The 115,797-nt window shown below is 38.0% G+C and overlaps 12 protein-coding genes across 27 annotated transcripts; 8 read left to right on the top strand and 4 right to left on the bottom strand.

Annotated features, from left to right (window-relative positions):
- Positions 1 to 1,018: 1,018 nt before the first annotated feature.
- casp17 (caspase 17, apoptosis-related cysteine peptidase) lies at positions 1,019 to 7,021 on the bottom strand. 3 transcript variants are annotated; one of them, XM_073874508.1, is made up of 4 exons: positions 6,690 to 7,020; positions 1,962 to 2,125; positions 1,732 to 1,864; positions 1,019 to 1,689 (listed from the first exon to the last, which is right to left on the bottom strand). In XM_073874508.1, exons 1-4 carry the CDS (start codon positions 6,898 to 6,900, stop codon positions 1,370 to 1,372), a joined length of 828 nt encoding a protein of 275 aa, XP_073730609.1. In that variant the 5' UTR covers positions 6,901 to 7,020; the 3' UTR covers positions 1,019 to 1,369. The 3 variants fall into 3 exon arrangements, with proteins under 3 accessions (XP_073730609.1, XP_055063714.2, XP_055063715.2); XM_055207739.2 differs by lacking the exon at positions 6,690 to 7,020 and adding an exon at positions 2,781 to 3,102; XM_055207740.2 differs by lacking the exons at positions 1,019 to 1,689; positions 1,732 to 1,864; positions 1,962 to 2,125 and adding exons at positions 4,626 to 5,583; positions 5,660 to 5,792; positions 5,887 to 6,050 and having other exon boundaries at positions 6,690 to 7,021.
- A 639-nt stretch (positions 7,022 to 7,660) lies between these two features.
- Positions 7,661 to 10,451, top strand: dusp11 (dual specificity phosphatase 11 (RNA/RNP complex 1-interacting)). Of its 3 annotated transcripts, none has more exons than XM_073874505.1 (10): positions 7,661 to 7,773; positions 7,999 to 8,067; positions 8,147 to 8,222; positions 8,335 to 8,466; positions 8,583 to 8,711; positions 8,931 to 8,986; positions 9,096 to 9,142; positions 9,259 to 9,334; positions 9,426 to 9,590; positions 9,764 to 10,451. In XM_073874505.1, exons 2-10 carry the CDS (start codon positions 8,033 to 8,035, stop codon positions 10,089 to 10,091), a joined length of 1,044 nt encoding a protein of 347 aa, XP_073730606.1. In that variant the 5' UTR covers positions 7,661 to 7,773; positions 7,999 to 8,032; the 3' UTR covers positions 10,092 to 10,451. The 3 variants fall into 3 exon arrangements, with proteins under 3 accessions (XP_073730606.1, XP_073730608.1, XP_073730605.1); XM_073874507.1 differs by having other exon boundaries at positions 7,662 to 7,773; positions 8,002 to 8,067; XM_073874504.1 differs by lacking the exon at positions 7,661 to 7,773 and having other exon boundaries at positions 7,981 to 8,067.
- A 1,405-nt stretch (positions 10,452 to 11,856) lies between these two features.
- stambpa (STAM binding protein a) lies at positions 11,857 to 15,619 on the top strand. 2 transcript variants are annotated; one of them, XM_055207746.2, is made up of 10 exons: positions 11,857 to 11,991; positions 12,293 to 12,507; positions 12,943 to 13,018; positions 13,115 to 13,210; positions 13,903 to 14,275; positions 14,373 to 14,497; positions 14,691 to 14,828; positions 14,941 to 15,053; positions 15,132 to 15,231; positions 15,335 to 15,619. In XM_055207746.2, exons 2-10 carry the CDS (start codon positions 12,305 to 12,307, stop codon positions 15,389 to 15,391), a joined length of 1,281 nt encoding a protein of 426 aa, XP_055063721.2. In that variant the 5' UTR covers positions 11,857 to 11,991; positions 12,293 to 12,304; the 3' UTR covers positions 15,392 to 15,619. The 2 variants fall into 2 exon arrangements, with proteins under 2 accessions (XP_055063721.2, XP_055063720.2); XM_055207745.2 differs by having other exon boundaries at positions 11,887 to 12,072.
- Positions 15,620 to 16,569: 950 nt separating this feature from the next.
- ess2 (ess-2 splicing factor homolog) lies at positions 16,570 to 22,022 on the top strand. The gene is made up of 10 exons (XM_055207744.2): positions 16,570 to 17,001; positions 17,526 to 17,694; positions 17,853 to 17,939; positions 18,107 to 18,276; positions 18,384 to 18,501; positions 18,981 to 19,111; positions 19,197 to 19,299; positions 19,477 to 19,586; positions 19,736 to 19,851; positions 20,904 to 22,022. The coding sequence occupies exons 1-10, from the start codon at positions 16,873 to 16,875 to the stop codon at positions 21,178 to 21,180; spliced, it is 1,410 nt and encodes a 469-aa protein (XP_055063719.2). The 5' UTR covers positions 16,570 to 16,872; the 3' UTR covers positions 21,181 to 22,022.
- Positions 22,023 to 23,657: 1,635 nt separating this feature from the next.
- Positions 23,658 to 39,356, top strand: dgcr2 (DiGeorge syndrome critical region gene 2). 2 transcript variants are annotated; one of them, XM_073874502.1, is made up of 11 exons: positions 23,658 to 23,960; positions 27,100 to 27,132; positions 27,390 to 27,512; positions 28,544 to 28,630; positions 30,103 to 30,313; positions 30,500 to 30,581; positions 30,711 to 30,888; positions 33,804 to 34,007; positions 34,611 to 34,763; positions 34,858 to 35,094; positions 35,191 to 39,356. In XM_073874502.1, exons 1-11 carry the CDS (start codon positions 23,885 to 23,887, stop codon positions 35,424 to 35,426), a joined length of 1,620 nt encoding a protein of 539 aa, XP_073730603.1. In that variant the 5' UTR covers positions 23,658 to 23,884; the 3' UTR covers positions 35,427 to 39,356. The 2 variants fall into 2 exon arrangements, with proteins under 2 accessions (XP_073730603.1, XP_073730604.1); XM_073874503.1 differs by lacking the exon at positions 28,544 to 28,630.
- Positions 39,357 to 41,075: 1,719 nt separating this feature from the next.
- Positions 41,076 to 43,604, top strand: car15 (carbonic anhydrase 15). Of its 2 annotated transcripts, XM_055207278.2 has the most exons (8): positions 41,077 to 41,326; positions 41,446 to 41,472; positions 41,551 to 41,727; positions 41,963 to 42,108; positions 42,189 to 42,281; positions 42,360 to 42,426; positions 42,514 to 42,674; positions 42,761 to 43,599. In XM_055207278.2, exons 1-8 carry the CDS (start codon positions 41,272 to 41,274, stop codon positions 42,968 to 42,970), a joined length of 936 nt encoding a protein of 311 aa, XP_055063253.2. In that variant the 5' UTR covers positions 41,077 to 41,271; the 3' UTR covers positions 42,971 to 43,599. The 2 variants fall into 2 exon arrangements, with proteins under 2 accessions (XP_073730873.1, XP_055063253.2); XM_073874772.1 differs by having other exon boundaries at positions 41,076 to 41,326; positions 41,446 to 41,727; positions 42,761 to 43,604.
- A 1,624-nt stretch (positions 43,605 to 45,228) lies between these two features.
- Positions 45,229 to 59,501, bottom strand: setd1ba (SET domain containing 1B, histone lysine methyltransferase a). The gene is made up of 18 exons (XM_073874501.1): positions 58,794 to 59,501; positions 58,489 to 58,637; positions 58,095 to 58,193; positions 57,572 to 57,842; positions 56,671 to 56,792; positions 54,724 to 55,757; positions 52,034 to 52,793; positions 51,636 to 51,815; positions 51,408 to 51,501; positions 51,088 to 51,290; positions 50,834 to 50,915; positions 50,350 to 50,736; positions 48,921 to 50,270; positions 48,594 to 48,769; positions 48,357 to 48,482; positions 48,094 to 48,213; positions 47,882 to 48,019; positions 45,229 to 47,800 (listed from the first exon to the last, which is right to left on the bottom strand). Exons 1-18 carry the CDS (start codon positions 58,852 to 58,854, stop codon positions 47,627 to 47,629), a joined length of 5,526 nt encoding a protein of 1,841 aa, XP_073730602.1. The 5' UTR covers positions 58,855 to 59,501; the 3' UTR covers positions 45,229 to 47,626.
- A 4,037-nt stretch (positions 59,502 to 63,538) lies between these two features.
- On the top strand, positions 63,539 to 70,366 carry rhof (ras homolog family member F). Its single transcript, XM_055207752.2, has 5 exons — positions 63,539 to 64,097; positions 64,613 to 64,700; positions 65,878 to 65,987; positions 68,018 to 68,152; positions 68,241 to 70,366. Exons 1-5 carry the CDS (start codon positions 63,969 to 63,971, stop codon positions 68,406 to 68,408), a joined length of 630 nt encoding a protein of 209 aa, XP_055063727.2. The 5' UTR covers positions 63,539 to 63,968; the 3' UTR covers positions 68,409 to 70,366.
- Positions 70,367 to 72,029: 1,663 nt separating this feature from the next.
- Positions 72,030 to 79,851, bottom strand: tmem120b (transmembrane protein 120B). Of its 2 annotated transcripts, XR_008645213.2 has the most exons (13): positions 79,687 to 79,851; positions 77,542 to 77,660; positions 77,315 to 77,431; positions 77,183 to 77,242; positions 77,011 to 77,106; positions 76,838 to 76,927; positions 75,964 to 76,029; positions 75,816 to 75,877; positions 74,556 to 74,648; positions 74,395 to 74,459; positions 73,818 to 73,958; positions 73,527 to 73,621; positions 72,030 to 73,445 (listed from the first exon to the last, which is right to left on the bottom strand). XR_008645213.2 is itself a non-coding variant. In XM_055207760.2 (12 exons), the coding sequence occupies exons 1-12, from the start codon at positions 79,834 to 79,836 to the stop codon at positions 73,332 to 73,334; spliced, it is 1,101 nt and encodes a 366-aa protein (XP_055063735.2). In that variant the 5' UTR covers positions 79,837 to 79,851; the 3' UTR covers positions 72,030 to 73,331. The 2 variants fall into 2 exon arrangements, 1 of the variants encoding a protein (XP_055063735.2); XM_055207760.2 differs by lacking the exon at positions 73,527 to 73,621 and having other exon boundaries at positions 73,890 to 73,958.
- A 52-nt stretch (positions 79,852 to 79,903) lies between these two features.
- Positions 79,904 to 82,280, top strand: morn3 (MORN repeat containing 3). Its single transcript, XM_055207762.2, has 6 exons — positions 79,904 to 80,113; positions 80,654 to 80,799; positions 81,154 to 81,311; positions 81,385 to 81,544; positions 81,626 to 81,810; positions 82,075 to 82,280. Exons 2-6 carry the CDS (start codon positions 80,655 to 80,657, stop codon positions 82,135 to 82,137), a joined length of 711 nt encoding a protein of 236 aa, XP_055063737.2. The 5' UTR covers positions 79,904 to 80,113; position 80,654; the 3' UTR covers positions 82,138 to 82,280.
- Positions 82,281 to 82,858: 578 nt separating this feature from the next.
- On the bottom strand, positions 82,859 to 113,067 carry orai1b (ORAI calcium release-activated calcium modulator 1b). 3 transcript variants are annotated; one of them, XM_073874500.1, is made up of 2 exons: positions 112,934 to 113,067; positions 82,859 to 85,331 (listed from the first exon to the last, which is right to left on the bottom strand). In XM_073874500.1, the coding sequence occupies exon 2, from the start codon at positions 85,323 to 85,325 to the stop codon at positions 84,783 to 84,785; it is 543 nt and encodes a 180-aa protein (XP_073730601.1). In that variant the 5' UTR covers positions 85,326 to 85,331; positions 112,934 to 113,067; the 3' UTR covers positions 82,859 to 84,782. The 3 variants fall into 3 exon arrangements, with proteins under 3 accessions (XP_073730601.1, XP_073730600.1, XP_055063739.1); XM_073874499.1 differs by lacking the exon at positions 112,934 to 113,067 and adding an exon at positions 88,289 to 88,427; XM_055207764.2 differs by lacking the exon at positions 112,934 to 113,067 and adding an exon at positions 87,452 to 87,585.
- kdm2bb (lysine (K)-specific demethylase 2Bb) lies at positions 87,612 to 114,852 on the top strand. 6 transcript variants are annotated; one of them, XM_055207754.2, is made up of 21 exons: positions 87,612 to 87,754; positions 89,204 to 89,348; positions 90,009 to 90,087; positions 90,175 to 90,221; positions 91,227 to 91,405; positions 91,730 to 91,836; positions 94,059 to 94,152; positions 96,148 to 96,301; positions 96,518 to 96,633; positions 98,829 to 98,955; positions 99,054 to 99,421; positions 101,440 to 101,526; positions 108,478 to 108,720; positions 108,799 to 108,942; positions 109,855 to 109,941; positions 110,085 to 110,402; positions 110,492 to 111,309; positions 112,616 to 112,779; positions 112,962 to 113,123; positions 113,266 to 113,484; positions 113,852 to 114,852. In XM_055207754.2, exons 1-21 carry the CDS (start codon positions 87,701 to 87,703, stop codon positions 114,031 to 114,033), a joined length of 3,894 nt encoding a protein of 1,297 aa, XP_055063729.2. In that variant the 5' UTR covers positions 87,612 to 87,700; the 3' UTR covers positions 114,034 to 114,852. The 6 variants fall into 6 exon arrangements, with proteins under 6 accessions (XP_055063729.2, XP_073730595.1, XP_073730596.1 ...); XM_073874494.1 differs by having other exon boundaries at positions 109,855 to 109,943; positions 110,078 to 110,402; XM_073874495.1 differs by lacking the exon at positions 87,612 to 87,754 and adding an exon at positions 87,910 to 88,092 and having other exon boundaries at positions 109,855 to 109,943; positions 110,078 to 110,402.
- The last annotated feature ends 945 nt before the right edge of the window (positions 114,853 to 115,797 follow it).

Genomic DNA, 115,797 nt, shown 5'->3' with positions numbered 1-115,797 from the left:
GCCCCCATTGTCCACAACATTTACATAAACATATAGTTTCAAATGTAAATACAATTATTCAAACGCTAGGAAATATCTTGATTTTTGGTTTTTATTTAATGCTTGTTTTTTCTTATTTAAAATATTTTATATTGAGGACCTTAACCCACTGGTTAAGTGTTCGAATTGAGGGGGGCTGGGGAGGTCCAGGACCTCCTATAAGCATTGAGGGACCCCCTATAAATCACAAAAATATAAATTATGGGGGTTCCCTGGTTTTTATTCAAATTAAAATACTACATGAATAAAAAAATTGCAAAAATGTCCCATATTCGCAATAAAGTTATCCCAAAGTTTTCTGTCTGAAATAAATGCAAACTCTCAAGTCCGCCTTGGAAGAATTTACAGTGATAGAATTAGATTTAGTATTTTGTTAGGGGCTTTAAAAAAATTCTTAAGCTATATACACTAATTTGACGGGTGAGTTAAGGGTACTTTGGGGTTTAAAACGTTGATCCAGGACCACAAAAAAAATGTACTTTGTGAAATCACAACGACCCTATAATCACAGTTGTGGTCTTACTTGGGGCCCCCCATAATTTTGACATAATTAAGGAACATTTTACTCTGTATTGGTTTATTTCATATAGGCTTTATAGTGCTTGTGCTTGGAGTGACTGGGGTTTCTTTACAACTATTTGATTCTACAGTACATAAAACAACTTAAAGCATAGATCCTCATTTCTGTCAATCAAAATGAAGGAAAATGGCGTGTGTGGTCTTGAGAAACACATGGGTCATCATGACGACATTTATGATCAACAGGCTGTTTTAGCTGCACCTTAATGTATACACCGCGCCTACACCTACTTCCAAAAGTGCATATATGTGTCATAAACTAATTACAGCGGGGCTATAAATGATCATAACTTCTGAGTCTCAGACAGCTGGGCATAATCTTTGTTTCCGTTTCATTTTTAATAAATTTGAAACCTTTAAGCTAATTGTCAGCAAAGATTAAATGTTTTTCAAACAAAAATATGGCTCAAAATGTTTGCTTTATTATTATGTCTTATTGTTCTGTTCTTTGATCATGCAAATGATCATGGTGATTATTTTTTTTTACATTAAAAAAACTCTGTTTATTTTCGTTCATTCGTAATAATATACAAATAAATATATATAAGGTAAATTCTCTGTGAAGTTCAATAAAAGTGCAGGTTACATCCAACAGCTTCCCCAAAAGGTCACTTCCCTGTTCGATACACTTTATCTGGTTTTCTTTATCAATATCTCAGGTAGATTTGTCCAACCAAGCCTTTTAACAATTTTCACCAAGATAAAACAGTTCCTCCTTCAAACTCTTTACGGTTACAATCACATCATCACATCAAGTGATGGAGTTCGTCCGTGACCTTTCCGGTTCATTCACAAGCTCTCTGGCTGTAAAGTTCAAGCTCAGGTCCTTTGTTTCTTCAGTCCTGCTTTCCAAAAATGGGAAAACGTCTCTGGTAAAGCGTGTCACAAAGCATGACATCTGCTTTTTACCCCCAAAATCCTTCCCTCTTGCTTGGAAGTTGTAAGCAATGTGGTGGTTAAGTCGAGTCATTAGTCGTGTGATCTCCAGGTCTGGACCTCCATCCTTCTCCAGCAAATTACAGAAGGTCTGAATGAAGACCGAGCCCAGAGGATGCATAAATGCAGAGTAATCTACAAACAAATACATGAACGTTAGTCAGGAATATCATAGACCTGAAGGTGTTGCATACATAACCGCAGTGTCGATGGGAATAGAAAAGAGCTCAGATATGCTCTCATCTTCCTCTGAGGATGAAGAATCTGTCTCTACTTCTACACCTCCATCCAGCGCATGACCTCGACAAGCCTGTACAAAAAGTCACATAAATAGAAAACATTTAATGATATAATGTTTACTATTACAATCGTTCAACATGATTATAGATCAGAAGAGTTTATTGTACCTGAATAAGGAAGAGTTTGTTCTTGCCCACCATTGATGGACCTCCAAAGTAGCTGTAGATGGTGGCCAGTTTGGCAGGATTCCCATCAGCACCAAACACAACACCATCCTCACCATGACTAGATATGATACCCACAAAACACTCTTTCACCACCTTCTCACTTTCTGAGGATGAAAGATACAATTTGTTAAAACCCAAAATATACAATATTAAATGTACAGAAAATATGTCTAATTTATTTTCTCTTGACCTGTCTGCATTTTAAAAGAAGTTGTACAGGCTGTACAAACGTAAAATTATGTGGATAAATACAATGGCTGTCATGATCAAGTTTACTCGGATGAGAACAGATTTACAATGGTGCAATGCTTTCTATTCAAACCCACTGACAAAAACATTTACAGGTATGTCTTCAATTTTCAGCAAAAATACTTTTAGCTATAGGAATAGGGAGTTACTTAAGTACCTAAAATTTTTATTCACCCAAAAATAACAATGACAGGGCAGTATCAAAAAGCAAAGATAAGCAAAAAAGCAAAGCAAAGATAAATTGCATTTTATGCTTGCTGTTAACCGAAAGCAGTATTAAAACAGTATTAGCCTATATCAGCAAAAAAATGGACTTTGCACATAATAATAAAATAATAAATTATTTTATATGGCATGTTGTGTAGAATGGCTCTTATGGAAAAAACAAAAAAAGAACATATGAATTTATGAAACACAAGTTTTTAGGAATTTCATCTTAAAATAAAATTACAAATGTGTTAGATTATTAGAATAAACATAAATAAAAAAATAATTGTGGGCACACATTACCTGTTTTAAAGGCTTCATAGATTTCATCACTTTCAATGTCCATTTTGATGGTTACGGAGAATCCGAGTTTGGTGAGAAGTTTGTGGAGTCTCTGGGTGTCTTTCTTTGCACCGCTCCGTGTATTCAGATCCACACCTGGATAAAAGTTTCCCACAGATACAATTAATGCCCTGTTTCTTACACATTCTTTTGCTGTGAAAGGATAAGAAGACATTGTTTCTATTTTGTCAAACACTGGGTATTGTGTGAACAGAAGTTCAAGATCAGTTTACTAGAGAGTCTGTCTCAGCAATAGTCAAGTTATGTAAGAGCCTAATTTGTATGTCGAGCATATATGGAGAGTATGGAGAGTGGGCGTGTCATGTGATTCAGGGCTATGTAATACTGGCAGTTCCCAGACCATGCAGAGACAGGCGGTGAATATCTAATCTTTATCTACTCACTACTTTTAAAGCTTATATATGTTTCCTCTTGCAATGACTTGCTGATTCATGAAATCTCACAGATGTAGGCTATTTGCGAAAAAGAATAATTGGGTCCGAACCTATCTTTTGTGCTGCTAATGCAATGCTTTGTATGTTGCGTGTAGGTATGATGCTAAATAAAATACATAAAAACATATTTTATCCACTGCAGTAATAGTTTAAGAGTTAAAGTTTACGCAGTATTTCTATTTCTCAGTATTTGTCTTTTGTTTCTATATTTATGTCTTTTTTTGTGTGACGCATAACTGACATTTATTCATAGGCGGAGTCTCGAGGTTGTTACTAGGTGTACTCATTAAAATATTAAGATTAGACAAATAAAATGCAAATTCTCATCATTCTCTTTCAGTTATAGCTCATACAAACTCATAACTGTCTCTGATCTGGGGGGGGGGGCAGTGCCCCCTGACCCACCCCCCAAACTCTGCATTTATTATTCATTATTAAAAAGCAATTCAACGCAAGGTTTATCACAAAAACTCTTTTAATCTATGTTTTGAACATGCAAAAAAACTTCAGGAGCACGCACACTGTAGTCACTCTTTATATTATTTGATTGAATTTATATTATTTGATTGAATTGTGCACTCTTAAAATCCTACTTTTTGGATCTGGTGTCAATCCAGATGATTCCACCTTGATTTACAATGCAGCACATGAGTAGTTGAAAAAGTACAGATTGTGTAATCTTGTACACACCTTATACAGCAAATAGCCTATAGCAAGAGCAAAGTGCAACTGTGATGAAATCCAAGTCTCAGACAGGTGTGCATAACCTGTGTTTCAATTTTGTTTTAAATATGTTCAGCCCATGATCAACATTATTAGAACATTTGTATTTCCTGGAATCAGATGTTTAATAATTTGAATAAATGTTGCAAAAAAATTCATTTTAACCTGTAACAAAGCATGCATGCTTATTGCTGCCGATTTCGTTTCTTAATTCAGCAAATAATAGTCTCCATTTTTGGAAGCATTTATTAGAAAATCATAAGTTACATTTTTCCAAATATATACAAGCAAAACCATATTATTTAACATTTTTAAAACTACAATTCAAATATGTTTAGAATAATATGTTTAGAATAAAGACAAAAACAAAAGGGTAACACTTTACAATAAGGTTGTAAACTAAAAATGAGCAATATAGTTTTATAGCATTTATTATTCTTTGCTAGTGTTAGTTAATGCCAGTGCAACTGTTCCTGTTACAGTAGTTAATTGTACAGTAACTCCACTGTAAAATATTTCTGTAGAAATTACAGTATTACTGCAACTAGCTGCCAGTAACTTAGATTCCACATTTATGTTATTCACTGGCAACACTCCGTTCAAAGTCAAATGAACATGAAACATTTCCAGACCCTATCTTCCACAGTAAGCCACTGGCAACCAGCTGCAAAATTACAGCAAATTTTTCACAGTGTTATATTAACAGTTACAACTTTTGATTTTAAAATCTATTCATAAATGCAGAAATTAATATGAACAGAGATGAATAAATGCAAGAAAAAGTATCCGTCATTGTAATTTTATGTTAATTTGCCGTAATTATGCAGCTGGTTCCCAGTAACTTACTGTAGAAGACAAAGACCGAAAATGTGTAATGTTCATTCAACTTTAAACAAACTGTTGCCAGCAAACAACACAAATGCAAAATCTACAGTAAGTTACTGGCAGCTAGTTGCCAGTAATACCCATTTATACTGTAATTTCTAAAGATTTTTTTACAGTGTAATGTATTAACAAATACAACCATAAAGTGTTACCAACAAAAACACAAACATAATATGAATGTTCTCAGTTACAGTACAGATCAGTACAGTACAGATTTCCTCACTGATCATTTCCAGTCACTACACATGTGTCGGACGTGATGTTGCATCACATGATTCGTTATCAATCTCAAAAGATGAGATGATGAGGCTAGATGACTTAAGGAACGTCTTTTCAAGATAAAACCCAATAAAATCTTTACAATCAGTATCAGTTACATCATTTTCAGCTGAATATCCTCCTTGACCTTTCTGGTTCATTTACAATCTGTCTAGGTGGAAAGTTCAAGCTCTGGTCCTCTGTTTCTTCCGTCCTGCTCTCCAAAAAGGGGAAAACCTCTCTTGTAAATCGTGTCACAAAGCATGACATCTGCTTTTTACCGGCCAACATTTTCCCTCTTGCTTGGAAGTTGTAAGCCACCTGGTGGTTCAGCCGAGTCAAAAGTCTTGTGATCTCCAGATCTGGACCTCCGTCCATTTCTAGCAAATCACAGAAGGTCTGAATGAACACCGAGCCCAGGGGATGCATGAATGCAGCGTAACCTATGAACAAATGCATGTACGTTAGGAATATTTGTGTTTCATGAGAAAAACCACAGCAACCGATTATAAAGCTGACCTGGTGGAGTTGCATACATAACCGCAGTGTCGATGGGAATAGAAAAGAGCTCAGATATGCTCTCATCTTCTTCTGAGGATGAAGAATCTGTCTCTACTTCTACACCTCCATCCAGCGCATAACCTCGACAAGCCTGTACAAAAAGTCACAGAAATCGCAAACATTTGACATAATGTTTACATTAACAATTGTTCAACATGCTCATAGATCAGAAGAGTTTATTGTACCTGAATAAGGAAGAGTTTGTTCTTGCCCACCATTGATGGACATCCAAAGTAGCTGTAGATGGTAGCCAGTTTGACAGGATTCCCATCAGCACCAAACACAACACCATCCTCACCATGACTAGATATGACACCCACAAAACACTCTTTCACCACCTTCTCACTTTCTGAGGATGAAATATATCACATTCAATTCGTTAAATGACATAAATCGGATATGTTTAGAGATTAAAAATAATAATTAGCTTTAATATTTTATTATAGGCTAATGAATGCATCCAAATGGAATGGGTGTATGCATGTTTGTCTTTAAAAGAGATTATACATTGTCTACAGCCAAAACTAAACACAGGCTGTCATTTCAATGTTTACACGGTTGAAGACGGATTCACAATTACACAATGTTTTCTGTTCAAACCCACTGACAACTTTAATTTCCAACCAACATGAGATTGAGTCATGGGTAACTAAGTGCACACGTGATGCAGAAGAATGGAATTGTGCTGGTTAACATGAAAAATAAAATCACATAAAATAAGAAACATCTGTTTTAATTAATTGCAACATAATCAGCAAAAACAAAACAGGGCAGAAGAGGTCAGATCAGAGATCAGTTTTGTTTTAGTAAGTGTTTGCTGATAGCTGACTTTATAATTAGCAACAAAGACTTTGACCGTATCATAAAGTATTTTATTACTAAACTTCATGCATAGGAGAACATAAGAGATATGAAACATTTATTTTGCTTGTTAAAAATAACACATTAAGTTATTATAGATAAATATAGTATCATAAGCAAACATTACCTGCTTTAAATGCTTCATAGATCTCTTCTGCTTCAATGTCCTTTTTGATGACAACATAGAAACCGAGTTTGGTGAGAATTTTGTGAAGTCTCTTAATGTCTTTCTTTACACCTCTTCTCTGGATCAGATCCACATCTGAATAAAAATGTTCCACACCGACTATTAATGCCCTGTTTCTTACACTGTCTTTTGGATATCTACAAGCAAACATCTTTTCTATTTTGTCAAACAAAGAAATCTAGTGTTATTACAAACTACGTAAGAATAATGTAAGTCCGTTCACTAGGTGAGTCTTAACAGTCTGTCTCATGCAGTCAGCATCATGTATGAACCTGCCTCCATGAGCCTTAATCAGATGTTGCTTGCCATATTTGGATAATTTCCAGGGCAATGCTTAGGTCGTGTCATTACTAGAAGTTGTATAACTCAAATGGGAACTTGAAACTTGTAAAGGCAGGTAGTAAAACCCTTTGCCGCCTAGTTCCCTCTATTTGCTGGTAATTTGAAGGTTTAATTCTGATTTTTGTTTTTGTTGTTATGTATATTTTATTTGAATGTGTGATTTTTATTTTAATTGTTTTGCAAAATAAACACATTAATATTCTAAAAAATTCTGTTTTTTTCATAGTTGGATTATATGGACAGACAAAAGTGTTGATTTGAATAAGCCTAAAACATATTCATATTGACCAAACAAGCATTTTGGTTTCAAAACAAACCAATACATAAGGGTATTTCAAACCCAGCGTTTAGGTTCATATTTTACCCAACCATTGAAACCACCATCTTGTTTAGGTGTAAATTGAAGTTATTTTAGTCTCATGTTATTTTTATTCACATTATTTGATTGTAATCTTTTAATGCAATGGAAAGTCTTGAAAAGTGTCGTGATATGTTCCACTATTCGTTAATCTATTCATTCATTTAAAAAGTTGACTGAACTAGGTTATTGCGAATGGGATGCATTTTCACCTCCCGGCCTGAGGTGGCAGCAGAGCCCGCGGAGCAAGCGCAGAAGAATGACGTCACAGGTGCCGGACACGCGATTGTGTGTGTAACGTGGAAGTGGCAGAATCCTACAGAGGTGAATAGATATTTAACACTTACAGTTATTTATTATTAAACTTATGAATTATTTCTGTCAATGCCGGAATTTTGCAACACTTTAGATATTTAAAATGATTAAAACCTGAGGTTTGTTGTTGTCTGAGTGAAAGTGAAACCGAGCTGTGACTGTGCTGTAAGATTTGTATGTGTTACTCTTATGTTTAAACAATTGATTGGAGGCATTGCTTGATATTATGTTCAGCAGAGCAGATATTAAGTCCAATACAGCTATAAAGATGCCTCCAAAGAAGAAAAATGGAATTCCTGACAGGTTAGTTTATATTAGTCAAGGTAGTTAATTAACTAAACTGAAGCTAAAGGGTCTTGACAAAATTGTGTGTCATTTGTAGGTGGACAGACTATACAGCAGTGGGTAAACGGATCCCAGGAACACGTTTTATTGCCTTCAAAGTTCCCTTAAAAAAGGTTGTTTGATTTTTCCTTTATAGAAATCCATGTATACATGTTTGTTTATATTTATTATTTTTATATTTGAATGTTTATATTTATTCTAATGCTCTTATTTTTTCCGTTGTAGTCTCTGTTGTATCGTTTAACAGAATTGGAAGCCTTTGGACCTTTTGATCTTGTGCACATGTTGGAAAAGGATGGGCAGGAATTGGGGCTCATCATTGATCTTACCTTCACAACTCGCTACTACAAAGTTGAGGTAGAACTTCACACATTATAATCAAATTCCCTAAAACTATATATCTTCACTGCTGGACAATTTAGCTTGACAAAACAAAGACACACAAACTCTCTGTGTGGTTTTATTAATGTTAGGATTTGCCAGACACGCTACACTACATGAAGATTTTCACAGCAGGACATGAAGTGCCAGACGATGCCACAATTCTCAGCTTCAAGAAAGCTGTCAGACATTTTCTACGTGAAAATGAAAGTAATGATAAGTTAGAGTTTTGTTACAGAAGAACTGCCGTATATTTATTAAATTTAAAAATATATATATTTTCATTTTGTGTCTAAGGTTTAGAAATGCTGGGTTTGCATATGAAACAAATAAATGAATATTTGATCTTCACTTAAGGCTTAGTCCACACGTACACAGGTATTTTCATATCCTTTTTCCTCCTTTGTTCCTAAATGTAAAATTCTTTTTTATCAGATAAGCTCATTGGTGTTCATTGCACGCATGGTTTAAATCGCACTGGCTATCTTGTATGTCGGTAAGTAAACTCATTTGCTTCTTGATAGTTTACAAATATGCACACTGCATTCATGAGAAGTAGGTCTGTAGATCTGTGCATCCAGTTAATGTTAAATAATGTGTCATAGATACCTTATAGATGTTGATGGGATGGAGCCCAGAAAAGCGATAAATTGTAAGTGTACACGTTTTAAAAACAATGTATGATCATCTTTGACCACACCCTGTAAGCTTATCATATTATCATTCGAATAAAGTGAATATTTTGAATAACTGGATAATGTCTTCCAGTGTTTAATGCGTCAAGGGGTCACGCAATAGAAAGGCAAAACTATCTTGATGACTTGACTGCTGGGCCCAAAAGAAGGTAAGATCTTGTGTTGTTATATACACATGACTAGTGCTCTCATTGGATGAGATTACCATTGCATTAAATTAAATATTTATCTTTGATGCAGTAATGTGGGAATAGAGGTACCAGAACAAGAACCTGATGTGGGACGCCTCAGCTTGAGAGATGATTTCAGTCATCCTCATCGAAGTGATCAACATTACCATCAAGCTCCTTTTAGTGATCAGCGATCTCATCCACAGAGCTACAGAGGACGCCAGCACCAATTTGTGTAAGGCGCCCTTCAAATGATTGTACAAAAGTCATGCAGTATTCCTGACAAATTAAGTGCTATTGTGCCCGACCTGCTATTTTATTGAATATCCACTTTGACCTGCAATGCAATGCCACGTTGAATTGTGTTCATTTAACATTCTCACACTCTCATCTCATTTCCCCCCTCAGCCCGTTTCCCCAAAGGAATGACATGATGCGGTTCACACCCCCACAGCGACAGCCCCTCCGTCCCCCCTTGTTTCCTACTCCACCTCCAGAAACGAGACTTATGAGACCTCCTTTTCCCAACCAGACGTATAGAGGTGGCAACTCCGGTCCTATGCTCCCATATCCACCCCCACTGCCTGCCTACAGGTTTGGTGAGCCATGGCAGGACCCAAATAGACATCCCCTGCCTTTCCCCCCAGGGGGACCTGTGAGAAACCAGTCAGGGCCCCACAGAAAACATCGACATAGAGGTAAAAAAGGACCAAAAAACACAGGAAACTTTCAATAATCACCAAACCCACTGAACTGAGTTGCTTTTTAAACACAAACTGGAATGGCTCTTGCGTTTCCATTGTTTCTGTGAAGGAATTGTGTTTTTTACTTGGTTGAGTAAATGGATGCTGTCTTTAAAATTGGTTGAGATTTGCTCTTTTATTGGGTTTTGCCAGATGACAAGTGTGATATGTTGGTTAGGGAGTTTTTATATATTTTTACTTGTTACTCTGTTACAACATGCAATTTGGAAGAGCTTATATCCTAGTATCATATACACACCTGTTTGTTTAAGAAGGCCTAATCTATGCTGTTTATGCCCTTAAGTGCAAACCTTGTTTTAAACATTAAAGCTAAGCCTGATTTAATAAGGCAATTATTATGGTCATTATTTTTTTATAAAAATGGTATTTAGATTGGGACTAAAGAGATTGAGACTAAAGGGTGTTTGGACTTTGACTCATTTGGATAAAACTGGACAGCCATATCATGTATTTTAAATATTAGACACTAAAGTGCTATTTAAAGTTGTTTTATTATCACAGTTTTTTTTGCATGTTTTATTTATTTTAGCAGTTGAAATACTTTGAAGTGTATTTGTTTGGCAGTTGTGTTTTGGTAACACCGAGAGAGGGTTGAAAGATTGTGATCTTGGTTATACATATTTAGAAAATCTAACTCAAATAAAGGTCATTTAACCATGAGGTATAAAGAAATGTTACAATATGTTTTTTCGGGGATTCAAAACAAAATGTGACCCTGTCTGTGAATTCAGATTGAAGGAGAATCAAAGTTTGGTTTTAATCCTAAATTTCATAATGATTTCAATCTTTGAAATTGTCTTCGTCAATATTAAAGATATCAAGATTATATTTTTTACAAAATTTTCTTTACGATAGAGTGCAGAGGGATGACGTATTTTTGTAGGCCAACTTTGGAGGTTAGCAGGACACTGGTTCCTTCGCTGTAAAGCCCTTTTTTTTCATAGATTTTTGGATTATAGCAAAATATAAGCTTTGTGTTTAACAAACGTTTTTGGGGCAGAGCTGTCCAAACTGAAAACAACTTGCACTGAAACATATCTTAAAATAAGGGCTGTCAAAAGATTAGTCATGATTAATCGCATACAAAATAAAAGTTTGTTTTGGTATAATATATGTGTGTGCACTGTGTGTAATTATTTTGTATAAATACACACACATATGCATGTATGCTTTTAAGAAACATGTATGTGTATATATTTTTTATTTTGATACATTTTCTATTATATATAAATAAATAAAAATATACGTAAATATTTTTTTCTTAAATGTATGTGTGTATTTATATATATATATCTATACATCTTAACTACACACAATACACACACAAATATATTATGCAAACATAAACTTTTATTTTGTATGCAATTAATCGCGATTAATCTTTTGACAGCCCTACTTAAAATACATCAGTGCCCTTTGTTTTGCCTCGATATGCATACACGTAATGTTTTTGTAAGGCAGGTTTTTTTTAAACTAGTTATATTTCCTAATTAAACTAAGGTGTAGTACTGGCTTAAACTAATCCCTGTCCGGGAAACCACCCCTATGACACTTTACACGTTAATCATCACAGATGAATTTTGAAGTAGTCAAAATGCATGTTTGCATGAAATATTGTAATATAAATAAAACTATTTATTATGAATAAAAATATATGTATTTATAATTTTCTTTTATTAGTACTTTGGTGCAACATACACAGTAACCATGGGTACAGGTTAAATCAGCCATCAGTGATTAAGGTGCTCACGATTGGCCAGGTCTGATCATTGCGTCATCGTCAGCTGAGTGAAGTGGGCGGAGCATTAAACGATGCAGGAAGAGCGCTGATATCACAACCAATGTGGAAATAAACAAGCCTTTCTTTCAAACGTACGTAAATATGATACGTTTGTTGTTTTAGATAAACACACCAGATCGTCATTAAAAACATAAAGGAGTGCCTGTAAGAAGGTAAGAAAGTTTTTTCCGTTGATCTGAGACTCATTATGCTGTCTTTGTTTTCGCTGCTGGCCTGTCACATATGGGTGGTGCCAATTTCATTTAAGTGAACGTGAAAGTTAAATCTACCTTTTCCAGGCATATAACAGTCTACATTGCACAGTATATGTACAGTAGCCCAAAATAGACATTTGATTTTTCACATAGTATATACTGGCTTTTTGATGTGCAGGCAGGAGACATCATGACCGAGCACAATGATTGCAGTCTTTCCTCTGATGAGAGGGTGCGTGCCCTTACCAAGCTCGGGAGCTCTGTGGACGTCAGCGAAGATGTGCCGCCCCGACGATACTTCCGTTCGGGAATGGAGATCATCCGAATGGCCAACATCTATGCCGAGGAGGGGAACGTAGAGCATGCGTTTGTTCTTTACAATAAGTACATAACGTAAGTCAAGCCAGGTGCTTTACGCATATTGGTGAATTCCCATCAGATTCAATGACTTTGCAACATCAGATATGTCAGATTCACTTTTCTTTTCTGATGTTGGAAACAACCCTACTTAAAAATCCAGCTAAGACCAGCATAAACTGGTGAAATGGTTTTAGCTGGTATAGCAAGCTGGTCTAGTTGTGTTTTGGTCACTTTTTAAGCTGGTCTGGCTGGAAGACCAGCTGACTCACCAGCTTGACCAGCTTTGCCAGGATGAGAGGACCAACTTAAACCAGCTGCCACCTTAAACCAGCAAAAACCGGCTACCAGCTTATCCTGGTCTTAGCTGGATTTTTCAGTAGGGAAGTTTTTCAAGAAAATAAGAAATATTTAGATGTTATTTCTGTATAAAAGCTGCTGTATAAAAAATTAGTTTTTTCCCCCCGTTAGGTTATTTATTGAAAAACTGCCTAAACATCGAGAATATAAAACAGCCAACATTCCTGAGAAGAAAGAAACAATGAGGGTACGGTGAAATATTTGGGAAAGTTGACCACTTTAAACGTTATGAGACATAAGAATGTGCTTCTTGTAGTAACTACAATGTTTATTTTTTATGCAGAAATTAAAGGAAATCGCCTTTCCAAAAGCAGAGGAGCTGAAAATGTTGCTTCTTAAGCAGTATGAGAAGGAATATGCTGAACAACTTGTCCAAAAGGTGAGTCCAAAGAATTGCAAACTTAAGGGGGTCGCACACCGGACGCGCAGCGCCGTTTTAAAAAAATTGAACACATTGTTTTCTATGAGTATACGCACACCCGCGTTGACAGGTGGCGCCTGTCCGCGGCGCCCAGCTTTGACTCAGGAAGTTGCTAAAATCCTTGTCGCGCCACTCACATAGTTTAACATTAAATAACATCATATTTGTCCCAAATCATTAACGATTAACATTGGCTGCTAATGTATACTTTGCATTTTGAAGTAGACGCTATCTGACGAAGCTAGCGCTATTTAACATGCACTTCCGAGTTGTCCAAGACGCGGCGCGGCGCTGAGCTGCCCGTCCGGTGTGCGACTCCCTTTAGGCGAAAAGAGACCATCAGACTGACATGTTAAGGTGCCAAACATGGTTTATTTTTGTGTTATGGTCGCTTTAGGGATAGCTCATCTAAATTAATCTAAATTTGCTGCATTTAAATAATGGTGGAGGAATATTGGCCCATGTGCTGCCATTTTTGTATATAAATCATACAGATGGTCTTTGAATGAATTGTGGGTAGTCTATGTGTGGTACTGTTGTGTTTACAGCCTAAATTTGTACTCCATGGGTGTTGTGATTGATCTAAATCACTCAAGCGATCAGGATTAGCTGTACAATTTTTATTTACCAATGCACGTGAATCCTGGCAGAGAATCGAGCAGGAGGCCCAGGCCCGAGACGTGATCAAGCAACAGGAGCTGGAGGCCCAGCGGCAGAAACAGGCCGAGCTGCAGCAGCGTCAGCGCGAGCAGGAACAGCTCATCGCCTTCGAGGAGATGATCCGCAAGCAGGAACTTGAGAAGGAGCGGCGGCGGATCGTTCAGGAGTTCGGCCCGCCAAAATCACCAACTTTTCCCGTTGATCTCCTGGTGACTGATGTACGTGGACCTCCACAAGCTTCGTTCTCAACACCAGCGGCGCCTGCTGGAACTCAAAACCTTGTTTCTCCAACTTCTAGCCTACCGACGTTTCCAGCGTTCGATCGCTCTTTGAAGCCTGCCGTGTCAGTCAGTGCAGGACATAGTAAGAGCCCTGCATCTAAATATTCGCATATTCAACCAATAAAGGACTTGCAGTGGTGTTGCGTTATTGTTACTTATATTGTGTGTTTTGCACTTAGGTGTGTTGATAAATGGCTTGCGGCAGCTCTCCGTTCCTGCCGAGCTGTGCCAGAAATTTTTAAAGCTGGCAGATGCCAACACAGCACGAGGGGTGGAGACCTGTGGGATTCTCTGTGGCAAGCTGGTACGTTCACAGTGATATGGGTTTGATATGGGTCTCACTTAGTAGAGTTGAGTTAGTAGCGTAAAGGTCATGGGTTTGATCCCAGAGAACATGCATACTGATAAAATTGTATAGCTTGAATGCACTATATGCATAAATACGATCACACTGTTTCCTCTTAACAAAGCCAATATTGTTTGCTTGCCTCTTGCAGATGAAAAACGCTTTTACAGTGACACACGTGATCGTGCCCAAGCAGTGTGGCGGTCCAGACTACTGTGACACAGAGAACGAAGAGGAACTTTTCCTGATCCAGGATCAGTATGACCTCATTACACTGGGCTGGATCCATGTAGGATCATTTCTGTATCCGTTTGCTTGCAGTACATTTCTGTACAGTCCACTTGGTTTAAACATGATGTCATTTTGTGCCCTGACAATAATCAATATTATTTTTATGATAGACTCACCCCACCCAGACAGCCTTTTTGTCCAGTGTGGACATGCACACACACTGCTCTTACCAAATGATGCTTCCCGAGTCCATAGCCATCGTGTGCTCACCTAAATTTAATGAGTAAGTCTCAACTACCTTCCTGTAGCTCAACTATGTCAAAGTAATGATTTGATTCAAAGGGATGTGATGTTGTTTCAGGACGGGCTATTTTAGTCTAACAGACTTTGGGATGGATGAGATCTCTTCCTGCAAACAAAGAGGGTTCCACCCACATCCAAAGGAGCCTCCGCTCTTCTCCGTGAGTGCTTTATAATTTATTCCTATTGTTTATAGTACATTATAGTTTGTTTTTACTGTGCATGTAGCCGACACATCAAATCTATATATTATATTTGTCTCAGGCTAGCCGACACACCATTATTACCGATGGAAGTGTGACCGTGATGGACTTGCGGTAAAGTCAACACTGCTGCTTCAGAATACGTGCCTTCGCTCCAGACATCACAGCAACACACAAACTTGCCAAGAAAATCTCTCTATGGGTGAAATGAAGTGTTACGCTGAACATCGCCGCAGGCTTCTTTTGTCACATTTTATCACCCTGTGCACGGATTTCATTTATCTGGTTTAATCTGAAACTGATATTGCAGAAATGCACACTTCACCTTTAAACAGTTTTAAGTAACCTTTGCAGTGTTTTGTCGTTCCTTATTTAATCCTTTTAAAACGGTGAAGGTGAAATGCAATGGCTCATGTGCAGGATCACATAAGCCATTGACTTGTATTGGCCGGTGGTTAAATATGCAGATGTTTTTAGTTTTAGAAATGCTTTAGCTGTTTGTGTTGTTAAGATGCCATTGCAGTTTTAGACAGACTGGCTTCTGTACCTAGCTTTGGTAATGTCAATGAAACTGCTGTTTCTCTTTAAAACGCTCTCATCCGTACATTCCTGTCTGTCATTATATCAAAAACGGCATTATTATACGATGCTTTAGTTGCTAAGCACTTTTATCTTTTAATATCACACTGTAAGTGTACCAGTATGGGACTGTTCACATGCACCAATGTTTGTTGCTCTTTTGTTTGCCAAAGCTGCTGTTTATGTGACTTTCAAGGTTTTACATTAATGAACAGCCAAGAAAGCATTGCTATCATTATTATATATATATCAGAGTCAGACTGTTAACAGGATAGCAGATGATTATAAGCAACAGTTATAAAATTTACTGTTGCTCTGTTTATGATGCATCCATAACATTGAGACAAACACCTCTGCATCTGTGTTGTTTATAACTGTGTATATAAATAATCACATTATAAATTTACTTTTGCTTCTTTCTTAACATGTGGTTCGATGCAAATAGCTTCACTTGAGATTTTATCCAATGCTTTGAAAAACAGCATTCTTGCTATTGCACGTATGAGAAATGGTCAAATGATTTCAGTTTCAAAATAAAAACAAAATACCAAATAAAGTTCACTGTGATGTGAAGACAAATAAAACACTGTTTCACCAGCTATGGGTTTTTGTATATTACAAAGTTTACATACCGGTAAGTATTAAAATCGGGGTAAAAATAACATGCCGCTGTAGTCGCTGGTCAAAAGGGGGCAGTACTGAGTCACGCTGCTGCAGTGTTGTTAAGCGAGAATGAACCGAAGAAGAAGAACGCAACTGCTGCGTGCGACGCGACGACGTTCATTAAAATTTGCCATTGTTGTTGTGGGTTAAAATGTGTTTTATGTTCGCTTTTCGTAAAAATGTATCAGTGTCAACATTAAACGTATAGCGTAACAAAGTTTCGTAAACAAAGGAGACGGTAAAATACATTGCACTGTGACTAATTTAACGTTAGCTGTACGTCAGGCTAACGTCAACAGAATCTTACGTAATTTTAAAAATCATTTAAAAGAAGGATTGTAAATATTCATATAAAATATGACGGAGTGTAAGGAGAAAGCTTTGAGTTTAAAGTCTGATGTGGGTACAGTAGCTGTCAGGAACCCAGTGGAAGAGGAGAAGAAGAAGATAAAGAGGAAAATTTTGGATGAAGATCAATATATAGAGGTAAGACAGTTTACAATAGTGATTTACCCTCATATAATATGTAGTAAACTTTAGTATTTACCATAGTTAACGGTAGCAAATTTTAGTGTACTGTAGTATAGTATATTACATACTACAAAATGTATACTATAGTATAGTATTAATTTACAATGTACGTCATAGTACTAGTGAATTGATAAACTATAGTAAATACTGTAGTATAGTTGTGCATTTACTATAGTAATGTTCAAGAACACCTAGGATCTAGAACTTTTACTATAGTAAATACAAAAAATTGTACAATATTTTTTTCTTGCGGGCACTGGATTGTAAATATGTTCTTAAAAAATATTTAACTTTAATTGAACTGTCTTAATTATTATTTTTTAAATATGCCCTTCACAAACCCTGATCATCAAAACTCTTTAAAGTTTACACAACAGTTTTGTTTATCATTGACAGATTTGGTCATATGTGTCTGCTGAAAACATGTGATAAATGTTTCTTTCTTTTCCCTTTATTTGCAAAACCACACTTTTTGTAAGAATTTGGAGCAGATCATTCAGAGGGACTTTTTCCCAGATGTCTCTAAACTTCAAGCGCAGAAGGATTATCTGGAAGCAGAGGAGAATGGAGATCTGGAGCGAATGAGAGAGATAGCCATCAAATATGGGTCTGCGATGGCTAAATACACCCCACGCACCTATGTGCCATGTAAGCAATTTTTATGTTCTTCCTTTAATATGTTCCAGTAAAATCAATATTTCATTTATAATTAATGGTGGTCACTGTTAGTGGCTTATGCACAGCAGCGATTCTCTGCTCAAACATTTGAGAGCATAATCATTTAAATTGATTTTTTTACCATACAGATGTTACGCCTTCAACATTTGAGACCCCTGATGCCCACAGTGCATCTCCCTCATGCAAACACAGAGGAGCGAGAACCGATGAGGACGGTAAGCGGGCTATAGAGATCACTTTTTACAAATAAGTCCAGTCCTGATGAATAAATAAGAAGTTACACCTTTGAATATCGAATTATACCCCATCATAATAGTAAAATTGCTGTATTATGATGATTACCCTAAAGCTTTGAGACGAACAAGTTGGAATTATGTTTTAGGAAAAGATGGTGGAAAGGCACAGGAGAAGGAACTTCCATCCCTGGATTGTTTTCTTGCCAAAAACACAAGTGAGGATAACGCCTCCTTTGAGCAGATAATGGAGCTGGCAGAAGACAAGAACAAACTGAGACACGCATGGCTGTATGAGGCAGAGGATGAATTTAAAGAGGTACAACACAAACACAATAATACATCGCCTTTAGCCACTGCTTACAATGTATTAGTGAGTTTTATGTACCAGGCAATAAAACCATTTTTGTTTTGTTCTGTTTAAAGAGACATGAGAAGAACCTCGCTCTTCCATCCACAGAGCAGCAGGCGCTTGAATGCACTAAAGCCGGCTTGGAAACATGGCAGTATAAGGCCAAAAACGCACTCATGTACTACCCAGAAGGTAAAGTTTCCCAGGGATAATTTCTGTTTGTGTGTTAATACCTTGAGGTGGTGATATGTCAAATATTCTGCATATTTTACATTGTGATTATCATCCCTAAAGGTGCAGTTACAATTTAAGGAGGGTCTATTGACAGAAATGCAATATAATATACATAACAGGGCTCCAGACAAAGAAATCAACTAAGTTGCTGTTTACACCTGGTATTAAAATGCGTTTCATCTGACCTCACCACAAAAGCAAAACTCTGGACGTGGTCGAAAGAGGATGGGCTCAAAACATTTCACACCCCGTTTGCACCTGTATGATCATTCACTTGTGGTCCGATTGACCAAGACACATTTTAATACCAGTGGTGGACTGAGCCGTTTGTTGCAATTCGCAATCTCACCACTAGATGCTGCTAAATCTACACACAGCACCTTTAATAGGCAGAGAGTGATACTGTACACTTATGTGTTTCTGTTCTCCTCCAAAAGGCGAAAGGGACGACACGCTTTTCAAAAAGCCACGTGAAGTTCTGTACAAAAACACAAGGTTTGATGGTGACCCCTTTTGTAAAGCCCTGAACAAATCTCAGCTCCAGCAAGCTGCCGCTCTTAATGCACAGGTACATCTAAATCTATTCTGGACATAATTATAAATCAGTTAAACTTATATTGCATATGTATTCATCTCCTCTGCTATCTTTCTAGTTTAAACAAGGCAAAGTTGGTCCAGACGGCAAAGAGCTCCTTCCTCACGAACCGGCCAAAGTAAACGGATATGGATATGAGCGAGAACCCTCCCCTGCTCCTGGTGAGTTTTGTATTACATAGATTTTTGCATATAGTTTAAGTGTAGTTAACAAAACATGTATGCTTTGTAAATGTATCTACAAAGCCGCATTAAAACAAGTTTTATGTAAGTAACATATTTCGAGAAATGGTTGCTGGTGTGTCCTACTTTCTCAAATGGCTCTTTTTTGTCCTCAAGGTGTTGCGGAGTCACCTTTGATGACGTGGGGTGAAATTGAAAGCACACCCTTCCGTCTAGATGGTTCAGATACACCTCTTGTAGAGAGAGGTCACGGTCCTTCATTCAAGGTATGTTTTATTTCTAACATAACATATATTTATATACTTGTGTATAATCCGAATATTTAAATTGATTCGAATATTTGCACTAAACTTTTAAATTTTTCTGTTCGAGGCCATTTAAACAAACAATAAAAAATTATTTTTATGGCTCCTAGATTCCAGAGCCTGGGAGGAGAGAGCGTTTGGGATTGAAAATGGCCAATGAGGCTGCTGCAAAAAACAGGGCAAAGAAGCAAGAAGCCTTGCGCAAAGCCACAGAGAATCTTGCAAGGTATGGAAGCAAGAAAAATAAACTATAGCACGAAAACCGTCATGTATGTTTGGGTGATTCTCACGAAAACTCGGTTTTAAAAATGTCAAGCATGAAAATGTAAAAATTGCTTAAATTTAAATGTAAATGGGAGTAAATGGGAACATTAATTTAAAAACTTTTACTTATCATTTAACAATTTTTGTAACATAATTTAAAAAATTCGTCCAAAAAAATCTCATTACCGCAACAGTCAGAAAACATCAACACTGACATATTTTCAAAATGACATGACAAACCCGAAAGAACATAATTTGGAGATTCTGCACATGCATTTAAAATCAAAGTATTATGCTTCTATTAATTAAATTAACATTTAATAAGCATCTGTTGCGGTAATGGTAATCAAAATGTCGTGTAAGCATTCTGACAAGACAATATTTCAAATTAACTGTAAAAAAATTATCTTACCTGGTAGCCATCTTGAAGTAACTGGTCCATGTGCTTGGTCACTCAAAATCAAACTTTATTAAAATTCTGTATGTGTGCTTAAACTGTTCTCAAAAAGTGTTGCGGAGGATGAGAACATCAGGCATGGACACATCATTTCCTAATTTTTCTTCATTATTATTATACATGAATATTCAGTAAATATTTTTTCTGTCATCTAAAGTAGTCTAGCAAAACATCCATTTATTTTTTTTCTTAATATTTTTTTGTTAATTTGATTAAATTACAACATAACGCATGTTCAAACACAGCCGGACACATTGCGGTAATGAGAATTTCAGCAGAAAATGAGATAAAATTTACAATTATAAATTCTTATGTTGAAATCACACATTGTGCAAGGTAGAACACAGTATTGTGTTAATTCTGATGCTTTTTAATGTTACTATATTACACATTTTAAAGCTAAAATCATTCGTGCCGTGGTGTTTCAATGGTTTCGTGAGAATCACCGTTTATATTAAATAGGAATTTAGGTGTGCATGAAGATGAAAAGATTAAATGATACATATATGATTCATGTGATGTGGTTGTAACTGTTGTTTTCATCGTGATATTTACAGCCTCACTCCAAAGGGACTCAGCCCAGCAGCGTTGTCTCCTGCCCTGCAGCGGCTTGTAAACAGGTCATCCAGCAAATACACAGATAAAGCCCTCAGGGCGAGCTACACCCCATCTCCATCACACCTCGGCTCCAAGACTCCGCTCGGAGGGCCGGCCACACCCTCCGGCACACCGACGCCCAGTAAATCCAGAACACCGGCGACCCAGGACCCAGCTTCCATTACAGATAATCTGTTACTACTGCCCAAAAGGAAGAAAGCTGTGGATTATTTCTGAAGCAACACAAGCGTAGACTTTACAAGACTGAAATGGAAAGCGTGAAATATTTGTTGCCTTTGTTGTGGACCTTGATTTGTTTAATTTTGAATGGGAAATGTGTACAGTTAAACGTGTACAGTTTTTACAAATATTTTAGTTTTTTTTGTAAATACAAAACAGGCTTTTAAGACTTAACTTTCCATCGAGAATGCTCCAGAGTTTTGATTTAGTTGAATACAGCTGAATATCATATCTTTATTCTTTATGAACTGTTGTAAAAGATGGAAAATTTGAATCCATGCTTTTTCTTGAATTTCACACATCTTGAAATTGAAATCTCACATTAAAGAGCATTTAGAACATTGTGCTTGATATTTCAGAACATTATGTCTCCTATATTCCTTATTGTAACTAATATATTTCAGATTTCATAACTGTGTGGGTGAAGTGGTCATGAGCAAATTTAATGGTGCGAGACCACTAACAAATAAATATTTCAGAGATAAGTGCACCATGTACTGTACATTAACAAGCTTGTTTTCTGTTTGATGATCTTCGTTTGACCTCAGCATGTGAGTCTTAAGGGTGCAGCGTGTTCCCTTCTGCCCAAATCAGATGATCAAGCTTTCTGCAGTCAAGATTGTTCTAGAATTTCACAGATCTTTATCTCGGCATATTTATGTGTCATATGTGGGCACCATTATAAATCATGAGCATTGATGCTGAAACTTTTAAGTTATTGAAATATAAAACCTTTAGCTTGAGGTTGAAATCTTTGTATAAAGTTTTTTACTTGTTAGGTGTCTATGGGCAATGTTTTGTTCATGCATACAGCCATTTTAATAAAATGTTACAATGTTCAGGTGATCTCCGTGTCTCTTGATTAAAGGTGCAGTGTGTAATTTTTAGAAGGATCTCTTGACAGAAATGCAAAATTATACACAAAACTATATTATCAGGGGTGTATAAAGACCTTTCATAAAAAAACGTGTTTATTACCTTAGAATGAGACGTTTTTATTTACATACACAGAGGGTCCCCTTACATGGAAGTCGCCATTTTGGGCTGCCATGTTTCTACAAAAGCCCTTAACAGACAAACTTTTTACTAAGTTATCTCCAATGGTGACATGTTTGTCTGGTGGTGGCTACTGTAGCTTCTCTATGTGTTTCAAAAGCGAGGGGTGTGCAGTGGACTGAGCCTTTGGTTGCAATTCGCAACCTCACCACTAGATGCCGCTAAAATTTACACACTGCACCTTTAAAAGGACAGTTCACCCAAAAATGAAAAATCTGTCATCATTTACTAACCCTTATGTTGTTAGAAACCTGTATAAATGTTTTTATTCTGATGAATACAAAGGAAGATATTTTAAGCAATGATCGGATCAGAAGCCCTATTGACATCCATAGTAGAAAAAAAGAATACAATGGAAGTCAATGGGGCTTCTGATCGGTTGGATTACAAACCTTCCTAAAAATATAAGAAATTTAAACAGGTTAGTAACAACAACATGAGAGTGAGTAAATGACAATTTTCATTTTTTGGTGAACTATCCCTTTAATGCTTATTTTTCAGTAAATTAATTTTTAAAGTAGCTCTGGGACTAAACTTGAAGGGGACATTTCACATAAATCAAATAAATCTTTGGTGCCCCCAGAGTATGTATGTGAAGTTTTAGCTCAAAATACCATATAATTTATTATAGCATGTTCAAATTGCCACTTTGTAGGTGTGAGCAAAAATGTGCCGTTTTATGTGTGTCCTTTAAAATGCAAATGAGCTGATCTCTGTACTAAATGGCAGTGCCATGTTTGGATAGTGCAGATTAAGGGGTGGTATTATCCCCTTCTGACATCACAAGGGGAGCCAAATTTCAATGAGCTATTTTTTCACATGCTTGCAGAGAATGGTTTACCAAAACCAAGTTACTTGGTTGATCTTTCACATTTTCTAGGGGACCCAATATCATTAAAACATGGGAAAAGTCTGATTTTCACTATATTTCCCCATTAAGTAGACTAGAAATCTAGGCGCATCCTAGCGGCCGCAAAATATATTTGCAGTCAGGGTTTACATGTAGGTCTGGGTAACCAGGCTACCCTGTCTGGGTAAACCCACCCCTAAATGTATTACATATTTACTTTTACAATCTAAACATTCATGACGGAGATATTTGTCTTATTCCATCAGCAGATAAGAAGGCTAGGATAAAGTTAGTAAAATTGAATCTCGTCAACTTTGTTTAGGCCTCTAACCTAAAAATAAATATGGTGCGGATGCATTTTTACGCTTCTGATCCTAGTCAGCTTCTCCAATTCAGATCCTAAGTGGCCCTAAATAAATTCCCGATTAGAAAAAATAAAGTAAATCCTCCTGAACAGTAAGGAGGATGAAATGTAAGCAGCTCCTCCCATCGGCTGTGGGCAGGAGAACATGGTTAGGATTGTTTTGATGGGATAGCGGAGCCATCTTGTTTTATATCCGTGGTAAGCGCGTTTCCCAGAGGAAAGAGCTATGGAGTCTCATACGATATCTCGATCATAATAACCATTTAAAATACACACAACAGAGCATCGAAACTCATTTTCGGAGGAATACACAAACCATCCATAAACAGTGTGCGTTTTGCATTTGTTTGCACGGGAGCTGCTGGTATATGTGCATTTCTCTCTCTCTCTCCACATTTTCTTCGGTGTGAGCTGCTATGAATGGAGGCTAAATGTTGCCGAAGACTGACAGCGGTGGTTTTGTGCTTCTCCTCTTTATTCTAACATTAACAGATCCGCCACGGACAGGTAAAAATGTTGCTTTTATAAACGCATTTACTGTGTTTTGGTACAGTTTGTATTGGTGCTGAGTCTGGAATGACTGATTCAATGCTCGCGGATTAAAGCTAAATTCGGTTACAAAGAGGAAATGATGGCGCGGTGTATGTGTTTGATGTGCGCGTGTTAGTGATAACATTTGTATGATTTTATTGCCCGAAGCGCGTTCACAACGTTGCACAGACGCTTTATTGGGTCGCATGGGCCTATAAAAAAATCACTGCGAGCTTATGCTTTAATCTCTGGTTGAATTGTGCATTGGGTTTCCTAACTTGGATCGGGCGTATAAATGGCGTTTGCATGAAGCGATTGAACCTTGAGTGTTTCTTGGTCAGCCGCAGCTCGATACGGTTGCAGACACAGATCGAAGTAAATCTCTCTGGATGGGATGCATTTCTGTTGTCTAATCTGTCTGAGGAAAGGTTTATCAAGACTATGATACAAGGTGATGCATGCAAACTAATTGGATCAGATGAATAAGTTGGCCTGTGATGTGCTTCCTGCTTTTCAGTGTCGTTTGGATGGTAGATGTGGTCGTATTGCACATTTGACCCACAAAATACACACTAGTTTAGTTAGTTTGTAGTTACTTTATGTGGAAATTTCTTTCTTTATCACACACCACAAACAAAACCAATATACATAATTAAAGCAAGATGTTGAAAAAGATCAACCCAGTAACTTCGTTTTGGTAAACATTCTCTGCAAGCACGTAAAAATTAGGTTATTGACTTGTCTCCCCTTGTGATGTCAGAAGGGGATCTTAAGTTATTATAATAATACAAACCCTTAATCTGCACTATCCAACCACGGCACTGCAATTTAATGCAGAGAGAAAAATAAATTGACGGCACAATTGAGTTTCAAATTCAACGAACCACCATCATTGTGATCAGTGTTTGCATTTCATCAGCGAAATGTCCCCTTTGAAGGATTAGTCCATTTTCTTAAAAAAATCCAGATGGTTTGCTCACCACCGTGTGATTCGGGATGTTGGTGTCTTTCTTTGTTCAGTCGAGAAGAAATTGTTTTTTGAGGAAAACATTCCAGGATTTTTCTCACTTTAATGGACCCCAATGGACTCCAACACTTTTTAATGTTTTAATGCAGTTTAAAATTGCAGCTCCAAAGGACTCCGAACGATCCCAAACGACGCACAAGGGTCTTATCTAGAGAAACGATTGTCATTTTTGATAAGAAAAATAAAAAATATGCACTTATAAACCACAACTTCTCGTCTATCTCTCGGTCCTGTGATGCGCCAGCACAACCTCACGTAATTGCGTAGTGACGTAGAAAGGTTGATTAATTGAAATAGAAAACTGACTAATCCTTTAAGGCTGGTTTTGTGGTCCAGAGTCACATATCAAAGAAAAAACCCTACCCAATTTATTATGCATGCATACTGATATGAACTGCTTTGGTTACTTGTAAGTTTAAAATAGTGGTCAGTGTAACGCTGGGAAGGTTTTTATCAGTTGAACAGGTGGTCACCAGTTTAAAGGGTTAGTGTCTACAATAGTTAATGTCCTGATAATCCACAGAAGAGAGCAAAGTGCTTTTCTAAGTCTTCTCAGTGTTGGGGTGTTTGTGTAAGGATAAGTTTAGGCTCCGTGGCGGACAGGTGATGGTTGATATTTGTAGGTGATGGATTGGTCTCAATGTCTGGACCTCCCAAGAAGTTCACCTCTAAAAAAAGTGTTTGAGATCCTCACCCTAGAGAACTTGCAGCGGATTGGAGGATCAGGATGAGCTGTAATTGTGTTTTCTAACATCATTGATTGATTTTATATAAGAGAGCAAATTGCACGGCCGGCTGGTTGGACTTTTAGGTCAATAAAGTGCATTTGTTTGTTTATATCCTGATAATAATTTTAAAAGTCCATTTGAGGTCACAAATTAAATTGGAGTTAATGCAAAAACAATACATGTATCTAGATGAGTTTTATTAATACATTATGTTTTTGCATTAAAGAAATGAGAAAAGAGGGTGGAGGAATGCTTGTTGTGAAAATCAAGTTAAAGTCAAGCTTATCAGTAAAAATATGTTTTCTCTTTTTTTTGATAAAATGTAATACATTTGAATGAAATATGCCCTTGACATTTCCTTATGAAATGCATACAAAAACTGTTTATGTGGCAAAATACGAGCTCACTTTCTTATTTCTTATGTTGGCCAACTTTCTGTTCCTCTATAATACTTCACTGCCTGTTAACCAGTTGACCGACTGTAGCCTTTAAAGGGACACTCCACTTTTTTTTTGAAAACATGCTAGTTTTCCGGCTCCCCTAGAGTTAAACATTTGATTCTTGCCGTTTTGGAGTCCATTCAGCTGATCTCCGGGTCGGGCGGTATCACTTTTGGCGTGGCTTGGCACAATCCATTGAATCTGATTAGACCAGTAGCATCACGCTAAAAATAAACAAAGAGTTTCAATATTTTTCCTATTTAAAACTTGACTCTTCTGTAGTTACATCGTGTACTAAGACTGACTGAAAATTAAAAGTTGTGATTTTCTAGGCAGATATGGCTAGGACTACACTCACATTCTGGCGTAATAATCAAGGACTTTGCTGCCGTAACATGGCTGCAGGAGGTGTAGTGATATTACGCACCGCCTGAAAATAATCCCCTTGTTTACTTTCAATAGCAGGGGACTATTTTCAGGCACTGCGTAGTGTCGCTGCACCTGCTGCAGCCATGTTACGGCAGCAAAGTCCTTGATTATTACGCCAGAATAAGAGTATATTCCTAACCATATCTGCCTAGAAAATCGCAACACTTAATTTTCTGTCGATCTTCGTACACGATGTAACTACAAAGGAGTTACGTTTTAAATAGGAAAAATATAGAAAACGTTTTGGTTATTTTTTTTGCGCGATGCTGATGGTCTAATCAGATTCAATGGATTGTGCTAAGCTATGCTAAAAGTGCTGGCGCCGGACCCGGAGATCGGCTGAATGGATTCCAAAACTTTAGGAATCAAATGTGAGAGCTGAAAAATGAGCAAATTTTCAAAAAAAGTGGAATGTCCCTTTAAGAGATTAGGTTATGTTATATATTGCAGAATCAGCCTCTTCACATCACTAAATCTGTCTCTCCCTGCAGGTTCACAGCTCGCTCTGGCCAGACTTCTGTCAGGTATGCTGCAACTCATGTAATTTAAGACTATGTAGAGGGATTTTTGTACTGTTTTGGTTTTGCACTTTGACCATTTCCAAACACGGCATTTACAATTATCTTTTAATGCTTTGGGTGTCAAAGCAGCATCTAAATTTGGTAACGACACCGTAATAAATAACGTTGGTCTGTAATCACGCATAATGCAGTGGATTATTTTTTTTTTATTAAATTTGCTCCGTGTGTCGTCTGATCCGCTGTTTAACTCTGGGTTTCAGAGCTGCGCTGCAGTCCGAACCAGTTTGCCTGCCGGAGTGGAAAATTGCAGTGCATTCCTCTGTCCTGGCAGTGTGATGGTTGGACGGCATGTGAGGACAAAAGTGATGAGATAGATTGCCCCAGTAAGTATACACGCACACAACACACCCATAACTGTGTCTCAACTTCAAACAGAAGCATATTTGAAGATGTCAACATTTGGTATTGATATAAAACTGGACTGTCAGTAAATTATAAAGTTAATTTATCGCATTGGTGACCCTGTCGGTCAAATCCAGGCTAAAGTCTTCAATTTGACATGATCTTACTCCAATATTAAAATATTAAAGACACCAAGAATGCTCTTTACATTATGTAAGATGATCACAAAAATTTCACAGACTGGGTCTCCATAGATGTCGAAAGTTGTTAACATAAAATGAGTCTCTGTAATAATTATAATGCCTAGTGATATCCAGCATATAAAGAAAGACATCTCTGTCTACTTTTAGTCTCAGTTAACGGCTTCTTGAGTCCTGTCGAAATTGTTATGGAGGGATAAACGCCCCTATGCTTCTGTCAGCCAGAGATCTCCTCACTTGTGATTTATTCGGTTTAGGTTTGCCTGTGTGTTGCATGCTGTATTTTTGTATGTTTGTCTGTGTGCTGTCGTTTCCATGAGACATGGTGCTCAGTGTCCCATTCCTGGATGGGATGAAAGGAATTATAGAGGAGATTAATGGAGCATGTGATCTCTGTCTCTTAGCTACCTCCTAACACCGCTGTGATCGGCCTCACACAGAAAGCAATAACCTGTTTGAAACCTTTGATGCATTGTTGCCAGGAAACAACGAAATGGGATTTCTTACATTATCAACTGTTTACTTACTTAAGAGTTTGTAAGCGTGGTTTACTTTATGAAATTAGGAAGTGTTTCAGTTTCTGACATATATTTATGCAGTACTTCCCTTTAAAATTTGCATGCGCATTAAAGACTTCACTATGATTCACCTGCAAGCATGTTGGCTATCTTACAAATCCTACGCAGTAGCATCTTGCTAAACAGGATGGAGGCAAATGTGCAAACTTGAAACGGATCCATTTCGCAGATGGTTGATGATTTTGCCTAATGATGTGTTATGCTGACATTTTGCTCGCTTTTGCACTCTCACAGCAATAAAAGAAGAGCGACATCGATATAGCAACGGGTTCGAGCCGGTGGAAGATGTTATGGGTGTCGCTCAGCCAATCCGCTTCAATAGTAAGATCCTCTATGACATCATCAGAAGTTAATTTGTATCTTGTAAAATCTACTTTTGTATCATTTTGAAATGATCACATGCTTGAAGATGCGCTTGCAATACTACGCAAATATTGCAAGCACATTAAAAATAGACGGGATTATAAAACCTAATTGAATAAATGTCCCAGGATCTACGAATCACTTGTATTAACATGCCTTTCAGCTTGAATCCATAACCTATTTGCATGTGAACATTTAAAAGTCATTGTAAATGCTTCGAGGACAGCTTTTTCACTTTATTTTCGCTTAAGCCTATCGTAGACTAAAACACATGTTTGAGCTGTCTTGACTCAAAATAACTTTCTTAAATCAACAATTCTTAAAATATGCTTTGATTTGTCTCAAGGTACCCACCAGTAACTTCTTTTTCAAAGGCATGTTTATAAAGGATGCTTAAGGGATTAGTCCATTTTCTTAAAAGATAAAATCCGGATAATTTACTCACCACCATGTCATCCAAAATGTTGATGTCTTTCTTTGTTCAGTCGAGAAGAAATTGTGTTTTTTGGGGAAAACATTCCAGGATTTTTCTAATTTTAATGGACCCCAACACGTAACAGTTTTAACGCAGTTTAGGATTGCAGTTTCAAAGGACTTTGGACGATCCCAGGCGACACGTGGGGGTCTTGTCTAGCGAAACGATTGTCATTTTTGACAAGAAAAATATGCACTTTTAAACTACAACATCTCTCGTCTGTCTCCGGTCCTGTGATGCGCCAGCGGGACCTCACGTAATACGTCATCACATCAAGAGGTCACGGATGACGTATGCGAAACTACGCCCCAGTGTTTACAAGTGTGGAGAAAGAGGACTGTTCCTACGTTGTTGTATGAGGAATGATACTAATTAACGTCTTTGTGTCAGTTTATTGTTTAAAATGGTCCACAAATGTGCGTTTTATATATGTAACACGTGACCTTTCCACGGCATTACGCAATTGCGTGGGGTCGCGTTGGACGCGTCACGTGACCGAAGATAGATGAGAGATCGTGGTTTAAAAGTGCATATTTTTTATTTTTCTTTAATCGTTTCGCTGGATAGGACCCTTGTGTCTTGTTTGGGATCATTGAGAGTCCTTTGAAACTCTGTTGAAACTGCAATTTTGAACTGCATTGGAACTGTTGGGTGTTGGGGTCCATTGAAGTCCATTAAAATGAGAAAAATCCTGGAATGTTTTCCTCAAAAAAACATAATTACTTCTCGACTGACAAAAGAAAGACATCAATATTTTGGATGACGTGGTGAGTAAATTACCTGGATTTTTTTTTTTTTTTTTTAGAAAATGGACTAATCCTTTAAACAATCTTTAATTTAACTAAGGCCTAGTCCTGGCTTTAGCTAAGCCTTGTCTGTGAAATCACGCCATAAAGTAATGTTCCTAAATGGTTTTAAATATAATGTCTTTACTATTTAACCCATCCACACACAGAGAAGTGTCCAAGCGGATGGCACCATTATGAAAAAACAGCCAGCTGTTATAAAGTCTACCTGAAAAACGAGAACTACTGGCAGGCGGTAGAAACCTGCCAGAAAGTCAACGGCTCCCTCGCTACGTTCAGCACCAACGAGGAGCTGCAGTTCATCCTGAAGATAGAAGTGGATTTCAATGAAAACGTGTGCGAACGAAAGGATCAGTGCAAGTGAGTACGAATCGGTTTTTGGATGTGCTGAAGTGCCTCTAGTAGAGGATTGCATTAGCAGCATAAAAGTCATGGGTTCGATTCCTAGGGAACATCATCTATACTTATAAATGTAAATGTACAGTAATGATGATCAATTGCAGATGTTTCGAGTTGCCACGGTGTTGATGTGCTTTGTCATCACAGGTTCTGGGTTGGATATCAATATGTGATTACTAACCAGAATCATTCTCTGGAGGGCCGATGGGAGGTGGCATATAAAGGATCCGTTTTAAAGCGAATGGAGCTTTACTAAATCGTTCAATTTCAGCATTTAATGAAAATCTGTAATCCTCGGATGTCACCCAAGCACTTTGGGATCTGTTGAATAACACAGCGTCTGTTCTTTTCAGGATCCATGCAGGTGTTTCTTCCTCCCGAGGGTTTGGCTAAACTCGGCGAGGCGAACCCCACCCAGGACAGCGTGTTCTGTGCCCAGCTGCAGCGCTTTCAGATCAAGAGCATGAATGAGCGAGGATTGCATAGCTGGCACGCAGAGAACTGCTACAAAAAATTCCCCTTCCTCTGCAAGAGAAGTACGATCAGCAGACGCAAAATAATTGTTTTATTAAAGGATTACTCCACTTTCATTTAAAAAAGAAAATCATGATAATTTCCTCACCCCTGTGTCATCCAAGATGTTTGTCTTTCTTTGTTCAGTTGAGAATAAATCGACAGTTTTTTTTTTTTTGTAGAAAACATTTCAGGATTTTTCTCAATTTAATTGACCTCAACAGCTCACAGTTTCAATGCAGTTTAAATGTGCAGTGTCAGCGCAGCTTCAAAGTATGGAGGACCACAAGAGTCATTCAAAATGTAAAAAAGAACTTCAATAATTTATAACTACCTGGAAAATAAAAATAGCAATTAATAGATTTGTTTAAAAATTCATTAATTAATCTATAAATAAATAGGCAAAGTAACAAAAAAAATCATTATGTAACATTTTATTAGGCAAGAAAAAGTGAGATTATAAAAATAACGTAGAAATGAAATATTAATCCATTAATAAATAGTTCAAAGTAATATAACAATTTACAAAAACAACATAAAACACTCAGTAGGTTCGTAATTTTGAATTGCATTTACAAATTCTTAATTAAATAATGGAATTTTTAAAATGTATTTTAAAAAGCAATTTAAAAAGAGAAATAAATAACTGGATTTATAAATTGAACTACAAATACAGGTTTAAATTAGGCATTTAAAAAGGCATTTCCGTTTAACATGTCTGTTTTCATTTTCCCGATGGTTCTCCTTTTTCTTTTCGCTGTTCGATTTGCTTTTCGTTTTGGCCTCTCTATTTGGCTTTTCCGTGACTCTTTGGGTCTTTGCAAATGGTCAAATAAAAAATGCAAATTAGCTATGGCCAGGTGGATGTAACAAGCTCGCCGATTGACTTTGATTGTACGTCATGCGCAGATTTATAGATCTCGGATGAGGACCAAAAGAGTCACGGAAAAGCTAAATAGAGAGGCTAAAACGAAAAGCAAATCGAATAGCGAAAAGAATAAGAAGAACCATCGTGAAAATAAAAACAGAAATGTTAAAAGGAAATGCCCTTTTAAATGCCTAATTTAAAACTGTATTTGTAGTTCGATTTATAAATCCAGTTATTTATTTCTCTTTTTAAATCGCTTTTTGAAATACATTTTGAAATTCCATTATTAAGAATTTGTAAATGCAATTTAAAACGACGAACTTATGGAGTGTTTAATGTTGTTTTTGTAAATTGTTATATTAATCTGAACTATTTATTAATGGATTAGTATTTCATTTCTGCATTATTTTTATAATCTCACTTTTTATTGATGTTACATAATGATTTTTTTTGTGACTTTGTCTATTTGTTTATGGATTGGTTGATGATTTTTTGAACGGGTCTATAGATTGCTATTTTTGTTGTCCAGGTAGTTATTAAATATTGAAGTTCATTGTTACATTTTGCATGACTCTTGTGGTCCTCCATATCAAAGGGCTCTAAACGATCCCAACCGAGATATAAGGGTCTTATCTAGCGAAACAATCGTCATTATTGGCAATAAAAAATAAGTACTTTTAAACCACAACATCTTGCACTAGCCGTGTGACGCACGTGTGGAGCCCTTTGAAGTTGCGTTGAAACTGCAATTTTAAACTGCATTGATACATAAGTCTGCAATAAAGTCTATTCAATTAAAAAAATCATGGAATGCTTTCCTAAAAAAAATTATTTTTTTCTTGACTGAAAAAAAGAAAGACCTAAACATCTTGGAGTAAATTATCAAGATTTTTATGAAAGTGGAATATTCATTTAACCCTTTAACTGCCTGGGTTTCATATTCATCACTGTGAATGACCAGAAATGTTTATTTCTCAGCAAATAACACATTCTGACTACAGAAATGGATGATCTGAAAACAGTAGCTTTTCTACTTTTACCATAAAGTGACAAATCAACTGTTTGGTAAAGCACGTTTTTAAAAAATTATTAATAACATACTTAAGTGTTTTTTTTTGTAAAGTTAGGGCTCCTACAGTGTAATATATGTCAACAATTATGCTTTCCTTGCAAAAGTTCACCAAGAACAGTTGGCAGGATGATTTCTTTGCCTTTGACATCCATCTAAGAAGAAATTATGTTGTTGCTGTTGATTGACACTCCGCGTCTGGTGTGATTTTTTTTTTTTTTTTTGCATAACATACCTCAAGCAAATGATATAGATATTTTGGTTCAAATGTGCTCAATCATTTGGTTAAGAGGTAATTAAAGGGTTAACTGAACAAATTTTGAACATCTTGCAGTGAGTGCACTTATAAATGTTGCTGTTGTTTCTCTGCCCCTAGTGGCAACAAACGGAATTGCAGTGAAATGTTTTTAAAGCACTACAGGTTTTCCGTTTTTGGAGTAAACCACCCTTTTATAGTTATCTCTGCGAGTTGTTCTATATTATTTTATTAATATTATTTTAATAAAATAAAGCACAATAATTCAGTGCTTTGATGACAACTCTTTTTTTATAACCTGTAATGTTGCTTAATACATAAACAAATAATAATATGTATCGTATCATAAGCCAGTGGTTATTAAACTTTTTCAGCGTGCTGCCCCCTTTGTGTACGGTGCATTCCTTCGCGGCCCCCCCAAAGAAATTTTATGACAAAAAACAGTTCTAAAACTTCACATTTTAATTAAGCAAAACATTAAATTATACAAAGTAATGCTGCCTTATTTTTTTTTAGGTTTAATTTCACAGAATTCATGATAAATTAATGTATTTTATAAAATGTCATAAAACTGGGGCCCCCCTGGCACCATCTTGCAGCCCCCTTGGGGCCCCGGACCCCGGTTTGAGAACCACTGTTATAAGCATTGCATACTTTAGCTTTAAGAAGAAATAATAATATAATACTGACATTTGTACTTATCGGAGTATATTTTCCTCATCTGTCCCCGCCACTGATTCTACAGGACAAACATGTGTCGACATCAAAGACAATGTGGTGAACGAAGGCTATTATTTCACACCCAAGGGAGACGATCCCTGTCTGAGCTGCACGTGTCATGACGGAGAGCCGGAGATGTGTGTGGCCGCGCTGTGCGAACGCCCACAGGGCTGCCAGCATTTTCGCAAGGACCCCAAAGAGTGCTGCAGATTCACCTGCTTGGATCCTGGTACTCTCACCCAATCACATTAAGACATGTAGTGTCCGTTTAGTATGCTAGTATACTAGCCGATTTAAAGGACAATAAATCTTTGAATGTTTGTTTATTTTTTGTTGAAGTGTCTATCACCACTAGGTGGAGCTGTCTCATTGAAACATCTAGTATCACAGGGTACATTTGGAATGGCAGTATGCAATATTTATACCATCCAGAATATGCAGATTTACTTTATGCGTGGTTTACAAAGATGATCCTTAGCTTTGGTTTAAAATGTGCATTTTACAAGCAGCACACATTGTATTGCACTGTTCAATTAGCTTGACAGTTATTGCTTTATTTGTTTAATTCTTTGGTTGCACATCTTAAAGGAATACGTATGTGATAATTTGCTATCAAGGATATCCAAATCAATACAGTCTCTCTGTTTCATCAGTCTCTTTGCTATCTGCATCAACGTAAAACTTTGATTATATTTAACTTTTTGAAGCATTAAAATCATTTTTATTGCAAATCATTCCTGATTGAATATTGCAGTATGCATAGTAGCGATAATTTCAATATATTTTAACGGAATAAACAGATCTCAGTGACGTTGTATGTGTTTGTTTGTAGATGGCAGTAGTCTGTTCGACTCTATGGCCAGTGGCATGCGGCTCATCGTCAGCTGTATCTCGTCCTTCCTCATCCTCTCTCTGTTGCTCTTCATGGTGCACAGACTGAGACAGCGGCGACGAGAGCGCATCGAGACCCTCATCGGAGGCAACCGTAAGACCTTGTGTGATGCTTTACGTTAAAAAACACAGTAATATATACATTAAATGCACACTGATGTCAATTCTATTTTCTGTCTTTATCACAGTGCATCATTTCAATTTGGGTCGGAGGGTGCCTGGCTTTGACTACGGGCCGGATGTGTTTGGGACGGGGCTGACGCCTCTGCACCTCTCGGATGATGGTGACGGGGGAGCGTTTCACTTTCAAGAGCCGCCGCCCCCTTATGCTGCTTACAAATACCCAGATATCCACCACCCAGATGATCCTCCGCCACCATACGAGGCCTCCATCAATCCAGACAGCATCCTTTTTATGGACCTTGGTATGCCTTTATTAAAGTAATTTTTTTTTTAAATAAAACGTTGATACTCGTAATCTCACAAATATTATTAATAATCACAATCTCTTTCCTCTGCAGGGCGAACCGGGGTTCCTCTGGTCTCCGGGCATGTCAGCGCTGCAGCCGATACCCTTCAGAGGGATTACTCGGAGCAGGTGTCCACCCCGCCGCCGCCCCTGGAGGAGCGTGAAGACTCCATCGACAGCAGCACCCTATTGGTGTCTCCAGACACCCCCAGCGAATCAGAGAACAGCATCACTGAGAGCTCCAGCGTGGACTGCACCAGCAGACCCTCACTGAGCACCGTGGTATAGGACTGGAGATATAGAGAGACGAGAACGCCGGCATCCCAAAAGATTTTGTTGGCTCTGGGACTCAAGAACGTTTCCTTTTCGAGGCAAAAACTTTTGATATTACAGAAGGATGGTCACTTTGAATTTTTATTCATGTCCCCTTGTGTAAATACTTCATTCGACCCTCGATTTGTTGCATCACTTCATATAAGCTTACGCGGATGAACAGTGGAAGACGAGTCACCGTCTATGTGGTTTACACTGGCATGTGTCAATCACCACACTTTGATGTGCTTGATAAAAGGCATTTAGGTGATGTATTGACGACTGGAATAAGCACACACTGGCTATTTTCCTATACTGCTCTGTCCAAACTGATCCTTCCGACCCTTTCCGGGCACCGGATAACAATCCCACCCACCCAGAAGGGTCAGTTTGGATATGAGCCGGATTATGTGATGTCTGTTTTTTACATAACTCTGTGTCGGATCGGAAGCACAAACTCATAAACAACAACAGAAAAAGTTGTTTTGGTACAGATGTTAGTTAAATGCTGCGACGTTTAAATATCCTGCTGTGACATGCAATGCAAATTCATTGGCTGTTTTGGAAAGATTGTCGTCCAACCTTGAAGCATTTGGGCTTCTTTAGGAGGCACACATACTCCAGACTTTGACATGTGTGATGTCTCAACGATTGGTTTTGCATTTGCGTATTTTTTAAGTCAATCTAACGAAAGACCAGTTCTGGAAACAAATATATTTGTAAAAGGTCAAAGGTACCATAAGAACGCATCAATGTAGTATGTGTTGTACTAAATGTAATGTATGCTGGTTTTATTTTAAATGTGATAGTTTTCATTACTGTAGTACAGTAATGAGAATTGTTTGTTCAATATTTTCTAATGCAAAACATAGGCCATGTTCACACAGTCTTTTAATACGTATTTTTGAGTTCGCACACAATTCGGTTATTTACAACCAATGCTTCCTATGACCGAATTCACATGACATTTTACAGAAATTTTAGGCAGTTGAACCGAACTGAACAGCTAGTAGTTGTTGACGTATTTAAATGTAGATCAGGCGCATGATGGTTTTAATACATAGACATGATGACTGAAGAACCGTGCGGTTCACAAACACACAGCACACAACATCTTTGTAAACGGTGGTTTAGTTAAAATTGCAGAACATAACACTGTAATATTAACTTGATCGAAACCGCGCATACTAACCATGTGAGATGGCAAAATGTTGCTACAATTACCTCTGTAAAAAATGAACGACGTGTCTCCATAGACTTCCATTGTAAAAAAAATAAAGCCAAAATATCTCAAAATATTATGCCCGCTGACATCAAGGTCCCCCAACACGTTTCCCTGTTTAACTCGATCACAAACACAAATGAAGTCGTCACACTCCTTTTTAATAATGGAAAAATAAAAACTTTTTTTTAAATCACCATGAAATCAAAATTAAAGGATTAGTCTATTTTCTTAAAAAATCCAGATAATTTACTCACCCCCGTGTCATCCAAATTGTTTCTTTCTTTGTTCAGTCCAGAAGAAATTAAGTGTTTTGAGAAAAACATTCCAGGATTTTTCTCAATTTAATAGACTTTGTTGGACCCCAACAGTTTACAGTTTAAATGCAGTTTAAAATTGAACTTTCAACACAGCTTCCAGGGTTTCCCGCAGAAAATTTGTTAGTTAAGGTGGTAGGGTTGGGCAGATGGCTGAGGCCTGGAAGTATGGCAAACAAAGGGGCGGGGCGTACGCGTAATGCGTGCACGCTCACGGTGTGAAGCGCGTCCACGCTATTCTCCGAGATGTTTTATCAACTGGCTAGTTATCCTCCAGACAGTGACGGACCATGTAATTTCGGCCGTGTGACGCGCGTGCCCGCTCGTGTTGTGAAGCACGTCTGCGCTATTCTCCAGATGCACTTGACAGCCTTTTGTTTTTTGGACGACCTAGTTAAGGCGGTAGGGTTTCCCAGCTTAGGTGGGCCGCCCGAACTGCAAAGTGCTGCGGGAAACCCTGGCTTTAAAGAACTCTAAACAATCCCAAATGAGGCATAACTGTGCGTTCACACCAGACGCGGAAGAGGCGGCAAAAACGCGCTATTCGCACGTAGTTGGACACTTTAACATTTTGAGTTCACTCGCTTCATTCGCACGTGAAATTTTTAGTCGTTCAAGACATTCACGCGGAAATTTGCGTCATGTGAGGGGCTTCTGCGAATACGCTTGCTTCCTGTAATCACATCACTACTAGAGCAAGCTCCTGATTGGTTATCCATTTCCCACGGCAACGTTCAATTCGCGCGGAACGGAGTCGGCTGTATTTATTTTACTTTTTTTAAGAAAATTGAGTATTTCTTTAAACTTTTCTCATTTTAGTATAAATACGTTAGGCTTAAGGAGATATATAAACGCTGACAAAATTCGCATACAGAAAATGACAGTTTGGCACATGTGCTAAAAAATGCCTTCGGAAAAAGTCTAGCTGGCTGGATTTATGACCTATACTGCAGGCAGCCACCAGGGGGCGATCAAAATATTTTGCTTCACTTTTAAGAAAGCGTTTAGCACACCTGTTCATCACTCGTAAAAAATTTCCATTTTAAACATGGCCATTGTTTTCTGTTCATTTTTGTTGTGAGATTTAGGCACTACTTTAATTCATGTTTTGAATACAGTATGTCATAAAGGGAATTTCTAAATTTTTTCACACACTTTTTGCCTCTCAAAATCTAAAAGCAGTGTGCTATAATGCAGAACTATGTTTTTTGAGTTTGGATTTAGATGTTTAGATTTATGGACAATTATAAGGTTTGCATTCATGTTATGTGTGTGAGTGTATTGTGTGCGTTACGTGTATGTTTTTTATTTTTACCATTCATAAGGCTCTTCTCTCAATATCGCATAATGTAAATTACAGTAAGTTACTATTTGGTACTTGACACAATGTCAGCTTGAGCTTATATTTGCACACATCAGCATATGAATATGTATTTATGTTAAAAAAAAACATTCGTTACGTTTGTCATTTACCGATTTACATGCTATTTTGGACTGCATCTCCTAATGTTATGAATAACATTAAGTTATGAACTTAAGGGATGGATCAGTTAAAATCTGCTTGGTCTGTATTGAGATTAACACCTCAAAGCTGTTATTATTTATTTTCAATTTAATTTGATTCCTTAATCTTATGAATGGGAACATACAAAATAATGCAACAAAAGCCCCAGAAGAATGACAATCAGGATTTTTGTAGAAAGCGAAAGATCCTTTATGCTTAACAAAAGCACAAAGTCCTTCTGTGTTGGGACAAAGGTACAAAGACAAAAATGTGAAATTTTTTCATTTGAAACAATTGAATTTTTGATGTGCGGGTAAAGTTGACTAAATGCCCATCACCAAAATAATGTGACACTTTTTTTCTTGCATTTTGTTTAGTACTAATTTCCAGGGTTTCATCCGCTCTGACAATCTGTTTGTTTTACTTCATTTAGCATATATGTGTGTATGTTTGGAGTGGGTCGGATGAGAGTGTGTTGGCATAAATGTTTTGCAAACCTGTGCTTGCATGTTTTCCTCTATATTGAGCATGCAGGGAGAGAGCGTCTCTTCTGCGGTACTCCATTTTCGGCTATGCTTACAGACCCTCGTCTACAAACCGGTCAAATGCACCCGATTCCTTCTTCCCACCTACCAGTTACTGCATTTGCATTACCTTTTTAATAAGTAGATCATTTGTTCTCATTAGATTCTGTGGTGCAACAACAAGCATCATGTTTTATGTAGAAATGCAATGGTTAGTGAATTTGTTTCTTTGTTTTTATGTCATGTGCATTTTTGGCGCAGGGCTTTATGTTTTATTCAGAAGTAGATGTACATCTAATCAAATGCCAAATAAATTGAAAATACCGTAAAGGGCAACAATTTCTTGGTGTTTTTTTATGAAATATTTTAAGAAATGTTTCTAACCAAACCGTTCGTGAGCCACATTCACTTCCATAAATAGAGAATACTATGGAAGTGAATGAGGCTCACACACTGTTTGATTACAAACATTCTTCAAAATATCTTCCTTTGTGTTCATCAGAAAAAGACATTCATACAGGTTTGTAACAACATGAGAGTGAGTAAATGATGATATAATTTTCATTTTTGGGTGAACTATCCCCTTAAACCTACACAGTAAATAAAGGATTGTTCGTTCAACTTATAGGTTACCTGCTTGCCTTAAAACTGAGTTAATTCAAGTTGTGTCCAGACTAAAATGTATGTGTGAGCTGTTTGAACTGAAAACTGCTTGCAATGACATATCTAAAATATATTAGTAAAATTTTTGTCTCAAAATTTACATCAGTAATGTTTTTTAATGTCATATTTTCAAAAGCTACTTGTCCAAATTTAAAGGAATAGTCTACTCATTTTCAATATTAAAATATGTTATTACCTTAACTAAGAATTGTTGATACATCCCTCTATCATCTGTGTGTGTGCACGTAAGCGCTGGAGCGCGCTGCGACGCTTCGATAGCATTTAGCTTAGCCCCATTCATTCAATGGTACCATTTAGAGATAAACGTATTTCCTATTTAAGACGAGTAGTTATACGAGCAAGTTTGGTGGTACAAAATAAAACGTAGCGCTTTTCTAAGAGGATTTAAAAGAGGAACTATATTTTATGGCGTAATAGCACTTTTGGGAGTACTTTGACTCGGCGCAGTAACACCCTCCCTCTCCCATTATGAGAGGGAGAAGGGGAGCGGACTTTTCAGGCGAGTCGAAGTCGAAGGGATGTATCAACAATTCTTAGTTAAGGTAATAACATATTTTAATATTGAAAATGAGTAGACTATTCCTTTAACTACAAGCCTTTTAATGCCTTATCTGAGATTTCCGTGTCCATCCTGAAAAAATCTTTTTAATGTCATGTGACCCAGCAGGGGATCCCCAAATGTAAAAAAGCTCTCCTGTTGTAAAAGCATTTCCATAAGTCTCCAGGGAAATCCAACTCTCTAAGAGATTAAGCATCAGTCATTCACATTCCCATATAAAGGTTTTACTGTTTCGAATTTGTGACAGGATATTGTTTTTATGGTGACCACAGAAGTATTGGGACACCTAAAGCACACTTTAAATTAGAAAAATAATTAACTTGTACTTGCAAGCAAATGATGTTAGAGCTTTTTCTAATTTCCGTTCAGTTTTTGAATGTATGAGGTCAGTTCCTCCTACCCTTATTTTTTTAATGCAGCTGTTGGGTTAAATTGACCCAAAAAAATTATATTTGACCCAAAAACGGCTAAAGCAACCTTGCATTGGTTAAATTACATTGCAACGGGTTGGATTCATTCATTTTTACCCTTTTTAGTTTAGACAGGTGTCTCAACAGAGTAAGCAGGTGTAAATCATACATTAAAATAATCACAGTCCACTAACATTTGACAATGAATGCAACGCATGTTTAAAGTGGCTCACAATGTGCAAGCTTTAATCTTTAAGTAATAAGTAATAGTTTTTATTAATAAATATGGAGCTTTTAACCTTTCTCAAACTCGGATTTATGTGCAATCATTTGGCAATAGAAAAAAATCACATCCATTTTTGCTTAGTTCAATGCATATGCTCAGTATGTCTAGCTGGGTCCTCATTCAACAAATGGTATTTGTGTGAGACTGTGAACGGGCACAGTTGACGTGCCGCTCAAATGAGCGCAGTCGGAGAGAAAACTGACATCCTACCTCTATTCATGAAGATCACTATTTAAACCGTGGGTTTTCTTTGCGTTTGGTGTTTTTGGGGTGCGAGACGGGTACGACTGCATCTACTACTTGTTTAATAAGGGCATGATGTTATTTCTGATGCTGATGTTGTCTGTGGTTTTATTGGCACAGAGTTATGGTGAGTGATGAGATTTATTCATTTCTTTATTTTTTGTGGGAAAAACTGCTGTCAGAGATGAAATAATTTTTTGTTTGTCTTTGACTTTGTGGAATTTGATGTTACTTTATTTTCTACAGAATTCTGTTATGATGATGAGCATTGTGGTGAGTTTAATTCATTTTCTTTTCCAATCAAATTTGTCATATCAGTGACTCCATTTAGAAGTAAGAATTTTTTGGTAGATCCATATGCTTGGGGTGACAACTACCCCTCCTGCCATCCGCTACTGGACAGCCATCATTCTCCCATCAACCTGAATCATCATCTGATAAAGAACAATTCTTTGGACTTGTTGCATCTGGAGGGTTTTAATGTAACTCACAAAGGCCAGTGGAGGCTCATAAATCAGGGTTACTCCGGTAAGTGCGCTCTTAAAAAAAAAGAACCATTTTTGTATGTATAGTTCTATAAAGAAAACCTTTCAGCTTCTTTGCTTTCTGCGTGTGATCTTGGTGTAGCATTTTATAGCTCAGTAGTAGAGTATTATGTTACTAGCGCATAAGGTCATGGGTTCGAACCCACGAAACACGCATGCTGATAAAAAATATAATGCATCATCTACCACTTCAGAATGAAGAATGTCTTTGTATGCAGTTGTGTTGGAGGTTGGTGATGGGATGCAGGTGAGTGGCGGAGGGCTTCCCGGAATTTACCGCACCATCCAGCTGCATTTTCACTGGGGAAGTCTCTCCTCAAATGGATCGGAACACACACTGGATCACCTGAGGTTCCCCATGGAGGTTTAGTTTTTTTCATGGCATCCATATCTCAAATACAAATATCCTTACTTTTTACAAAAAGTGGCTTTTTTAATTAACAGATGCACATAGTCAATATCAAATCCACTCATCCGAATTTGACATCTGCATTGGATGACCCAACCGGCCTTGCGGTGCTGGGAATCTTCATGGATGTAAGGCAATCTTTTGCATTATGCATTATGTAGTATTATAATTATTCCTTATTTATGTTTTGCTTTGCTATACCAAAGGTGACTTATTTGCACAATGAAAACTTCCAGCCCATCTCAAGTGCTCTTCCTTCTGTTGCCCATAAAGGTTGGTTTAGGAGTATAAACTTTGATTGGTTGCTCCATACAATATGATGCTGTAATGATCATGGATTGCATTTGTTTCACTTTGTAGGGCAAACCAAACTGATCAGACCATTTCCTCTGATAAGTCTCTTACCTCAGAACAACCTCACGCAGTATTATAGATATCATGGTAGTCTCACAACGCCACCCTGTTCACAGGTGGTTCTGTGGACCGTATACGAAGTGCCCATCTATATTTCATGGGGTCAGGTAGGACCATTTGATCATGTTGTTTTTGTTGATGTGCTGAAAGACATTTTGGGTGAATACTTCTAAGAATACTTTTTCTTCATCAGTTTGAACATTTTGTGAGAGGCATATATTCCACTGAGGAAGATGATGATGACCAGGTTCTTCTGCATGACAACTACAGACACATCCACCCAACTTACGGACGCACTGTGTATGCTTCTAAAGACGCTAAGATGCTCACCAACAGTGTTTCTCATCTTATGGTTTTTCATCTTTTCAACGTTCTTCAGCTTTTTGGACTTTTAAACCTGTAGTGTTTCGCACAAGACGTTGAGCTCTACTTGGTGTCAAATAAACACTTCATATTCGGTTCCTCAAAACTACTCAGAAAGTATCATCCAATCGAGTCAGGAGCAAATGTTAAGTAGTCAAAGCTGCTGGATGTTGGATCATACGTCTGTTTGATGCATGCTGTGATTCATTCACTATTCCAACCAGGATGGTTAACGGATGAGTGATTTATTCATTATTACCGAACATGATCACCCAAAGCCTTTCCCTATAGGGAGAATTCCCAAGTCATATATACCCACCAGTGTTTTAGAGGGATTGTGAATGACACCATATAGCAGGAAGACCATGTTTCAGGTCATTGCACAGGCTTGAGATTAACTACTGGGTAGAGCATATAGACCACACAAGATCCACTTTTGTTATTCTATATACAATATATCTACATTAAAATTCTGTGAAAAATACAAGCTTACCTCAAAAGAAAAATATTTCATGTGTGTATATAATATAGTGGTGATGGTTATGATGATTAAAAATAAAATACATTTTAAAATAAATCAGTCTGATTGTTTTCTCTATGTTGTCTGGCCGCACACACAGAAATGTGTTATTGTTAGTGGCAATACCCTTCACACCCTGTTACTGACGTAGAGGGCACTACAGAGTCACACAAAGAACCCTTGTTTTGCGCTCTATTGAGGTCACTAGGATTGCTAAGCCGAGCAGTAAGGTCATTCACAAGTGCTCAAAAAACAATCACTGTTTAAAAGTGGACCTCATAAACTATTCTATACATTGTAAATGTAAACAGTTAATGATGTCATCAAAGCTTACAAACAGACAAAGTCAACAAGACTTCCAATACAGTCTTCCCTGGCGATCGTGCGACGCCGTAAGAACCAACAAACGAGTGACGTCGAGGTACCGCGAGAGCGATTCGAGAAATCATACGGAGAAGTCTAGTTTTGAATAGCTCTCGCGGTACTTTGACGTCATCCGCTTGTCAGTACTTCTTGCGGCGCTGCATGAAGTCGAACAAGCCGAGAGGGCCGTTTAAATTATCGTTATAACGATAACTATAAAAATAGAGTTTAAAATAGTTTTATAAAAAAGCGTAGTTCACATCACAGCCATAACGATAAAGATACAACGAACGATTACTTTCTGAGCCATTCTCTAACTGATAAACCATTGACAGCCAATCAAATCTATTTTAACTTTAAGTGCGCGCGCATTTGAAAAGACAGATGACACGGCGGAGAAGCTCATTACCTCAGGTATCCAGCGCTGATGCAGTTGCTGTTAAATTGACTGCTTTTAATTCTACGCCAAAAGAGAAAGGTAAGATATTAGATTGAGTTACACAAACTACTAGATTCACTGTTAAGAGTTACACAAAACAGCGTGATGAGGACATCTACTGGTTACCCGCTGTCTAAATGCAACAAGAACAGCATATTAATGACATGTGAACATTTACAAGCGTTTTTATTAAAGGAAATAGAGTATTAGTTAATGCCATTGAAGATAAATAATTTGCGCGAGGAAGTTACTGCGCCTCGCGAATGAATTAGCATAAAGTTATATCGTTATCGTCCGGTGGAAAAACAGGTTCCCCATCTGAGGGTTGTCTTCCACAAAATTGTCATTAAATCCCACGTGAATTATAAATAATATAAAGACGTGTACATTAAATAATTTTCTAAGTAGTAAAACAATACAAATGGGGTCGAGAAAGTGCGTTTTAAGAAACATTATGATTCCCCCTTGCCTCACAGTGGTTTGGTCCTCTGCCTGCTTTCCCCAGTGAGAGAGTTGTTTCAGTTTACTCCTGTAAGTGGGCTGTCAAAGCTATTTTATTCACTTTAAATATCGAATCAAGTGACTTTTTTTCTCTTAATACAGATGATGCTGAGTCATTAAATGAATCTGGACAAAAAAATGTGATAACCGATGTATTTTTCCAGGAGTCAACTACGTTAACGCTACCTAACAGAGTCAATACTTTTAAAATTAAGTTAAAATTTAATTGGTGGATTAATTGTAAACAACTTCTAAAACATTGCAATACATTTTTTTTGATCCATCACACGAGAAACAGTAAAATGTGATGTCATGTGTCTTTATGGCAAGTCATGACAATAAATTTTCATTTTTGGGTGAATTATTGTGACAGAACATCACACGCCATATCAAAATGAGGCAACATATGAGCATCCCAAGACCTCTTACCGTCTCACATGTGACATTTACATAAGATTAAAAGAATGAAATTAAGACAGTTTGAAAAAAATCCTTTATTTCCATGATCTTTTTTCCATACATTTGTGGTATAATAAATAGACAGGGTCTGTCCCCTGCCATTTCTGAATGATAATGCTTCCCCCAGTCCACACTGCAAACAGATTTTCATAGAATTTACAACCAAAAAATAAAGAGTAAAGCTTGACGCAAGCTGAACATACTGCCTCCAGCTCTCTGTACTCGATGTCAGACAGACCATTCTGAGCCGTGACACTGTATCAAATCCTTGGGAACAAAAATATATAATATATATATTTATATTTATATATTCACAGTTAAAGTATTTACACATAAGAATCCAAAGGAAAACGGGCAGAAAAAAGACGTTTCCACAAGAAACAATCTTTCAAAAGGAAGTACAAATCTGTTTTATGTACATGATGCATCATTTTCTTTAAATTATCTTTCTAACCCATTTTTTTTCATAGAATGATCCCTGAAAAAAATCATTTTAAATACTCCGTCTGTCGCTCATAAAAGCAGAACGATGCATCGTCACTCCCCGTCGAGATAAAAAAGCCTCATTCCTCTATACAAATGACCGTATTCTGTACAATATAAACATATTTAAAAGAAAGAGAAGCAAAACAAAACAAAAACAAAAAAACAGGAGACCTTACCCTGTAAGCGATCTCATGTAAAGGACGAGATTTATAGCTTGGACTTGTGAGTGCCCATTGGTTAGACATGGGGTGGAGGCCTCTAGTGCATTTCTAAACATAACCAAATCAGGGAGAAAGACACAGTGACAACACGCTGCCTCGCAGATGAGAAGTCCTCTGTTTTTGTAGGGGGAATTTGGCCGAGTAAAGCCGTAAAGGCTCCTTAAACACGTTGTGAATGTTAAATACTGAGCAAAATGCTAAAGGACCTCAACAGAATACCAAAAGTACCAGCGAGTTTTTGGATACCATCTATAATCAGGTCATGTTATACAAGTGGAAAGCAGGTTTGCCCTTGGAGCTGTGACACTTAAAGGTCCCCAAGTACATATTTGGCACTGTATTCAACTGCTTGATCTTCTGGATTCGTACCAGACAACTTCAAGTTGACTTCAACCAGAGGAGCTCATACACCATTCACAGACCTAACACTTCAGGATATCCTGATATTCACAACACTGGTCAGATATAAAGATGTATTCAATATAGATTTTTAATAAAATTCTCTCTATTTGATAAATTGGGGAACCTCACTGAATTCGCTGTACTGAACTCTTAACACTTTGAAAACCACAGTCATAGCGACTGAAACCAGTGCAGGTGGATTTGCATTCTTAAAATGAATCAAGATGCTTCAGGAAAAAGCAACATATGTCAGCAGCATCGTCTATAACGAAGAATTCCTTCACACTATTAAAAAATTCAGCACCAGTGACTTAATGTGCATGAAGCCAGTTGGATCTCCGCATGTTTTCCTGCCAAGTGCAAACCGTAGTCTTGAGTCGAAGATGCAGAATTAATACTAAGCCGTGCAGTTTAAGTGTTGTTGGAATCTGAATTTAAGCAGCTTTCAGTCTTTGCACCATATAGCCAGTAGGGGGCGGTGCACACGCTTATATGCAGATCACTGTAATGTATAAAAAAAGTCTGATAAAACGAGAGATAAAGTGTAGTGTATGGTTTGCTTTTGATCCTTTAAAAAAGGCCTAGATTTCACATATGCAGTGCTGGCTTAAGTTTAATGGAGGGAGCGTTTCACTTTGTCTAAATTTGCCTGAGCTGTGGACTTTTTTCTGCTCATTTGTTTCGCGGCCGACGCAGGTGTGCTTTTGTTGAACGTTCCACAAACTGAGGATAAATCGTCGTTTAGTGTCAAAAATACTAAACCTTTCCGGACACAATACAGTGAAATCTGTCTAGGTAGAATTTTTGCATAATGTTGTGAAAACCCACGTAGGCTTAAATTTCTTATTTAGCATAAATGAATCTACATAAAAAAGATGGGGTGATAATGAAAACATCTTTTGTGCATGTGGGACAGACGTGTGCAGCTTAAAGTGTTTAGGGTCAAAATTGAGGTCTCTCCATTTCCAAACTGCATAGGGAAAAGGGGCTGACAAAGACCAGGAGCTCCAAGGGAACGACAAACCTAGTGCCCAAAGATTTTGGGATATGTCCGTTTCCGTTTACTTGAGGTGAACGGAAGAGTGGTAGAAAACTCATCTTTTATGCTTAAAAGAGCACCTTTAAATCGTAAACAATTGTTAAAGTACAAAAAGAAGTCCTAGACACTTAGCTGCACAATATATCCAGTGGATGCGTCTCTTCGCACCCACTGGTTCTTCTGTAGCTCCTTGCGGTTATGGCATGATGTCTCCAGAAGACCGGGCGTCTGGGCTTGTTGGGCAGTGCATGTTTTAAGAACCAGGATTAATTTAAGGTTCCTCTGCAGTTCTCAGCACCACAGAGGCAAGGAATCTTCTCGTCCTCGATGGGGAACTTGTAATCGTATGTGATCTCCTCGTTGACATTTATTGGCTGCCGGGAGTAGATGACGATCTTTTTCTGTGCCTCCACAGTGATGACCTTGGCATAACAGTTTGGCTGGAAGACATCAAGAAGAGGCATGGTCAGTATGGTTTTCAAAATGAACCTTTTAAAAAAAAAGTAAGGTGGTTAACTCCCATTGCAACTGTGATTGATGAAGCGGGCGAAATTGCCACATTTGGTGGCATCTATAATGGTATCGTGATCCACACGGAACATGTAGCTACTGCCGATGCCCTCCTCCTCGTACCGCTTCTCTCGCATGTCTGCAATAACCTATAAAAGCAAAAAACAAGTTAGGTACGGATCGTCCGATTGCTAAAATGCCAGACATCGGTCTTCGTGCTCACCTGTCGAATGTTCTGGCCAACATATTCAATAACCATCTCATCAGCAGCAATCGGCTCCATGGCGAACAATCCCCAGTCATGGATGTGACTTCTACAGAACCTGATCTTCTTTTTACGAAACTGCAAGGAATTTGTGAATCGTTAGATGACTTCTAGGGTTCATATTAGGGATAAGCATTTTAGGCAATGTCATGTCACCATGTAAAACCAAGAAACAAGAAACCAATGTTATTTTTAAAATAAGATTTTGTTATTTGTCTTACCTTGAGCTGGTTGAACTTGAGGAGGTCACTGTCACAGCTAAAGGATGAAAGCAGGCGACGCTGTTCAGATCTTCTCTCTGAACCTGCTCTCGTGGACACTTGGGGCTGTGCTGGTATACTTTTACCCTGTATGGGTGGAGAGACACGCACATGCAAACAAGCAAAATCAAAGGAAGTTCCTTCAGAAAACTTAGACAAATTGAGTGTAAACATCAGTATTTGATGTCTAATGCCCACCTGAGTGTCCACGTCAGGCTCTTCTGACGTCGGGCGTGAGCTGATCAGATATTTCATTTTGTCTTTCTTGTCGATTTTGTAGTAGCCTTCGCTGCGGGCGCAGCCTGTAACGTGGTCCCGTATGCCGTCCTCTTTCCGCTTACGCTTTGCTCCCGTTACAATCCCCATGTTGGTGGGTTCAGAGGAGTTAAGGAAATACAGCTTTTTACATTGCACAAAGTCTTAAAACACAAAAAGCCTTTTGCATCACATAAAAACTTTTAAATTACACCCAAAAATGCATTATTAGGACAATGAAGACAGTAAAATTGAAGCAGTGAAGGATATCAGGATGGTGGACCCAGAGAGTGTCGTTCAGCCAGTCGTTGTCATTGTCCTGCTGAAGCATCTTGTCATACGTGACTTTAAGGTAGCGGATGTCCTCCTCGTCTATACCCTCATTCCAGATGTCGTACAAGATGGTCATCTCTTCAAATTCTGAGCGTGGCTGAAAACTGGGGGGCTGAGGCGCCACAGGGACATGCATGGAGAGCAACAACTCCTGCCATCCGCGTCGCTGTCGACGCGTCTTCTGAATAGGCTCCTCCACATAGAAATGCCTGTCGTCAGTGATCGTCTGGGGTTGGTTTTCCTTGTCCTCCATGGCCAGGTCTGTGGAGTCGTCATCTGCTTCTTTGAAGGTCTCGGGGTACAAGTCATTTACCGGTAGCTCTGGAGGTTGAGCTGAAAGCTCTTGAACATCTTGAAGAATGACCACAGGCACCTTTTTAGACTTGGGACGTCCTGGTTTCCTCTTGGGTGGAGTAGCATCTAAGGACATAGGAACATCTATCAATGGTACAGGTAGGTCTTTTGGAACAGTGGTGGAGGAAGTCTCAAGAGAAGTGGGAGAGGAGCCTTGGGGAGGCAGAGCTGGCTCCTGAGGTAAAGCAGCAGGAAGGGGAGCACCAGGGAAAGGGGAGAAAGCCGCATTGTTAGGTAGGCTGGCCTGGGGAGAGGCGTTGAGTAAAGGCTCTTTGAAAAGAGACTTCTCCTCCAAGCTCTCGGAGGAAGTCTTTCTGTGAATGGGAAGGCCCGTAGCTAAAGCAGCAGAGTCAGGGAAAGCTGGAGTAAAAGTAAGATCTCTACCCGGAGTCCGAGGAATGCCAGCGCTGAGTACAGGGGATTGGGCGGGGTAAGAGAAGGGGCTGCCGAGAACGTGAGGGGAGCTTAAGCTGTTACCTGTTAGAGGAGTATCACTGCCTGGTGTAACTGGAACAGTATCTGTGCTTTGAGACTTGCCCAATCCTCGTGGTCTGTCCATGAGGTCTCTCCCTGGCGTCCGTGGGATATCTTCCTCCGTAGGCAATCGCCCACGAACAGGCTTGTCCGGCAAAGACTCTTGTGGCGGGAGAATGGGCCGTGGATCAAGCACATGATTGGGGGGAAGCGGAAGGTGCATGGAGGAAGCAGAAAGAGAGCGAGGGATTGAGGCTTCTGAATCTAGAGGAACTGGGCCATCACGACCAGGGGTTCGAGGAATTTCTTCCTCTACTGGGATCTTTGGTCTGCTGTCCTGATCACTGTCAGCAAACGAACCTGTCGGGGTAGGCGGCCGCAAACTACCAACAACCTCCAGATTTGTTGAAGCTTTGGATGCTGGAACCTTGTCCTCCAAGTCAGTGTCTGTTTGTGTCACTGAGAAAAGATGTCAACCAATCACTATCTGACACAACACAACTGAGATTTACAAGTAACAAAATATAAAGATTCTCACCTGGCACTTCTTTGGGTGATGGGGGCCTAAAGTTTTCAAGAGCAGGCTTGCCTGAGTTCACCTGTTCAATATGTTTGTGAATGATCTCTGCTTCTTCTAATGCCTCCACCCTACTCAACTCAGTCGTCTCTTCCTCTGGTGGTGGTGGTCCTGTAGGAGTACTAGGGGATTTTACGTCCTCTTCTTCAATAGAAGATGAGGGTGAAGATGATGACGATGATGATGAGGTTTGTGCCTCGTCTTCATCTTCATCATCAATTTCTACTACTTTCTCCTCTTCTTCCTCCTCTTCCTCTTCCTCCTCCTCTGAACTTGATTCATAAACGGAGGAACTATCACTTCCAGAGGAATCCGAACCAGATTTGGAGGACGATGAGCTAGAAGATTCTGAGAAAGGAGATATGGGGAAGGTCATTACACTGACCACGATGGCACAATATTCATTGCTAACACTAAGACTGGTCAATAAAATCAAAGTCATTACCATCATCTGATGAGTCTGATGATTCACTTTCACTGGAGTCTGATTCGCTCTTGTTTTCTTCTTCTTCATCGTCCTCCATAACCTTAGAGGACAAGTTTTTTTGGGTTTAGCTCAAATAAACCATGTTTCATAAATACTACTTGATGCTTATATGAAGATATTACAGAAGCAGTGTTATATCACTTAAGTAAATGTATACTAACTTTCCCCCAAATGCAGGGGAATGCAGGGGTACAAAGAAGATCGATGATTACCTTGCCAGGGGACAACCTCTCAGAGATATCTTCCTCCTGCTCCTCTTCATGTTCTGAAAGTGATGACTCTTCTTTACCAGATGTTTCCTCCTGTTCTTCACCCTCGCTGTCCAGCTCCAGAGGTCTAGCTGGCCTTCGCTTAGCGGAGGCAGCACCACCATCTGGTCTAGATCCATCTGGGCGAAGATCCGTTCTTTCTGATTCTGAGATACAACCATAGCGAGTCAGGTAAGATAAAACCATATAAAGCTATTTTTCTGTGTTTATGTTAAATATGGCATATAAACAGGGCAAGATAATGCAGCAGGACGCACACACACCTTCATCTTCCAGCTCATCGTCCACAGGTGTGGATGGTCGTACCCTTTTGTTATCAATGATGGATGTCGGCTCAGGGGGCTGTTTCCGCTTAACCTGCAAACAAATGTGAGATGACTGATGACACCTTAAAACTACAATAACACAGCAGTGTTTGAAATGAACTAGAGGAAAGGGCAAAAAATGTGACAAAGCTAATGTCAAACACTAACAAAAATACAATTTGGTACCTTAAAAGATGGTAACCGGAGGGCACCGCGCAAGCCGATGCCGAGACCCATACCCTCAAAGCCCAGACCCTCGACCTTGTTCCAATTCTCCATCAAGCTAGAGGATAAAGTTTCTTTGGGTTTGGCACGTTCCTTTTCCTCTTCTTTAACCTCACCCATCTTCACAGGTGTAAGTGTGGTCTGCAGACATAGATGATAGTCTTTAAAAATGAATGTGACCACTCAAAAACATAAACAATGCTTTTGATAAATTATCTATAAGAAAATAATCTGCAAAACCTGTCAACTGGCTTTAACTTCAAAAAAATAAACATCTCATTTAGCAGGTCATGTTTGACACAGAAGATACTTTCTCTATCTATCATATATTTTTAAACAGGCTTAAAACCTGAACTCACCTTTGCCGAAAGTTCCTTTTTATCCCACCACTCATCAAACGCCCTGAAGGCCACAACCTCCACCATCTTGCGGTTGAGATCTCGTTTCATGATGGCCTTAAGTTCTTGGACTATAACCATAAGCACGCCGTCCACAGTGGCTTTGTGTGGGTCTTCCTTCTGTGGCTCGTAGCCTGGCGGGGGTACAGCAGGGTTGAATTTGGGCATGCTGGGTACAGGCCAGGGTTGCCCATGTCCGACAGTACCAGCAGGGGCACCAACCATCGAAGGAGGTGGGTACGGACCACCAAACTGCAATGCTGCAGCTCCGGCAGCCGCAGCTGCTCCGCCCATGAAGTGGGGGTACAGATACGGTCGCTGGCTCTGCACCATGCGACTCAACATCTGGGTTTGCATCTGGAAGGACATGTGAACACTACTCCACTGCGACAGGGAGCTCATCAGATCCACCTGCATAATGGGAATCATGCCAGGGGGAAAGGGGTGCATTGGGGGCAGCATCGGATGAGGGCCGGTCAGGTGCGGATGCGGGGGACCCGGAACGGTTGAGTGAGGTGGAAGGGGAGGTAGTGGCAGGGGGAAACCAGCTTGTGGAGGAGGTAGAGGAGGAAACCCTGGTGGGGGCATGGGAATGGTCTGCATGGGGTCTGCAGAGTTAACCACGATGCTTCTGGCACAGTCCCCACTGCCAATCGGTGTGCCAGGCATCTCATCGTCTGATATCTCCATGTCTTCACCGGAGGACTGATGGCCCGTGTCAGGAAATTCAGGATTAGGGTTGCAAACTAATGAGAATTGAAAAACGGGGTCTGTTCATAAAAAATGTTCTTGGTTTATGCCTATAAATTGTTTTCCTGAAGTATTAACCCCAGTAGGCAAATGTGCTTTAAAAAGGTAAATTTTGCTAAATTTGCATGTCTGTCCTAGGCAAACAGGATGAAAAATAGATCAGCTCTAGAGTTCAGTAGAGATTGAAATTGAAATAGCATGCACAGTCAGTAACCAAACAATAAATTCCTAATTTCTTAACAAACCTAAAAATTGTACTTTAAATCTCTTGTTAAGCAATAACCACAATATTTGATAAAGAAGTGAAGTGACAAAGTAGACTTCATAGGGTTAGGGATGTGAACAAAGTGCTAACCCGATGCAGTTGTATGAGCAATCATAATAGTGATGTTTGCCTTAACCGGTGCCACTAAACACCACTTTTAATTACATATTTTTAAAAGGCCCAAACAGTAATTGAGTGCTATGATCTCTTTTATTACCATATAATGTATAGTCACAACAGCTTACATTTGCTTCCACACAGCTAAATTAAACGCTTTGATATTACTTCTAGAGAGCATTCCCAGCACATTTCTCTAAGCTATTTGTAATTATGTAGCCATTAAAACCACCTTTAATGCATAACCAATCCAAATAATGTTGTGGGTTTAACACATGCTAAATTCAAGTACCCAAACACTTTCAGGTATGACGACAAAAATGATGGTTTGACAGGTTTAATAAGAACAGCAATATCCTGATGGTCCAGGTTTTAAGAAGCAGGAAGTTAAGCGTAACGGCTAGGCATTGTTTCTGTTGAAGCAGAGTAAAAAGGAAGTGAAAGTGTGTCATTTACAAGCGGCATCGACGGCAGGATCATATTACACGTGTTAGGCGTACAAGGCTGGGGGGCAAACGCAACACGAGCTAATTTACAAGTATGATGCATTCTGTATTTACATCCCTGCTGCAGATGAGAATCCTGAATCCTAGATTATTTTATGGAATGCTATGCAGCTTTATACAAATCATTAAGAAGGATTTTGATTAAACAGGCTTTAACGAAAAATTTGTGAAACCTACTCAGATTTGGCACTGTCTCACAAACAGCTAAGATAAGAAAAAATGCAATCTTGTGGTGTAAAAGTGTGGTGCGATATAGTGCATTAAAGTTCCGCCTAGACCTCTGTGCCCACAATACATGGGTGCGCATGCCTCCATATGTGAAACTTTACATGCTATACCTTATAAATACTAAAGAAAAAACACGTACAGCATGTGAAACAGGTTTGTGGCCGGATTTCACAGTTTCATCAACATCTACTGGTGATACAGAAACAAGAGAAAGTAGAGGCCCCTTTAAAAGAAAAATTAATGTGGTAGGCAGCTCTGTCTTCCCTGGGTCCCGTAACCCTCCAACAGCACCACAAACTGCATTAGAACAGTGTTTTGGGGCCAAAACAAGTTTAGCTCTATTAACAGCATTTGTGGTTAAATGTCTATTACCACAAAACATGACTTTGCCCTCTCCTTTAAAAAAAAGGAGAAAAACTGTGGTTACAATAACATTTGCACAATAAAAGTAAATTGGGACATGTACATGGGTGCTTTAAAACCGAAATGTGAAGCTTGTATTTTTGTTAATGCACTAGAGCACATGAATTATTAAGTAAAAGCCCATTTATTATTTGAGCTGTGAAGCAAAATCCAAATGATCCTTTTAGTGGTGGTATTACTGGATGAGATTCTGGTTACGCATTTTTATGTGAACTCTATGTCTCCTTCAGCTATCGGGTGTGAGGTACCAAAGTTAAAAGTTTTGCCCTAACTTTGCACAAGGAAATTGAAATGGCTCTTCAATTAAATTATTGCACAATTTACAGTAAAGTCCAACATAGACAAGATGTATCCAAGTTCTTACCGTGTCCGTCGGCGTCTGCGGTCGTCCCGTAGAGCTCTTATTGTGCAGTATTGAGGGCGACATTGCCCTAGAGTTCGTCAGGAGGGATGCAGTACCAAGGATAGGTTCATCATCATCAGAGTCAGGCAGTGGAGTTGGGCTGATGTCTTCTAAGCCAGTGCTTGAAGGGCGTGAGGGACGACAAGGTGGAATAGGTGAGAGCTGCGAGGACGACGAAGAAATCGGGCTCCCGTCCATGCGCACCTCATTGTCCGAGTCGCCACGCTCATTCAAGAATGGCTTCAGGAGCAGTTCTATGCGGGAGTCCAGGCTGTTACGTTCCAACTCCTGGGTGGGAGTGCCCAGTGAAGGACAGGGCTCGGGCGTGGAAGGGGGAGGTGTAGCCGGATGGGACAGCGGTGCGGGGGGCTGTTCTGGTATTGGCGGCGTCGTGGGTCGGTCGCAAGCGGGCATAAAGTCAGTGCTCGGAGGAGGAGGGATTTGAGGGGGTCGCCTGTAATCCACTTCCCGCTGAACGGGCTGGTGGAAGGGGGGCTCTGTGTGGGGGTACACAGGGGGCATTGGGGGCTGATAAGGAGAGAAAGCAGTCTTGAAATTCGCATTGGCTGGCGGTGGAGGCGTGTGCATAAATGCAGGGGAGGGCGGCTCAGGTGGCTGATGTTGCTTAAAAGAGGCCTCTACATTGCCACGGTGAGCACCTCCTGTGCCATGGACGTAGTGCCTTTCCGGTCTGCGATTGTAGGCGTCCTGGAATTTGGATTCATGCCTTCTCGACTTGTAGCCTCCCGATGATTCCGCACGGTTAGGCTGGAACGCCGGAGTTCCCTGCCTGCTAGAATAGCTCGAGTCCTGAGAGAATGGGGTGCCAGTCTGGCGTGGGGTGTGTGGGGTACCCTGGGACTGGGGCGTATCCTGCTTTAGGCTAGAGTAGGCCGTATCCACAGTCACGGGTGTGTTGGTGCTGCCTGGTGTAGCAGTGCCTGTGACCGCAGAAGAACCACCTTCAGATAGCCTTCGCAACGGCTCACATGCCTGTTGATGGAGTGAGAAACAAACACATTTTGTACGATTAAACACCACTGACACTTATGCAGAAGCTTGTTCTTATGTCTTGACACACTATATGCTGTACAAACACAATGATTAGTTATGCCACAGTTCATTGCATTTACATAGGCCCACTGTGTGATAATGGCTACAACTGAGGGGACTGTTCAAAGTGCATGTTGCAATTGCTTGCAGTTCTCTGCTGGTCGCAGTTATTACATTGTAATACAGCCAGTGTCCATTTTACCACGTGCCGGACTGATAAACGGGATTTCTCTAGGATAGTATCTCATTGTATGATATACCATGTGTTACAATAAAATATGTATTAACCAATGAATTATCTAGCTGATTAAAAATAAAAACATTTTAACATGCCATGAGATTGTGGACAATCAAAGCTTCTGCAAGTCCAAAAAAATAAAGCTTATTTTCTATAAATTGATCTTACATTGCATTGTAAATTGCTTTACAGTATTCAAATTATGTGTGAAATATAAACAAGTTTTAAAAAGTTTAAAAATATTATATATTTATTTAATATCCAGCCGTGGAAAAAAATAAGAGACCACTTCATTATTTTGAGTTTTTCTAAAATCACTATTATGTGTTTAAGTCAAACTATCTTTTTAGTTTCACTTTGTCAACTTCTGACAACATTTCTGCCAAATTCCTAATAAAAATAATGTTTCTATTTGCAGAAGACAGAAACCTGACAAACAAATTTCTTTCCACGGCTGTATATTATATATAATATATATTGTTATTTTATTTAAAATGTATATATTTATTAATTAAATAATATTAAACATTTAAATTTGTAAATGCATTCATAGCTAAATATGACTCAATTCCTCGTTATGATTTTAATTAAAGAAATGGCACAATGTTATTTTACCAGCAGGGCTTCAGCTAGGCTCCGTGGAGAAACTTCACAAGCTTCTTCCCCACCAACCGGAAGTGTGAGTGGAGTATAACTTCCGTTGATTAAACGCTGGAAGTACCTTTGGCGATTTTCGCCTGAACATATAGATGAGAAGTTTAGGTTATACATAACATATGCTATTTAAGTTATGTGATCAACATCTACACTAAAAACATTTTGTGGTACACATTTATCAGAATTACAGAGATTTTCAAACTTAAAATAGATACATTCTAACAACACAAATAATTATGAACCATTTGTAACTCATTACGCTTTACCACTAAATATACCAAGTAAAAATGACAATATAAACCTAATAAAATACAGTGATAACAGATAAAAGGGTACTGTCTCTTTAAGAGAGGGGAGAACCCTCTACAGCTGTCACACTGTGTTCAGGATCTCACTTTTACAAGGTTAATGACGGTACATTGTGGTTTTCTTTCAGTGCACAGTCTAAAATCATTTAAAGCTTTAACATTTTTTAAAAACGTCCATTTGTACTTCAACATCGAAACTAGACGTAAGCTCTTTGCCTCTTTTAACCATTTATTAAGTCAATATTTATGTATGTGGTTTAAAAATATGTAGTATGTAGCTATAAACTGTTAAATACAAACAAATAAAAGTTGCATCTTTTAACACAGCATGTCAACATATACAACAAATCCCTCCGCCGCTGACAAGCCAATACGGCTCGTTACCAAGCAACCGACGTACATTTTTCCACGTGACTCGACCTTATAAACAGCCCATTCAAAAATCCAATTACAGGCGCAGTCTTAGTGCAATATTAATTCCGCATAGATATTAAGAGTAACAAGCACTAGTTAAATATTTAAAAATGTAATTAAACAAACGAAGGTCCTACCTTTGGGGTCCAGCTCCACGTGGATAATGTTGCCCATAACTGACGTGTTGTGGAGATTCTGTACGGCATCCTTCGCCGACTTGACGGTTCCGAACACGACTTTAGCTATTCCGAGATGCTTTTTGTTCTTCGGGTTGTACAAAATCTCAACCTCCTCGATATCGCCGAATTTCTTGCACATGTCGGTGAGGAATCCCTCTCTGACGTTGTCGTTTAGTCTGGCGAACGTGACCTCCTTTGGCGGCACGCGACCGATGTAACATTCATCGATCTGGGGGAATAAAGCGACTCGCCGGTTTAATTGGGGTTAGTGAAAATAAGCCCGAATCCATCTGTTGAAGTCTGAACAGTCTTGAAGGTTTACTGAAAGCACTTCTCTCAAAAAAAAAATACAAAAGTCATTCATTCATAAATAAATTTGTCCAAATACTTGCATGGTAAAACGTACGAGGCGATCTGTCAAACGCTGCGTACTCAAAAGCAACAAATGCATGCATGTGTCAGGGGGGTGTGACTGGAATACCTTAAATTTAGGAACCGGGAGATCAGTCTCCTTGTACTTCGTCCAAAGCCGACCGATTCTCGGGTCTCTAACCATATCCACTGGTGACATTCCGGGATTCTGTAAACAAAACAACACGTAATGATTTCTAAACACTTTACTTGAGGAAGTTTGCTCAACATAACGAGCTCAAGCTCAGCTTTCTTGTCACCGGTCGAGCTGGAGTTATTGGAAAACATGTTAGGTTTAAAACGAGTGGCCAGTAGTAAAAGTTTGTCTGTGGTTGAACTCTTTGATGTCCTGTGTCAGTTGTTGCTGCGCGTTACTTTGTATCCATTCAGCGCAACAATACGTTCACGAACAGCGTGCCAATGTATCCGTTTTGCGAAACACTGTAACGGCTGGTTTCACTTACCGGCCCGTTGAAGTGGTGCCCATCGTAGCGATATAGTTTGTGCTGTCCCTTTTTCAACGCTGGGTCAATAATCAACTTATAACTTCTCCAATGTCGCTTCTCTCCCGAATTACAGCCTGGATGGCTGTTGTCCATTCCGTTCGCCAAACCTGCGAGCACAGAACAGAAGATATAATTCGTTAGACTGACAAGGCGCAAAAATTAATAATTGCACACAAATAGTACGTTGTAGAAAATGGGGGGTTAGAAGCGAAGCCCAGTCACCGAAACAGACATTACATAGGAAGAAAAAAGAGAAGGCTTACTTGAACTCTCTCTTCTACCGTGATCTTCATTGAGCTTAATTCTTTCTCCAGGTCTGGACATTTTGTGGCCGATCGAGTAGTTTTGCGTAAAACGGCTAGATCTTCAACGTTTCGCCAACCACATTACATGATTTTAAAGATACTGCCACCTTTTTGCGAGCCAACACATATTGTGTGCCTCTAGTCTGGGGTTTCTGTCTCTCCCACAATACACCACTATCACAACCTTCCGCCGTGGCGGCACTTTCGTCACGCACGTTCATATTCTTATTTTTCATTTCAATACCAAAAAACTCATTTCACGTGGACAGTTTTAATACACAGACATGGATTTAAGTGCGACGCGTGAGTGGAAAGTAGCCACTTGTTAAATTTTGAACAAAAAAACAAAGGTGTAAATCGCGTCGAATCTGCTTGATAGATTTACATGGACGTTAAATACAAGATGGACATGGAGGACCAACGCAGGGAAGGTTGTTTAAACCGAATTAGGACACGCTCCGAAATCGAAACGATTTAGTTTATAACTAAAACAAAATATGGCGTCCATTCAAACATTTTTAAGGAATATGTTGTTATATGTGCTGCGCATTTAGCGTTTGTTCGTTAAATAAGCTTTAAAGAGACTTAACAAAGTGTTTGAAGCTTTACTAAAATGACCATTCTGTTTAAATATCTAATGTTTTATGATTGCAGGAATAGTTGTAACACGTCTCAATGTTTCCTAGGGTTTGAACATTGTTTGATATTCTGCGGTGCTTGGGCAATTGGCTGGTTAACAGCAGTTCTCTCGCTGGCCAATCAGATTGAAGCACCATGTTAGATTTCACTATTAGAAGCACAGCCTTCAGTTCTTCCTAGAGAGAGCAGAAAGAAGGCTGAATGCAGGCGCAGCCATTTTCTTCTACATTGGAACTCAATGGCCAAAATGGGTTTCCTTTGTTCCTAAAGGGATCTAAATCTTGATTTCATCAGCCTTTTATGGACTATTTAATACATTACAGTGTTTCTCTTTACAGGATCTGAGAAGAAGGAAGATAAAATGTTGGATGATATCCCTTTGATATTTTTAACTTTTTTGCTCTTCCTGGAAACCATCTTTGTCCCAGCAAACTAGGTCATGGCACACCCATATAACAGCATTTTATTATTTAGTAAAATGCTATTTAATAAACTCTTTGATTTGTATGACTAACTACAATGTTTAAAAAGAAAAGAAAAAAATCACATGAAAGTTATCAACTGCTTTTAAGGCCCTATCTTGTTCAGGGGTTTGGGTTGCATTAATCAATAAGTAAGTTAATCTTTATTGTCTTTGCTTATTTAGCTGCAGGTAAAGCTGTTTTATTGCTAATTAAACTGAAGTATTTTATTGTAACTTTATTGTCATTTGACTGGATTATTTCGTTTTTAGTGATCCCTGAAGATGAATGTCATTAGTTGTGAGTCAGCCTTTGTCTTCAGTACATTTAGCTGCATGCTTGTTTTTTTAATATGTACATACATCAATTTAAATGGACTGCTTCTCACATTTCAGCAAACAAGGCAGGCCATAGAGAGAAAGGACGATTGGCCTTTTACAAAATTGCTGAATCACAGGTATGATTGATTAGGGTTTATGGGTGTTAATGATCACCCCTGTTTTGCCTGACTTTTATTTTAAATGAGCCACAATTTTACACATTATTTAAAACAAAAAAAAATGAAGTCACCTTGTTTTTTCTCCTATGGCGAGACAGAAAATGGGAATTTTGCATTCTTAATTTTATAACTGACTGGAAATCATTTAGTTAACTGACATTTCATTAAGTGTATGCTGTTAGGCAACACTGTATATTTGACCTTGCGCCAAGGGCACGCATTCATTTCATAATGCATTTAGTCTCTTAACAACATAGTTACATGTTGGAAAAAAATGTAAAGTCTATGCAAATACAACTTTAAACACACATTGATCATTAATACACTAACAGAGATATTTACCTTAACATTCTGTTGCAATAATTTTATCAGGCCTATACGCTGAAGAAGAAAGAGGAACATTTTGATTCCCATCGTCGGATCCTTTCACACTGGTTTTAAAGAAGGGGGTTGGGTTGCGACGCCTAAAAGGAAGAAAACAACAATAACAATTTTCTGACTTGGCTTTTCAAAATAATTCATCATTTGACACAACTACGCAGTCACTAACGTGTGGACCTTCTGAAAATCTTGAGGCACTTTTACATATTGCAATATGCAAACAATCCCCCTCTCTTTCTCTTCCTGAAGACAGGATGACAAGAGAAATTCATTCGCTCTTCATCATTCAGAGGAGAGAAAATACCATCCACACGTTTTTATTCCGAAGGTAATCGTTTTTATACCTTCTGTGTATATTAGAAATACTTGGGAACACTGTTTTTACAGGTAACATTTAAAACAAAACTTATCACAAATTTTAATCTTACAAGTACTGCTCTGGTTTAACTGGGGATGTATTGTTAATAAAATGGATACACGTGTAAAAATCAATATTCCAGACACCTTTTTGTGCTGAACAATGTCCAAAGCCCTCAGAAACAGCCTGTGTAGTTTAATGGCTTCTCTGCTGTTCTCATTCTCAAAATGGCTTCTTCACACAAAGGACATCATTGTGGAGAGGACGGCTGCTGCGCCATATATGGGCGAGGTTGTAGTCGGTCGTTTTAACAAATGTGACATGCTCACAAACAAACAAGCTTAGTACGCAGAATGCTTTCATGTTTGAGAAGGCAGGATATTGCATAAAACTGTCTTATCTGAGCAGTAATATCTTCTGCGTAAAAGCGCGCTCGACGTCCGCGCTGTGCAAAGCGCTGGAAACCCTGTGGCACAAACACGCAGTAATCTGAGACTTTGGACGCATGCCACGGGTCCGGGATATAACTGCACCCACCTAACCATTTAAGGTCGGAGAAAGACTCTGTGCACTGTGTGGTATTTCAATCAGCAAGCACAACAGGAATATTCAACCCTCTGTTCTCTGTCTTCCCCCTTTCGAGAACATTCGGTGCAGTTTATTCGTCAGAGGATCATTTGACGTGAAGCACGCAGGAGAAAATAAAACCAGGATTGCGCACAAAGGAACACTTTGGGGTTTTTGTGGGGCGCTATAGGTATCTCAGATCTTTTGTGAATGTCACATTCTTTTTTTGCAACACATGCCGGTATGTTGTGTGCAAATTGTCGTGTTTTGCACAATTGGCGGTCATGTTATTTTGCATATTTGTACAAGTGTAAAGGCGTGTCGATTAGTTACCCAAACATCTCATCATCAGATGGTCATTGTCTTTGATGTTCCCCCTTTTTGTGTGCTTGGGGCGACTGCAGGTCCAATTTATCAACGTTGCGCAAGAATCGTCCAATGTAACATTTTTTCGCTTTTGTGTTTCGTCGCTGTTTGTGTTGACTTTGTCAATCTGACACATAGCCAAAAGCAACACTTGTGTCAGAATATAACAGTAAAAACCTAAAATGTGTTCACCACACCGTTTCCTGTCGTCCAGTCCAGCGCACGAGCGGGTCACGAGGCCATTTTGTGGCTCTCGTCTGTTTAGAGGAAAATCCTCTTTGTCTTCGTAACCTGCGGACGTCAGCTGTTTCCGAGCTACAGCTTAAACCTGAATAAAGAAGCTCATAGTCCGTGTTTTCGCTTAGAATTTGTTGTCAGGCTACTCAACTTGTGCGTAAAGTGCAAATCCCCACGCGAGCTTCATCTGTGCGCTGGACAGCTGGAGTGGATCATCGTCCAGATTTCGACATTCAGATAGTCGGCTCCTAATGGTTTTCTTTCCAGGTCTTCAATTTTATTTAGAGGATATTACTTAATGCTTGTATATGGGCTGGGATTGAGTCTTTATGTAGTGTGCTAAATGTGCTTTAAAGTGGAACCAAGAACAGATGAAGATCCAGACGATGGAAAATTATTAAAGTAATATTCCATTTAAACATTTATATTAAGGATTAAGATGATGGCTTTCTAAAAAAAAAAAATTTGAATGGTAAGTATGTTACAGATAGATTTTCCATTCTCTATATGATCCTAATAAATAACTTCCTTTACATGCATACTCATTGTGTTTAATTTGACTGTTTTTTCCGTTTTTGCATGTGAGCATCAATCGTCGTTCAATGGTAATCTTCCACCAATAAAGCCAAATCCAAACTAAATGGGTTTTAAACTGTTTATTTACATTTCAATTATACATGGCTTCATGAAATAACCATCTGGTGATATGAGGGGACCACAGGGGCCCATCGGCACACATCTCTGTTTATCTGTGCTGAATGGGTACTTTAATAATAAATGACCCCCCCTTTAAAAATTCATTTATTTTGTTGCTGGCTGTGTTGATGATTGTATCAGTTACCATCTGTTAGGTACAACTTATGTGATGGGATATTCATAATATCATAATGTCTCCTGTCTGTCTGGGTGAGACAAACAACCCTCTTCTAATTTCTCATTGGCTGTAGTGGAGGTGGGACATGATCAGATTGGGTGGCATCTCATTGGTAAAAAAAAAACCAAGAGAAAGGTTACAATACACTTACCAAACCAGATATTCAGATATGTCAAGCTTATATTTACCATATAACTCAACCTTGAAACCTTGTGTTTAAAAAAAGGTTAGTTAACCACTATATGCAGTGTCCATACACATACAACTTGAATGCAATGCAATGACATTTTGTAGGTGATAGCCATATACAAGTATGTACTATTTAAAGCAACAGTCTAGCCAGCGTATCCATCTGTGCACTCCACCTTCTGGAGACGAAAGAATGTGAAAAATGAAGATTTTCAAAGCTCTTACTCATTGTACCCAAGCTTTGCCCAAAGTAAACTCATGACAGTCTTGAGGGTGTGCTCGAGCCTTTATTTACTCCGCCTGGTGATGCTATAGACAACATGTGAAGACAGGGAAACACACGCTTATCTAGTTTATTGAAAACATAGTCACATGGTTTAAAAAAAAATGATTGTAAGTGAGAGGAGGAGGAAGTGAGCACTGAAAAGCGGCATTCTTACCTGACACAGTTTTACTCTCACAATATGCTCAACACTGTTACCAATGAATTTATTTAACACTTTTGTGAACGTGGGCACCTGTCGGAGGAACTGACTCGGCCACAGAGGCCTCACTGAAGGAGATGACACAAAACGGGACTGTAGCCGGCAATGGCACTCATATGGATGAACTTAAAATTGTGATCGTTGGAGATGGGGGTTGTGGAAAGACATCACTGCTCATGGTCTACGCCAAAGGAGACTTTCCAGAGGTACGCATTTGGTGCTTAAAGGGGTAGTACATCCAAAAATCTTTTTTTAATTTATTTATTTAAACATTTGTTGTGTCAAACTTATGCAAATATTAGTTATTCGTAGAGCACAAAAGACCATATGTTGGGGTCTGAAAACAGTCACAACCTCAGTCACCATTCACTTTCATTGCATTTTAATTCCAGTGAAAGTGAATAGTAAAATAAGTTTATTTCTTGCAATTTAACAACATACAATTGTATTTATTTGTTAAGCACCTGACATTATATTTTTTAAGCTTACTGAAATATAAACCTTTACATCATTGACAGTTTTAACAGAAGGAAATATTGCAAAATGTGTTCGTCATTTTTACACAACATCCTTAGCAAGCTTTTCCAGTCTCAGATCACAAAGTTTCTGCCAACGCCTAACTTGTGACTATAATGTGTGTTTGCCGAAACCAAAAAATTTTGCGCTTTCCATCATCTGTCATATTCCTGTACTCCTCTAATGTCATGTTTATGTTCAACAGAAATACGCACCATCTGTGTTTGACAAATATGTCACCACTGTGTCTTACGGAGGTAAAGATATTCAGCTGAACCTTTACGATACAGCAGGTGAGTCTGAAGGCATGAGACACACCTTAAGATTCCAAACAGCCCATTATCTTATTTACTGTTAAGGTTCATTGATTGAATATTGAGGCAGGAATGTTAAGTACAAAATGGGTGTGAGGCTATTACGTGTTCATAGTTGACATCTTTGAGGAGAGACTTTGTTCATAATGTAAATAATAAAAAAATAGTTTTGTCTTTTTTTTAAATTAAGATTTAATATTTAGCTTAGTTTTTGAGCATTGCATTAGTAGTGCAAAAGGTCATTGGTTCGAACCCTGTAACACACATACTGGTAAAAAAAATATATACCATGTAACACACTGTAAGTCGCTTTGAATAAAAGCATCTGTCAAATGCATAAAAAATAGGTAGTGTAGGTTTAAATTTTAACCTGACAGTGGGGTTTATCCATATTTGACCAAACACATGCATTTTTTAGTGTGAATATCAAGTCATGTGGTGCAAAAAGTTGAAAACCACTGATGCTGAAAATGTATTGAAAATATTTAAGTTGTCATGTTTTCTGATATTTTCGAAGCTTATTGGTAGATAATTGCAGTAACGGCATAAAAAGGTCATGGGTTCGAATCCCAAGGAACACACATGCTGTTAATTAATTTGTTATGTGTTTAATTTATTTACACTTAAATAATTCAGTCAAACTGCATGATTTATATTATGGTTGACATAACACAGATTACAATGGGATCAGACTTTATTTCCCTGCAATAATTCAGACATTTTATGGCTACAGCTCACACATTTCATTGTGGTCACGATGTCGTACTGAGCGAATTACATTTTCATTTACTGTCTATGACCTCTGAGAAGCACCGAGTCTTACAGATTTCCTCTTTTAATTTCTATGAAGTAGATCTGTATATCTTTCTACAAATGTTACCGCTTCACAACTGCTTATCAGAGACACCCTGCTGCCCAAGTCTCTCTTTGACTCTCAGGAACAGGAAGCTGAAGTCAGGATGTGGGTTTTTTGAATACTCTGTTCATAAAATAGGACTTATAAGAAAACGCTCTGTGGTCGAAGTCTGCACCCAATATCTGAGGTGTTTTTCAGAAGCATCTCTATAGAAACACTCGAAATATTGCAGTACTGTTTTCGGCTAAGTTTCCACAGATCGTTTTCCTCTAATATAATCTGCTGTGTGCATATTTACAGGTCAAGAAGACTACGATCGATTGAGACCTCTCTCCTATCAAGATGTAAACCTTGTCATCATCTGTTACGACGTGACTAATCCAACATCTTTCGACAATGTCACGATAAAGGTGAATTGGTTAACTGTAAAAACAGCACATAGCTAAAGGCCTGCATTAAAGGTGCCGTAAAATGGAAAACTGTATAGATGAATAATAAGAGTTCTGTATAAGAGTTCCTCAAACACGATTGTTTCCTCCTTATGTAAACCTCATGCATGCAAAAGACAAGCCAATCTCATTATAACACTGACTGTGACGTTACAGTAGTGATGTATACCCCCAACATTAAAATACACATTCATTATAAAGTTGTTATAATGCTAAAAATAAAGTTGTAAATGCTGAGTTAGCGCTGTATGCTAGCGCTTATCTGAAGTTGTACTATTGACGTTACAGCTACGTTTCGCAGGTCCATACTTAAAAACACAAACTTACCACTCAGAAACGTCCAGTAACAATCTACAAACAATTGATTATTTCTCAAAATCTGTATCTTTGTCTAACACAGGCTTAAACATAAGGTCTTACACACACAGAGCTACTAAAGAAGCTGCTCTGAGAAACAGCCAATCAGAGCAGAGCTCAACATTAATATTCATGATTCATAATAAGAGCATTCTTTCATTCTAACTGTGGGTTCACTCCAGACGCGAGTTTAGCGATTTGTGTGAGTGGATTACATACAAAGTCAATGCAAAAATGCGATCAGACGCGTTCTCGTGTGGGGCAATGCGAATGACGCGATATGGTTGTCAGGTTTGCCGCAAAAACATGCTCTATTCGCCTCAAACGCGTCTTCGCCCAAGTTGAAAATATTCAACTTGAGCGGAAAATTCGCATGACACGAAGTTAAATCCCGCGAGTAATCTAGAGCGAGTAATGCGATGCCCCGCGTTTGGTGTGTACGTAGCATAAGAGCAAATCCTAGAGTTGTAAATGGACATGGATTATTTTTGCACTTAGTAAAGCCACATATCTTGTAGATATCAGAAAACAATTTAAAGGTGCAGTGTGTAATTTTTAAAAGGATCTCTTGACAGAAATAAATATACAAAACTATATTATCAGGGGTGTATAAAGACCTTTTTTTAATAACACGTTATGTTTCTATTACCTTAGAATGAGACGTTTTTATCTACATACACCGAGGGTCCCCTTACGTGGAAGTCGCCATTTTGTGCTGCCATGTTTCTACAGAAGCCCTTAATGGACAAACTTGTTGTCTACGTCAATGACATGTTTTTCCAGTGGCAGCTACTGTTGCTTTTCTATGCGTTTCAAAAGCGAGAGGTGAGCAGTGGATTGAGCTGTTGGTTGCAATTTACAACCTCACCACCAGATGCCGCTAAAATTTACACACTGCACCTTTAACAGATTATTTCACTGCATTCTTTGGCACCTTTAAACATTTGTTTTACATTTGTTTACACTGTTGATCTTAACAATATCTTAACCTTTGCTCAAACACTAATGTCTACAAACAGAAATTAGATTTAAATGTGAACAACATTTCTTATTAATTTCTTCCAAGACCAAATGATCAGAATTCACATAATATACATATAATTATTTTTAAACCCAGCCTTGGGTCAAAAGGAGACGAACCCAACCCGGTGGATTGTAATTTAACCAAAGCTGGGTTGTTTTAACCCATTGTTGGGTCAAATATAAAAAAATTCTGGGTTATGTAACCCAACGGCTAGGTTTGACACAACGCTTAATAAGAAACACAGCATTTTAAGTACTTTTACTGTAAGTCAGTACTTATCAGTCCCTTGTGTATATTTTATCTCTGCTAAAGAACATTAGAGATGACATTTGAGACAAAGTGTAACCCTTACGAAAATGAACCATGCTTTTACTACAAACAGAGCCAAAACAAAACAGAAAACTGTGTTTGTGGTGAAAGCGAAAAAAACATCTTCCCCCAGGCCAGCTGATAAACTTTGAGCTGATAAACTTTGACCTGAACAGGAGGTCATTACACACAACTTCGATGGCTCGCCACTGAAAACAAACACTGAGCAAAAGAAAAGCAGGGCCAGAATGTACGTTTTGTTGTATATTCAGTGTTTAACTGCTTTATCTCTCCCCGGCAGTGGTACCCTGAGGTCCATCATTTTTGCCGCGACACCCCTATTATCCTTATCGGATGCAAGACGGACCTGAGAAAGGATAAAGAGAAGATGAGAAAACTCAAAGCCTTGGATATGGCTCCCATCACCTACATCCAGGTACAACAGCACACACATGCACAAAAGAGAGCTTCATTTACACATTTGGTTTTATTGTAAAATGATCGATTCATTTGTCATTCAACAGGGCGAAGAGACCCAGAAGCAACTGAACGCTGAGGTATACCTGGAGTGTTCGGCTAAATACAGAGAAAACGTAGAGGACATTTTCAGAGAAGCCACTAAGCGGGCGTTAGCTGCCAGGGCCAAAGCAAGACACGCCCGAAAAAAGAGGAAACGCTGCAGCATACTGTGACCACTGCATAAAACACATGTTAACTTTTGTGATATTTAATGAATGTTTAAAACAAATGAAAAAAATGGCTGAGCCGTCTGAAAGGATGTGGTTTACATGCACGGCTTAGTGACTGACGGCGGGAACCACGTGGATTTTAATGAACTAAGCCACTTCCTTCTTTGCATGTTGTTGACGATACGACCTGATAAAATCCAAAGATGGGAATCCAAAGAGATGAAAAATTAACGTAAATGCTGCTGTTGTTTCAGAAAAGACCACAGACTGATTATGGGATGTCCACAAACAATTTACACTCAAAAAAGTAATTTAACCAAAGCTGGGTTGTTTTAACCCATTGTTTGGTCAAATATGAACATTTTCTGGGTTAATTTAACCCAACGACTGGTTCCGTTTTGATCCATAAACGGTGTGTAAAAAATGGCATTTTTTAGGGTGTAGTCTGTTGTGATGTGCACGCAACTACTGAAGTTCAGTTGCTTGTACATCGTGCACTGGGATGTAATGTGTTAATGTTGTGCAATTTGCATGATTTTCATGCACAACAGTTGCTGTTTGTGTAAAGTTGCACAAAAACCTACTGTGGTTGAACCATAGTACAGTTAAAGGTGCAGTGTGTAATTTTTAGAAGGATCTCTTGACAGAAATGCAATATAATATACAAAACGACATTATCATGGGTGTATAAAGACCTTTTTATTAGTGCTGGGCAAGGATTAATCGCGATTGATCGCATACAAAATAAAAGTGATTTTTGGCATAATATATGGGTATGTGCTGTGTGTAATTATTATGTAAAAATAAATACACACACATTCATGTATGTATTTAAGAAACATTTACATGTTTATATATATTTATTTCTATTTTTATATATTCTAAAAAATAAATTTATTTAAATAAATATGTTAAAAATAAAAATAATAATTCTGAAATGAATATATGAATGTGTGTGTGGTTAAATATACACAATAATTAGACACAGTACACGCACATATATTGTGCAAAAAAAAATTCACTTTTGTTTTGTATGCGATTGGTCGCGATTAATCTTTGCCCAGCACTACTTTTTATAATGAATTATTATGTTTTCATTGCCTTAGAATGAGATGTTTTTATCTACATGCACGAGGGTCCCCTTACGTGGAAGTTGCCATTTTGTGCCACCACGTTTCTACAGAAGCCCTTAACGGACAAACATTTTTGTCTCGGACGATGACATGTTTTTCCAGTGGCGGCTACTGTAGCTTCTCTATCCATTTCAAAAGCGAGGGGTGAGCAGTGGACTGAGCCGTTGGTTGCAATTCGCAATCTCTCCACTAGATGCTGCTAAAATTTACACACTGCACCTTTAAAGTGTCAAATATTTAGATCTATGCTACTGAATGAATACCATATTCATGTACGTGGTGTTTACATTGAACACCTATGGTATGAATACCATGGTGTTACCATAGTACGTGGTAGTACTGTGATTATTTTATGTTAATGCTGTCTTGGTTTCCACTATTTTCTAGAAATATAAATTTGTAGATCACAACCATTTCAAAGGATTTTTATTCTTTTCATTTAACAATTTTAACTTATTTTCAGCCCAGCATTGTGCCAGAAATGAATCGGAATTTAATTTGACCTGTGTTGGGTTGTTTTAACCTCAAATATAAAACTTTTCTGGGTTAATATAACCCAATGGCTGGGTTTATCCTTTTTTGACCCTAAAGTGGGTTAACAAATAGGCCAGCACTTTTTTTTAAAGTACTCACCTGTTCAAAAAGCGTTTTTTATTTTGTGTAGGCTACAGTGTAAACCATTTTCTGTCCCACTCCGTGTTTAGATTGCACAAATAAACAAGTGAAACCATATTTAAAGCTATATAGTGTTTGTGTGTGTATTAGTGCCAAAAAAGTTTAATCGCGATTAATCGCATACAAAATAAAAGTTTGTGTTTGCATAATATATTTGTGTGTATTGTGTGTAATTATTATGTATTTATAAAAACACACACATATACATGTTTTTAAAGAATTTATTTATTTATTTTATTTATGCATATATATTATTATTATTATTATTATATTTATTTTATATATCTTCATATATAAAAATCTAGATACATGCACTTGTATTTATGTATACAAAATAATTACACACAGTGCACACACATATATTGTGCAAAAACAAACTTTTTTGTGTGCGATTAATCACGATTAATCTTTTGACAGCTCTTGTTGACTAATAGGCCAGCACTTTTTAAAGTACTCACCTGTTGAAAAAGCGTTTTTTATTTTGTGTAGGCTACAATGTAAACCATTTTCTGTCCCACCAAATGTTTAGATTGCACAAATAAACAAGTGAACCCATATTTTAAGGTATATAGTGTTTGTGAATGTATTAGAGCCGCAAAAGATTAATCGCGATTAATCGCATACAAAATAAAAGTTTGTGTTTGCATAATATATTTGTGTGTGTTGTGGGTAATTATTATGTATTTATAAAAACACACACATATACATGTTTTTAAAGAATTTATTTATTTATTTTATTTATGCATATATATATTATTATTATATTTATTTTATATATCTTCATATATAAAAATCTAGATACATGCACTTGTATTTATATATATAAAATAATTGCACACAGTGCACACACATATATTATGCAAAAACAAACTTTTTTGTGTGCGATTAATCACGATTAATCTTTTGACAGCTCTTGTTGACAAATAGGCCAGCACTTTTTAAAGTACTCACCTGTTCAAAAAGCGTTTTTATTTTGTGTAGGTTACAGTGTAAACAATTTTCTGTCCCACCCCATGTTTAGATTGCACAAATAAACAAGTGAAACCATATTTAAAGGTATATAGCGTTTGTGTATGTATTAGAGCCGCAAAAGATTAATCGCGGTTAATCGCATACAAAATAAAAGTTTGTGTTTGCATAATATTTTTGTGTAAGTGTGTTCTGTTTAATTATTATGTATATATAAATACACACATACATGTATAAATTGAAGAATTCATTTTATTTATGCATTTTTTTATTATTATATTTATTTTATATTTTTATCTTTATATATACATGCATGTATTTAAAATATTTACATGTGTGTGTATTTATATATACAAAATATTTTTTCCACACAGTGCACACACATATATTATGCAAAAACAAACTTTTTTGTTTGCGATTAATCACGATTTATCTTGACAGCTTTAGTGAATTTTTTTATGTTCAATGTTACAATCTTCAAATTTGATACTGCCAAGAGTCTTTGCTTTTCCTGCAAAACAAACCTGGTCAAAGTACTGTGGTTAGTGCAACAACTCCTGTTTAGCAGGATGTGACTGCAGTAACGGAAGCCTCAGTTTGTTGCTGCGTGACACTACAAGACCGAAATGTCTCTTTGACTAAAATTTGTGGTAATTTACACAACATTTTACACTTGCATATGCATGCACACTTGGATATGGTGAATTATATAAATGAAAAATATTACATTTGTGTTATATCATATTGTCACTTTAAACAGTTATTGTATCAGCAACTCAATCTTATACAAGGAAAACCAGTCCTTCTGCCCTCTGCTGGTGATTGTATAAATAACACTCAGACACAGTTTGCATCATATTGATTTTATTTGCCTTGTAACAGTGGATGGTGAATTCAGATTGATTTTCTAGAAATGTTTTATTCCAGTTCGAGGCTCTTTGATTTATATTCAAGCCAAAAGTGCACATAGTGATTTCAACACAAAAACAAAAGAGACCACATAGACAAAACATACACAGTGTTAACAAATATGACGTAGGATTACTGTCCCTTTAAGTACAGCTTTTTCTTTCAAATACAGTTGGTGGAGACAATTACACTTCCAAATAATTCAGAAAACCATGATTTTGCCACTAACTAAAACCAGGTATGAACAGGCAATAACTAAGAGCATTAAGGCAGAATTTAGTTACTTCTTTCACTACTTGGCTGTGTTATATAATGTAGTAAGGTTTCGTCAATGAAGCCATAAGCAACTATAAATCCCATTTGACATCTTACAATGGACAGTAAATGTACACATTACATTTGTGAGCACAATCATACACGATTAAGAACCAGCTCACCTTATCACAGTAGATGTAATTATAACAGCATACTTAAAAAAATTATGCAAGTTATTCAGCGTTTTAACCTGATCATTTTTAATACAGCTGAATATCTACACTTTTGAATATAGGTGGAAACTACAAAGCAACAGAAATGCAAAAATGCTTTGTTCAGACCCAAATTGACTCAGAAACATTAATGGAGCTTTATTGCCATTATTTAAAATGCAAATCCATATTTTTAAGGTGTCACAACAAGTCACATGACCATGACTTGTTCCAAGATTCTGGGATTTCTCAATAATTGCAACGACAAGCCAAAACGTGCAGAAACGCACTCATCCTTTTATTAAAATACGAAGTATGCTTTAGTTTGGAGAGCAAGTCTTGGTCTGTTGCAAGTTAATGACTATCTAGCTTTATTAAAAACCGTAACACAAAAATCCTCGCAATGTATTACAACCGAACAGCTGCATTGCATAAAGTTAAAATGTGGCTTTTGTAAACATGCACGAGAGCAAAATAAAAGTGAATCGAAGTCTTCTGGTATTGAGGATTTAGTGTTTGAAACTCCGAAGGTTTTTAGTGGTTAGCGCCTCTAATAGCTGATATTGCATAAAAAACAGTAGACGAAAGGGCGATGTGACATTATCTTGAGCATCCATCGCAGCTGATGATGATGATGATGATGATGTTTCTGGGAGGTGGCAGCATTTGTCCCCCCTTTCAAAACAGCTCCTGGACGCCCAGACAAAACAGAGTTTTGTGCGTTTCGCATGAGGTCTGTGTGTTCTGCAATTGGCCCTCCAATCAGCCTCTCATCAGTTGGTTTTGACCTTGCCTTTGTTCTTCTGGATTTTATGGTGGACCACTTTCAGAGTAGTGAGAAAATTTCCAAGAAACAAGACGAGAAACGTCAAGGCCATCATGAACACCTGCAATACAAAAGAAATGGTGTCAATAAAATGTGCAAAAATCTTCATTCCTTCTTTGTCGAACTGGAAAACAAATACTACTTATCACACGGCTGATTGGTCAATCGCTGCATTCTGCAGAGAATTAATTTTTTTTTAAGATGCAATCTGTAACTTGCAGCTCTCTGTCGTCATCTCTGTTTTAAAACATAAAATAGGAAGTTACTTTGAAAGTATTTGCAAATTACTAAATATATGGGGTGAAGTAAAATGAAGTCAAGCTATCATTACCTACAAAATCTTGCAAGCTTGCAGATTTATGTGCATGCTCAATAACAGATTCCGATTTAATTTGAACCAAAACAAGTTACAGATTGCAGATTTAATGTTCACCTTGGGGTTTATTTTGTGACACTACACATGATCCATTTCTTAGTGTATAAGTCAAAAACTTTATGGCTTTACCTGCCATTCTCTGCAGTCCTCATGTGCAGACAGCTTAAAAAGTGTCACAGCATTGTACAGCTGCCAAAACTGTTAGAAGGGGAGAAAAAAATCAACTTAAAATGATTTATAGATGGGAAGATCCAGACAATTGTGAACTTCACATGAGCTACTGTCTTACTGTGGGTCCACACCAGACGCGAGTGCAACGATTTGCGTGAGTAGATCACATACAAAGTCAATGCAAAGACGTGATCAGACGCATCCTTGCGTGGGGCGATGCAAATGACGCGATATGGGGTGTAAAATTCACACCACAAAAGTTAAATCCCACAAGAAATCTTGAGCGAGTAACGCGATGCCCCATGTTTGGTGTGTACGTAGCATGAATATTTTGCCTATTAGGACATGCTACGTTTTCAAAGTGGGTCTCTTTATGAATAGCTAGGCACTGATGCAATTCCCCGGTTCATAGTAATGCCTAATTTTGATAAAAAAAAAATGAATAATAACCGCTGGTACTCACGTGGCCAAAAAATAGAAATGGAAGAATAAATGTGAGTCCTCTCCACATCCACGACTGAAAACCTTCTGCAACAGAAACAAAGATTCAAAACATTAAAGAGCTGAATTCAGTCTAATAATCATCTGCAATGTGAACAGACTCTCAAGCGTCTAAATACTTACCCACTGTAAGGTCCAGCTGGTTTCTTTCACCCAGAGCTCGTAACCGATACAAGCAACCGCTCTGATAATAATACTGAAGAAACTGCACACAACCTGCCAAAAAAACAAAAAACTGCTTAACAGGAGCCTATATAGCAATCAACTCTCATTACAATAAGAATTAAAGGGATAGTTCACTGAAAAATGAAAATGCTGTCATCATTTACTCACCTTCAAGTTGTTCCCAACCTGTATGAATTTATTTGTTCTGCTGAATACAAAAAAGATATTTTGAAAACAAATCTGGGGCACCATTAACTTCTATGGAAGTCAGTGGTGCCCCAGATCTGCTTGGCTTTAAAGATTCTTCAAAATATCTTCATTTTTATTCAGCAGAACAAATAAAGTCATACAGGTTTGGATCAGTGGCGGCTCGCTCTTCCGAGGGGCGCAAATTCAAAATATGTGTGTTGCTCGTGTTTTCAAAATGTGTGTTTGTTGCGTCATGTGAACCATGTGCATCACGTGTCTTGTCAAAATAAGTGCCTGCTGCACATGCGTCAAAACCATTTATGATAAAAAAACACTCACGTTCACAAAATACACCCAAGAAACTCCCTTAAAGGAATAGTCTACTCATTTTCAATATTAAAATGTTATTACCTTAACTAAGAATTGTTGATACATCCCTCTATCATCTGTGTGCGTGCACGTAAGCGCTGGAGCGCACTGTGATGCTTCGATAGCATTTAGCTTAGCCCCATTCATTCAATGGCACCAATCAGAGACAAAGTTAGAAGTGACCAAACACATCAACGTTCCTCCCATTTAAGACGAGCAGTTATACGAGCAAGTTTGTTATAGTTCCTCTTTTAAATCCGCTTAGAAAAGCGCTACGTTTTATTTTGTACCACCAAACTTGCTCGTATAACTACTCGTCTTAAATAGGAAAAACGTTGATGTGTTTGGTCACTTCTAACTTTCTCTCTACTCATGAGATGATGCGAGTATCTGGCGTCTCTTTTATCATAAACTCTTTAGAGGCGTTTGCAGCAGGCACTTATTTTGACAAGACACGTGATGCACACAGGTTCACCCGACTTGCAGAACACATATTTTGAAATTACGAACCACACACATGATGGGCTACATACATTGTGACGAACTTCGCATTGTGCGCCCTCGAAAAAAAAAAATCCAGCCACCACTGGTTTGGAACAACTTGAGGGCGAGTAAATGACAGCATTTTCCTTTTTTTTTCCTTAAAATAAGTCCACATACTTTGATAAATGGAGAAGGCCAAGAACTGACTTCTGAACATCTGATACATTAGACCTTCTGGCCTAGTAAGAAAAAAAGTACAAGTTAAACAACCAATACAAATAAATATTTTTCTAAAGGATTAAAATGGGAATTGTTACTTACTTACCATGTCAACATGACTCCTGATAAAAAGGTTGAGACATAATGATGTAAAACCCACCAGCCTTTGATTCTACAGGGATAGAAAAATACAATGATCAGGACCAAATATAAGAGTCTTTAAATTATATGTATATTATCTACTGCCCAAGCCAATAAAAAATATATATATATATATATATTACAGCAAAGAGACAATAGCTGCATTTCCATTAAAGACTTGCAGACTCTGCAGTATTTTCTAAACGTTGACAAAAAACAATTGCGAAATGACAGTGCTTCAATTAACGCAACACAATTGCATAACACGATGTTACATAATTTTGTTGTCTTGCGATAAGTTAATTACAAAAACCATGCCGTTGGGTGTATTCGACTTCATACGGTGCTGCGCAGACTAACATGCGGATGACATCAGTTCTTGTGACACTGCATGGAAAAGAAGTTGAACACGCCGCTTCCGTCTTGTCCTCCAACCAAACATATGCCATATTTAAATTAAAGAATGACCCATGGGACTTTTACCTACATCAGGTGACCTTTAAATGTTTCCATTGCAGTTTTGCAATTTTTTTTTCAAATTGCATAAAAACTTTTTTGCAATATATGGGAGTTTATTGCCGTGTTTTCATTTAGCGCAATTTCAATTTGCACAATTTGAAAAATAATGGAAATGCAGTTAGTGACTAACTAAACATATAATAAAATACTTAAAAGCAGGAAATGCAACTCAACTTCAGAAAACTGTTAGCCACACTATTTTAATTACCGCAAAATGATAAAATATCAGTGAAATATTCAAGTTTAGCAATTGAAAATGTATGTAACTGTGCACTGTGAAATAAAGCATCTGTTAAATGCATAAATGTAAATAAACTTACCGTGAGCCGTTGCTCATCAAGATACTTTCCCTTATTGTCAATGTGCAATAGTACCAAACCAATAAAAAGTTTAAAATCTCATCGAAAACCCTGTGAAGAAATATTACAGGTCCATATTACAGTCAAAATCCATATGAAGGTTAATTCTTGACATAACATATCTCCACACTTACCGATAGTTGAGAAAGAAAAGACATGTGACGGCACCGAACAATAGTATTATAGTCATATAAAGTTTGAACTTTTCATATTCATCTTTGTACGCAAACCTGTTTCAAAAACAAAGTCAGTACAATTATATTAGTAAAGCTTCGTGGCCGTGTAAATGACCGACTTCACACTTACTTGGCTTGGTTGCTGAGCAGTGTAACGTTCACATTTCCCAGGACTAAATTTAAATATAACCTGTAAAGAAATGAGAACTCTCTTAATACAGGAAATTTCTCAAAATACACAATGAGAAGTATCAAAACTGACCCATTTTTCTTTGGCAAATAGGCCTCCATGTCAAAAAAGACATTTTGCCTCTCTTTAATTCGCACTTGTAGGTCATTTAAATCTTCAGATTCTTTGTCGCTGTGCGAACTTGCACACCTGCACAAAGGAGAAAGAGGAAATAGATGCATCAGATCGTTGTGAACGTGCACAAAACAATGAAGATGAACAACAAAGATTTTGGATAACATGAAAAATGTGGCACATACTTATGCAGACTTTGCTTGAGTTCTTTAAGGCCCTTTCTCTGTTTGCCGATGGCACTGTTGCATAACGCCTGGAGGTTTGTCAGTTCCTCTAGCTTCTGTCTGTAGACTTTGTGTGTTTCCTATAGGAAAAAGTCGACATGAATGTAAAGAAATCTGTTTTTAAATATACATGTGTATATCTTTTATAAGAAATGTAAAAATTTGCTCCACCTCTTCAACCAAGCCCTGGTATTTTTATACACCTGTTATTTTAAAACTGCATCCGTCATCCTAACAATTCAAATATGACAAAATCTTGTCCCTCCCTGCATTCTGTCTCTCTTGAATAGCCTGTCTGGCTATTTTTACTTGAATGAAATTAGTTTAAAATCCCATTTCATGCAGTATGATCTGTGAAACCACTATATACAGCTAAAATCTGACTTTTTTCAGGTTTAAATGCTATAATTGGGCTCCCAGTGCTTCCATCAACCTGGAAAATGTGATAAAGATCAACCCAGTTTTGGTAAACCATTCTCTGCAAGCATGTCAAAAAAATACGTAATTGAAATGTGGCTCCCCTTGTGATGTCATAAGGGGATCTTATTATAACAATACCGACCCTTAATCTGCACTATCCAGCCACGGCACTGCCATTTCGTGCAGAGAGGATTTTGAGCTTCATATACGTACTTAAAGGACACCAAAGATTTATTTTACATCTTTAAAAAAAAAGTCAGGGGTCCCACACCTTAGTTAACTTTAAATTCAAGAGCCTTTAAAAGACTTTCCAGGTTCAATACCCTCAACTTCAAGGACTAAATGTGGGGACACAATTCAAGTGAGAGCAAGGTTACATCGTGCTACCTTTTAAGATACATTGTTACAGTTCCCTTTCGAGGGAACTCGCGCTGCGTCACTGCGGTGACACTTTGGGGACGCCTCCAGGGCTAAGTGCGTCTGAATGCTTATATCAAATTCAACCAATGGTGAGGTTTAACGACAAAGACAGGGTGACACGGGACCAGGAAGTATATCGCTATCTGAAATATTGCCAAAGACGGTGTTACAGGGACGCAGGAAGTACGGCAAGGGAGACGCAGCGTCTCGTTCCCTTCTCAGGGAATAACAGTTACATGTAACCCGAGACGTTTTCATGTGTTAAAGCATTTTGGTATCAAGATTCGCATACAGAAGATATAAGCATTTAAAGTGAACAGTTTAGCACGTGTGCTTAAAAAGTCTAGAATTTTTATGATATTATCCAACACTACACAGCGGATAATATGGATTTTTTTCCAGAAAACTTCCACTTTCAATGACCTGTATCTATGCATGTATGTATATTTTCAAAAACTTCCCAGGTCCTTGAATTTTTACCCCACTTTCAAGGATTTCAAGAACCCGTGGGAACCCTGCCCATATGTCCGCTTTCAAGAGCACACACTCCTCACGTCGGCTTTGGGTTAGGGTGGGCATATACTTTAAAGGGGCGCATACCAACTTTGGCAAGGGCATTTTAAGCATGATGTGAACCATTAGGGTTATTTTAAGAGTGGGTCTATAATATACCAATCATCCCTAATAATTTGCAAGGCAGGTATAAAGTTGCTGTAAGAATACCATGATGCAATGATGGTAATGCTGTTATAGTGCTTTTAAACTAAATAACAGCATATTCATGAACCATAACATTTACATGGTACTTCATCCCAAAATATATAGTATTGCAATGGTGCCTGAAAATGTGTAGTAGCACTGTGCTACTTGTATAGATGAATAAATTCTTTAAGCTTTATCATTAATCTGCCCCTGATCGATTACACGAGTGCATTTTTAACAGTTGAGCAATAACTCCTCTCTAGTTAACATCTAACCTGGTTTATTTAGTAAAACTCTTGAATCATTATCTGATGTGCTCAAGGAACACACCAAAACCACACGTACATATTCATATCTCAATCACATAAGCTACACAAATACTATTTTCAAATGTAATTTAAAGCACTGTTGCTGACTGAAATGTACACATGTACAGCAACAAGAAAAGGAGGCTATAGCCTGTTAGCTACATCATAAACAAACCCTTTACGATTTATAACTAAGACGTGGTTAATCGTTTGGCTATCGGAAGACGCAAACAACACACATTCGTTCAGTTCAAACCTGTAATTGTTCATATTCTTGCTCTATTTCTTTCCATTCACTTTGACATCTCTCCAGTGACATTGTACTCGTCTGCGTTCTCGTTGCTCTGCCGCACACTACCGCTAATGGGCGCTGCAGGTATTTATACCACCTCCTCTTGTTCGCCATCCGCCAATCAGAATCGAGTATGAGAATCCGTGAACAACATCGCCACGTAGCGAGAGGGAGCGCCTGCAGGCGTTAATATGATTGGTCGAGGGTGGTTGCGCGGTTACCATATACACGAACACTCATGAGAGGACTGAAGAGGAATGTTAGATGTATATTTTAAATGTTAAAATATTAACGTGTGGGTAGTTTTGTTCCTCTCACACGTCTGGTAAGTTTAAAGTTTAGTGGTCTGGACAGTGGAGCTGGTCATAAATCTAAGCACATATGGGATCAGGTAATACTATGGTATTTATTGATTATTTATCTATTATAAGTTATCTCTGAAAAGATGGCTATCGTATATTTTTGTATTGTCATAATTAAATCTTGTTTAGAAAAAAATAAGTGTAAGGTAAAAAGTTGGACTTGTTTGTCTTCATGCGGCGCTGCAATAACCGACAAGCGGATGACGTCACAGTTCCGCGAGAGTGATTTGAAAGCAGACTCCTTCGTATGATTCCTCGAATCGCTCTCGCGGTAGTTTGACGTCATTCTCATGTCGGGTCTTGTGGCGCCGCATAAAGGCCTAATGCCATTGCAAATTAAAAGTGGAAGGGGCCCCGCCCAGCCGCCTTGTCAACACAGAAAAAGTTGCACTTTAGTCAGTCATAAATATCATGTTGTGATATTCAATGCTAAAAATCAAATTCAATAACTCCGCCTCATGTACTAACATATTAATAGCATGCTACTTTTTGATTAAAAAAATCCCAAAGGTGTATTGTAGCTTTCTTTATGGTGTGCATTATGTAATAATATTCTCTTTAATTTGCAGCATGCCTTTTTTAAAGAAACCCCGGACTACTGAACCACTTGTAAAGCAATGGGACAAAAAAGCCCAAAAATCTGGACTGCTCCACACAGTCTATTCAGCCAATGGAGATCGGTACAGAGGCGAGTGGTTGGACAATAAGAAACATGGTAAACTATAAGATTTGAATACTTATAAGACCCTGAATGATTACAAAATGTATGTATAGAAACCATCATGAATTGCTTTGTATAAAAGCATCTGCCAAATGCATTAACGTGAAAACTTTGCAGGCCTTGCGGTTCACACTGGTAGACGATGTATTTTAAGAAGCCTCGAGATAAATATTGCTTCCCCCTGGGAGTTTTAGTGCACATGCCTTTATTTAATTGACTTTGTTATTTAGATCTTTACGGTGGTGTGAATTACACTTTAGTGTGCTCTCAAGCACAGACTTGGCAGAATAAGAGTTCGGTTTCATCCATTAAAGAAATGTTCCTGAGTATAGCTTTTACTCTGATAAGGAAATGGAATGCAAGTTTGGAAGAAAACAGGAATAATCTATGATGGGGAGTGGAGTTGTGGAAAGCGCCATGGGTACGGACTGCTCACCAAGTTTCACCCTGAGCAAAAAGAGTATGTGAGGGTGTATGCAGGTGGCTGGCAAAATGACAAGAAAGAGGTACGTCTGAAAGAGTTCTGGTAAGATATAGGCCATATTTAGGCTTTCTAAATGTAATATTGTTCATTCAAAGGGTGTTGGGACGTATTTCTACAGTCCATTGGCTTTCTATGAAGGCCATTGGAGTAAAGATCAGAGAGCTGGATGGGGAAGAATGCAGTATGAAAATGGGGAAGTCTATGAAGGCGAATGGCTGAAGGATAAGCATGATGGACAGGGTGTACTGCTTCTTGGTATTAAACACTTTCATGCAATGGGCTCAAATTTGACTTAGATTCAATTTAAAACATGGATTTTTACCTTTCTTGATGAAGCAAATGGAAACCGTTACGAGGGCGCGTGGCGGGATGGAAAGAAGAATGGCCATGGCAAGTTCTTCTATCTGGATAGAGGTCAGCTGTACGAAGGCCTTTGGGTCGACGGCGTTGCAAAATCTGGAACATTGTCTGATTTTGGAAGAGAAGCAGCACTTAGTCCAACTATGTATCCGATTCCCAAGGTAAATGCTATTGCATTGATGCAGGATGTCTGTAGGTAACTTGCATGCTTGTTTGCATGAGCTGATTTACATATTTACAGTACTACAAAATGCAAATATGACCTCATTGGTTTTGACTATTGTAAAAGCGAGCGGCACACATATTTTTCAGTTGTTCAGCAATGTCTCTAGATGGTGTAGTGTAGTCTTTTTAATAGATTGCTTGCTATATAGTGCAAATGCTGGAGCACTTTGTGGATAAGTTTTTTTTTACATCTCTCTAAGGTTTGCTTAATAGATGCAGAGTCTGTACTGATGGAGGCACAATCATATTTCACTGAGGATTAAGGAAAATCAACAACGGGCAGTTTTCCATAAGCTGTATGGCTGCTAGACAGTACAGTATGTACCAGGACAGTATTCTGTTTCCTGAACTGAAAATCTTGATGTTTATTACCCTTTCCATTTATATTAAAAACCTCTTACACAAATAGCTGTTTGTTCATATGCATCAATTACAATTAAGGAGCTTGGATGCAAAAGCCGCTAAATGCCACTTCCGTCAAAAATGAGATAATGATATTAACCGAACGCGCGTATTATATGTTCATCAAATACTACAAATCTGCTTAAAGGGATAGTTCCCCAAAAATGAAAATTCTATCATTTTCTCATTCTCATGTTTGTTTTAAAACTGTATGAATTTCTTTTTTTTCTGATGAACACAAAAGAAGATATTTTGATAAATGAATTAATTCCATTATATTTGTTTTTCCTACTATGGAAGTCAATGCTTACAATCAGCTGTGTGCTTACCATGATTTATCTTCTTTTGTGTTCATCAGAAAAAAGAAACTCATACAGATTCAGAACACGAGGATGGGACAATGAAAGAACCTTCATCCTTGGGTGAACTATCCCTTCAATCCCGGGCTCAGGCCATTTATACCAATGGCAGAATTCATTAAGGGTCTAACAAAAAAAGATGTCAGACACACTCAGAAGGTTTTGCATCTGAGCTCTTCAATTACAATTTCACTTTCACAATACAAAGATAAACAAAATGGTGTATATGTTGGAGTATGGTTGAAGTTTATTTAAGACTTTGCTCAAAATATATTTAATGGAGACCAATAAAATCCCAGGACATGATGTGCACTTACAACAAGTGTGTCAGAATTCACCAAGATTTCAAACATAAGTATTTCACATTAGAAAAATTTCATTGAACTGTAATTGGCAACACGGTCATTAAAAGGCAATGTTGCCAATCACTTCTTGTAGCATCTTATGCTAAACACTTTCCCAATGCAATTATACATATTGCCAATGCTGAAAACACTAAGTGCTTGTGTTCAAATCTTAAAATGAATAAAGATCCCTTTAATAAGACATTCAAATGGTACTGAAAAGGTTAAACAAACATGATACTATTGTATAAAGTGCCTTCATTTCTATCAGTTTAAGGGGGTTATGAAAAAGATCTAAGGGAGTGATATTAAGACCAAGATTTCAGGTATGAATTAGCCATTATACAGCAAAGCCCTAATCCAAAACACCTGCCGTAAAAAATGTTTTGGTCAGACAGTAATGAAAGTGTCCCCTGTACATTCACAAAATGTATATTAAGTTCTCGTCAGTGTTAAAAAAAATATTAGCAGTAGTCTTGTAAGATCTTTGGGGTTTACCCAAAACTGTGTTTTTGTAAACATCTTATCTATCGTAATATGCAGAGACAACTATAAGCATTATTGTGTGATACTGCAATGCTGGTTCAACTAGTGGTATGTTTTGGAGGAAACTTTTTTGCAAACTTATCTGGTGATATCCAGTGGTACAAAAATGACATGCTGCACTGTTAAGACTGTAGCTTGCCTAAAAACAAAGTTGGCACAGCTGACATACTGAAAATAAAAGACTTTCTGTGGTGTAAAAAGAAGGAATTAAATAAAAATGACTACTATAACAATAAAATACTATGCAGTGCATGCTTTCATAGTTCAATCTAAGCTCAAATAAATGTGGAGCTCAGATGAAAGAGCCGCTAAATGCCACCTTTGTCAAAAATGAAATCATGATATTAACCGAACGCTCTCAGCAGGTGTTATATATTCATTAAATACGTTTGCTTCAAATTTGCTTAATCCCAGACCCAGGGTTCCCACACCTTGGTTAACTTCAAATTCAAGGACCTTTCAAGGACTTTCCAGGTCCAATACCCTCAAATTCAAGGAATAAATTTGACACATTTCAAGTGAGAGCAAGGTTACATCGCGTTACCTTTTAAGGTACATTGTTACAGTTCCCTTTTGAGGGAACTCGCGCTGCGTCACTGCGGTGACACTTTGGGGACGCCTCCAGGGTTAAGTGCGTCTGAATGTGTATCGCTATCTGAAATATTGCCAAAGACGGCGTTACAGGGACGCAGGAAGTATGGAAAGGGAGACGCAGCGTCTCGATCCCTTCTCAGGGAACAAGTTACATACTATGCAAAAAAGCATTTACATATGATATAAGCATTTAAAATGAAACGGTTTAGCACATGTGCGTAAAAAGTCTAGAATTTTTATGATATTATCCTACACTACACAGGGAATAATATGTTTTTTTTTTTCAGAAAACGTCTTGCATAAAATAGATTCAAGCACTTTCAATGACCTGTATCTATGCATATATGTATATTTTCAAAAACTTCCCAGGGCCTTGATTTCCCCCCCAGATTCACAAACTTTCAAGGATTTCAAGGACCCGTGGGAACCCTGCAGGCCTCAGGTCAGAAATACCGGTTTGTTGACAGAATCCATTAAGAGTCTGATAAAAAAAAAGCTCACAAGAAAACATGTCAAGACACATTTAGAGGGTTTTGCATCTGAGCTCTTCAAAACAGTTTCCACATATAAATCTAGACACTTTGGAGTCAACATGCAACAAATAGATCAATATCTTGTTTAAAAACTTTACATATGAACCGTTGCTCTTTCCCAAACTCAAAGTTAAGGGTAAAGGGAACTGGGAGATTGTAAGGTAGATGCATCTCCTCTATGGTCCAGCTCATTTTGCAAGTCCTCCAGCTCCTCCAACTCTCGAAACTGCCTGTCAGTTTTGTGGCTGACCAGCGAGCGGTAGAAATGCACAGCGAAAACGATAAAAATCAATCCGAAAGGCACCATGATGGAGGTAGACGTGATCGCGGCAGCCACCCCGGCAGAGATGGTATCATTTTTCTGGTTTTTCGGCTTAATGGGCAAAAACTTGACCCAGCACAACAAGACCACTTCGGCCAGGAAAAGCAACGTTCCAATGACGGTAGAAAAAGCCCAGGCCAGCTCGATGTGCCGATGCATTCTCTCGTGAGGCGATTCCATCACCGAGTTGAGGTTGTGCACGTTGCTGACCGCTTCGATGTTGGGTAGGATGCAGGTGCTCACCATGAGGGCAAACAGGTGGACGGCCACCAGCACAGTGGTGCAGGCGCTGAAAGAAATAAGCAGTCCTGGTGGATAGTCGTGATTGGTGTCAAGCTGTACTTCTACCATGGCTACCTGTTAAACAAGAAGCAGCAAAGGTAAAGCAAAATCTGTTTGTGTCACTTTGATGCACATCTAGTGCAAAATAATCTATCAAATTAGTTACAAAAACCAGTACAAAGCTACAAGCCTTCGCTTATATTATAATTATGAGAAATGACCAGCGGGCTCCTGTATAGTTCAGTGGTAGAGCATTGCATGAGCAGTGCAAAAGGTTGTGGGTTCAAACCCAGGTGATTTAAAAAAGTATACCTAGTAGTAATGCAGCATTGTAAGTCGCTTTGGATAAAAGCATCTGCCAAATGCAATGTAAATGTAAAAGGTAGTTCACAGAATAATGAACCTGCTGTTAATTTACTCTCCTTTGGGCCATCCAAGACGACGTGCAAGACAAAATGTTTCCCCGTGGCTCAGATACCAGCACATATGCTATATATACCTTAATATATCTCTAGGAGCCACAAGGATTTATTTTGTGACGGCGGTATCTGCTTTTCGACTCTTAAAGCGATGGCACGGTTTCAGTTTAAAACAATCTTTGCTCTTCTACTGAAGATAAAACTCCTACATATGGATGGCCTGAAGTTGAGTAAATAAGAGCACATTTCATTATTCTTGAACTATGCTTTAAAACATAAGTCAACCAAAGAGTGAATAACATTAAATTAGTAAAAAACTAATTCTTAAAGGGGACATTTCACGACTTTTTAATATGTCAAATAAATCTTTGGTGTTCCCAGAGTACGTATATGAAGTTCTAGCTCAGAATACCATACAGATAATTTATTATAACATGTTAAAATTGCCACTTTGTTGTATGTGTTAGCAAAAATGTGCCGTTTTTGGGTGTGTCCTTTAAAATGTAAATGAGCTGAACGCTGCACTAAATGGCAGTGCCGTGGTTGGTCAGTGCAGATTAATGGGCGGTATTATCCCCTTATGACATCACAAGGGAAGTATAGCACTTAAAAAAAGTCTGATTTTCATGATATGGCGCCTTTAAAAGATACAAAGTAGTGGTTTTGTTGTAAATATCTACCCACGGTTTCTCTTAAACATACACTGGCTGGCACAACTAACTGTACATACTAGATCTAACACTGTAACATAAAAATACTAAGATTAAAGCATTAACTGTTGCTCTCCCAAACACAAAATTTTTAAAATAGTTCATACAAAAATGAAAATACTGTCATTATTTACTCACCCTCAAGTTGTTACAAACCTCTAAAAATGTCTTTGTTTTGCTGAACACAAAAGAAGATATTTCTAATCAAGCAACAACAGAAGCACCATTGACTTCCATAGTAGGAAAGAAAAATACTATAGAAGGCAATGGTACCCGAAAAAGTTTTGGTAACAAACATTTCTCAAAATATCTTTGGATTCAGCAGAGCAAAGAAATGTATACTATAGGTTGTAACAAAACGAGGATGAGTAAATGATGACAAACTTTTTGGGTGAACTATCCCTTTAAGAGTAAATAGCAGAACTTGGAGATTTAAAGGGGTATCTCCAAAGTAAAGCTTCAAGATATAGCGAAATGATCGACACATTGCAAACTTGCATATCGCTATGGTTTGCACTAACTGAATACTACAAATAGTTATGCAAATCAAAGCTTTAGGTTGATGCAGATAGCATAGCAAGACAATGTCACTGTTGCTTTCATTTCCCAGAAAGAATGTGAAACATGTGTCAGTTATGTATAATTGGTTTTCCTCACAATTAAATTTGGTTGCCCAAACTTCAAGCATTATCATATTTTTCTCACTATCGTTCAGCCCTACTAAAGAGTATGCTTACTTTAAAGTATACTGTGTAGAGCAGCAAAGTAATGCAGAAGATGTTTGATACATCCGGTTGACATCCGGTCTTTTATAACCCCTCATTCGTTTATACATCAAGTACAAGCAAAACAACTGCGGATGTCAGTTTTATGCGATTGTGCACTTGAATGACTTCCCAGTTCAATCCATTACTATGCAAACCAAACTAAAATCCATCAAGCCACCCAGCGTTGTTTTGCACATGCACGCGCATTCTTTTTAACATTAAGATTACACTCCAAACGCGACCTGTTGGACATCAACCCGAGTAAATAGCACACACAACAGCTGTAAGTTGGAACTCACCATTGCGAAACCTGATAAAAGAGCCGACGTGCGACTGGAGGCTTTGAGTTTCGCTCGGCTCAGATAAAGCTTTCTCCACGACAGAGCCTGTAACGAGTGCTCGTTTCGACTCATGATTCTCCGACGAATGTTTATGAAAAGCTAACCGAGTGATAGATTCACGAGATTCAGCTGAAATGCGGCATTGCTTCGGGTTACTGAGGATCTCTTGTCAGCTGGCTTGCCCGAGTGAAACTGGATGCATCGTGTATGCATGCATTACCCACAATTCTTCGCGACAGCACAACACTGATTTCCCAGCAGGTTGTGACCCTCAAACTAAATATATGTAAAATTACTTTGGTAGGGACAATTTCTCTTATTGATTTACTGAACAGCACGCGAGTTTTTAAGAAATAAAACACTATCATTACTTTTAAAAATAGTTACCTTAGCTGTATTGCTACTAACACTTTTAAGATAGTGTGCTTTGCTCCTTCTTATTTGGAAGTCATTTTAAAGCGTCGACATTGTTTTTGTAGCTGTTGCAAAACGTGCCCGTTTAACATTTTGAAATAATATTTCTAAAAGAAAAACTAAATTAAATAGTCTTAAGACGCACTTGTATGATCTCGAGCACGTGGAACACGCGCTTTATAAAGGTAAGATCATGAATCACAGTGACATGATTTAAAAATCCGTAAATAATGTTTAAGAAATAAAAATGAGTCGAGTTGTGTTTATAGTGCACATGTTTTTCCTGGACGTCCATTTTGCGACACTATAACGTGGGAGTGTAAAATTAAATGGCCAAGCAGCGGTAAATGTTAACTGCAACACAATATTTGTTACACTCACGCGCATCATCAGATCCAGTCAGTAGCTGCAGCGCGTGCGTGCGGAATCGCGCGTGCCAAACAAGATATCGAAACGGGATTTCTGACCGCCCCAAAAACTATTTCCACCCTTAAATCCTCTATTTATCTATCTGTCTACTCCTAAATACTCGGACAAATATACCCTAATAAATACCATCCGAGTCGTGACGTATCTGCAATGTTTTGATTCTGTTGACCGTGACGTCACGTTGCACTACACAAAAATGGTTCCTAGTTTAGTTTTCAATACAAGCAACGAAAGTGTGCTCAACTTTGGGCGTTAAATATGGTCCAGAAAAAGCGCTGAGAGAATAAAAACGGACGAAAGACACCGATATGGAAGCGTGCGCGGAATCGGGACGCAAACTGGTGTGTAGTTTAACCTGTCCTCTCAAAGACTCGTTTTATATCGGACTTTCAATATCGTATCCATCTGTATTGTGTTTAGTGGCCTGAATCGGATCGCTGCGGGGTTAACGCGATACGAGTGTTAAGAGAAGCGTACGATGGATGTATGTGTTAAATTCATTAGCTCATGTTGTGGTAAACAGGAAAGGACACATGTTTCATATTACAAAGAAAGCGATGTTTCACGTGCATGCGCTCGCCACAATGTAACCGTGGGAAACATGGCACATTGTTGCCCCATAACACACATCTCTAATATGTATTATGAAGTTGAACTCGGTTCGAACCGATTTGACACGCATTAATTATATAACAACTATACGCCGTGGGCGATTAAGGCCTACAATTAATATCTTCACTGTTAATCATGGAGGCTGCGCCTATTAATAATAAAGCATTTTTTCAACTAATATTAACACCAATCAGCGTTATATCTCATATAAAACAACATCTTATCTGCACCACATGTGTGTTTCTCCGCGTTTAGCGCTCGATCTGCAGGAGGATGTACGATGAAAACGAAGATTTGTCGGATGTTGAGGAGATCACAAACATCAGGGGCTTCAACGTGGAAGATAAACTTGAGAGTCATTTATACAACAGTGAATTGGTTCACTATATGGACGGAAAAGGTATGTGAATATTGTATTAAATAATTAAGTTAGACATATTTTATAATATTGAGTAATAAACATTTGTGATTATTATGATTTATTACATAAAGTTATGCCATTGTGCAATTACGAGAGGCTTATTCTTTAAGAGCAGTGGTTCTCAAAATGGGGGCCCTGAGATGGTGCCAGGGGGCCCCAGTTTAATAACATTTAAAAAAATTAATTAATTTGTCATAATATCTGTGTAATTAATCCTCAGAAAAATAAACCTACTATCCAACATGTAATGCACATTGTATGATTTAATATATTTTGTTTAATTGAAATTTTAAGTTTTGGAATGCTTTCCCAGAATTTTCTTTGGGGACCGAAGGGATGCACCGTACACAGGAGGGCCGCATGCCAAAAAAGTTTGAGAAACACTGTTTTAGAGTATATCAGCAAATATGTGATCAACATCTGTGTAATATCCAGCCAGCAGTCAATATATTGAAACAGTATCGTGGTATATGCTGCATAAGTACTACAACATGAGTAACTTTTAAAGACTATTTATACAAAATTTAAAAGTAGTTATCTTCAAAATGTATGTATATCGGAAACTTTTAACTAATCCATGTAAAATGCACGGATTGGTTTAAACGCACAAACTTATTTGCTTTTTTAATCTATTCTCAGATTTTACATATGAATATGTTCAAAGAGAGGCACTCCGAACTCCACTTATATTTAAGGCCAAAGATGGACTAGGAATTAGGTAAAACAATATATAATTGTATAATTTTATGTCACATAGATTTAAATTAAGTTACATTCTTAATCTGAATTGTTTCATTTGATGCAGAATGCCAGATCCTGAATTTACTATAAGTGAAATCAAGGGTTTGGTTGGTAAGTGCACATTTACATATAAAAATTTCAATGTATTTATTTTATAGCCTAATCTGTTTATGACTTTCTGTCTTTACAAATATGTATGAAATTAATTAATTACAGATGGTGAAATGCATTGAAATGTATTGATTTTAAACATGATTGCAGTAGAAAATCATAGGCCTGTTCACTATTATTCTTTATTATTCATCCCTGATGAACAGATGAATAGCTTTTTTTACTTTACAGCATAATTAGACTCTTTGTTTTGCATGAACAGTTATAAGTTCTGCTTTCTCGGCAATGAAGCTAAACATGTACCTGGTACTCCATGGCTTTGCATAATGCTTTAGAAGTATGCTACATTTACTTAAGTCAAGCTTTGGATATTTAAGGTTTATAGAAGTGATTTCAGCAATATAATTGTATATTTAGTCCATTTTCGTTTACAGTTTTTAAGATTAATGAGGAACATTTGTATTACAGGTATGATACTTGCAAATGTTGTGACTTTATGACTCTTATAAAAAAAAGAAAGTTATATTGCCATTATAGGAAAAACTTGTCCTGTTATACAAGTTAACAGCAGCTCCTTACAATAACAATAATCTGGACACCCTATTCTTTGTCTGTAACGACCTCTTGTGGTGTTACTGTGTAATTACATCTAATGTGGCCATGCCATGTGTATTTGGGTGCTTAAAAGAAGTGCTCTTGTAGCTCACTTGGTAGAAAATTGCTGTAACATCGCAAAAGTCATGTGTTAGATCCCAAGTGCACACGCATATAAAATGTTTACATTGATTGCACTATAAGTTGCTTTGGATAAACACGTCTGCCAAATGCATAAAAATGTAAATTGAGTAAAAGTTTACCATTTGTGCAAATCGAGATATACGTTCACTGTTTTTCATAACATTTACATTTATGCATTTGGCAGATTTGAACTATACATTCAAATACACAGCATGCACAATAATTTCTTTTGTTAACAAGTTGTGTTGTTTCTGCATGAACGTTTAGGCAGTAGGCGGGCTGTTGATGTGATGGATGTTAGTACGCAGAAAGGCTCTGAGATGAGCATGGCTCAGTTTGTGCGCTACTACGAGACACCTGTGGAGGAACGTGACAAGCTGTTTAACGTTATCAGTCTGGAGTTTAGTCACACCAAACTGGAGAATCTGATCAAGAGACCCACTGTGGTAAGAAATGTGGAGCGCAGTCCATCTCTTTAAATGATTAAAAACTGGTTATGGCCATTTCACTTTATGATCAATCTTATAGGATGCATGAGATTAAGTGTTAATATAGAAGCTTTGCTCTGTGTTTGATGCTTTGAATTAAATCGTAGAAATTATTTAAAAACGTAAAATGTCATTACTGGGCACTTGTAAAAATATTTGCATGGTATGCAGTAAACCTTCAGTCACCCTCCATTTACAACTGTTTGTCTCAATTTGTGGGAGTTTTGTGGGACGTCTTCAAAGGTTTTGGTTACCTATAGTCTGTCTTTGTTTTTTATTCAGGTGGATTTGGTGGACTGGGTAGACAACATGTGGCCACGACATCTAAAGGAAAGACAAACAGAAGCCACAAATGTCATGTCTGAGATGAAATATCCCAAAGTTCAGAGGTGATTTTTTTAGCATATGTTATTTCAACATTGCCAGCTCAAATTTTCTTTCATCACCTATTTGTTGTTGTCACTGATCGAATCTGTTTTTAGACTAACTGTATTAGTCAAAGATGAGGTCTGCTTATTTCCCAAAGTCCCTCGCTTCGCTCCTCAGCGCATGCTGCGCATTTCTTTGCCTGCAGCTGGCTGTGACTCCAGCTGGTTGCTAGGCAGCAGATATCTAATGCGGAAAAGGGGCGGATCTTTTCAGGCCGCTGCAGTATCCCAATGAATCCTCTTGAGCCAATCGGAATATTACTCCATTCCTGCACATGAAACCTCTTTCTCTCTCTATCGGTCTCTCTCTTTCTCGTGCTGTCTATCCAACTAACTCCTCCCTACTCTGTATTTATGGTGCTCTTTATAAAAGACGAATTTGGAGCTATAAGTCATTATAGTTCTTTTCTTCTGGGGTATTTGGGCAGATGTTAATACCAAGGCGAATAAGGGATGAAAAACTATCGGGTATGTTTTCTTTATTTTACTGTAAACTATGGACAGGTGATGTAAACAATCCGCTAGAGATCATTTCAAGATTTAAAGCAGCTTGGTAAAGTTTGGTTAACTTTCTTGTGACTGGACGCATGTAGAGTCTTCAGTTTCTTTGCAAACATCAAGGTTTAATTTTATTTGCATCATGCCTTTTTTAGGGCATCATTGTAGATCTGTGTTTGCTGTCAAAATGTTTTTTTGCCTACATTAAATTTTCAATTAAGTCATTCTTTACTATTGATTCTCCATAAGGATGTTTATGTGTGTTTGTTGTATACAAGTTAACTTAATATTAATACTATCATCGAACATTATGGGGTGGTTTCCCGGACAGGGATTAGACTAGTCCTAAACTAAAATAAATGTAAGAGCTGTCCAAACTCAAAACAACTTGCACTGACGTATCTTAAAATACACCAGTGTCCTTTGTTTTGCCTCAAAATGCACATAAGTAATGTTTTTAGTAAGGTATGTTTGTTAAAACTAGTCATATTTCCCTATTAAAATCAGGTCTAGTCCTGGCTTAAGCTAATCCCTGTCTTTCATAAAAAGGTTCAAACCACAGTTAATATCTCGGTCAAGATGCGATGTAGCTATTGCTTATTTATTCATAACATGTCATCTAAGTGATCCAGTTATAGGATACTACCCCTGTGGATTCAGGTTACAATGTATTACCCTTGTGTTACATCTACATTCAGTGTGTGCTTTATTCGTGAAACCCGAGCAGACTAAATTTCTGAATAAAACTGGATGATTCCAGTTAAATCACATGAGATATTACATTGAATCTGGGAACGGTTTTACAAACAATAAACAGGGGTGTTCTGCTCATCATGACTAAGAATGAATAGTTAAGGTGTACATGTTGACTTATTTCTACTCTGTTAACCACAGTTATCGGATGGATTGTTTGTATATTTGATGTAATCATCAATGACATCATCCAGCACTTACAATGGAAAAAACTTTAACTAGCATATTTTGCTATATGTAGAGAGGGGTCATATGCAAATGTGTTTGCTAATAATTTAATTGTCAGTCAAGTCTACCCAACAGATCCGTAATTTGGTGCGACTCCAAATATAGAAATGCCGTTTCTCAAATCCTCAACCATCTGGGTTTGTTTCGAGATTGATGTCTAATCATTTTTAGTTAATTCCTCAAAAGAAAGACGCCTGTGGTGAGCGATGGCTCTTGCTCATTAGAGCTAAGCGATTCCTTCACTTTCTTCTTCTACTGGCACAGTATGACAAATTTCAACCAGGCAGGGAGAATGTTTGTGGTTTGATTAATTTAGCTTCTTTCTAAACAGTGTGGATGACAAATGGATAAGCCGCAAATAGCTCCCATCTCTGTCTTAGTGCTGAGGCGGCTTTATCTGAAAGAATGACTGGAGTTTCATATTCTGTTCACACAAGGAAAAAAATATGTTGATTTATCTAAAATGATACGGAAACATGTTCTTACATAGTTTAAAGTCGTCATATTTTACAATGCTGTTGATAGAGAAGGGGAAATTCCACTGTTTATGGTTTTGAAGGAAAATAACATTCTCATGTTGTGGTTGATCTCAGTCATCAAATAAACATTTTGTTAGTGCTTAGAATGCCACATTGGGGATTTATAATTTTTCTTTATCTTTGCAGATGTTGAGAATCAATCCTATACTGTCTTTCCCTTTATAGATATTGTCTGATGAGCGTAAAAGGCTGTTTTACTGACTTCCACATTGATTTTGGTGGCACATCGGTATGGTACCATGTCTTCAAAGGAAGGAAGGCAAGTGTTCTTGTAGTTATTGGTGCTTATTAAATTATTAAACTTTGCACACTGTTACTATTGCACATGCTGTTTGACACACTTAAAAGCCTTGGTTGTTAAACTCAGATAAAATTTGCCTTAGTTATCAGCACAAAATGACAATGATACTGACGAAATAGTCAGAGCCTTTTACTTTTATTTGATTTTATAAAATTTTATTTTATTTACTGGAGACATTTTTGGACGTTCAAAAAGCATGCGCTTAGAGGGTTTTGCAGCAAGAGATAGTCAAATTTGTTGAATACCAATGAAGTGACATTTGTAAAAAAAAAAGGCATTTCAATTACTGACTAATAACCCTTTCATTGCTATTAGAGTCAAAATTACTGAATCTAAACATAAGAGACTGATAATAACAGCTCATTTACAAGAAACGTTGACGCACTTAGAGGGTTTTGCATCTGAAGGCTTCATATATTTTCACCAATACATTTAATTTAAAGTGGACATACCATAAAAATCTGACTTTTTTCATGTTTGAGTGCTATAATTGTGCTTCCATCAACCTAGAAAATGTGATAAAGAAAGATCAACCCAGTAACTTGGTTTTGGTAAACCATTCTCTGCAAGCATGTGAAAAAGTAGGTCATTGAAATTTTGCTCCCCTGGTGATGTCAGAAGGGGATAATACCGCCCCTTAATCTGCACTATCCAACCACGCCACTGCCATTTAGTACAGAGATCAGCCTATTGCATGTTAAAGGACACACCAAAACAGCACATTTTTGCACACACCTACAAAGTCAAAATTTTAACTTGGTATTTTGAGCTAAAATTTCACATATGTACTCTGGGGATACCAAATATTTATTTGACATCTTAAAAAAAGTCTTGTGAAATGTCCCCTTTAATGTCATGTAATTATAATTTATATTTAATGTCATATGTGAGGTTGAACTCTAAATGTATTTGGATATGGTATAGAAAGTGAATTAACGTTTGGAGAGCTATGGGAAACAAGCCATCATGGTCATGGAGGGTTTTTACCTGATAAATGATACAGTGAGAAAAATTGCATGGACTTTCACTGGACCTAAAGCATATCAGACTATCTCATAGTATACCCCTTTTCTAAGAACAACTATACTGTACAGCAAAAAGCTAAAGGGACAGCATAGCAAATGCACAATACCTTACCAATGATGCATGGGGTTGGTGAGTTTTGCTTTGCATGCACCACATGCATTTTCTCAGCATGCAAATCAGGTTCTTACTTAAACGTTTAATAGTTTGATTGAATAAAGGAGAGATGCACTTATACTTTTTTTGTTAAAACCATTAAAGCTGGTTTTAGTGGTAAGTTTAAAGGGTGCAGAAGGCTACAGTATTGTTTCTTTGAGATCAGGTGTCCAGAGGACCTGAAAATGATCCTTTCTCTGTTTGCATTGTATCGCAGCTGGGGTTGCCTTGTCAGCTATAATGCTGCTTGTGTTTGTGGATGCGAGTGTTTGCTGGAGGGTATCAGATAATATCTGCACTGAAAGTTCAAACAAGTGCACTGGCATGCGCAAGAAAGAATGATGATACAGGAATTTGCAGGAACGGTTGTAGGAGTTACGTAATCTGTTTACTAGTGGAAGCAAAGTAAACCAGTTTTGCCTGTTTTAATTTAACACGCAAATAAGGGTATGAGCTTGTATTAACAAAATTTTAAACATGCAATGATCACTGGTGAAAATGGTTCTGTTTTCCTAAATATCACAAATTGGCTGTATTTTTTATGTTTACATGGTATAACTTGTATCATCTCCAATATCATCTCCATTTAGAGTCTTTAAAGTTTTTTCTTACTAGTTTACACCTTACTATATTTGGCCACCCCTGAACGAGAGCGATAAATAAATCACATCCAAAATATTAATAATGACGAGAGGTTGTGAATTATTCATTTTAAAGAAGAAAAATCATATCCCAATTTAGAATCACACCTGCGTCCCCCTTTCTCATGTTCAGGTCTTCTGGCTGATTCCTCCGAATTTACACAATCTGTCTCTTTATGAGGATTGGGTGGTTTCTGGTAAACAGAGCGATATTTTCCTGGGTGACCGTGCTGATGGCTGTCAGCGAATAGAGCTGGAACAGGGCTACACGTTCTTCATCCCTTCAGGTAAGCACTGAGAGGATCCTTAAGAGATCCTGATGAGTTTTTGGCAATCCATTCTTTTTGTTTAGGTTTAACTGTATTTTTTTGCAAATGGGTAAGTTCATGAATAGTCCCCAAGGGCACCTTAAGGAAGCAGAGTTTCCAATAGAAATCTTTGTTTACGTCTTCTTGTCTTTAAATTAGGCATTCAAACGTTTGTCCATCTTTGTGTGCGTGCAGGTTGGATCCATGCTGTCTACACTCCAGAGGATACGCTGGTGTTCGGCGGGAATATTCTGCACAGTTTTAACATTCCCATGCAACTCACTGTCTATGAAATTGAGAATAGGACAAAGGTAAAGCATGTATTTGATAAAAGAGGGAGCAGTGCTGAAGTGTTTTTTTATTTTGCTGCTGGGAATTTTGAGCATAGATAAACTTGAAGTTGTTTTATGTTTTTATAAAGACTCCATACGCAAACCACTGTATTACACAACCTTTAATGGCTTGTTGCTTTAATATATCAGTTTAAAGGGATAGTTCACCCAAAAATAGAAAAATAATGTCATTAATGACTCACCCTCATGTCGTTCCAAACTCGTAGGACCTCCGTTCGTCTTCGGAGCAGGGTTTGGGATGTTTTGTATTTAGTTCTAGAGTAATGGAAGCATCATCGGGGTGGTCCGTGTGGCATCAGTGGGTCAGTTGGAATGTGTTGAAGCATCAAAAATACATTTTGGTCCAAAAATAACAAAAATTATGACTTTATTCAGCATTGTCTTCTCTAACGGATGACGTACGACGCGGCTGACGTGTTATCTGGTGCACCCCAGCTGTTTGTTTGTTTTTTGTGCGCCTGGGCTTCGTTTACAGTCTGGGGGAGACGCACACTGAAAGTTTGAAAGAAAAAAAACTTCGCAAACATGTCTGAGGATAACACGTCATCCGCGTCACTGCAGTCACGTGACTTTAGTCTCGCGCATGTGCTTCATAACAGACGCAGAAGAGAAGACAAAGTTGAATAAAGTCGTCATTTTTGTTGTTTTTGGACCGGGGTGTGTTTTCGATGCTTCGACACGTTCTGGCTGACCCACTGATGTCACATGGGCTGCTTTGATGATGTTTTTATTACCTTTCTGGACATGGACAGTATACCGTACATAGAGTCTCAATGAAGGGTCAACAAGCTCTCGGACTAAATATAAAACATCTTAAACTGTGTTCTGAGGATGAATGGAGGTCTTGCGAGTTTTGCATTGTTTTCATTTTTGGGTGAACTATCCCTTTAAAGGCCCATATAGTAAAGACAATTTTTATAAAACCTCTAACATCCAGAAAATAGTCTCAAGTATACTTCATCTTTTTCATACCTGCACAGTCAAAAGTATACTTTATTTGATTCCTACGCATACACAAGTGCACAGTGCCTCTCCTGGCCTACGTATTACATCGTACTCACATGCACGATCGAAAATCTGGTTACATAAATCTGGCAATGCGCATACAGTATGTGCTAGGACTGCACAATAAATCGCACGTGATTTACGTCAGTAAAGCCGGTGTCTTAAATTTGTAGTAAATTCTTCTTACCTGCTTTCAGATGGAGCAGCATTTACTACACAAAGCCGTAGTTCACTAACAGTCGGGGCAATTTCGCAACAATTATCGCATGCGTATCGCCTGCCAAGGAACCGGCTTTACTGACAAGATGCGTATGAGTATTGCATGCGATTCATCGTGCAGCCCTAGTATGTGCATACCATTCTAACCCGATCTCACAAATTTTTGTGTGTATTTTATGTGTTGGCTAATTCGTATGAATTTGTAAGAAGTGAATTGCAAAAAAACCTTACAATTATCATTTAAAAAAATCAATAACAAAACCCCACCTTTAACCCCAACATCACAGGGGCAAAAACAAAGTCGTACGAATTGCCATGAGATAGTGTTGCCTATTCAGATGAAAAAATTTGCCTTCAAAGTCTTAGTCTCTAAACCAAACTAAGATTTGCAGAAAAAATATCTGTCATCTCGCCTCTGACTGGACAATCACTGACAGGTAAAAGGCAGTGTTGGGGACGACACAGTACACGTCTACTTTGTGGTGACGCTTCAAAGCAACAAACTAGCAACCGTCTTTCTCAAGCCAAGACACTTCCACATCTGCTGCAGAGCTTAGAAATGGGGGTCTGGGCTATTTTTATATTTGCTAGACAGAGCAGTCAGAGAAAAGACAGATTGTGGCATCAACTGTGTTTTTTTGGGGGCACGTTATTGCAGTGCTCTAAATTTAGCGCTGGCTGAAGAAAGTATGAGGGAATGAGAGCAGAAGCCCTCCATAACTCTGAGAATGTGAGTTTCTCCCGGGAGAGGAACCAGAATGGAACGCTATGAGCATGAGAAGCATCTTAATCATGTTGTCATTTTCTCATACCGTGAGAGCTCTTTCTTGTGCAGTTTTAACTGGGTTTATATTATATTAGGTTTTTATCTAGGCCTGTGGGTAATATTTGTGTATTAACATGAGGAATACTTTGTAAATGTATTTCAGGTGCACTCCAAATTCCGCTACCCTTTCTTTTATGAGATGTGCTGGTATGTGCTGGAGAGGTACGTGCACTGTTTGACCAAACGTTCGCACCTTAGCTCGGACTTCCGCCGGGAGTCTGTTCAAACTGGTGAGCTCTTGTTTGCCTCTGGTTAGGATAATCACATTGCACTTGTTTCATATAAGATATATGCAGTAGATGTTTGTTTTTCTTATATCCTAAAACAGCGGAACCTAAGCTTGTAATGGAGGAACCGGTCTCAAATCCCAGGATGGACATGGGTGAGGACTCATGTGAGACACAGTTAGAGAAGACAGAGGGGACAACTCAGCCCTCTGCAGCTCTTCCCTGTCAGACCTTCAAACCCACTCAGGCCAATGATTCTGAAGACAGCTTAAAGTCCCTCCTTTCAGAGTGTCCCAAAACTCCATCTGGCTCACCCGGGATCGAGCACTCGGGCAAATGGACCCACTTAACAGAGTTTGAGCTGACCGGACTCAAAGCCCTGGTGGAGAAGCTGGAATCCCTGCCAGAGACGAAGCGTTGTGTTCCAGAGGGCATTGATGACCCACAAGCCCTGCTGGATGATGTTAAGGTCCTCATTTAATTTACACTTGTTTTTATTTTTCATCCAGTGGTCTGATTGCAATGGGCAGCTGCAGCTTTTCTCAGGAATCCTTTAGTAATATACTAGTAATGAAAGCATCAGCTTCCAACACCTTCTGGGTGAAGTGGTTTAAGGAATAGGCTTGTAGCCAAAATTTTGTAGGTTCAGATCCGACAATAGTCTATGACCAGTTCATGCCACTTTGCAAGTGCTCCCTGTAAAAACTAAGGGTGTCATGATTCTCCAAATCCTCGATTCGATTACATTTTCGATTCTAAGGTCACGATTCGATTTGATTCTCGATTTTTTTACCTTAAAAGCTATGCTATTTTTAGACTAGACTTTTATGAAATATAATATCTGACCTTGAACCCGGAAATGCCCTGCCATGTTAGTTGTGCTGCTAGTGGAAAAATATGGTACACTCACATACCTGATAAAACGAAACTTTCTGTCAGATGAACATTCCTGTCAGTACTTTGCACCTTGTCATTTAAATGCGAGCAGGACTAATGACGAGTTTATATGGACGCAAACTAATATTATGTCGGGTTTCGCTGCTTGCGTTGTAAGTAAACATGCTGCACAGTGTTTTGTACATGCGTATGTTAGAGCTTTCTCTGAATTTTCAGCGCTATTGATGAAATAAGATCACGCAACTTTCACACGCTTGCAAAATGAAACTGCGGAGATCAGCCGCTTTAGTTTTATCAATGAAAGGCTAAAAATAGCGCTGTACACCGTGTGTTCACGCCAGAAGTCAGAAAAGACGTAAAACATTGTGTCTGTTTAGTACCTCAGATTAGATAAATGGGCGGAGAGAAGGCGGTCCGTGTGGCCACATGTGCGTTCTCACTACAAAAGCTTGGCAAGCCGACCGGACGTGACATGGGGCATGGCAGCATCGACGATTCCATTTTTTTTATTCGAAGTTCGAGGTTGTGACTTAATTTCGATCGATTTTTATTTAAAATCGAAATCATGTCACCCTTAGTAAAGACCTGGGTATACTTCATTTTATACGCATACACGAAGGTTAGCATACAGTTGCGCATATGACGCAGATTTCGTCATTAGAATAGTACCTGTGTACGGTATGCGCACCGTCGTTTTTTTGTAACAGGTCGCGTAAAAAACACCTCTGTAGGACTCAAATGAAGAATACCTTGCTATGCGTTCAATTGGGCTGGTATACCCGCGTACGCTTAAGAAAAAAACACGTTAAGTTTTTGAGCCTTAACGTAAGGTACTATTATTCTATGGTCACATGGTTTTAATAGTTATTAATTTTTTTGCAAATTTTCGCATTTGTACCATCCATTCAGTTATCAAATTTTTCTTCTGAGAACAAACAATGTTTGTGCATTGTTTTCCATTTAAAGGGCCAGCGTGTAGATTTTTAGCGGTAAGTCTATGAATTGCAACCAAAAAATCAATCCAGAGCTCACCCCTCTCTTTTGAAACGCATAGTAAAGCTACAGTAGCCGCAACAGGACAAAAATGTCATAGTCTGAGACAACATAGTGACAGAACGCACTCTGTAGAAAAGTTTGTCCATTTAGGGCTACTGTAAAAACATGGTGGCGCAAAATGGCGACTTCCGTGCAAGAAGACCAGCGGTGTATATAGATAAAACTGCTCATTCTAAGGTAATAAAAACATTACAGTTCATTTTGTATGCATATAGTTATGCATATTATATTGCATTTTTGTCAAGAGATCCTTACTTAAATGTACACAATGCACCTTTAACCTCCTAAGACCCGAGCTTTGGTTTTGGCTTGCATTTTAGATCTCTTCCAGCTATTTGGGGTTAGGAAGAACCAATAAATATAATAACCAAATATTTTTCTTTGAACATGAAGCAGTGTATTTGTCCATGTTTGTGTACAACAGGTTCCAGTTACACAGAATTAAGTATTATGGTGCAAAAAAAAGTGATGTCCATGTATGTGGACACACCAGGTCTTAGGAGGTTAAAAATAAAATCCTTATGTTTTAAACAGGTGGTCTTGAAGGAACATGCAGATGACAATCCGAAGTTGGCCATCACTGGTTCTCCTATTGTATGCTGGCCAAAAAAGACGGGCAAGGTAAGAATGTTTATTCTTGAAAAATAAGTATGTGGAAGAACCGGCTTCTTTTTCAAGATCGACTGTTTCGTGAATATGATTTGCTTATTGCAAACTCACAGGTTATATATGCCCAAGGCCAATGCAAATATATAGCAAAATGTTTGTTTGGCTTCTTGCACGATTTGTTTCTGTCCAGACTTGTCTCTATTCTATTCTTTTCTTTCTCTTCTTATTAATCGTTGATTTCAAGTTTGAACAAAGTGTTGAGTACCGAGGACAATTGTGCTGTTGTGCTACCAAAATAGTAAGAGGTGTATTCTGAGGAAATATGATGCAATTCTAGTAGTGAGAGGAGATAGAAATTATACAGTTGTTCAGTGGAATGACGAATGAAGGAAGGAAAGTGCATGAAAATTAGACCTAACCAATCACACGCAGATGTAGGCTTATAGACTTGTTTTATTTAGTTTATTTTTTTAATGACCGAGACACATTATTTGATGTTGGCTTTTGTACACCCCCTCTTCAAAGCACTAAAACTCCACTGTTATAAGCCCAGCTGCTGAATTTTCTGCTCCATTGTCTGTGTCCTTTGTGATCAAATACCATCTGGCCCTATACTGCCCCAACTGGCCTCTCTTCCTTGTCCCATGACCCTGTTTGAACATGCAGCACTCTTATTCTACATGCTCTCTCCTCATTGGCCGCCTCAGTGCATATTAATGAGCTTGTTTTGCAACTTATACAGCCATTGGCTCTAAAGCTTTTCGACCCTCCCCCCGTTTCGTATTCATAAGCGTGTCTTGCTCTAGGCTTTGTGCTCGGAAGGCTTTGAAACAGAAGGGAGGGCTGTGCCGTCTCGCAGCCAGTAGCAAACTGGAGCTGCAGCCATGTCAGTTAGCCCAGCGTTGAGCGGACTTTAAAAGCCATGACCATGTCGCCGTTTACAGACGAGGAGGATTATGAGAGCTCGGAGGCTGAACAGGTTAGCAAATTGTTCTGGACCACAGGGCATCACAAACTGTGAAACCGAACTGTGTGTATTTGCATGTGTAACTGGAGTAAGTCCACGTGATGAGTCAGAGCTGTCAGAAATGTTTGGCTAACTTTCGAGTTTTGACTTTGACTTCGAGTTTGGCGTGTGTTTAGTTTAGCTTGACATTTCCTGGTTATGGTAGAGAAGTCAAACCTCACATGTGGTTTGTTCTCACTGAACTTGTCATTACTGTCACAACAGGTTTTTGAAACCGAAGCTAAAGTAGCATGACGTGATGTTGACAATGTTTTAGGTACTTTCAGACGTTACACCTACGGATGAAAGTGAAATCCAGTGACCGCAGAAGAAATATTAAGTGCTTGTTTATTCGGGATGTACTACTACAGATGTTTCTTGAGTGAGTGTTTGAAAGGCGTGCCAGATCTTGGAGGACTTTGCATATGTCGGTTTTCACGTGACTCTTCCATGGAAGTGTTTGTTGCTCTTGTAATCAAAACATTCAAATGAAATTCAGCCAAACGCTGAGAGAAAGGATGCTACAGTTAGATCCGTGCCATATGATCATTCATCCAAAGCTTTTAAAAAATGCATCCCAGTTGTTTTGTAACGTAGTACATACACTTAATTAACCTTTTTTTTTGTTTCACGGCTCATTTACTGATCCAAAGATTTGTATAGATCATTGTGTTATTTGACTCAATATCAATTTCCAGGTTATTTTTAACTTTTTGGCCACAGACCAACAAGGGCCTCTTGAGCCGGTCCTACAAGATGAGCGAAAGGGGGAGGAGCGGGACTAAAAAACTAACCTGAGTACAAACAGTCCAGACATGTTTTTGTTGTCAACGTATTTAATATTGGACTTATACTATAGGTGTTTATTGATCCTGCATCAGATTAGATTTACTGTTAAACTGTTAAGGCTAAATGCAGGTCTGATATAAGCATATCTGGTCTTAGATAGTTTTGGAGAGGTCTTGGATTAGGCGCTTACCTATACAGAGGTCATCTCAAATCACCTTATTATCTTTGAATTACGTTATATTCTGTACAGTAAATTTTTGCTTTGTGCTGTTTAGATAAGAAACTTTTAGGAGTTGCAATTGAGCAGGACTGTGATATCTTATCAAATAATCTCCAGTTGTTTAGTCACCTCTGTTTGGGACTGGCCCTGCAACCTTTGGATGTGTTTTTGTTTGTGTGTTATATTATTAACATTGGTGAAAAGGATTGATTTTGCTGAAATCTGCCTGATCCAGTTTTGTGAGTTAAGTGTTAGGCCTAAATAGCAAGTTTATCTTCACACCCTGCCAATTTAAGGTTGTTGTGCTATTGTCTGTGCCACTGGGTGTGAGATTAAGCTGTTGTTTCGTAGAAACATGCAGAATATTTATAATAATTCGGACGGTTTGATAAGCGTGATTTGATTTTGTTGGTAATGGTATGTCATGCACAAAGTGTTATTATGTTTGAGTATGTTTACCTTAACACTTTCACACATACCAAACCATACCACAAACATGAAATCCCATGACTGCTCCTAAAATGTCTCAGTAATCCTATCTGTTGATATGGATAGTTATCATCAATGGTTTTACACTAATGATTAAATCAGTTGCGTGAAGATTGTGTGGTAGGTTGCCAATGGGCTTCCCCTTTCTGCTGAATAAAAATAAATAAAAATACCTTGAGTGCATTTTGTTATTTCCTCTTTTTTTGTAGTTGTGTCCTGTTCTAAATTTGTTGAATAAGGTTTAAATGTTGAGCTGGTATTTATGTTAGATGTTGTGTTTATCATGGGTCTATTGGCTGCGGGTTCTTCTGTTATAATCCTGTAGTTCCAGATATTCTGGAATTTCATGCTCTCACATTTAATCTGGTTCAACGATGACCATTTAAAACATCTCTTTTCATAAACAATTTGTATTTGGGTCGGTGTCAAAAACGGTTTGGCAAGATGATAAAAAAAAACTTGTTTTAAAAAGCATGCGGGTTATGTTAATTTTATGCAATAAAAAAATACATTTGCACCATTTTTATGAAAGTTAAAGGATTAGTCCATTTTCCTAAACCATCACCACCATGTCATCCAAAATGTTGATGTCTTTCTTTGTTCAGTCGAGAAGAAATTGTGTTTATTGAGGAAAACATTCCAGGATTTTTCTCATTTTAATGGACTTTAATGGACCCAAACACTTTAACTCTTTCCCCACCATTGACGAGTTATCTCGTCAATCTGCAATACCACTATTATCCACCGCAACTTATAAAAACTGGAAGTATTGCCCTATGGCAAACAGCTGTATGTCCGTGTATGTTTTAAAGATCGCTCTGCATCTGATCTCTATCAAAAGTCCTTCACAAAAATGGAATTATCTCAGCTTTTTGCTCAAAATTTGGTGTTTTTGAAACCTACACATATTTGAGAGATGATAAAAACAGTACACAGGAAGGTAGGATGAAACAGTTTTTTTTGTTTGAAAGCAGAGGGTCTGTTCTTTTAATTCATATATTGAATGTTTATATATTTAAAAAGGAGCATTTTCTGGAAGGCATTAAACTTTTGTGAAAATAATGAAAAATGCTGGCGGTGAAAGAGTTAAACAGTTTAAAATTGCAGTTTCAACTGAGTTTCAAAGGACTCTAAACGATCCCAAACGAGGCATAAGGGTCTTAACTAGCGAAACGATTGTCATTTTTGACACGAATAAACAAATGCACTTTTAAACTACAACTTCTCGTCTTCCTCCGGTCCTGTGATGCCAGCGCGACCTCACGTAATTGCGTAATGCCGTGGAAAGGTCATGTGTTACATATTTGAAACGCCCATCTGCGGACCATTTTAAAACGATAAACTGACACAAAGACATTATTTAGTATCATTCGACATACAACAATAGCGGAACGGTCCTCTTTCTCCACACTTGTAAATACTGGGGCGTAGTTTCGCATACGTCATCTCTCATCTGTGACCTTTGGCGTGATAGCGTATTACGTGGGGTTGAGCTGGCGCATCACAGGACCAGAGATAGACAAGAAGTTGTAGTTTAAAAGTGCATATTTTTTATTTTTCTTGTCAAAAATGACAATCGTTTCACTAGATAAGACCCTTATGCCTCGGTTGGGATCGTTTCGAGTTCTTTGAAACTCTGTTGAAACTGCAATTTTAAACTGCATTAAAACTGTTAAGTGTTAGGGTCCGTTAAAATTAGAAAAATCCTGGAATGTTTTCCTGAAAAAACATAATTTCTTCTCGACTGAAAAAAGAAAGACATCAACATTTTGGATGACATGGTGGTGAGTAAATTTTCTGGATTTTTTTTTTAAGAAAATTGACTAATTCTTTAAGATTCAATGGACATGAAAATGTCAAATGGTGTAACCGCCAATTGCGCCAAAGAATGAGAAATATTAAATATTTTATCCACCTTGATGGCATGTAAGCGTAATCATCAAAAAAAGAAATCATTTTAAAATATCATTATATTAGTTATTTCTAAATGTAGATTTTAAATCGTTTTTGTAATATTTGTATTGACATATGCAGAAAAACAACTCTGTTCTTTAAATAATCTTTGACAAATTATGTAAAAATGTATGTAAGAAAATCATATTACACTGAACTAGATGATTTATATTTTATTCCACATTTGTTTATAAATATATATTTATATTTTATAAAAAAAAAATACTAGTTACACCAACTGACACAGACCGGTTAAACAACATTGACATTTTTGCAATTATCCCCCAAATATTCTTTCAAAATAAAATAAAACCAGAAAATTTAGAATTGGTCCTCAAAAAAGAGAATTTAGGCAAGTAATCTGCAAATTTACTTTGTAATTTTAACTCTTTTACATTTAATTTATCCATACGGACACAAAATAATTAACGCCACGTCATTGACCCACTTACAATATTAAAATTAGTACTTACATTTTATCATTTATAAATATTTACTTGCGTTAATGAAACACAGAGTGCTACAGCTGAAATGCGACCCTGTCTGTGAAAACCGAGCTAAAGTCGTTTTTTTTTCTGTTTTCTACATAAGATCAACCTACATAATAGAAATAGCGTTCTGTGAAAAATAACCTTTATCTTTAATATTGACTGAGTAAGACCATTTGGTAACACTTTATTTAACGGTGTCTTTGTTACACATGTTAAATGTAATTATTATAGCAATAACAGTTAATTATGATGCATAATTACATGCAACTAATCCTAAACCAAACCCTAATCCTAACCCCAACCCTATAGTAAGTACATGTTGATGATGATTATTGCTTAGTACTTAAATATATAATTACACTGTAACAGTGACGCCATAAAATAAAGTGTAACCGACTATTTCAATTCAAAGATTGAAATCAAACTTTAATGCCCCTAATCTCATAATCAGATTATGATCTCACAGGAAGGGTCACAAATATTTCTCACTGATGGCCACATCCCTGCTCAGCTGACCACAAGCTTGAGTTTACGCTTCTGTTTTTCTCCCAACTTGGGTTTCATAATGACTCACATGTTGTGAAACGGCAGTTTCTGCTTTCTGATACATATGGAAAATTTCAGCAACATGACATTTTCTTCATTACAACTCCAATTCGTCTGTGATTGCAGGACATAAGCGAGAGGGAAAAATCAATTCTACTGCAAGAATAATCTCCAAAGCTCAGAGCAAACAAGACTTTTGACTCAATATCACGGCTAATCTTAACTCTCAAGGGCTGAGAAATCCATTTAGGAGCATACAAATTGAGGAGGTCAGGTTGCACTTTCCCCCCCTTTGGCTAATAGATTTGTATACGTTTCCCTCTCCATTACTTGAGGTACAAAAAGAGGGCGGAGGCCAGATCCATTTGCATTAATGGCCAACGTCCCATGATGCCCCATAAAGGGTAGGAAAGCGTGATCAGTATAATGGTGTACACCAAATCCTAATCATCATCAGCCTTGTGCTTAATATAATGGGAACATTGCAACATTACTGTATGAAGAGGCATTCCCCTTGACTATTAATTGAGTTTGTTTATTGAGTCAGTGTGTCTGAGAAAGCCTTGAGCTTGCTGATGATTCATAATCCAAATCTGCTGTTGCCATTTTGGTCTGATGGCCAAAAATAACAGAAAGGGGAAAATAGAGTAAAAATGGAAGGTGCTTCAAATCAGGGAGATTTAATGGCAAATACACAAGTGCTTCAACTTATTCTGACATCCCTTTTCGTAGCCTTGTCCCTCCTCTATTACATAACACAAGTTAAATTAAGTGTTTAGTTAAGTTTTAAGGAAACAGTTCACATTTATCAGAAATACACAGGAATGAAACGCATATACTTATTTAATGCATGTTCCTGCATCTGTATCCTGACTTATTGTTCTCTTATTGACACAAGAGTGAATAATGGGGGGGATTTTTCCCCTAGCTTTACTTGACTGACATTGTTGGCAGATTTTATCCGTTTTTACAGACTTGTAGAAATATTTTCTCATGTTCGGTGCTGTCATTCTTCTATTTTATTGTCTCTAAAGTGCCTCTAGGGGAATATAAACAATTTGCATAAGCGCACACTTAGCCATATAAACCCACCCTCAAAATGGCCTGTCCTACATTGGACTCAAAAGTCGACAGTCATGAGAAGTATTCATTTCTTTTTGCATTCACTTACTGTGTTTTTGTTTTGCATCAAGTCCAATAAACACAGATGTGTTTATTGTATCCTGGTTTAGTTTTTATAGCTCAGTTTTACAGCATTACGTTAGCAGCGCAAAAGGTCATGGGTTCGAAGCCAGGGAACACACAGGTTCATATATATGTATACCTTGTAATGCACTGTAAGTCTCTTTTGATAAAAGCATATGCCAATTGCATAACTGTAAATCTATCAAACAATTTTAAGTTTGGTAATGACTCCTGTAAATTAAGGCCATGCCATTGAAAGCATTCCGGTCTTCTGTGCATTTCAGCCACGGCCGCCCAATCGGCCGAAATCCAAGATGGTCTCGTCTCCATCCGGCCCGACAGCTGGAGGAGTAAAGCTCTCAGTCAGTCGCAGTTCCTCAAGTGCCCGGCGCAGACGTACGCGCTGCCGGAGATGTGAGGCCTGCACGCGCAAAGAATGTGGGGAGTGCCATTTCTGCAAAGATATGAAGAAGTTCGGAGGACCAGGCCGCATGAAGCAGTCCTGCATCATGAGACAGTGCATAGCGGTCAGTATGTGTGTGTAGCTTTTTTTGTCAAAATGTATCTCTGGGCATTGTCATCACTGGCCTGTATGTGTTTTGCAGCCTGTTCTTCCTCACACCGCAGTGTGTTCTGTGTGCGGTGAGGCCGGGAAAGAAGACACAGTAGAGAACGAGGAAGAGAAGGTCAACATGATGCTCATGGAGTGCTCCATCTGCAATGAGATCCTGCATCCAGCATGCTTAAAGGTTGGTTTCCCAACTGATCGAATAAATAAAATGACATGTGTAATGGTTGAATGATAATGAAATCTGTAGTAGGGTTGTGTATCGGCAAGAATCTCACTATATGATGCGCATCACAATACAAGGGTTGTACAACAATATGATACGACACATTGCGATGCTGTGCAGCGGATTGGTATATTGGGATTTTTCTAATTTAGGAATATAATAGGATATAATTTTAGGAAAGCTGTCATTGAGAACACACCACCATGTGGCGCACCCCTATGCTAGTACTTCCTGTCACTGTTTTAGTTTAAAGATAAGGGCTGTTTCTCAAATCCAAGAACTCAAAGACTTGCGTTCTCATGGAGACCTTGGAAGAATTAACTCAGAAGGTCGCGAGAACACAGAACCCACTTGTGAGAATTGAAATGTGTCCGATCTTTCTGTTGGTCACCTGACTTCCGCCATTGTTTTGTCGCAATGACTTCTGGGGCGTAAAGCTATTTCAGCGCACTCAATGCATGCTTGATATCAAGAAGACATCCGGGTATTTTCATGCGTCCTTTGTATTTGCGTTCTTGAGAATTGGAATTAAACTTAGACGGCTAATGATGACGTAGAGCGAGAACACAAGGACTCTGAAAAACGCATATTGAGAAACAGCCAAGAAGAATGTAATCCAGTAGTAGGGATGTAAACTCTAAATGAAACAACTGCCATGAATTTTGTATGATTTAAATAAATATATTGATATTGCATTGTTGAGAATCGATTTAGTATTGGCAAACAGAAAACCGTGATACGCACATGTATCAATATTTTCTGTGTGATGTTGGGCCAATATTATTGCTTACTATTATTTCTTTTTATGATTTTAGATATACAGTTTATTTGTGTTTGGAAGAAACTACTCCTGTTTATTTTTTCTAGGAGAAAGATGCCGAAGGTGTTGTGAATGATGAGTTGCCAAACTGCTGGGAGTGTCCAAAATGCAATCAGGCCGGAAAGACAGGGAAAGTAAGTATCGTATTCTTATCTAACTACACAGTAAATAACAAAGACTCAGTAATTGTGATTAAAATGATGGCAGATGTTTTAACTGTTATTACTTTGTATATTAAATTACTATTTGTTTTCCTTTCCACCTTTTGGTGACAAAGCAAAAAAGAGGACCGGGTTTTAAGTACGCGTCCAATCTTCCTGGCTCTCTGCTCAAAGAACAGCGAACGAACCGGGATATAAAGGAAGAGCTAGACTCAAACATGTCCACAGAATCCAACACCTCTACTGTTTCTCCTGTCACAAAGACAGAACGAGAGGACAGTGCTACCTGCAAATCCGAGGAAATATTTAAGAAACATTCCTTAGACGTCCCTTCAGAAAGTCTATTGAAACCCAAATTAGAGGACAATCCACTCCGCAAGAAGAGGAAACTATTTGACAAGGACTCAGATTCAGAAACCAATATCAAGAAAAAGGTAGCGAGACACTGAATAGATGAAAGCAGATAAGAGATCAAATAATATTTTTGCAAAGCATGTATTTTGACCCTCTTTTAAATCCACAGAAGAGATCAAGGCCTGGTGATCTGTCAACCTCTAAAGTCCAGCGACAGATCAAGACAGAGAAAGAGGATGATGTGGACTATGATGAAGATAACCGACAAGCAATGGCAAGAAGACCGTTCAGTTTTGTGCACTCAGAGGAGGAGGATGGAGACGATGAAAGGGAGGAGGAAGAAGAGATAAAGGAGGAGAAGAAAAGCGAAGAAGAAAATGTGAAACATGGTCTTCACATGACCTCTGCTGTACGAGAGAGTGACCAATCACATGGCGGTTCTCCACGGGCGGGGCCCAGCAGCAACTTGGGTGGAGACGTGCAGGTGAAGGGTCAACGGAAAGCAAAGCGTAAACCTCGCTTGCCCAACAAAGAACTGAGTAAGGAACTTAGTAAACAGCTTAACCAGGAGATCCAAAAGACAGAGGATCGGCTGGCCCATCAGAATGGTCACACGGTGAAGATGGAACTGGGTAGTGATGGAGAGGACCGAAAGCCATTGAATAATGGCAGTAGCCATCTAAGAGACTGGCTGAGGCCTAAACGGGAACTGAATGGATCCCCGCAAGAGAAGTCTCCAATGAGCTGTATTAGGACCGCGCCAACACCTCTCATTCGGCCGACCCCTTGTTGTTCTCCACCGAAATGTGTTCAAATGGAGCGTCATGTGATTCGACCCCCTCCAATTAGCCCCCCGCCTGACCGGCTGCCTCTGGATGATGGAAACAACCACGTCATGCGGAGAGAGGTGTGGATGGCAGTATTCAGCCACCTCAGGCACCAAGACCTGTGCATCTGCATGCAGGTCTGCAAGACCTGGAATAGATGGTAGGTCTTTCTGGAATTGGGCAAGAGAGCATTGCTTTTGTGAAAACACCGTGCATGTGGTTCTAGGGTAGAACATTTAATCAGTAGTGCAAAGGTCATGGGGTTCGATTCACAGGGAACACACATACTAATAAAAAAGCATAGCTTGAATACACTGTAACACGTTACTCTGGATTAAAGCCTCTGCCAAATATGCAAATAATAAACTAAACCTGATCCCTTTGTACTAATTCTGATTCGTACAACTAATTGGTTGCAACAAGAGAGAAAAAAACAAAAGTTTATGGATGTTTCTAGATCCGTCTGCTGTGTTTCTATTGGTCTAGCATTGTGCCTTTGATCGTAACCACACCCAAATCCTTATCCTGACAAATATAACCACTAGACTGGATTTGGCTCCATCTACTGATTCCAGTGTATTGGCAAAAAATCTAAATTTCAACTAAATTAGCCATTTCTTGTAGCTGATATCCTACTTTATTTGTAAGATGTATGCGACCCTGCCTGTGAAAACCTAGCTAAAGTAATTTTTTGCGATTTTACTGATTTTCTACGTAACTTTCTGTGAAAATGTAACCTTGATATCGTTGATGTTGACTTAGTAAAGTCATGTCAAATATTGAAATCAATGAATAAAAACAAACTTCTGATCTCATAATTAGAATATGAGACATAAGCCTGGATTTAAAGATTTTTGATTTGATCATTTGATTCTTACCGTTTTGGAATCCATACAGCTGATCTCCGGGTCTGGTGGTACCACTTTTAGCATAGCTTAGCATAATCCATTGGATCTGATTAGACAATTAGCATTGCACTAAAAATAACCAAAGAGTTTTGATATTTGTCCTATTTAAAACTTGACTCTAATGTAGTTACATTGTGCACTAAGACCGACGGAAAATTAAAAGTTGTGATTTTCTAGGCAGATATGGCTAGGACTATACTCTCATTCTGGTGAATGTTTAATAAGTTACCCAACTATCAAAGTCTATTAAAAGTTACCAAGGGGACTATTTTCGGCAGTGCGTAATATCAATACGCCTTCTGCAGCCATGTTACGGCAGCAAAGTCCTTGATTATTATGCCAGAATGAGAGTATAGTGTCATACCACATAGCACATACCGGCCATTCAGAGTTTAACTTGCATTTCTTTGTCAGGATGTGTGTTCCCTAAGGAACAAACCCATAATGACCTTTGCGTCACCCATGCAATGCTCTACCAGCTAAGCAAGGTCAATGTAGTGACAATCTTAACTTGGTACCACCCTTAGTAGAGTTAATTCTTTTGTACTCATCTCTTAGGTGTTGTGATAAAAGACTCTGGACCAAGATCGATCTAAACCGCTGCAAGTCCATCACACCCCTCATGCTGAGTGGCATTATCCGCAGACAGCCCATTTCTCTAGACCTGAGCTGGACCAACATCTCCAAAAAACAGCTCAGCTGGCTAATCAACAGGTTACCTGGTACGTATAAACTTTTACAGACGTCTGATCTGCCTAATGGTGGATTTATTGCTCAATGCTCAGTTTATATTGTCTGTCTACATTTAACCTGAATCCCTTACTCTAGTTGTTTATGTGATGTGATCATCGCTCTTTTGCGAAGTACATTACTTACATGACACCTTTGTACTGGATTCTGGCAGGTCTGAGGGTTCTTTTACTGGCAGGGTGCTCATGGGCAGCTGTTTCAGCTTTATGCACGTCCAGCTGTCCTTTGCTACGAACTCTGGATGTTCAGTGGGTTGAGGGACTGAAGGACAACCAAATAAGAGACTTACTTTCCTCTCCAACAGACAACAGACCAGGTATTAAATAGTAGTTTTAACTCCTGTTTCATTCAAGTATGACCATGATTTGTGCATTAAATTTTTAAATGGTCTTATGTCAATTTATAGCATCTTTGTCATGTTGTTTAAAAACAAACTTAGGATCACGTGTGTCTCTTAGGTCACCTGGACAGTAGGAGTAAATTGAGGAACGTTGAGGATCTTTGTCTAGTTGGTCTGGATATCACAGACACGTCCCTGAAGCTAATCATAAAACACATGCCCTCTCTGTCTCGACTGGATTTAAGTTACTGTAACCACATCACTGACCAGAGCGTCAACATCCTTACGGCAGCTGGCACCACAACCAGAGACTCTCTAACACACGTCAATCTGTCAGGTATACAAAACACACTAACGCAAAAGAGGGTGTCACACAGTGTGTTGATCCCAAAAAACAATCAAAGAATTGCTAAAGTGACTTTTGTATGAACGCAAACACGTCCCAGGATTAATCTCAGGATGGGACCTAGTAAAAATCCTGGAATAAGTCCTTTTGAAAGGTACATGTTACTGAGCTGAAAAACAACCCATCTGTATATTGTTATTGCATAATTTGATGCATTGCATCTTGCAAAAAGAGTCGATGGCTTTAACTATACTTATTCTAGGGTCAGGAAATATCTTTTAAATAAGGTAAAGCTGGTAAATCTAATTCGGTAGAGTTACCGTTATGAACTGTAATTCTCTCTACCTTTTTTCCACAGTTTGTAACCGAGTTACAGACCAATCACTGACCTACTTCAAACGCTGCGGAAACATTTGTCACATCGACTTGCGTTACTGCAAACAGGTGACCAAAGAGGGTTGCGAACAGTTCATTGCGGAGATGTCCGTCATTGTGCAGTTTGGACTGACCGAAGAGAAACTACTGAGCAAACTGAGCTAGTCAACAAAGACACTGACAGTACACTGTCTTGGAACCCAGGGAACTAACAATTTAACCCCTACTTTTCTACACTTTTCTTCAACACAGGATGTGTGAAGCCTACAAGACACTTATAAGAAAACCAGCAAGTGATAATGGAAACTCACTCCAAGCAAATATCTGAACTCGCAGATGCCTGACCTTACAGATACAGAACTGTATTCGTTTTATGTGGCCATTTCAGCCTTTTGTTTATGTTGTGCCGCTATGGCAGACGTTTGTTCAGTTTTTAAGTTTACAAGGCACAGCGAGAAGAGTGTTCCGACTTTAAAGTAATGTTTACTCATTTTGCAAACATTTTATATAAAAAGAAAAAGGTTTAATGGTCACACTGTTCATTGTTGCAGTGACGAAACTGACTGTTATTTTCTTTATCCAAAAAGAAAAATCTATGATGCATGTGCTTTTTTGTTACCATGCAAACGTTAAGCGTCATGCAGTATTAATTTTTGTATCAGAATGGATTTCACCCTTATGTGCAGTATTAAATGCACTTGTGTATATAGATGTATAGACTATTGACAGTATTCAGTCAGTACAAAGTTTATTTTTTTTCTACGCAGTAGGAAGTTAAGATGCATATCTATTCTAGTTGGTAATTGTTCAGATGGTTTTGTAATGTTAATTTAAGATGTGTTGTCCTCTAATTGTCTTGCAGGTACATTCTCTTTTCATACAACTCTTACTTACCTTGGCTTCTTTAATTTGTATATATCTGGGGTAAAAAAAACTTATTTGCACTGTTTTACCTTAAAAAATACAGATATTTTTTCCAGTGTTTTCCCAATGTAATGTGTGCTGTTTAAACCCACAGTTGGGTGATTTTCACGAAATCCAGATTTAGGTGTCCAGCATCAGAATTTTTAAAAAGCCCTTAAAGCCAATTTGCACATACAAGATTAAGGTCTGAACTTACTATAGCCATTATTTTTAGAGGATTTAAAAATATTTCCTATAGAATTATTTACATTTTTTAGATTATCATTATCAAAATTATCATTACCACAGCATTTACAAACTCATGTTTCGGTCGGTTTAGACAACTAAAAAGTTGTCTAGGTACTATGACAAACAATATATCAACTTTTATCTGGTGAGAAAAAAAATAAGAACTGCTTCCTTGGTAGCCATCTTGAGTGTCACAGTCAATATGTCTCTTCCAACATTTTTTTTTTTTTGAAAATGTTAGTTCCTTGAGGGCTTAAACAATGACTGAAAATTGTTGCGGAGGATGAGAAAATTGGTCTTGGACACATTTATATTGCTTTATTATTGTCTCTACATTTACCAATGATCACCATACCACATGTTTCCTTACTGTAAATGTTTATAGTATAACATGCACTGAAGCTTTTTATTTTTTAGATTTTTTAAATTATAAATATTTCCATGTCAAAGAACCCAAATCCAGTCATGGACACGTTGCGGTAATGAAAATTTCCCCCTTAAATGTGAAAAAAAAAAATTGGTTTGTATGATGTGATTTGAAATCATGTGCAAAACAGTACATGAAGAGATGTTTGTAACTGTATGCTTCTTATTTTGATACGTTAACTTTGAATTTACTTTTTACATTCAAAATATTTCATGACACCTCATAAGTCTAATTTCGCGAGAATCACCCGGTTGGGTACTAAAATATGGACAAACACAACCGTTGATTTAACTTATTAACTGTTCATATTTGAGCATTTAAATCCAAAACAGCCAAGTCGAAATAACGTT

This window comes from Misgurnus anguillicaudatus, chromosome 12 (assembly GCF_027580225.2).
Source record: "Misgurnus anguillicaudatus chromosome 12, ASM2758022v2, whole genome shotgun sequence".
Classification (NCBI taxonomy): Eukaryota; Metazoa; Chordata; class Actinopteri; order Cypriniformes; family Cobitidae; genus Misgurnus; species Misgurnus anguillicaudatus.
This window is presented reverse-complemented; position numbering and strand designations above follow the sequence as displayed.

Coding starts and splice junctions, on each gene's coding strand:
- casp17 (XM_055207739.2), bottom strand. CDS start 2,994: ATGTCTTCTTATCCTTTCACAGCAAAAGAATGTGTAAGAAACAGGGCA. Junction 2,126..2,780: donor CTATGAAGCCTTTAAAACAG/GTAATGTGTGCC, acceptor TTTCATCCTCAG/AAAGTGAGAAGGTGGTGAAA. Junction 1,690..1,731: donor TATGTATGCAACACCTTCAG/GTCTATGATATT, acceptor ATTTGTTTGTAG/ATTACTCTGCATTTATGCAT.
- dusp11 (XM_073874504.1), top strand. CDS start 7,991: ATGTTCAGCAGAGCAGATATTAAGTCCAATACAGCTATAAAGATGCCT. Junction 8,467..8,582: donor CTCGCTACTACAAAGTTGAG/GTAGAACTTCAC, acceptor TATTAATGTTAG/GATTTGCCAGACACGCTACA. Junction 9,143..9,258: donor GCCCAGAAAAGCGATAAATT/GTAAGTGTACAC, acceptor AATGTCTTCCAG/TGTTTAATGCGTCAAGGGGT.
- stambpa (XM_055207746.2), top strand. CDS start 12,305: ATGACCGAGCACAATGATTGCAGTCTTTCCTCTGATGAGAGGGTGCGT. Junction 13,019..13,114: donor AGAAGAAAGAAACAATGAGG/GTACGGTGAAAT, acceptor TTTTTTATGCAG/AAATTAAAGGAAATCGCCTT. Junction 13,211..13,902: donor CTGAACAACTTGTCCAAAAG/GTGAGTCCAAAG, acceptor GAATCCTGGCAG/AGAATCGAGCAGGAGGCCCA.
- ess2 (XM_055207744.2), top strand. CDS start 16,873: ATGACGGAGTGTAAGGAGAAAGCTTTGAGTTTAAAGTCTGATGTGGGT. Junction 17,940..18,106: donor AGCGAGAACCGATGAGGACG/GTAAGCGGGCTA, acceptor ATTATGTTTTAG/GAAAAGATGGTGGAAAGGCA. Junction 19,587..19,735: donor GTCACGGTCCTTCATTCAAG/GTATGTTTTATT, acceptor TATGGCTCCTAG/ATTCCAGAGCCTGGGAGGAG.
- dgcr2 (XM_073874502.1), top strand. CDS start 23,885: ATGTTGCCGAAGACTGACAGCGGTGGTTTTGTGCTTCTCCTCTTTATT. Junction 23,961..27,099: donor AACAGATCCGCCACGGACAG/GTAAAAATGTTG, acceptor CTCTCCCTGCAG/GTTCACAGCTCGCTCTGGCC. Junction 28,631..30,102: donor TCAGCCAATCCGCTTCAATA/GTAAGATCCTCT, acceptor ATCCACACACAG/AGAAGTGTCCAAGCGGATGG.
- car15 (XM_073874772.1), top strand. CDS start 41,272: ATGATGTTATTTCTGATGCTGATGTTGTCTGTGGTTTTATTGGCACAG. Junction 42,282..42,359: donor TGCTGGGAATCTTCATGGAT/GTAAGGCAATCT, acceptor GCTATACCAAAG/GTGACTTATTTGCACAATGA. Junction 42,675..42,760: donor TCTATATTTCATGGGGTCAG/GTAGGACCATTT, acceptor TTTCTTCATCAG/TTTGAACATTTTGTGAGAGG.
- setd1ba (XM_073874501.1), bottom strand. CDS start 58,854: ATGTCCAGACCTGGAGAAAGAATTAAGCTCAATGAAGATCACGGTAGA. Junction 58,638..58,793: donor CGGTAGAAGAGAGAGTTCAA/GTAAGCCTTCTC, acceptor CTGTGCTCGCAG/GTTTGGCGAACGGAATGGAC. Junction 57,843..58,094: donor TCCCGGTTCCTAAATTTAAG/GTATTCCAGTCA, acceptor TTATTCCCCCAG/ATCGATGAATGTTACATCGG.
- rhof (XM_055207752.2), top strand. CDS start 63,969: ATGACACAAAACGGGACTGTAGCCGGCAATGGCACTCATATGGATGAA. Junction 64,098..64,612: donor CCAAAGGAGACTTTCCAGAG/GTACGCATTTGG, acceptor TATGTTCAACAG/AAATACGCACCATCTGTGTT. Junction 64,701..65,877: donor GAACCTTTACGATACAGCAG/GTGAGTCTGAAG, acceptor GCATATTTACAG/GTCAAGAAGACTACGATCGA.
- tmem120b (XM_055207760.2), bottom strand. CDS start 79,836: ATGGCGAACAAGAGGAGGTGGTATAAATACCTGCAGCGCCCATTAGCG. Junction 77,107..77,182: donor CTGCTCAGCAACCAAGCCAA/GTAAGTGTGAAG, acceptor TTTTTGAAACAG/GTTTGCGTACAAAGATGAAT. Junction 76,928..77,010: donor CTTTTCTTTCTCAACTATCG/GTAAGTGTGGAG, acceptor ATTTCTTCACAG/GGTTTTCGATGAGATTTTAA.
- morn3 (XM_055207762.2), top strand. CDS start 80,655: ATGCCTTTTTTAAAGAAACCCCGGACTACTGAACCACTTGTAAAGCAA. Junction 80,800..81,153: donor GTTGGACAATAAGAAACATG/GTAAACTATAAG, acceptor TACTCTGATAAG/GAAATGGAATGCAAGTTTGG. Junction 81,811..82,074: donor CTATGTATCCGATTCCCAAG/GTAAATGCTATT, acceptor CATCTCTCTAAG/GTTTGCTTAATAGATGCAGA.
- orai1b (XM_055207764.2), bottom strand. CDS start 87,565: ATGAGTCGAAACGAGCACTCGTTACAGGCTCTGTCGTGGAGAAAGCTT. Junction 85,332..87,451: donor TTTTATCAGGTTTCGCAATG/GTGAGTTCCAAC, acceptor CTTGTTTAACAG/GTAGCCATGGTAGAAGTACA.
- kdm2bb (XM_073874494.1), top strand. CDS start 87,701: ATGCATGCATTACCCACAATTCTTCGCGACAGCACAACACTGATTTCC. Junction 110,403..110,491: donor AAACCAATATCAAGAAAAAG/GTAGCGAGACAC, acceptor TTAAATCCACAG/AAGAGATCAAGGCCTGGTGA. Junction 111,310..112,615: donor TGCAAGACCTGGAATAGATG/GTAGGTCTTTCT, acceptor CTCATCTCTTAG/GTGTTGTGATAAAAGACTCT.